Source organism: Notamacropus eugenii, chromosome 1, assembly GCF_028372415.1.
Source record: "Notamacropus eugenii isolate mMacEug1 chromosome 1, mMacEug1.pri_v2, whole genome shotgun sequence".
Classification (NCBI taxonomy): Eukaryota; Metazoa; Chordata; class Mammalia; order Diprotodontia; family Macropodidae; genus Notamacropus; species Notamacropus eugenii.
In genome coordinates, this window is record NC_092872.1 from 610,901,113 (window position 1) to 611,021,450 (window position 120,338).

Genomic DNA, 120,338 nt, shown 5'->3' on the forward strand with positions numbered 1-120,338 from the left:
AAAGAGAAAAGTAGGGCTCCGCTTCTTTTCTTTCCTCTCTCCCCTCCCCCTCTCTCCCCGCTTGTACTTCTACTTCCAATCCCTTAAGCTTAGCCTCCTTAGGAAATCTCCCCCTCTTCCTCCTAAGGAAGACCCCCCCTGCACTTGTAACCGAAACCCTGTAATAAAGCTCAACCCCTGTTTGACTCTGGAACGTCCTTTCTCTCATACGTGCATCCGGCGTGGCCAGCCGAAGACCTCGGGAGGTGAGATATTGCATTTTTTACAAATTGAAGATGTGTGTCAACCCTCAGTTGAACAAGTCTATCAGCATCATTTTTTCCAACAGCAGGTGCTCACATGGTGTCTCTGTGTCACATTTTGGCATTTTCCCAGACAGTGACTTGACTTCTGAGTGTCCTCTCCACACCCACCTGGCCTCCAGATCCACCCAGCTAGTGCTTGGGGTCTGAGATTCAAATGGTGCTTCCCAGCCTCAGGGCTTTGGGTGGGGGCAGGGCTGCTATTCAGTGTGGGATGAAGTTCAGCTGTTCAGATGGGGGCAGGGCTGCCACCCAGGCTCAGTTCCCTCAGTGGGTTTATGCGGAGAACTTCAACAATGGATCCGAGCTCCTGCCTGCTTTGGGAGCCCTTGTCTGCTGCTGCCTCTGCTGCTGCCTCCCAAAGGGGCCTGAGTTATGGGGACACACCACTCCCCTCTTGGTGAGCCAAAAAGACTCTCTCACTGACCTTTAGTGCCTGTGGGTGGAGGGACCTGCGTGGCTCCTGGAGATTCTGTCCCTGAAGCCTGCTCGGATCTGCTCCTCTTGATGCCACGCAGCCAAGGCAGGGCTATGCTCTGCTCTGGGTCCCGTGTGCGATGGACCTTTGGTGTCAGTTTTTCAGGTCTCTCTGGAACAGAAATCTCCTCCACTCTGTTGTTCTGTGGCTTCTGCTGCTCCAGAATTTGTTGGGAGTTCTTCTTTACAGGTATTTTATGGGCTGTGGGTTTGGAGCTAGCATATGTGTATCTTTCTACTCTGCCATCTTGGCTTCTCTCTGGCAATATTTCAAACATTTTCATTATTATCATATCTATTACAGTGATCTGTGATCTTTAATATTATTATTATATGTTATTATTATAATTGTTTTGTGATGCCATGGATTGTGTGCACATAAGATTGAGAATTTGTAAAGGCAACCACCCTGGCCAAGGCATGGAACCCCTCAGTGCTCTAGTTAATTCTCCAAGACTATAAGTTGCAGAGAAGGTGTTAACCTGCATTGGTAGAGGGAATTTTCTCATCCTGGAGTTCCCTCTGAGATCCCAATGAAATCCCATTGATATACCCAGGATGGCTGCTAGCACAGGTTCTTAAAACTGCTTCTCTAGGAAAGAAAGCTGTTTAAGAGATCAACAATCTTTTTAAAACACATTTACTAGTTCAGGGGAAAAGCCAGAACTTCAGAGAAAATACAAACAGAGAAATGTGTGTGTTCATCCTTCATTGCTGAAGAAGACCATGTCATTGGAGAAATAATGGCATGACTTTCACTTGACTTTGTTTCTGAGTGAGGGAGGGCTGTGCAGATCACCAGCCTCACTCTTGCTCCAGAGCCATCTGAATCCAGTGACCAGATATTCATCAGGATGACTGGAGATGACCCAGGATGAGGCAATTGGGTTAAGTGACTTGCCCAAGGTCACACAGCTAGTGAGTGTCAAGTGTCTGAGGTGAGATTTGAACTCAAGTTCTCCTGACTACTACACTGGTGCTCTATCCACTGTATCACCTAGCTGCCCCCTAAGCACAGAAAGAAAGATCAACAGGCAGGGCTCTACTGCCAGAATGAAAGCAATATTGCTATACACTTTACACTTTACATACATCCCTGGATCAAGAGAGTCTTTACATCTGAGCAATAGGGGAGCTCTGAACATATGGCCACTCAGAATCTCAACCAGGGAATCACAAGATTCTTCTCATAAGTGAGCCCCCAAAGCAAAATACCAACTCAGACTATGTATACACTTTTAAGAGCCAGAAGGCATCACAACCCCTAATTAGAAATTAGCAAAAGATGTGAAAGCCTTCCTATAAGCAAGCCTCCCCTAAGCAAGTTTCCCTTAATGGACTCCACATGAAGCCTTTTAATGGGTGGGGAAGATCTTAAATCCCATTAACATTACAGAATTTAATCGAAAAAAAAAAAAAAGTTTGTTATTGTTGCTAGACACTGAAAATCAAGGCCACAACCCACAGATATGATGCAACAGTAACAATGGCTAACATAGATAGATAGATAGATAGATAGATAGATAGATAGATAGATAGATAGATAGATAGACAGATAGATAGATATCCCTCTAAAGTTTTCAAAATGACTTACAAATATTACCTCATTTTACCTTTGAAACATCAACCCTGAGTTAGGTAGGTGCTATTATTTTATTCCCATTTTCCAGATGAAGAAACTGAGGCAGACAGAGGGAAAGTGACTTACTCAGCATTTATAGTTAGTAAACATCTGAGGCTGAATTTGAATGCAGATCCTCCTCACTGTAGGTCTAGCACTATATCCACTGCACCAACTAGCTGCCCAATAAAAGCAAAAAACTAAGGAGTTTACCAGTCTCAGAGATGGTAATTCAATGTATGGAACTGGTATTTCCCTCCATGTTAGCTTGATTTTGAAAAGCAGAGTTTTGTCTTGAAGTGAATATTGTGAAAGGAAGAAGGATCCACTGGAATCAGTTTTGAAACCATAATTTTTTCTGACAGATGTTTATTGAATTGAATTGAACTGAACTGAATATTCCTAGTGCTCAGGTGAACATGAGCAAACACATTTCCAAACCCAGAAGTCAGTTTTTGAACCATATTTGGCCCTTTCAGATTTTCCAGACTGCCCATCAAGGGGCACACACTAGCTCCAAACTGGGAAATCAACTGTCCAACTTTTATGGAATTACCAAATATTCTTTTTTTACAGTCTAGTGACAGTAGGCATTATCCCTGGCTAAAAAGAAGCCATTAGAATGCTTCATATTTGCCATTTCAGTCTTTTGCTATTGCATGTTAGAACGTAATCAATAACTTTGAGACTATGTTTTTTAAAAAAAATACAACCAATAAGGTTGCATTTTAAAGATAATACAACCAATAAAACTTTACAGTATTGAAGAAAACTTATTTAATGGTTTTATTCCTCTTTCCTTGGGATTTTAAATCTCCGGAAATCAACCAAGAAAATTTTGTCCAAAATAGGGACAAATGTGGAGGGGGAGACATTGTTTTCTACTTGGAAGGGTCTTAAAAATTAAGACCCCTCCCCATTAGAGGATTTTAGTTTCAAGAAGTTTTTTGGTTTGGAGAAATTTCTAAGAGGTGGGGGCTGAAATGGAATCTTGGCATCTTCATGGTCAAAGCATATGATTATACTCTCAATTCCCCTTCCCCAAAAGTACCACAGTCTCATACTATACAAAAAACATTTGCCAAACTGCTAAGGAGTACTTAGATTTGAATTAAGAAAAATTAGATTCAAATTGTAGTTTTACCACTGAAGGCAAAAATAAGAACCATAATCATTTCATGACATCTTGATAGACTAAAGAAATAGAAATCCCCCAACCACCTGATGGCCTAGTATTAGAAAGAGATCTATGCAAGGACACAGTAAAATGAATGGTTATGAATAAGAAACCCTGTGTTTTTTTTTCTTGAAAGGACTTCTTCCACAATTGTAGAAGTATTTGGTCATTTCCCCTTGAATAGAGAATGTTTTCTTATTCTGATAATAAATCCTGCCAACTGCATTCCAAATACTCCCCTCTTCTCCTTTGAATGATCTCTGCTTCTTCTTGTACTATAAAATGCTATACTTAGCTATCCTAGGTTGCTACAGAATGCTGCTTATTTGGTGGGTACTCTCAAGAAATCTGAAAAGTTATAAATCTGTATCCTATTGTATCTAATCTGTATCCTAAAAAATTAAAGCTGCTTTCTGCAAGATATGTCTTCTTTAGCATGTTAATAAGCCTCTTGGCTTTATTTTTGGTCTCCTACTGCAGATCCACAGTCACTGGACCCTTGCTGATGGATATGCCACCTCCAACAGGGTTCATTCCTTTTGGTTAAGAGAATTCCTAGACATCACTTAATCCTCATGTGACCTTCCAGTGATCATTTCATCTTTGTGGGCCTCAGTTTCTACATTTATAAAATGAATAGGTTAGACCAGATAACCTCTAACAACCCTTCCAATTCTAAAGCAATGACCCTATGATCCTTTCCTTATCTCAGACAAGTTCTTTCAGATACCCTGTTCTTTTCCATAGCCCCTTTGTAGAACATCTCACTTTGAAGAGGTCAGATTTTTTTACAGGCATGAATTTATGTATTCTCACACACCCCCTACACATCCCCATCCTACTCTAAATTTATGGTCCTCCCTTTTACATAAAAGAGAGAATGAATTCCCAATAAGCAAGTGACTCAGTCTAGAACTATTTCTATCCATAGGTCTTAGCACATTGTAGTCACTTGTTGTGATGAATGCTTTTTCATTCATTCATTCAAACTTATAGCGAGATGTTTGTATTAGTATTGGAATGCAGGAGTATCGATTTTCTAGCCAATGAGCTATGAATGGTATTATATGTTGGACATGTGGTTGACAAGTCAAAATCCCCAAAATAATTTCTAACATGTCCATTTTCTTTCTATAGAACCTGAAAGGAAGTAGCATGGTATGATGCTTCATTCTTACTTAGCTTTAATCACAATGGGTGTTGCCTCAGATAAACTGAGACCTGGGAAAGACCTTAGCTTAAAAAGCCAAGGACTATCACTACATCCAAGGACATCTCCAGCCATCCTAGTCTATATCTTCCCACTGGACCCAGATGGCTCCAGAAGAGAGGGTAAGGCTGGTGCCTTTGTACAGCCCTCCTTCACTTAAATCCAGTTCATTTGCAAGTCATAACATCTTCCTGATGTCATGGTCTTCTCTGAGAACAAAGTTCAAACAACAACCCTGTGAGTAGTTGTAGCTGCCCTCCCCCCTGGGGACCCACCTGACCAGTTCCAGTTAGGCAACACAGCTCCTTCCTTCTCTCCTTCCTTCATTCCTTCCTTTGTTTCTTCCTTTCCTTCTCCCTCCCTCCTTTCCTTTCTTCCTTCCTTCTCTCCTCTACCTCCTCTCTCTGTCCACATAAAGAATCATAACCTTATGGGTAAGTGCTTTGCCCAAAGGAGTATAATTTTGATCACTGAAACCTCACAACATATCTTGAGAGTTTACAGGCTAGATTTATTTTTTATGGACCATGCCTTAAAACCAGATCACTCTGGCTCTTATCGACTGGCCAACAGTAGTGCCAGGACAAGCTCTACTTGGTCATTGTTGGGGTCCTGATGGCTCAAAGTGAGCATAAACAACAGTTGTTTCTGTTTTGGCCAGAAACCCTGCTGATCTCTCCCTCCCAGATTGATTATTTTTTACTAGGCAAAAGAGGTCATTATTTGCCTCATTTTCACATAGCCTTAATCACTGAGTGATCATTGCCTCAGTCAAACTGAGACCTAGGAAAGACCTTAGTTTAAAAAAGTCAAGGCCTCCCACTGTATCCAGGATCATTTCCAGTCATCCTGATCTATATCTGGCCACTGAAGCCAGATGGCTCCAGAGGAGAGAGTGATGCTGGTGACTTTGCATAGTCCTCAAACCCAACAACCCTTAAATCCAATTCACTTGCAAGTCATGGCACTTCCTTCTTGATGCCATGGTCTTCTTCAAGAAGGAAGGACAGACAACAATAACAATGGACTACGTGACCCTAAGCAAACTATTTCACCTTTTGGGATGCAATGCCTTGTACTTTAAAATTATTTTAAGGTGCTGTTTGATTTGAGAACTCTGTGGTTCAGCTCAGTCAAAAGAAACTGACAGATGGTGCCCTGAATGGGAAACAGGCTGCCTAACTCCCACATACCTACTCTAGCAAAAACCTAAAATTCACACCAGACTGAAGAATGATGAAGAAATCCAATGAGAAACTACATTAAGTGATTTCTTCCATCCCAGAACTGCACCAAAAAGTCATCTAGAATCCCACAGGCAACAGGAAAGGGGGACCTCTCCAGTAAAGTGACCACTGGACCACCAGAGATGATGTAAAGCACCTGTATCCTGCATGGTTATGCAGAGGGTTCCCTTGAGAAAGCCTCAGCAAATCAGAAAGGTCCAGGGTGGGAACCTTGGAAGTACCAGGAAGTTAGAAGAAGCTATCAGTGACCAAGTGCAAGCTTACAGTGCTCAAACTGGGACAGTCTAGGGACCCTGAAGTCTCTAACACTGTCTTAAGATGCCAAAGAAGTCTCTTAAGATGCAAAACTATGAACGTCAAAGATTCAGAGGCACCTAATCAGAAAGGTGAAAGTCAACCAGGTGACCCTGATTAAGATCAAGCAGGGCCTAACACCCTAACCAAAAGTGTAGCAGGTAGCAGAGCTCATTATCTTTCTCAAATCCTCCCCCTTCTTAATTTCCCTATTATTGTTGAATCATCCTCCTAGGCCCCTAGGCTTATAACCTAGGTATCATCCTCAACTCCTCACTCTCACTCCCCATATCTAATCTGTTGCCAAGGTTTATCAATCTTACCTTCATAACATCTACTGCATATGCCCTCTCCATACCTCTGCCATCATCACCAACATGGTTCAGGCCTTCATTACTCCTGCACTATTGCAATAACCTGCTGGTTGGTTTACCTGCTTCAGATATCTCCCCACTCCAGTCTATCCTCCACTCAAATGTCAAAGTCATCTTCTTAAAGCCCAGATCTGATCATATCATTTCCCCCTACTCAATAAACTCCAGTGCATCCTTATCGCTTCCAGGGTCAAGTATAAAATTCCTTATTTGGTATGAACTTCACTCATCTGTTAATTAACTTAGTGGGTGCTACAGGAGTCTACCAGGGAGGGCAGAAAAACAAACAAACACCAAGTCCAGCATTCTTTGGTTGTTTACCATCCTATAGTAGTAGAATTGATATAATAATAAGACCAAAGGTAAACTGAACCCCATATTCAGCAACTAGATATAGAAGCCTTAAGAGAGAGCTTTTCATGAGTCTTTTGGAAATGTTTTAGGTCCTTGCATTGCTGTGAAGGACTAAGTCTATCAAAAACAGCCCTCATTTACTATGATATAAAATGCCATTCACATCCAGAGAAAGAACTATAGAGTCAGAATGCAGAACAAAGCAGACTATTTTCTCTTTTGTTGTATTTGACTTTGTTTAGTTTTTCTCATGATTTCTCCCATTTGTTTTAATTCTTCTATGCAACATGATTAATGTGAAAATGTGTTTAATAAGAATGTATGGGTAGAGCCTATATAAGACTGCATGCTGTCTTGGGGAGGAAATGGGGAAGGAAGGGGAGAAAATTTAAAACTTATGGCAGTGATTGTTGAAAATTGAAAACAAACAAATAAATTTGGAGGGCAAAAAAAATCTTTTCAGCACGATTCAGTGAAGGAAGCTAATGGAGCTGATCACAGTTCAAAGGAAGGGAGTTGTTTTGACAGGAGTAGGGTTCACCAGGCCACAGAAAGGAGCCCACAAGGTTTCCAAGATATTTCACTGCATCCCACTGAAATCAGAACCATAAGAGAGAAGAATGAGAGCACAAGACTTGAGAACTCTCACAAGTAGTTAAAACAATAGCCTCAGACTTGTCTTTTTACTGCTCCTTGGAGGAGGGTGGTTTCTTTCACTGAGGGAGCAGGGAGTGGGCAGGATTTCACCACCAAAGACCTGACTGGGCCACCAAAGAATTGATAAAGTTGAGAGAGAAATTCAAACGGTGACTTGACAATTTCTGAATCAATGACTCCTGAAGGTGTGGTCTAACAAAGCCAATGCTGAGACTCTCTCTAAAGAATCCCATAGGCTTGAAGAGCTCTATGAGTACTTATTGTTACAAAGGTAGCTAGATCAGTTAGAGGTTTTAGGCAGGGACTCCTCTTTGTCCCTTTTCAGGTGAATGAAAAGGGGAGTTATTCACATCTGGCTCCATAAAGATATTCCTACACAGGAAAGAGTGAGTTTCTAAAGGAAATATGTTTAATAGATTGGATTTATGCAAGTTCCCCACAGCCTGCAACACCCTATAAGGAAAAAAAACCAATTTAGAGCCAGCGTGTGAGGGTGCTAGTAAAAAGAAATGTACAGGGAAATTGAGCACCAGATTTTTCATCCCCAACTAAGCCTAAGGCATCCTCTAAAGACTTTGCCCCATTTAGACCATTCAAGGGAAGGTGCAGAGAGCAGACCATAAAGGGAGAATGTATCATGGGTTCTTGGATTCCAAGATCTGTTCAAGTGACTTCTATGTAGTCGTTATAGTTGATATGGTCTTCACTTATTTTTTATTTTTTAAAATTACTTCCATGTTTTGACTCACTGATTTTTTTTCTTTATGTTCACTTCTGACTAGAAATCTATCTAATGGCACTTGTTTTTAACATTTTTAAATTAATTTATTTGTTTTCAGTTTTCAACAATCACTTCCATAAGTTTTAAATTTTCTTTCCCTTCCTCCTTCCTCCCTCCCTGAGACAGCATGCAATCCTATATGGATTTAAAAAAAAACAAAACATTGCCCTAGTTGAGTGTCATTCCTTCACAAATCATTTAAGTACAAACATGATGTTCATACTGCAAATTTTTGTTCATCCTACAAGAGAAATTTTGCAAAAAATTTTTCCTCATCCAAGGAAGCATACATAAACCAGGTTACTCTTAAATCAAGGTTCTACTGTACTTTCACTGTCCTTTCCCAGAGTTACCTAACCTCAGCCAATCAATCAATAAACATTTATAGAACACCTGCTATGTGCCAGGTATTGTGCTAAGCCCTAACTCTCCCTCGTATGGTCACATAATGGTGGACAGAGATCTGAGAGACCATCCTTCCTAAGATCATTGGAATAATCACTATGCCAATTATATATTGTCATCCAGGTCATATGAGACCATGGTGACACTGACCCTAGATCAAAGGGTAAGAAATCAACTATCATGATAGCCAGAGTCCAGCCAATTCAGTAAAGTTTTGGAGAATATAAATGGGGAAAAACCCAGAGGATTCTGGACTCAGTCAGGAATAAGGTACTGATATTCTCTTCCACAAGATTTAGGAAGGAAGCCCAAAGATTTTTGGACTCTTTAAGTTTTGGAGAACTCATGTTCCCTTTCTGAGGATCCTGATGGTCCCCATTTATTGAAGTACCTGAAGTACCCATCTATTTCAAGTGGGGCTAGACTAGGCGACAGCTCTGGAAAGTCTTAAAATAGGCTATCTAGCAATCCCTTCCTTTGGGCTCTTATGACCTAAAGGGTCCATGTTTCTGAAGATCTTTGTCCATAAAGACCAGGCTGAGTAGAGCCTTTGGCAGGCACCAAGAAATGGTCAGAATAAGCAGCTGTTAGGCTTCTAGAACTGCAATTTCTCCAATGCAACCATGCACCATACTGCTTTTGAAAAGCAGCTGCTCAGCTATTATTGGTCCCAAGTTGCTACTGAACAGATGACACAGGCTCATACAAATCACCAAATATAAAGTTGCCCATTATAGGTTGAATGATGAATGATGATCCCTCTGAAGAGATGGGTAGGTCACAGTAGGTCTCTATTCTTAAATGAAAATTGTACATTCAAAACCATTCTTGCCTGAGCCCTCCTATGTTAGTGCTCTTTATAGACAGGTGGCAAATATGCCAGAGACAGAGGCCCTCAGTTCAGGCCCTAAATTCTTGCCTCCCATACTAGCCCAATAGGTTTTCACCTATAAAGAGCTGGCTCCTGAGAGTACCATTTTGCCTGGTTTACCCATAGCTTCATCCACTAAAAGAGTGACATGTATAACTGGATTTCAACAACTACTAATTCAGTAACAAAGGATACTCTAGGGAATGGATATTGTCCCAGTGGGCTGAGCTCCAGGCAACATGTCTGAAATATGAGAAAACTTTGAGAGACTGAGCAGAGAAGATCTTCATCTTCTCTTATTCCTGCATAGTGGCCATGAAGCTAGCCAAGTGGTCTGTGTTCTTGAAAAAAATAGGACAAAACAATAAAAGGTTCTCCCCATTTGGATCAGAATTAATAGGGGAATTTTGCAGAAGCCTCTTGTAGTGTACAGTAGCTTGTAAAGCATGTCAGCACACATGAGAGATATCATATGCTAAACAACCAGGTTGGTGCAATTATAATAACAGAAGAGCATGTAGAATGGGTCCAATGCCAACATGAATATTAGCGATGCCATATTGTGATGGGTGTGGGCTCATGTGACTCCATGGACAATATTGCTCTTCCTGCCCCAACTGGACTCCTTGTGCCAGTTGGAGCATTCACCCAACCCAGTGACCCTCAACGTGTCTCCACATAGCAAATGGCACTCCCTCTTCTCAGGGCAAAAGGTCTGCCCTTGCTAATCAACTGCTACATCATCATGTACTCGACTGCCCAAATCAATTGTCCACTTATGGAAGTGATTGTTGAAAACTGAAAACAAATAAATTAATTCAAAAAAAATGTCAAAAACAGAAGCCATGTCTGTGATGGATCAGTGCCATCCTAGGAAGGATAAGGCCTCTCTGGTCCAATGGTTTCACAGTTATAATGTAGAATTTAATGGAGCTAGATAGAACCCCTCAATTTTCCTCATATCTTTTTTTAAGACTCAGTCAATTGCTCCCAGAGTGGAAGTGCAAGAGACTATTCAGAGGCCTAATTTCACTTTTGATTGGCACAAAAGCTTTGTTTGACCTGTTCTGTTTCTGTCTTGGGCTGGTTTGCCCCTTCATAGAAAACCTGGTAGCCCCCTACTCCCAGGGTTTCATCAAATCAATGCTGAACTATGTACAGATACCCATTCAGCTTAGCCTACAGTAGCTCAGAAGTCCTAAGCTCATGAAATCCTCCAACCTCAGCCTCCCCTCCACTCCTGGTAGTTGAGATTATAGGCATGTGGCACCATACCAACCTCAATTTTCTGCAGTATCTGACCTTCACCATCAGTATCTAAGTTGTTATTGTTATCTTCAAGATGAAGAAGCTGGGACCCAATGATATAAAGACTTATTTACTAAGGAATACCTAATCAGTGGCAGAAATAGGAATTAATAGCCTTTTGATTTCCATGCTGAGTTGTTCACTGTTCCCTATCTTTGAACAAACTTTTAGTGAAAATGTTTGTGTCTCCTTCCCTCTCTGTCCCTGCCCCACTCACTCGGCCACAGCAACTCAACCCAGTGTACATTGACATTTTGATCTTCTCTCCACTTACGTCAGCATGCCTGAGATGAAAGCAGGCACTCACTGTCACCTCAGTTTATAGATTCCAGGCTTTGCTGCATGACTGGGAAACAGAATGTCTGGGATTTGACCAACGGATAGCTGACTGTGCCTGAACCAGGAAGCATTGCTAGAACATTACTTTATAGAATTCTGAGAGAAGCTGACTGTCCTAGAACATCCTGTACTGCCTGACGCACATGAACGTCTGTTCACGCCTATCTCCCACCAGTGCCGCTAAGGAAAGAAGCCAGCCTTCATTGCCTCTCATGATCTTTTCATGATTATTTGATGCTTACCCAGTTGCTAAATAGAGCAGAGAGATATAGATATAGATTAGATATAAATGTAGCTATAGGTAGATCTAAATATATTACTCTCTAACAAATAATGTTCTCAAATGACCTGTGTATACGTCTGACATAACTGCACCATATGGATGTATTTGCACATACGTAAAGCTTTTTTTAAAACTTTTATTTTCTAAGCAGATCTCTCATTTCCTTGGTATAGGGAATTCCTGGTAAAGAAATTCTCTCTACTAGTACGCCTGTACTAGTAATTATACTTGTTCTGTATATAATATATAGTTGTAGAAAAGCTGCATGATGGTACAGACAGGTTCCATGAGTTACCCCAGGGTCACACACCAGGCTTTCCTGACTTGTTGCCCCTCCCTCTTGCCTTAAATACTATTTTTTCTAACTCTTCCTTCTTGAGATGGCTAGGTGGTGGCCCAGTGGACAGCACACCAGATTCACAGTCAGGAAGACCTGAGTTCCAATCTGGTCTCAGACACTTACTAGTTGAGTGACAACGGGCAAGTTACTTAATCTGTGTTTGCTCAGTTTCCCCACTGCAAAACGGAGGTAATAAAAATATCTACCTCCCAGCGTTGTTATTAGGATCAAATGAGATAATATTTGTAAAAAAATTGCTTAGCACAGTGCCTGGCGTGTAGTTTGCATTATATAAAAGTTTTCCCCCTTTCTTCTGTTAAATTAGTGTACTTGAGGGCAAAATGGTTTTTTAATAGAAGAAATATTTCTCAACTAACTTATCTCCAAAACTTTGACCTTAATTCATTATCTACTTCCTTTAAGATGTGGATTTCAGGGAAGATTTACAGTGCAGAAGATCATAGATTTCAAACTGGAAGGGACTTCTGAGATTATCTAATCCAATCCTTTATTTTACAGATGAGAAAAATGAGGTCCATAGATGTTAAAATTTGTCCAAGATCATCCAGATGGTAAAAGACAAAGTCAAGACCCAATCCTATGCCTTCTTACTCTGAAAGCAGTGCTTTTCATGCTACCCTACAGAGTTTCTTTACACTGGAGGGGGTCTCAGAAGTAATTCCATGTTCCCTCAGCAATTACATTACATTTTTAGAGAATCTTACTATTACAAGGAGTATATATATACATATATATATGTATGTATGTATGTATGTATGTATGTATGTATGTATGTATGTATACATAAATAATTTCTTCAGTTAAGCCTCACAGAAACCCTGTGAAACGGGCAGAGAAGATATTATTATCCCCATTTTACAAATGAGTAAATCAAGATTCAGAGAACTGACTTGTCCAGGTTCCCATTGGTGATTAGTAGCAGAGTCAGGATAAAATCTCAGCCTGCATGACCTATTGTAATTTGGGGTTTATCAAAGTAGCACCTCTCAGTCTTGGATTTCTAAATAATAGAAACTCTCTTAAGTGGTCAGACAACAGCTGAGAATACACTGAACAATGGATATTATTAAATGGGTAGAAAATATGCATTGAGGTGTGCTAGGTGAGCATTACATATACAAAGAAATGTTCAACAGTAAACACTGTGTGACTAACATTTCAATCCCGTTCACTCCCTCAACAAACCTGATTATATCTTGATGTAAATACTGCCTGGGGACTTTTTTATCTCCCATATTGCCTAAGCCTCTGATAGAGCTGATCGTTGTGTCTCTTCTCTCCAGATACATTGAGTTTCCAGTTGAGCTTCATCAATGAGGGTCCTTCACTTTTTCTTCATAGTCTGGCTCTTGGCAGCTGCAGGTATGATGAAAATATGAACAAAGATGAAAATGATGTACATATTGGGAGGCCAGGGGACAGAATATAGCAGATAAACTTTAGAAAGATATACCAAATATATTGAATTTGCCTCCACAGGTAAGAGGAGTTAAAGAGTCTGGGTATTGAGTCAGAGAGTTAAAGTGCTAACTAGAGTATCTACCAATGTAACCCCACTTCTAAAAACTGGAATTTAGAACTATAGATGAAACCCCACTATGGTAAATCTGAAGGGACTGTCCAAGTTATTTTGCTATATCAAATATGTGAAATAAAGAATCCACTGCTAAAAAATGTTTTTATAGAGATATCTGTGTTACAATGGAATTAGTATAAAGGATTTGTATTAAGAATATTTAAATGAAGAACATTCTCTTTTCAGAAATCATAGTGTTCAGTTCATTGAAGACCTTTTTACATGGATTAGAATAGAAATATGTTTATCTTTTGCTCAAGATTTCCCTCCTACTGGCAAATCACTTTTCTTTAAAATAAATTTTTATTGATTTTTTTTGTTACTCAACATCTCCAAAAGTATTCTCTCTCCTTCCCTTCTCAAAGTGCCATTCCCTCCCCAATTAAAAAAAAGTCAGTTTGGCAAAACTAGCCAACATGCTGAAAAAGTCTAATGTTCTACACTCATGATTCCCCACCTCTGCAAAGAAGAAAATAGGAGGGGGCTGGCAAACTTTCCACTTTTAGATACTATCTAAATATTTATGTAAAAGTCCCATGGAAGAGAACTTCCAAAAGAAAAAGTTCTTATGGGATAATCTTTTTCTGCCATAGTAGACTCTTGTTTTTCTTTTCTGATGGTCTATATGTCTATATACTAAGGAAATGTCTATTTTTTCTTGTTTGTGCCTTCTTAATGGTTAGATGAAATTGTCATAAGGATTCCATAGTCATTTTAGAGCAATACATGAGTCAGTCATTATTACAATATTTTTTGAACTCCCTGTATTTTCTCAGTTTTGTGCCAGAATTGAGACCCCCACCTTACGTGTGTGATATTACTAGGGCAAAGGGGAGACTACCTTTTGCCTTGTCATTGATAGGGCAACTTTGTGCACTCATCCTTTTCTGATTTTTATAGTTTGACCTTAACAGGTTTATTTCACTTTTAAGTTGGGTAATAAAACTTCAAGAATTGAGATGACTGGGCTTTCCCCTTGGGATGGAGAATGAAGGTGCTGATTATCCTTTACAATTGGAAAGAGATTAAGTGATTTCTTCAAGGAATTATTAGGTTGAAAATCTACTAGGAAAGAGAACTTGAGATGTGTGGTAAAAGTCTAATTCCACTGAATTTTTTAAGGGAACAGGATTTTATCCTTACACCCCTGTACAAACCCTCACTGGCACTCAAAAACTGGATGCCAAGGTTTACCAGAGATGATAGGAAAGGAGATGAGAAGGGGCTAGTTTAGCACTTTCTGAGAAGAGAGAATATCCAGCAGTTACAGAAACTATCCCAAGCAGCTACAAGGACAATGTGTCCAGATTTGAGGTTTCTCTTTTATGTGAGGTAAATTTTGAACTGTCCAATTTTGTGGGTGGCTCAGATGTTAGAGCACTCAACTGGGAGATTCTTACATAACCCCAAGGATAGTAAGAGACATCTTTTAAGAATTTTTTTCCAGGAGACTTTCAGGGTGATGGAGACAATCAAGAAGGGGTAGCTCTGGTGCCCAGGAGGAGGTCCTGCTTTATTTGAGAGTTCCCTAGCCTAGGTTTTTACACATAACAATAAGAGTTAGAATCCTTTTTTTTTTCTTGGTATCTATATATTTTTATAAGGTCAGGAATGATGTATGTCAGAAATAAAGGCAACAGTGAGGGGAAGGAGGAAGTCCTGGGGTGAAAGAGTAAGGAACTGGGAGTTTGGCCTTTTTTCTAATAAAAAAAATGGAAAAGAAAAAAATTAATGGTAACATAAAATAAAAAATGCCCACAATTAAAGCACAAAAAAAGTGAATAGATTTTTATGAGGAAGTAGTGAGTTTACCTTTACTAGAAGTTCTCAGGTAGAGGCCATTTTTCAAGGATTATGCAGAAGAGGTGCCTTTTCAAATACAGTTTAGACTAGTACACCTCAGGCAACTCACTATCATCATTATAATAATAATTTGATCATTAATAATAAGAGTAGAAAAGAAGTTATATTTTCAGATATTTTAATTTATTTTAAAATAAATTAAAATATTGAATAAAATTGAATACAATTTTAACAAAGAGGCTATAGTAAATATTAAAAAGAGTATATACTAAAACCAGGTTGGATTTATACCAGGGATGCAGGTTTGAATTAGTAGTAGTAGTAGAAATGATAATAATAATAATTCCAATAAAAATAAATCCTGAAATACTTGAAGAAGCTGCTGTTTTCTTAAAACCTTTCTCATTTCTCTTCATCAGTACTCATATGGCAAGCTCTTCAGCATTCTGGTTGCCTTCCTTCTTGAAATGTGGCAACCAGAATTGAACACAATACTCCACATCATGACAGAGCACACTGCAACTATCTCTTCCTTCATTTTAGACCTTGTACCTATTTTATTGCATGCTAAGACTGTATTAGTTCCTTTGGCTGCAGAATAACATTAATTTTAAATAATAATGATGATGTATTATTTAATTACTTTTAACATTAAAAAAATTTTCTATTCCAAATCTCTCCTTCCCTCCTGTCCCTCCTCCACTGATTGAGAAGGTAGGCGATATGATATCGATTATACATGTGAAATCATGCAAAACATATTTCCATATTAGTCATGTTGAAAGAAAGGCAAGGAAAAAAGCCAAAGTGAAAAAATTATGCTTCAAAGTGAATTCAAAGTTTTCCATCAGTTCTGTCTCTGGAATTAGACAGCAGTTTTCATCATGAGTCCTTTGGGATTGTCTTGGATCAATGTATTGATCAGAGTAGCTAAATCATTTACTGTCGATCATTGCACAGTATTGCTGTTACTGTATACACTGATCTCTAGGTTCTGCTCACTTCACTCTACACCAATTCATATAGGTCTTCCTAGGTTTTTCTGAAACTATTCTGCTTGTCTTCTTTTTTTACACAATAGTGTTCCATCACAATTACATGCCACAACTTATTCAACGATTCCCCTCAATTTCCAATTTTTTTGCTATCACAAAAAGAGCTACTATAATTACTTTGTACATATGTGTCCTTTTCCTTTTTCTTTGATCTCCTTGGCATATAGATCTAGGACCCACTCTTAATTCATATTAAGCATGTAGTCCACTAAGCCCCCAAGATCTTTTTCAGTCAAATCTATCTAACCATATGTCTTCTCTATCTTGTCCTTGTGAAGTTGACTTTTAATCAAGAATAAGATTTTACATTTATAATAAATTTTATCTCAATAGACAACCCAATGTACTAGCAAGTCAAGATCTTTTTTGGATTCTGACTCTATCATCCAAAATGCCAACTATCTCTCCTAACTTTGAATAATCTATAAATTTGAGAAGTGTGACATTTATAGTGAGAACCAAATCATTGATACAAATATTAAACAATAAAGGGCCAAGTACATCAAAACATTAATGACTACACAAGCTCTATATCCATATAATGACTCTTTCTTTGAGCCCTGATCTCTCCGTCCTCTCCACATGGATACTATGAGACTGTCAAATGCTTTACTAAAATCTAGATAAATTACACTTTCCCTCTCAGTCTATCAGTTTCAGTAGTATTATAAAAAAAAAAAAAAGGTGAAAGAATCCTGGTATGAACTGTTCTTGATGAGACCATGATGGCTCTTTTGATCATTACTTCCTTTTCTAGAAGTTTATGAAGCATTCCATTAATAATACATTATAGTATTTTCCTAGGAATTGAAGTAGACCTCACTTACATATAATTTAGAAGCTACTTTCTTCCTTTTTGGGGAAAAAAATGGAACAACATTTGCTCTTCTCCAATCCTGGGACATGATCTTTCAAAGATCTTTGATAGTGGTGCCTTTATTATATATACCAATTCTTTCAGTACCTGGGATGTAGTTCCTCTGGGCCTGGTGATATGAATGATCAAGGGCAGTGGGTGTATTTTAAATGTTTCCCTTCTTATCTTTGTTTTCAACTACCTTCATACTTTTTTTAAAAAAAATAGGATTTTTATTGATAGTGTTTGCTTTTACATTGTCTAGATTTTTCCCTGAACTCATTTGAGAACACTGACTGTCTTTTGCTTTGACTAGCTTTTAACAGTGTCAGGTACGTAGGAGGGACTTAATAAGTGCTTCCTAACTAACTGGCTATCTCTCCTTCTTCTCTGTCCCAGACAGCCATCCCTTATAACAAAGAATTTAAAAAGAAAAAGAAGATAAAATGAAAAATTCAGCAAAGCCAATAAATACATAGAAAACTATGGCATTATATGCGATGTTTCATACCCAGAGATTCCCCATCTTTCCAAAGTAGTAGAAGGAGGTTTCTTCTCATATCTCTGTTTTGATACCAAACTTATTCTCTGCAATTTTGCAACATTCATTTTCCTTTTTCCAAAATATTTTTGATTTTAAATTTAAATACTAAAACTTAAATACACAATAAGAAAAGAAAAAGAAACATAAACTTAAATATTAAAACAAATACAAAATAAGAAAAGAAAAAAGCATTGTCTTTGTGTATAGCAGAACATGAGAGGATTCAAAATATGTAACAATAAATTTCCATTTTAAGAAAGTCTATATAATAAACACTGTGCATTGTGTTTGAGGTCATCCATCTTTTTTTTTCTTCCTTGTAATTTTTCTTTTGTTTTCTGCTGTGCACTTCTTATTTTGTTCTTTTTTTCCCCCTTCTTCCCCCTCTGCCCCCAAGAAGGCTACAATTAAGTGTGGACACACACATGCGCAGACACACACACATATCCACACATACATATACAAACATACATACATACACTTAAACAGACACGTATACTTAGATATCCATAATCATACTCATGTATAGACATATACATTCCTAAGCATCTATGTAAGACCATACTATACCTATTTGTCCTCTGTATCTCTGAGGGTGGATAACCTCTTCATCCCTAAGTCCAAGTCTTTCCGTATTTTTCTAAGTCCGCCAACTCATCATTTCCTATATCCCAGCAATATTCCAACCCTATATGATCCAGTTATTTTAAATAGTCTAAAACAATATTGATTAACATGACTGACATATAGTAGAGTTTTCCTACTTTTCTCTTTTGATTAAATCTATTTCAGCTTTAATTTTTGTCTGAAATCATGATTACTACTCCTACTATTTTATCCCTAATAAATTCTATTCCTTATCTTTATTTTATGTTTCTGTGTATCTCTTATTTCCTATCCTTTCTGACTCCTCTACTTTACTTCTACCTTGTTCTCCTATTACTTAACCTACCCCCTTCCAAGGATCCCTCCCTTATCCTCCCATTCCCATTTTTTTAAATGCCCTTCTATACCCCACCCTTATCTTTTTCCCTCATCCTCCCCTCTAACAATTCCTCCCTTGTCCTCTGCTTCCTGCCAATTCCCTTAGCCTTTTATTTCCTTCTGAATTTAGAAGACTTTTATACCCTTCCAAATATACATCTACGATTACCTCTTAAACCCATTCTCAATGAAAGTGGGGTTCCAGAATTAGCAGCCCTCCTCTCCCATCTAGTTCTTATGTCAGTTCTTCCTCTACCACTTCATTTGCATAATTAGTCTTTTTACCTCTTCCTAAACAGTTTTACTTTTTAGAATCCAATCATATTCAGGTCTACCCCAGTCTTTCTTTTGAACTGCCCAATTATTAATAAGTCTTAGACATAAGTTTTACATTTCCTCATCAAAACAGTAAATAGTCTGTTCTTATTGAGGCATTTTTTATTAGTCTTTGATATATACCTTATATTTCTCTTGGCTCTGGTATATCAAATTTTCTGTTAAGTTCAGGATTTTTTTTAGCAAAATCCTGAAAGTCTGGCCCATTGATTAACTTTATACTTTACTTTGCTGGGTATGATATTTTTTGGCCATAGCCACAGTTCTTTTCCTCTTCGATATATATAGTGTTCCAAGACCTGTGGTCTTTTAATGTTGCCATGCTAGGTCTTGTGTGATTCTAACTGTGGTAGTGCCATATTTAAATTGACTTTTTTCTTGCTGCTTGTAATATTTTCTCTTTGAGCTATGGGTTTTGAAATTTGCCTATAATATTCCCATAGATTTTCCTTGTAAGATCTCTTTCAGGTAGTGATCAGTGGATTTTTTCTATTTCTACTTTCCTCTTTTGTTCTAAAACTTCAGGACATTTTTCTTCAATTATTTCTTGTATTATTGTATCAAGATTCTTTTTTTGGTTGTAGCTTTCAGGTAGTCTGATTATTCTTATGTTTTCTCTTCTTGATCTGTTCTCCAGATCAGTTGTTTTTCTTATAAGATAGTTCACATTCTCTTCTATTTTTTCATTCTTTATACTTTTTAAAAAATTTCTTGGTCTCTTATAACTTCATTGAATTCCCCTTGACCAATTCTAATTTTCAAGAAGTCATTTTCTTCCTTAAGATTCTAAATCTCCTTTTCTAATTAGTTGACTTTCTTTTCATAATCTAATTTTTCTTGGATTGTTTTTATTTTTTTCTTTAACTTTTCCTTAACATCTCTCATCTGATTTTAAAAGTCTTTTTAAAGTTCTCCTATGAATTTTTTTTTTGAGCAGGTAACCATTTAACACTACTCTTTAGGGCAGGAGCTTTTTTTTTCCTCTGAGGATGAACCCCAGTCTTCTCTATTCCCATAGTAACTTTCTATGGTTGTATTCTTTCTCCTTTGCCTGCTCATTTTTTTTTTTATTTGTAGCAGCTTATTTTTTGTAATCGCCTCTAGCCCTGAGATATGGGGAGAGGTACCTCTGGCCTCAGATTCTCCTTCTGTTCTTTCCTCTGGCCTGGAACTGAAACCAAGAACTCCACTCTCCTGTAAGTCACCACAGTCAGTGGCATCTCCACCCCACTGCTTCTACACTCATGGGGCATGTGTTGATTCCTTCTCACCCAGGGCCATGTCTTGGTAGCACATTTGGGTCTGGTATCCCTTATCAGCAGAAGTTCCCTTAATCTTCCCAGGCCCAGACACAGACTCCTGACACTGTTCAGGAAGTGATAGTTCCTGTGACTGAGGCCCACATCAAAGAAGGTACTATGCTCTATGAGCAAAGAAGAATTGTAATAGCTCAAAAGAAATATGAGATGTACAAATTTAGAGACATCTCCACTCTCTGAATATTTATCTACATGGACTATTTATGCCTGACCTGTAGTAGAGTCTTCTAAGACTCTTCCAAGCTTGTACTGGTCTGATCAGCCACAGTCAGACACACTGTACCTTGATCTTAACATAGTGAAGCCATTTCAGTCCTCCTCAAGAAAGAAGGACAATAACCATATGTTGTTTTCTGGACTGTTTTCTTTACATTGCATCAATTGATTTAAGTCTTTCTGTGTTTCTCTGAATTAACCATATATGTTATTCCTTACAGGTTTTGCTTCCCACATCAAATTTAAAGGGAAGGAAACAACCACAAAGCAGCAAGAAACCAGAGCAACACTGTCTAAAATGCAGGAATCCATGTGTCAGTTTTTTCACTTTTACTTTCCCTTTTCCACTTTCACTTTTTAAAGTTTTGGGTTTTTTTGGTGGTGTGGTGGAGGAGCACTAAGGGACAAGAATGGGAGAGAGATCACATATATATATTATATATATATGTATGTGTATATATCTATATCTATATCTATATATATATGTATGGGGTCAGCAGGTATTTGCTTACATTACAGTTTCAGCCCTAGTAGGTCTTGGAACATATTCCCTATGAGTACAGGGCCCTACTGTAGTTTGTTTGTTTCTAGGACCCCCACAAAAAAAGTTCTTTTCTAAATATTTTGGTGCATATAGAATTCTTCATCTTTTTTGTATTATGGACCCCTTTTGCAATCTTGTGAAGATTACTGATACCTTCTTAGAATATTTTTTAATACATTAAAAATATATAAAATTACTAAAAAATTATATCAAAATTCAGTTATCAAATATACTTAAAAAACAAGGTCAAAGACTCTAGTTTCAGAATCCATGGTATATATGGAGCATTATTCTTTGTCAGTAACCTCTAGGGGTATAGTTCCTCAGAGTAGAATCTCTGGGTCAAGGGTTATGGATATTTTAGTAATTTTATTTGTATAATACTGAATTGTTTTCCAGAATGATTGTACTAATTCACAACTCCAGCAGTCATTAGAGTGCCTATTTTTCTGCAACCCATCCAATACTGGTTATGACCATGTCATCTCTGCCAATTTTCTGTGTGTGAGGTGAAACCAAGGTTGCTTCGGTCTTCATTTTCCTTATAATCAGTGATGTGAAACATTCTTTCATATCATTGTTTATACTCTGCAATTCTTCTTTTGAGAATTGTTCATAGTCTTTGACCACTTGTCTCTTGGGGAAAGGTTTTTGAGCTTATATATTTTTATTAGTTGCCTATATAGTTTAGATAGCAAAAACTTATCTGAGACATCTAATACAAAGACTTTTTTCCCAGTTCACTATTTCCCTTGTTATTTTCAATGAATTAATTTTGTGAAGTTTTCCATTTCATGTACTCAAAATCATCTATTTATCTTTTGTAATTGCCTCTATCTCTTGTTCAAATTGCCTTCATTCTTTTTTATTTTCAATCCTGAACTTGAACAAAAAAATGTTTCCTATACATACAGCAGTATACCAAAACAGGACTTTAAATACAACTGAATTTACTTTCTTCCAATCACTTGCTTTAATATATATATATATATATATATATATATATATATATATATATATATATATATATATATATATATATATATATATATATATATATATATGTATATGTATATTTAATGAATTCTACATGTAACTTTCAAAACTGTTCTGCCTGTCTGCTCTTCCTTCTGAGCTACCTTTTGTTCTTTGCATTTTTAGAAAGTGTTACAATGATACTCTTTAAATCATTATTGCTCATAACCCCCTGTCCCCAGTAACCTCTCTCTTTCAATTAATGAAGGGAAGGAAAATGGGGGAAGATCATATCAAATAAGCATAGTCAAGCAAAATAAATGTGCACAGTGATAATATCTAAAAATATATGGCTCTGTACTTTGTGGTGCATCACCTCTCTGTCAAAAGATGCCGGGTAACATTCTTCTGGAGACATAGTTGGTCGTTCTTTGATGAGTATTCTTGGGCCTTTAGAAACTGGTTTTCTTTACAATATTGCTAACCCTGTATAAATCATTCTCCTGACTCTGCTTATTTCATTCTGCATTATTTCAGGATTATTTCAAATGGTCTCTGATCATTTTGTACAATATAATCATATTCCCTTACATTTACATGTCACAATTTGTTCCTCCATTGTCTAAGAGGCAATCTAATATACCCCATTAGATTCTAGTTCTTTACTTTTTTTCCTCTGCTCTTCAATTTATCCTTCAGAATCAGGAAGTTTGCTTTGCTTGTGACTGTTCTCTTCCTTGTATAATCCTCCTGCTTAACCGCCTCCTCCCTACTGGTGTCTCTGCCTTTAAAAAAAAAAATGACTATATTTCAATATAATTAGTTTCTTTTATAACCCTATGTATTTTATTTTATGCATTTATGTTAATGTTTGACAACTGAATTGCTTTCTTATGGGAAGAATTTGGACTATGGCTACATTAAAGATACAAATGATTTAACATCTCCCCACTATTAGTAATATTATTTTAAGAAGGAAGCCATAGACTTCACCAGATTCTTAAAAGGGTCCATGATGTAAAGAAGATTAAGAATCCTTGCTCTAGGTATTCATGGTGTCCTTATGGAAAATATATTTTCTTCCTTTTTGAATCTATGCTTAAAGTTGTTATGGAGTTCAATTTGCAATCATTTTTGATTCAGGATGGTGTTTGATTGTTTATTTTTAAAATTGGCTCATTTCTCCAGCTTGAATTCATGAGTTAGGGCTTTGCGCCAGGACCAGGCTCTGGTTCTCTGCGGCACTTTTTGGGCGGGTAGTCAGTTCTTACCCTGGGTCTCCCGGGTTCTTGCACTGATCTTCACTTCTCTGATGTTTGCCCTCCCATGAATCTTTGAGGTTCAGAGCATCAGATCTTTATGGACCTCTCTGGTGTCTCAGGACAGTTAGGGATCTCAGAGTCCCTAAACTGTTAGGACTGGAAGACTGCATCACCTCACTGATCAGCACCTCACACATGATAATGCTCCTGCTCCTCCTGTTCCTGGGTTTTTCCAGCATGACCATCCTAGGGCTTTCTGACCACCCTGGGGCTTCATCAGCAGAGCCTTCTGCTCTTGCTGTCTCCAGACAAAAGTTTGTAGGTTATACCTGTCCATTGCCACCTCTGATATCAGCACTCTGGGCTGGCTGACTTTACCACAGATGGCAGACATTTTGTGTAATTATGGAATGATAGATATCACTGAAGTTTTTCACTGGATTTTTAAAAATCAATATTCAATATGATGGAAACTTTGAGATTTTACTGGGATAGGTGAGAAGGAGTGAAACAGTCTTCCTTTGATTCAGATGGTCATCTTGGCAGGAAGTGACTGAATACCCTTTGTTTTTAACAACTGAGCTAACTAGCTTATGGGAAGAATGTGAACTATTGACACAGTACGATTATAGGTATAATCCATCCAGTGCCAGTATTTCTTTACCAGTACTAATTGCTATGCTTTGCAGTCAGATATAAGGGAATGGCATCTAATAAGGAAAGATCTAGGATCCCAACTCCCACATGGTCTACTATTTTTGCACTAGAGAAAATAACTTCTAGCTCTTTCCCTGCTCCAGGGCAAATATGGGGGAATGACACTATGATGTGTTTTGAGGAAGGAGGCAACTGTTTTGATATTTGTCCACCCTGGGAAAAGGAGGTTGCATCCTGCGCAGAGAACGTATTAAAGTGTTGCCAGCCAAAAGAAAAGAAGAAAAAGTCAAATAAGAAGGTGAAAGAATGAAGATCAGAGCTGTTTTTGTTGGTTAATTTGTTGTTTTAAAAAATGCTGTTTTTTTATAAAAAATAAAAATTAAGACCATCTGCCATTTGCCTTTTGTCTTTTTCTCCCCACTTTTATTCTAATAGAGAAAATAGTGAACGGATCCTTAGAGAAGGCTAGAGAAGACTTATCAGAGACAGGTTTACAGTCTTCAAATATTTTAAAAACTATACAGAAGTGTGTAATCCCTCTGCTGTGAGATTTGAGAAGGCAAAACTAGGACCAGAGTTGGGGAGTTAGAGGAAGCTCCCCAAAATATGGATGAAAAAATTGCTAATAATAACAGTCATCCAGAAATGGAATGGTTCAGTAGATAGATAGTTTCCAGTCAATAGTGATAATCAAATAAAGACTCTTGGAAATATGATGGAGTTCTCAAAAAGCAAACAAAAAAAGTACACGATACACTTTTTTTTTTAATTTTTTTAATTTTTTTAATGTTTAACAATCACTGCCATACAATTGCGATTTTATCCCTCCCCACCCACCCCCCACTACCTCCCTCCCTCCCCACGACTGCATACAATTCTGTATAGATTCTACATATACTTTCCTATTGAGTATATTTTCACTATAGTCATGCTATGTAGTCAGACTAAGATAAATGAAAGAATCCGTATAACAAATCAGAACATGATACACAAACAGATACACATACACAAACATGATCTGCTACATTATGTGAGTGACTTCCATATTTCTCTCTCTGAGTGTGGAAGGCATTTTGCCTTGAGGTCCACCATTGGGATTTTTTTTTTTTTCAGAAGTTCTTGTGTTATTACAAAAATCTAAGTCTACCAGAAAAAACTCTCACACACTGTGGTTGTTGCTGTGCATAAAGTTCTCCTGGTTCTGCTCCTTTCACTCAGCATCAGGTCATATAGGTCCTTCCAGGCCTCTCTGAAGTCTTCTTGTTCATCATTTCTTGTGGCACAATAGTACTCCATTACATTCATATACCATAATTTATTCAGCCATTCCCCAATTGATGACTTCCAGTTTTTGGCAACTACATAGAGTGCTGCTATAAATATTTTTGTACATGTGGGACCCTTTCCCATTTTTACGATCTCTTGGGGATATAGTCCTAGTAGCGATATTGCTGGGTCAAAGGGTATGCACATTTTTGTAGCCCTTTGGGCATAGTTCCAAATTGCTCTCCAGAATGGTTGGATGCGCTCACAGCTCCACCAACAATGAATTAGTGTTCCAACTCTCCCACATCCTCTCCAGCATTTATCATTTTCTTGTTCTGTCATGTTTGCCAATCTTATAGGTGTGATGTGGTACCTCAGAGTTGTTTTGATTTGCATCTCTCTAACCAATAGTGATTTAGAGCATTTTTTCATATGATTATAGATAGCTTTAATTTCTTCCTCTGAAAATTGCCTGTTCATATCCTTTGACCATTTATCAATTGGGGAATGACTTGTATGATTATACATTTGGGTCAGTTCTCTATATATTCTAGAAATGAGGCCTTTATCCCCGAGCTTAGCTGTAAAATTTTTTTCCCAATTTACTACATCCCTCCGGATTTTGGTTGCATTGGGTTTGGTTGTGCAAAAACTTCTCAGTTTAATGTAATCAAAGTTATCCATTTTGCATTTCATAATGCATTCTATCTCTCCTTTAGTAAAGAATTCTTCCCTTCTCCATAGATCTGATAAATACACTATTCCTTGCTTCTCCAGTTTATTCATGGTATCAATCTTTATACCTAAATCATGTACCCATTTGGACTTTATTCTTGTGTACGGTGTCAGGTATGGGTCTATGCCTAATTTCCGCCACACTGTTATCCAGTTTTCCCAGCAATTTTTATCAAACAATGAGTTCTTATCCCAGAAGCTGGGGTCCTTGGGTTTATCAAACAGAAGGTTGCTATATTCCTTGCCTACTGCATCTTGAGTGCCAAGTCTATTCCACTTGTCTACCTCTCTGTTTCTTAGCCAATACCAAGTGGTTTTGATAATTGCTGCTTTATAGTACAGTTTAAGGTCTGGTAGCGCTAGGCCACCTTCCCAGGCATTTCTTTTCATTAGTCCCTTTGATATTCTGGACCTTTTGTTTTTCCAAATGAATTTTGATATTATTTTATCCAGCTCTAGAAAGTAATTGTCTGATAGTTTAATTGGTATGGCACTAAATAAGTATATTAATTTGGGTAGAATTGTCATTTTTATTATATTAGCACAGCCTACCCATGAGCAACTAATGTTTTTCCACTTACTTAAATCTGACTTTATTTGTGCAAAAAGTGTCTTGTAATTGTGTTCATATAGTCCCTGGGTTTGTTTTGGCAGGTAGACTCCTAAGTATTTTATACTGTCTACCCTAACTTTAAATGGGATTTCTCTTTCTATCTCTTGCTGTTGAACTTTGTTGCTAATATATAGGAATGCAGAAGATTTGTGTGGGTTTATTTTGTACCCTGCAACTTTGCCAAAGTTGTTTATTAATTCAAGTAATTTTTTACTTGAATCTCTGGGATTCTCTAGGTAAATCATCATATCATCTGCAAAGAGTGATAACTTAGTTTCTTCTTTGGCTATTCTAATTCCTTGAATATCTTTATCTTGTCTAATTGCTACAGCTAACATTTCTAGTACCATATTGAATAATAGTGGTGATAATGGACAACCTTGTTTCACCCCTGATCTTATTGGGAATGCATCTAGCTTATCCCCATTGCATATAATGCTTGCTGAAGGTTTTAGATAGATACTGCTTATTATTTTATGGAAAGTTCCCTTTATTCCTACGTTCTCCAATGTTTTTAGTAGGAATGGATGTTGTATTTTGTCAAAAGCTTTTTCTGCATCTATTGAGATAATCATGTGGTTTTTGTTAGCTTTGTTGTTGATGTGATCGATAATGCTAATAGTTTTCCTAATATTGAACCAGCCCTGTAGTCCTGGTATGAATCCTACCTGATCATAATGTATTAATCTCGTGATAAGATGCTGTATTCGTTTTGCTAAAATCTTATTTAAAATTTTTGCATCTATATTCATTAGGGAAATTGGTCTATAATTTTCTTTCTCTGTTTTGTCTCTTCCTGGTTTGGGTATCAAAACCATATTTGTATCATAGAAAGAATTTGGGAGGACTCCTTCTTCCCCAATTTTCAAGAATAGTGTATGTAGTATTGGAATTAACTGTTCTTTAAATGTTTGATAGAATTCACTTGTGAATCCATCTGGCCCTGGAGATTTTTTCCTAGGGAGTTCATTGATGGCTTGTTCAATTTCTTTTTCTGAGATGGGGTTGTTTAAGTATTCAACTTCCTCTTCTGTTAATCTGGGCAATTTGTATTTTTTAAAATATTCATCCATCTCATTTAGATTGTCGAATTTGTGGGCATAAAGTTGGGCAAAGTAGTTTCTAATTATTGTTTTAATTTCCTCCTCATTGGAGGTGAGTTCACCCCTTTCATTTTTAATGTTAGTAATTTGGTTTTCTTCTTTCTTTTTTTTGATCAGATTAACCAAAGGTTTATCAATTTTATTAGTTTTTTCATAAAACCAACTATTGGTTTTATTTATTAATTCAATAGTTTTCTTAATTTCAATTTTATTAATCTCTCCTTTGGTTTTCAGTATTTCTAATTTGGTATTTACTTGGGGATTTTCAATTTGTTCTTTTTCTAGCTTTTTCAACTGCAAGCCTAAGTCATTGATCTCCTCTTTCTCTATTTTATTTATGTAAGCATTCAGAGATATAAAACTTCCCCTAATAACTGCTTTTGCAGTGTCCCATAAGTTTTGGTATGTTGTCTCACTATTGTCATTCTCTTGAATGAAGTTGTTGATTGTTTCTATGATTTCTTCTTTAACCCAATCCTTCTTTAGAATTAGATTATTTAGTTTCCAATTGATTTTTGGTTTCTCTTTCCATGGCCTTTTATTACATGTAATTTTTAATGCATTATGATCTGAAAAGGATGCATTGATTATCTCTACCTTTCTGCACTGGATTGTGAGATTTTTATGTCCTAGTACATGGTCAATTTTTGTAAATGTTCCATGTACCGCTGAGAAAAAGGTATATTCCTTTCTATTCCCATTTAATTTTCTCCAAAGATCTATCATATCTACCTTATCCAGAGTTTTATTTACCTCCTTAACCTCTTTCTTGTTTATTTTGAGGTTGGATTTATCTAGTTCAGAGAGGGGGAGGTTGAGGTCCCCCACTAGTATAGTTTTGCTATCAATTTCTTCCTTCAACTCCCCCAACCTCTCCTCTAAGAATCTGGATGCTATACCACTTGGAGCATACATGTTTAGTAATGATATTGCTTCATTGTCTATGGTGCCTTTTAGTAGGATATAGTTTCCATCCTTATCCCTTTTGATTAGATCTATTTCTGCTTTTGCTTTGTCTGAGATTAGGATTGCTACTCCTGCCTTTCTTACATGAGCTGAGGCACAATATATTCTGCTCCATCCTTTGACCTTTATCCTATGTGTATCCCCCCGTTTCAAATGTGTTTCTTGTAAGCAGCATATTGTTGGATTATGGCTTTTAATCCATTCTGCTATCCGTCTCCGTTTTATGGGAGAGTTCATCCCATTCACATTCACAGTTATGATTACAATCTGTGTATTTCCCTCCACCCTCTTTCCCACCATTTGTGCTTTTAACTCTCCCGTCTCCCTTCCCCTCCTCAATAGTATTCACTTTACTCCCCCTCCTCCTGCAGCCTCCCCCTCCTTCTTTTAGCCCCCCTCCCTTTTAGTCCCCTTTACTCTTATTGCTTCTTTCCTCCCTTTTAGCCACCCTCCCCTTTCTTCCCCCTTCCCCTCCTACTACTTATAGAGCTAGTTAGGATTATCTACTTAAGATTATTGTTCCCTCCTTTGAACAAATCAGATGAGAGTACCTCTCAAACAATGCTCATCTCCCTCCCCTCCTTCCCTCTACTATAGTTTTGTACTTCTTCCTGTGATATAATTTGCCATTTTCTGCTTCCCCCTTTCCACACCTCCTATTACATTCCCTTCTCATACTTAAATCATATTTTTGACATGACATCATTTACTTTATGCCCGTTCCCTCTACATATATCCCTTTTATCATAATAGCTGCACAGTTCTCAAGATTAACAGGTATCATCTTCCCTTATAGGGAGGTAAACAGATTGCCCTAATTGAGTTGCAAGTTTTTGTTTTTGTTTTTTCCCCTCTGTTTACCTTTTTATGATTCTCTGGAGACCTGCATTTGAAGATCAAATTGTCTATTGAGTTCTGGTGTTTTGGCCAGGAAGCTCTGGAAATCCCTTATTTCGTTGAATGACTTTCTCCTTGCCTGAAATGTTATGCTGAACTTTGCTGGGTAGTTGATCCTTGGTTGGAGTCCCAACTCCTTTGCCTTACGGAATATTGGGTTCCAATTCTTTCGATCTTTTAATGTAGAAGCTGCAAGGTCCTGTGTGATCCTGACTGTGTGACCTTGATATTTAAATTGTTTCTTTCTGGCTGCTTGTAGTATTTTCTCCTTCACTTGATAGCTCTGGAATTTGGCAACTATATTTCTTGGGGTTTTGAGTTTGGGATCCCTTTCCGGTGGGGAACGGTGGATTCTTTCGATGACTATTTTGCCCTCTGAGTCTAGTACTTCTGGGCAGTTTTCCTTGATGATTTCCTGGAAGATATTGTCCAGACTCTTTTCTTCATCATGGGTTTCTGGCAGGCCAATAATTCTTAGATTTTCTCTCCTGGATCTATTTTCCAGGTCAGTTGTTTTTCCAATTAAATATTTTAGATTTTCTTCTATCTTTTCATTCTTTAGATTTTGTTTGACTGATTCTTGTTGCCTCATTGAGTCATTAGTTTCTACTTGCCCAATTCTAATCTTGATCGTATTGTTTTCTTCAGTTAGCTTTCGCATCTCCTTTTCCATCTGGCCAATTTTTCCCTTTAAGGAGCTATTTTCTCCATTTAATTTTTGTACTTCTTTTTCCATTCGACCAATTTTCCCAGTTAGGTTTTGGGTTTCCTTTTCCATCTGATCAATTTTCCCTATTAGGTTTTGAGTTTCCTTTTCCGTTTGATTAACTCTTCCTTTTAGGGAATTATTCTCTCCAGTTAATTTTTGAACTTCCTTTTCCATTTCTTCAATTTTCTTTTTCAGGGTGATGTTCTCATCAGTGAATTCTTTTTTTATAGTTTTAAAATCATTGGCCAGTTTTTCTTTTATATCCTTCTTCAGACGTTCCAGGTAATCTAGTTGTGCTTGCGAGAAATTCATAGTCCCATCTGAGGTTTCAGATGGAAGTACAGTCTCAGCTCTGACCTCTTTGGTGTTTGTGTTTTGGTCCTTATCCCCATAGAAAGATTCTATGGTTTTTTCACTTTTCGTCTGCTTTTTCTGATTCATGATGTTGGCTGAGTGTTGTAGCTTTTGGTTCTTTCAGTTAGAAGATACAGATCTTTTAAGTTGAGTTGATGTTTGTCTAGGCTAAAAGCAGGCTTTTTTGTTGTTGTTGTTGTTGTTGTTGTTGTTGTTTCCCAGATCAACCCTGGGGTTAGCTTGATAGGTGTGTGGGAGGTGTGGTCTGGTCTCAGGATATCTCCTCAGCTAGCCTGAGGCAAAGGCAAGGTCCCGGGATGGTGATCCCAGCTTCCCTATTGTCTTCCCTTTCCCCTGGAGGGCTGGGGCACGCCTAGAGGCTAATGCGTGTTCCCGCCCCTCCTGGGGCTCGTCTCCCGGGCTGAGGCTTGCTTGGGTCTCAGTGCGAATTTTCTCTGCCCTGGGTCGTCTGTCCCTCCAGATAGCCTCCACCACGGTGGGAAGAATCCCCCTTTGCCACTTTTCCAGCCTGTGGTGTTATGAGACCACCCGCCCCCTTCTGCTGTTCCCACTGATCCAGGATTAATCTGGGGAAGAATTTTATGGTTCCCTCACGGTCATCGGGGGGGAGGGGAGAGCACTTACTGATCACTCCAGCATCCCAGCTCCTGGATGTTCAAGTAGTGACTCACTGAAGTCCCATCTTTAGGCTGAAGATTTCAAAGGCTATTGCGCTGATATGGTTGGCTCGGCCTGGCTTATCTCCTGCTCCGCTGGTCTCGCCCGCCACTCTCGGGCCCCTCGGGTCGCCTCCGCCCTGCCGCGCCGACCGCGCTGCGCTGTGCGCCGGGGTCTTACCCCCGCGGAACAGATCCCTCCCGTGGACCTTCCAGTCCAGCCTGGGCTCTGAATCTGTCAAAGTCCGTCTCCCACTGGATTCTACACCTCCAAAGTCTGGTCAGACTCTCCCCCCAGAGATATCCAAAGGAGTTTTTCCAGGAGCTTAGGTGAGTCGTTGCTTTCACTCCGCCATCTTGGCTCCGCCTCCACGATACACTTTTAAGTTTATTATGCATTACTAACATTTTCTCCATCACTGAAAAAAATCTAGACAACCAATAAAATAAATCAAACCTTGATATGCAGAGTTTCTTGGTTTCCAAAATGTCAGTGCTGGGACAATCAAGACTACATCCCTTCCCTTTCCTGTATCTGAGTTTCCCCATCTCTCACATGATATCACATTAAATGTAGGGTGTAAAGGATATTCAGGAGGACTAGCACCTCTGGTGTGAGGGTTTGCCAAGCCCTTTTTCAGGTCTGCTCTTCCAACTTTGGTTTCCACCTGGTTCACCCAATTTTCACCTGTAACTCCAAGAAGCTGTAGCATGTGCAGCGGTCACACTCTGGTAAACCATCTCAGCAAAAGAGTTTAAATCAGGTTGAGGGTAACTAGCAAGCCTCAAGTCCGTCAGTGAGTCAGGAGGATTTATACTCCAAGTATGTGAACACTTCCCCCAGCAGAATAGACAAACAAGAATAATTTGTTCCAGTGGCCATGAGGGTGACTGAAGCAGGTTCTGCCAAGGTCATCCGCTGCATATTAGGCCATTGCCAGTCATCCTGATTTTTGTCTTACCATTGGACTTTGATGAATTAGGAAGAGAGAATGAGGCTGATGACTTTGTGCAACTCTGCTTCACTTAAATCCAATTCATAGACAAGTCAAGACATCATCTCGTGATGTCACTGGTCCTCTTTGAAAATGAAGGAGCAAGGGGGCAACTAGATGGTGCAGTGGATAGAGCAGCGGCTTTGGAATCACGAGGACTTGGGTTCAAATTCATCCTCAGACATTTGACACATTAGCTACATGACCCTGGGCAAGTCACTTAACCCTGATTGCCTTGCAAAAAAAAAACAGCAACAAAAAAGAAAATGAAAGACAAATAATAACAACAATCCTAGATATATTGAAAATACTTTATTTAGTACATAGTTTCATTATTTCTGAGAAGAAAGCAGGAAATGAAAAGCCTAAAACAATCTCTCAAAAGGACTGGCAGTTCTCTCAGGTCAAGGAAACAAGGACTGCCAGGTCCATGCATAAAGGAATTAATGTCAATCTTAAACCAAATATTATTAATGCTAGTAGGCTCATTGAATTTAGGACTTAAAGGTGCTTAGAAGTTTTCATAGTCTAATCCCCTCAATTTAAAAATTGGGAAACTGAGACCCCAGAAGTTGAAATGACTTGCTCAAGGTCACAAAACTAAGAAAACTCAGATCCTCTAACTCAGCATGGCATAGATGAAAGCTCACTGGCTTTGGTGTCTGAAGACCTAGGTTCAGTCTTGTCTCTGATCATCAATTTCTTTACCTGGACTAGAGGGTCTTTCAGGTCCAATTTTGCCCCAGATGTGTGCTTCTATGAACTCCAAATCAGGTGCTCTTTCTATCTCAGTCAACTTTAAAATTCTCTAATTGTTCTATGTTATCTAATTCCCCCAACAAGACTAAAGTAGAAGCTACTTTTTTGTATCCTCTCATAAGGCCTGGCATAATTCTGGGCATATAGGAGATGCTAAATAAATATTTGCTGATTGCTCTTCAGTGCTCTAGATTCTAATATCTGTAGGTTGTTTATTCCTGTACAAGTTCTTCAGAGTAACTGCTTGTGACTTATTAGTTATAGTTAGCTAAGCCACATAGACCTAGGGTAAAAATGTACAATGAGGCTAAACCTTTCTTTCTTTTTAATTTTTGAAAACTTTTATTGAAGCTTCATTTGCATGTCAGCCACTGCTTACCATTTCCCTTACCCCCAGGAAAAGCCTTCCCTTATAATAAATATATATAATCAAGCAAAACATGTCAAGAGACTGGCCTTAGATGAGATTGCTCGTCTGATCCTACAGCTCCAGCCCATCACCTGTTTTCTGAGAAGCATGAGGTAGGCTTCATCATCTGTCATTTGAATTCATGTTTAGTGGTTGCTTTCATCAAAGTTTGCAGCTTTGCAGAGTTGTTTCCCCTCGCATTATTGTGGTCATTGTGTAAATTGTCTCCTGTCATTTTTATTAATCACATGTCCATCCCTTAGCACAGTGACTGGCACATAGTAGGCACTCTATCTAACAAATGTTTATTGGATTGGATTGGAGATAGATGGATAGATAGATAGATGGATGGACAGATAGATAATAAATGTTATGTTTATAAATTTTATGTTATAGACACTAATAGTGTCTATAACAAAATTTACAAAACATTTATATATACATATACATACATATATATACATACATATATATATATATATATATATATATATATATAGAGAGAGAGAGAGAGAGAGAGAGAGAGAGAGAGAGAGAGAGAGAGAGAGAGAGAGAGAAGCATTAGGCAACTGTATAGTGTATACAAAGATACATAGAACATGGTTCTCCTTCCCTTCTCTCCCTTCCTTATAATGTAGTAGGAGAGATAACATACATCACACATAAATTTACTTCATATACTTCTTTTCTCTTTACTATCTTAGTTACCTTCCTCCAGCTCTTCCTCTGTCCTTTGAGTTTTTTCTCTTATTTTTGGCAGTCTCCACTTAACAATGTGTATTAATAATGATGGAAACATAAACACAAAAAATGTCAGAAAGGAAGCAATTTTTTAACCTTTTAAATCTGACTAGAGATCAAATTGTATATATCTTTATTGGTTAAGTTTGTCGCAGGTTATTTTTCTTCAGTTCCTCCACTGTCCAAATCAACATTAAATATAGACTATCTGGATTTCAATTAAGTCATTTGGCTAAAATCTCTCCTTAATCTTTGTGGAAAAGATGGAGAGATCCTGGCTGGATGATAGTACAGATTAATGGTGTCATAGCTAGTTGAACAACTAACTGATCAATGTCAGCCTAGAAGATCTTTAATGGCATTAGGCAATGATTTGTCCTTGGTCCCTTTTGGTTTAATGTTTCTATGTGTGATTTAAATGATGTCATAGATGGCATGTTTATCAAATATGGAGCCACATCTGTAACCTAAATCTTGAAGGAATGGCTAACACAAAGTTAGGAGGGATAACTTCCCCTGTAATACCAGGTCAGAGTTCAAAAAGATCTTAACAGGCTAGACTGATAAGTCAAATTATACAAGAATAAATTATGTTAAACATAAATGTAAAGTTCAACATCTGTATTCAAAATATTAGCTAAAGTAATAGTCAAGGGAAGACTAAACAACAGTTCAAGTGAAAAAGACCCGAAGGCTCCATTAAGCTTCAAATTCAATGAGTAAACTTGATAAGCCAAAAATCCTAATCAGATACTAAGTAACATTAATAGAAGCAGATTAGTGTAGTGGATAAAGAACCAACCTTGGAGTCAGGATGACCTAGGTTCATGCTGTAGGTCTGGCACATAAAGGATAAGTCACTTAATGTCCCAAGACCCCAAGCATTAATATTATAAGTTACAGAACAACTGTGAATCAATCAGAAAGCATTTATGAAGCACCTACAAGACACTAGGGATACAAACACAAAGGATAAAACACTGCTTCTTTGAAAGGATTTATATTCCAAAAGGGGAGAATATAAGAAACTACATACATATATATACACAGTAAATATAAAGAAAATAAATACCAAGTAGTTGGAGGGGTATTAGCAGTTGGGTGGGGGTTGGGGGAGGAACCCAGAAAAGGTTTTGTATAGAAGGTGGTATTTTAGCTGCATCATTAATAAAGACAGGGAGGCTTTGAAACTTGGATTAGGAGGGAGTGCATTTGATACATAGGGAGGGACAAGTACAAAGCATGGAGACTGGAGATGGAATGTCCAATATGACGAAGAGAGAAAAAGCCAATTTGGCAGGATCACAGAGTGTGGAAGGGAAAGTAATGTTCAATGAATTTGGAAAGAAGGGTTAGAGCCAAGTGGTGAAGGGTTTTAAAAGCTAAACAAAGAGTTTACAATTCATCCTACTGGATAGAGGGAGCCACTAGAGTTGACTGAATAGGAGTGACATGGCATGATCATGATCTAAGAAAAATGATTTTCATAGCATTGCAGGAGATGGACCTTGAGAAAGCTGTAGTAATAATGTAAGCAAGATGAAATCCTGAATTACGGTGGTAGGTAGCTAGGTGAGAAGAGAGACAGGGTTCAGACACAAGAGATATTGTGAAGGTCAAAATGGTAAGTGTTGATAACTGATTGAACATGTGGGATGAGGAAGAGTAAGACATTAAAGAGAATGTTGAGATTTTGAACCTGGGACAATGAAAGAATGTTTATGAGGAGGAAAAGGTGGTCAACTTTGTTAAATGCAACAGATAAGGTAAAAAGGAAAAGGATGGAGCAAAGAGCAATCTCTGGAGAAAGGAGCTATCCCACCCAGGAGCACCTTAAATCAATGAAGCTGCAAGTCTGAATAACAACATTAAACGTCCAATGTGGACATTTCAAGAAGATAAATGGTGCAGTGAATGGAACTAGAATCTAGAGTCAGAAAGACTTGAGTTCAAATCTTGCCTCTAATACTTATTAGCTGTGTGATGCTGCACAAGTCACTTAGCCTCTGTCTTAGTTTCTTCATGATAGTGCCTACCTACCAAAGTTGTTATGTGGATTAAATGAGATAATATTATATAACACTTTGTAAATCTTAAAGAGCTATGTAAATACTAGCTATCATTATCATAATGAGGGAGGTCAGAGTCCTTCTGTATTGGTCAGAATATATCTGGAATATTGTGTTCACTTGTGGGTGCCACATTTTAGACAAAGAAAAAAGCTAGAAAATATTCCTAGTGACTTAAACAGGATAGTGAAAGGAATAAGACTACAGGATACAAGGATCAACTCAGTTTAATTCAATAAAAATAAATAAATAAATGCGAGACATATTGTGCTAAATTAGGAGTACAATGAATAGTTTACCTGTCAGATCTATGGAGAAGGGAAGAATTTATGGCCAAACAGGACATAGAGAACATTATGAAATGCAATATGGACAATTTTTATTACATTAAATTCAAAAGTTTTTGCACAAACAAAGCTAATGCAACCAAAATTAGAAGAAAAGCAAAAAGCTGGGAAACAATCTTTATAGCAAGTGTCTCTGATAAAGGCCTCATTTCTAAAATATATAGAGAACTGAATCAACTTTATAAGAACATAGGTCATTCCCCAGTTGACAAATGGTCAAAGGATATGAAAAGGAAGTTTTCAGTTGAAGAAATTAAACTATCTATAGTCATATGAAAAAATGCTTTAAATCACTATTGATTTGAGAAACGCAAATTAAAACAACTTTAAGGCACCACCTCACACTTATCAGACTGGCTGATCTGACAAAAAAAATTATAAACATTGGAGATGTGGGAAAACTGAAACAATAATGTATTGCTGGTGGAGTTGTGAACTGATCCAACCATTCTGGAGAGCAATTTGGAACTATGCCCAAAGGGTGATAAAGATGTGCAGACTCTTTGATCCAGCAATACCTGTATCCCAAAGAAATCATAAAAAAGGGGTAAGAACCCACCTGTAAATATTTATAGAAGTTCTTTTGGTGGTGGCAAAGAATTGGAAATTGAAGGGATACCCATCATACCCATCATGGGTATGGCTGAACAAGTTGTGGTACATGAATGCAATGGAATACTATTGTGCTATAAGAAATGATGAGCAGGGAAATTGCAGAAAAACCTGGAAAGACTTACATGAACTGATGCTGAGTAAAGTGAACTGAACCAGGAGAACATTGTACACAGCAACAGCAAGCCTGTGTGATAACTAACTCTGACAGACTTAACTCTCCTCAGCAATACAGTGATCTGACAGTTCTAAAAGACTCAAGATACATGCTATCCACATCCAAAGAAAGAACTATGGAGTCTGAATGCAGACTGAAACATACTATTTTTTCTCTTTTGTTTTCCTTTCCAGTGGCTTTTCCCTTTTCTTCTGATTTTTCTTTCATAACATGAAATATGTCTAATATGATTGTACATAGCCTAGCCTATAGCAGATTGCATGTCATTTTTTGGGAAGTGGAAGGAGAGGGAGCGAGAAGAAAATTTGGAACTCAAAATCTTACAAAAGTGAATGTTGAAAAATATCTTTACATGTAATTGGAAAAAATACAAATACTATTAAGGAAAAAAAAAGACATACTGTGCTAGATCCTGTGGATACAAAGACAATAATGGAGCTGTTCTTGCCCTCATAGATCTTATATTCTACTTAGTGGATATACCCATAAATTATATGAGATAATTTTATCAGTTTGACTAACAACTAAAGGAACCACGCTGGGCCATTGCCAGTTATCTTGACTTTTGTCTTGCTGCTGGACTTTGCTGATCTGGAGAAGACAGTAAAGCTGAACACTTTTTACAACCCTGCCTCATTTAAATCCAATTCACAGACAAGTTAAGACATCAGACTCGTGGTATCATTGGTACTCTTCAAAAATGAAGAATCACAAACAATAAAGGAGGGACCAAGGAAATTTTCACAGAAGAGAAGAAACTTCAGCAAAGGGTAGAAGCAACCTAAGGATCTTGAGAGACAAGGAGGGAGAGGGAGAGTGTTCAAGGAAGTGGAGGGGAAGGGAAAGTAGCTTGCACAAATGTAGAGAAGCAGCAGATGGAATGTCAGGTTAGGAGAAAGGTTAATCAATTTTGGCTGGAACACAGAATAAGCCAATGGAGAGGCTAGAAAGGAGCATAATTGTAGATGCCTTCAATGCCAGGTAGAAGATACGTGATAGGGCTTTTAACCAGGTAAGTAACAATCAGACATTTGTGCCTCGAGAAGATTATTGGAGAGGACAGACTGGAAGCAGAGAAAGCAATTAGAAGACAATTACAATAGTATAAGCAAAAGATGAGGATGGAGTGGGCGTGGACAGAAGGGGACAGATTTAGGACATGGTTTCTGGGGATGAAGAAAAGGGAAGAGTCAAAGATGACTCTGAGGTCATAAACCTGGGTAACTGAGAAGATGATAGTTTCCTCAAAAGAAATATGGAAGTTAAAGGGAATGCTAGAAACACGCTTGACACACAAAAAGGTATCAAGGAAAATTTATTACAGCAGAGTTCAGAGGGACTGAACGCTTTGGTCAAAACTGACTCCACTCCTCTTCAGGAGGAGGGAATGCCTTCTACATTTATTCCCCCTGAATGAATGGGTAGCTCCCAAGTAAGGCTACAAGAAGACTACAATTTGTTCAGACCAATGCAAGTCCTTTATACTGTTCCGAATTCTGGACTTCTCAGCACACCATCCATTGGCCATGTGACTTCATGTTCTCCTTTCTGATAGGCTTCCCCCAAAACAGTTCGTCAAGCCAGTGCACAAGTTCCTGACCTTTAATTTGACCATGCTAGGTCACAACTCTGATTCACTATCACCACTCAAAGCTGTAAGTTTTTACCCTGTAGAAACAGACCTCTTTCCTTGTTTACCACAGGGAAGAACAGGTTAAATAAAGAAAATGAGCTGTTGTGTTTCCATAAGTTTGAGGTGCATATAGCTGCATATAGCACCCAGCACACAGTTGCAGATACCAGATTAGAATTCAGGAGAAAGATTAGACCTGGTTGTATACTTGTAAATCAGGGGCATAGAGATGATAACTAAGTACTTGGGATCATTTAAATAACTAAGGGAGAGGATACAGAAAGAGAACAGAGCCCAGGTGAGGGTGAGAGAGAGAGAAAGAGAGAGAAAGAGAGAGAGAGAGAGAGAGAGAGAGAGAGAGAGAGAGAGAGAGAGAGAGAGAGAGAGAGAGAGAGATGGAAAGAGAGAGCGAGTATCTAGATCCTAAAGGGATTTGTTCTGTGAAGTTTGGACTCAGTCAAAGGGCTGCACTTGAGGACCTAGAGGGCCACCTGTGGCCTTGAGACTGCAGGCTCCCCATACCTGACAGGAAGTCAAAATGGTGAATAATCACAAAAGCTATAGAAAAATCTAGAAAGATAAGGACTTCTGATTTGACGTATAAAAGATCATTTGTAAACCTGGACACATCAGTTTCAATCAAGTTGGGGATAGGGGGAGAGGTCAGAAGCTCAAGAAAGGAACTGAGAAGTGAGTGGGTGCTGAGAAAGTGGAGAGAGGGGGTACAGATGACTATTTCTTGGAGCTTGGCAGTGAAAGTAAGGAAAGAATCAGATTATTTTTGGTCTAATAGGTGAACAAGGAACTGGGATGTTTAGCTTGGAGAAGAGAAGACTTTAGGAGACAAGATAATTGTTTAAATATTTCACAAGCTTTCAGGTGGAAGAAGGAATAGACTTGGTTTGCTTAGCCACAAAGGGCAGAACTTAAAGAGATAAGTGAAGGTTGCAGAGATTTTGACTCTGTACAGAATGAAAAAGTTTGCAACAACTGGAAAAATATGAAAGTAAAGTGGGCTGCCTTTAGATGTTTGGTAGTTCTTATCCTTAGAGGATTTCCAGAAAAGGTTAAATGACAACATGTGAGCAATTTTGAGGAGATCCTTAGTCATTTGTGGATTGAACTATATTAACCTCTGAGATCTTTTTTTATTGAGAATTTATGGTATTGTGATATGGTAGTTCTGGCCTTGGCTACACAACCAACAATGTTATCTTGACAAGCCCTTTCCTTTACTCTCTGAGTTTCAGTTTTCTCATATGTAAAATAAAGAGTATTGGATTCAACAATCTCCAAGATCCCTTCTACTACTAAATTTCTATGAGAATAAAACAGAGTAAGAGAAACAACTGGAGCAAAAAGAGATCTATGGAGCCAAGTTATTCCTATATTCAACTACAGTCAAGCCAGGGACCTTCTCATACCCTTGCAATAGTATGTTTGCCCAGACCTTTAAAGATGAGATAGTAGGAACAAAGAGACAGAGGAGAAGAGAAAGATAAAGAGAATAACTCAGGTGAAAGTGAGAGTGAAAGATAGAAAAGAGAGATAATGGAAACAAAAGAAAATAGGGCTGTCAGAAAGAGAAGGTAGGAACAGAAAGTCAACCCCTGGAGATACTACCTAAAGGGAGAATATGTGGTAAGAAAAGATAGATATAAATGGCATTGATTCTATTAGTTAAATTTATAAAATATAGAAAACCAGGGATTCAGAAGACCATATAATTGTAGATCTAGATGGAACCTTAAGGAGAATTTGGTTCAAATCCCTGTTTTACAAATAAGAAACTTGAAGTTGATAAGTTTTGATCATGTGTCCAAGGATATATGGCAAGTTAGTGGCAAACATGAAAATTGTGTCTGTGTATATGTGTATGTATAAAAGAAAGACAGATAGAGAGTGAAATATATACTATTGTATATGACAGAGAGAGTAAAATGCATACACTCCATATAAAGTACAGATATTTGTGTGTGTAGACATAAACACACATATATACACACACGCACATAGACATTACATCATGGTTCTGATATATCTTGGGTTGGTGTAAAAAATGAAAATGGAAATTTTGAGGGAGTTTTACAGAAGCTGCAGATGACATGCATTTGCATTTGCCAGCAGATGACACAGAAAAAGTTTAGAAACTCCTGCCATGCCCATGGGATTCTTTGATAATTCCTATATATATTCACTGTGGTACTTGTATTTGGCAGGAAGGGAGTCAAGACTTGGATATAAAGCTTGGAATCCTCCTTCCCCCAATAATGAAACCATGATCAGAAGTTAGTTCAAACCTGTAAACCTCATCCCTTAAACTAACAATATTTAAGGGAAGAGACAGAAATAATTCTAGCCAAGAATCCTCATTCTTTGAGCACAGTGTGGCCTCCAGACTCAAGCTTCTACTTCCAGTAGAAATCAAAGTCTTGCTTAGAGAAGGGTAGGAAGAGACAAGACTAGAAATATCTATTCTGCCTCCCTTTAAGGACACAACAGGCAGGAGACAGCCCCTCACAATACATGAATCTGTCACAACATGCATTATCACTCTTCCAGACCCTGTGAATTCCATGAGGACAGAGGTCACACTTTAGCATCTCAGCAAAGACATAATACATTTGTTGACTGAAAGAGAAAAAATTGGTTTATTCATGCTATATGTTCTTATTTGTCTCAAAAGACTAATATAAGGATTACGTTATAATATTGAAAATATTTTCACATATGTGAAGAGAATGTGACAAATAAATATAAAGTATGATTATTCACCGAAGTTCTCTGTTGTTGTTTGTCCTTCATTTTCAAAGAGGACCAATGACATCACAGGGTGATGTGTCAACTTGTATGTGAATTGGATTGAAGTGAGGCAGAGTTCTCCTCAGTCTCATTCTCTCTTTCTGAGTCATCAAAGTCCAGTGGCAGGACAAAAGTCAAGATGACTGGGGATGACCTGAGATGCAGTGGATGACTATGGCATTGTCAAATTCTGACTCTAAGTGCTCCAAAGCATGCTGCCCTCATGACCACTGGAACAAATTGTTCTCATCTGCCTATTCCATTGGGGGAAGTCTTCACATGCTTGGTGTAGACACCTCCCTAACTCACCAATGGGTTCGAGGCCTGTAAGCTACCCTCTGTCCATATGCCAAACCAATTTTACCAGGTATGGCTGGCTTGGCAAGCCTTTATAGCAGAGATGCTAGTCTTTCCTGAACACACTTGAAATAATATTTGTAAAGTGTTTAATATAATATTGGCACATAGTAGGTGCTTAATAAACACCTGGACTCTTGTTTCCCACTATCCTATGTTATATCTAGCTACCCTGATTACTTTTGCAATTATCTTTCAGGCACTGAATCAAGCAAGGCATCTGTCATGTCGAATTTGGACCTTAATTATGTATTTGGTACTGTCTTATGCTGTGTACTGATTCATGTTAGTGATAGTGGGCACTTAAAAATATCATTGTAAACACTTAAAAATGTAGTCCTAGTAGGCACTTAAAAATGTTTGTTAACCAACTGACATGATCGGCAGCTAGAAGGGAAGAGAATACTGAAAGATGAGGTCATTAATTTTCAAATATCCACCTAGCTAACAACTCTTCCTGACCATATCCAGACTATGCTGGGCTATGAGTCTCAACTATCTCTCACTGGAACCACCTAGACCTTGGGTCCCTGGAATCTCGAAGGTAAGCTTTCACCTTATACGGCCAAAATTCCATATCACTTCCTGGCTATTTCCAAACCATGCTCCCTAGGAGCACCTCTTTCTTTCTCCTTCAAAGCCATGTGTAGTCTTTCCCATTAGATTTCAAGGTTTTTGGTGGCAGGGGGCTTTCTTTTTCTGATTCGTGTCCCCAGTGCTTAGCCATAGTGTCTGGCATTGGATAGGTATTTAATCAACATTTATTGTATTGTATCTCTGGCACTACAACTCCCCCATTCCCTCATGTGGGCTGATCTTCCATTGTATAGACCTTGGACTAGATTTCTCTTCATCATAGCCCTCTGAATCACTTTACCTTGTGCAGTTTGCCAAGCTGTGCCTGTCGTTTCAGGGCAAGGATAGTCAACAGAAAAGGGCTGACTGCCCGGCCAGCCATGGGCTGAGCTGCCACCTACTGTCCATAGAGTATATGAATGTAAATTGTTATTAATACTCCCCGTAGACCTGGACCCCAAGTGTTCATTTGCTTGGCCTCAGTCTATAGTAGATATAATTCTCTTGAATTAAGTACAGCAACATCTTGGCAAGCTGGATGGAAAGCATAATGTTGTTAATTCTAGCCTAACAAAGACCAGATTGTAAGCTCCATGACAACAGAACAGAATAGTACTCACATTTGTTGCTTAATAAATGTTTGTCGACTTGAATTCAATTCTCCTTTGTATGCTATTGTCATCATCATAATCATCATCCCTCACTTTGGACAAGCTTTCAGTTTAAAAAAAATCACAAAATTAAAAAGCACTACAGAAAGTTTCTCTGATCTGAATATTATAATGATGATGCTAGCCTATTACATTTGTGTGACATTTTATTGTTACAAAGCACATTGCAGATGTCATCTGATTTAATCCTCAATACCATTAGGTAAGTAAGATATATTGTGACTCCTTTATAGATGAGGCAACTGGAGCTCAGAGAGAGATCAAGTGATTTGCCAAATGTCATATTGCTAAGGCAGGTTTTCTTACTCCTTTCAAGTTGAATGTTCTTTCTATGATGCTTCCTTCTCACAATAGAGCATCTATCTACCTATTGTACTTACTCCTCTATTTTCCCTTCTTAGAGTCTCTTCTCCCAAACACTCCTTGTTTTGAAAACAACTAAAAAAAAAATCTGTTGTTCCATCCCTCCCATTGTTTTCTTCTTCTCTGAAACAGCAAGCTAGGGTACTGATTATTTGAGGCCTCTAAGAATCAATTTCATAGCTAGAGATAAAATGCTCTATAGAAACAAAACCTAAAAGGTAATTTTAAAATTAATTATTTAACCTACCTGTTTATTTTTACAGAATGAATGTGCCTTGTCCTAGATAAAGCACTAGCTTGGGTTAGAGAACAGGAGAACAAGCAAGAGTTTAGCATTGTTTGGCATGCAGCAAACTATGGCAATTATACCTATGTAGCCAGTAGGAGGTCCTTTGGGCACATTTTACAGTCCTTCAGGGAAATCCTGGAGCAGTACTCTGGGGCTACCTGGAACACAAAATTTTAAGTCAACAATAAACCAAGTATTTATTAAGAACTTTCCATGAGTCAGCCACTGTAATAAATGATGACACGAAAATAGTTCCTCCCCTGGAGACGTTTACATTCCAAAGGAGGAGACATTATATAAACAACTATGTACATTCAGGATATGTATATAAGGTAAATTGGAGGTGAAGACGCTAGCAGTGAGGGAGAACAGCACAGAAAAAGTGTCTTGTACAAGGTCAGAGATGAGCTGAGATTTGAGGGAAGCCATGGGAGGCAAAAGGAAGAGATAGGAAGGGAGAGCCTTAATTCCAAACAAAACAAAGCAAAGCACTTTGTTCTTTGGGTTCAGGTACTTAAGAGTACACATATATGTATAAAACCCATAATTATAGAATATACGATTTCTTCTGATAAGTAACACAGGCAGACCTTAACACAGGGTACAATGTTTAATAAGCAATGATGCCCTATAACCTATAATCACTGGTTCAGCTATTCAACAAAATGATAAAATCCATTAGCCAACCTCAGTCTTGCTGAGTCTCTCCCTGACACCTCTGAGAGTAATGCAATCACTCTGAAGTTTGAATCCTTTGAAGATCGGATATCTTGCCTCTCCAGGTAACAGGCTCCTGAAAGTATCCTTAGAAAAGAGCTTTTCCAACCCCCTTCAACTTTACCATTGAGGAAAATGAAACTCAGAGAGATTAACTAATTCACCCAAGGTCCCCCAGAATCAGAGCTAGAACTCCATCCTAGCTCTCCAGATTCTAAGTTCAAAATGCTCCCATGAATCATGATAACAAAGTCACTTCCACATGAGGCCCATTTTAGGTGAGACCAAACAGATATGTTCTTCTCCAGAGAGAAACCAGCAAAAATGTTTCTACTTGTTTAAATTTGGCCAGAAGGGAAAAAGCAGTAAAAAGGCAAAAAAATGTATATGTGTTTGTGATAGGGATTATCAACCAGATTTGAGGCTGCCAGGAACTAGCAGATGGCTGCCTGAACTGAGGAAGACTGCCTAGCTCCCATATATCTTTTCTAGCAAAAACCTGAAATTTGCACCAAACTGAAAAAATGATTATAAAATCTAATGAGAAACTACAATAAGTGACTTATTCTCTCAAAACTATACAAATAGCCATCCAGAAACTCATAGGTAATAGGAAAGGGGAACATTAGCAAAACCAGTACCAGCAGAGGCAAACAAGCCGGTGGCCTTCCAGTGTTGCCAGTGAAAGTACTGTGTGCAAAGCCAGCAAAAAAAGAGGAAACCCTCCCAAGAAAGCTTTGAGTTGTCAGAAAGCCCATGGAGGGTCAGAAAAGAGCAGGAACCTTGAAAGTCATCAGGCGTGGCAGTGATGGGTATGATACTGATACTCAGACCTCCATGGACCCCTAGCATTGTATTCTGCTTTTCCAAATTGGGTCCAAAAGATCCAGAATCCAAAAGATCTCTGAAATCTAAAGATGGGGGGGGGGGGGGGGGAGGAGGCTCTAAGCCCAGGTGGTAGAGGACAGCACAGGATCCAGGGAACATAAGGGAACAACAAACAGAGCCTACAACCTCACCCAAAAGCAGAAGGGAAGAGAGGATGACTCTTGCACAAAGCTCTAATTCAAGTACAGAAGTTGGACAGATGAATGAACCAAAAAGGACACAGATCAAAGAAGAGAGAGATAGAATATAAAAAATTACTATAGATCCAGAGATGCTCTCCTATCAAACTTGTAAAGAGAAAGTCACAACACAAAGTATGCAAATAAAGACTCAAAGAGAAAAATGAATTTTCCAAAATGATAATGCAAATATCTAAAAGAAAGAAAGACATACAAGTAAAATAAAAAGGTCTGAAGGAAAGAATTGAAAAGAAAATAAATAACTTAAAAAAGAAAATGGTAAACCTTCTCCAAAAAATGGACTCCCTGAAAACTAGGATTGACCAATGGACCAAACAGAAATCAATGACTCCACAAAACAGCAAAAAATATTAGAACAAAATCAAAAAGTTGGGGGGAAAAAGAAGAAAATGTAAAGTATCTGATATTTTTCAAGTGATTTGAAAAACAACCGACTTGGGAAATAGGTCAAGAAAAAGAATTTAAGAATTATTTGACTCTTTGAAAATCATTTCTTTTTAAAAGCTAGATCCTGTATTTAAAGAAATGAAAACCACTCAGAGCTCTTGGAAGCAGGGGGCAAAATAAAGTTAGAAAGAATCCTTAAAGTTATCCTAAAAAAAAAAAAGTTCCAGAACTTTGGCAATGTTGTTGCCAAAAAAAATAGTTGCAAGCATCCAGAAAGAAATACTTGTACCAAGGAAAGGTAAGCAGAATTGTACAAGACCTGGCAACAAGAAGGAATAGTGGGATACAGCATTCTAAAAGACAAAAGAGATGGGGTCACAACAGAGAATAATTTACCCAGCAAAGCTGAACATACTCCTGGAGGAGAGTGGGGAGGGATGGGGCTTCATTGGACTCGATTTTCAACCATTTTTGATGAAAAAACCAGAAGTAGAAATTGTGAAATACAAACAAAAGAATCCAGAGTAACCTAGAAAGGCAATTTAATTTGAGCAACTGGAAGAGGACGTGCGGAATTCATGACACTTTTTCAAATCAAGAATAAAAAAAAAGCACGCGAATGACATTGACAAGGCTCACGTGCAACCTCTTTAATACGAAGGGCAGGGGTGGGGGAGGGGTGGGAAGAAGCATGTATTAAACGCCTACTGTTTTCATTTTTTTTTTTTTTTTATCCAACCCTGCGGGGTGGTTACTCTTAGGATTCTCATTTTACGGTTGGGAAAATGAGAGTGAAGCTCTTTGCCCAGGGTCTCCCTGCTAGCTTTGGAACTCAGGTCTCGCCGAACCCAGGTCCGGCGCACTTAATGCCAGCTCCTGATGCCCCCTACAGGAAGTTATTCTCTTTTTCACTGTACCGCATCAGTCCTCTCTGGGCTTCAGTTTCTAGGGTTGGAGCAGACGACATTTAAGCCCTCCAATCCGCAGGCGCATGTTTCAATCACGCGCGATACGACCGTTGGCGTCACCGCCCGAGCTTCGCACCGTGGGCGGCCTCAAGTGGGCGGCCCCGTTATTCCGGGGCTGCTGAGGCTCAGGGGAGTCAGGGTGGCAGGGACAAGACTTCCCACTTACTTCCTCCCATCGGGCATGAGATGGGTAGGAATTTAACTCTGAGGGCACCGTTTCCGGTCACGAGACTCACAAACCTGGTTTCACAACTTCCGCCCGGAGTCGACGGAGGGCTCTGAGCGTCAACTACTTCCTCCCGGAGTCGACCGAGGGTGCTGGGCGTCAGCTACTTCCGCCCGGAGTGGACAGCGGCCAGGAGATGTGCGGGCCTTGAGATCCCGGCTCCTTCCCAGCCCCCCGGAAGAGGACCCTCCCCTCCCCCGGGTCCCCTCAGACGGGGTTGCCGGGGGAAGCAAGCTGGTGGCCGCTTGAGACCCCGGCTTGAGCTTGGTGCGGGAGGTGGGACCCTCCGGACCAGGCCCGCGGGGCCGGCCGCCGGGGGCTTGAGAAAGCAGGGGAGAGAGGACGGAGCAGGCCCCGCCGCGCCTGCCCCGGGCCCCGGGCCGAGATGGAGTTCGCGGAGCTGATCAAGACTCCGCGGGTGGACAACGTGGTGCTGCACCGGCCCTTCTACCCGGCCGTGGAAGGCACGCTGTGCCTGACGGGCCATCACCTGATCCTGTCCTCCCGGCAGGATAACACCGAGGAGCTGTGGCTGCTCCACTCCAACATCGACTCCATCGAGAAGCGGTGAGCCCAGCTCGGAACGACGGCCCCTGCGGGCCTCGCTTGCCTCGTCCGTTACCAGGGTCAGGGGCGGGGCAGGCTGGTCCGGGCGGCCCTTTGTGAGCCCCCCACACTCCTGCCCGGGTCTATTGTCCCTCTCTTTGTATTCCCTGGTTTAACCCGGGGCTGAGCCCTGAGTCGGCGTTTAGTAAGAGTTCCTTAATGTGTTTTAATCTCCAGCCTGGAACAGACGGAGAATGCTTAAGAAACGAGGGAGTAGTTTTCCCCCTGTCTCCAAAGCAGCTTCTGCCTTCCTGAAGACCCTCCTGAGGATCTGGATTGTAGGAAAGGGGGGAAGCAGGAGTAGTGGCCCAAGAGGGGAGCCTCGTCCTAGGCCACCTGCTGTCCCAGCCATCCGTTACTCCGAGGCATAGCTTCAAGTGGTTCTTTGTTAACTTGAATCGTTTGGGATCATACACCAGGTGTCTTTACCTGTTGTAAAATTGAGATAATAATGCTTCCTCGCATACATGTCTACGGTAAGGTAGGATCTGTACACTGCTTTTGACAGCTGAGTGAGACTGGAGCTTTGGCTCTTTCGGTTCTAAGACCTGTCTGAGCCATCCTCTGTCTCTTGTGTTGGGTTATCTTGCTCATCCTACCACTTGACTAGCCTTTTATGCCCCCAAGGCGTAATGTTTATATTTTTAGTTTTATAGCTTTAAATTTCCACCTGGATAGCTAGTTGATATTAACTATGCCTACCACTTCCCTTTTTTGTCCTGGATCCTCTTTTCTTTTATCTTGGTCAGCTTATCAACTCCAGGAGGTTCAATTATCCTTTCTAGCTTGACCAGTCTCCAGTATACAACTAGCTCTAACTCCTTCATTGGACTTCAGTCTCACATCAGCAACTCCCTACTGGACATTTGGGACTGGATAATCCATAGACATCTCAAACTCAGCCAAAACATTATCATTATTTTTCCTCCTTCCCATCCTCCAGTCTTTAATGAACTTTCTCATTTCTCTCAATGACACCACCACTCTTCCGGTCATCCCAGTTTAAAATCTGAGACATCCTTGACCCCTCACTGTGCCTTCCTCCATTTATCCAGTTAGGTGCCAATTCTTATTTCCATCTCCACAACCTTTCACATCTGTTCCCTTCTCTCTGTTACTAGTTCAGGCCCTATATCTTCTGGATTCTTGGTAGCCTCCTGATCAGTTTCTCCTTTCTTCAGTCTTTCCCCTCTTCAAACTCAATAGAAATTGATTGATCTAGAAAACCATAAGTGAACATTGTTTATGTTGTATTTTTATTTCCCAATTTTTCCAATTCCCAATCCCAACATTTCCCAATTACATTTTAATCTGGTTCACTCATTTGATACCTCTGCTCTACACAGCCACTGAAATACTATTCCTAAAGCACTTTGTCACTTCCCTTTCCTAAACTCCAGAGGCTCTTTTTTCTCTGTAGGATCAGTAAAGTCCTTTGGCTTTTAACTTTGTATCCTGGCTGCCTTTTCTAGACCTGTGGTATCTAACTACTCTGCACATACCATCTACAGTTATTCCGAATTGCTTTCTTGTTCTTTACACAGGGCAATCCATTTCCCATCTTCTAGCCTTTGCTCACTTTGTTTGTCACTCTATCATTAGGTGAGATAATATGGTCTTTATAGTCAACTACTTCAGCTTTCACTGAAAGAAATAGGTCTTCCCTAATAGGTTCTGCCCTGGGCAGAATTGTGAAATAGAGACAATTTAGGTCCAAGTCACCTCTCACTTTTGCAGTCTTCAGCCTAGCTGTCTTTAAAATTGTCCCCTCTTGGACTCAGAAATTAGACTTGTAGAATGTTGGAGGTGAGAAGGACCCCAACTCCTTCATTTTGCAGATGAGGAAACTGAAGCTCAGAGAAAGGAAGCAGTGTGCACAACTAATACTGACTAGCTGTCTGGGAGGAAATTTAAATGTTTGACAGCAGCCTGATGTGTCCCACATACAGGGAACACTTAGGTTTTAAACCAGGATTCTTAGAAAGGCGGTGCCTTAGACAAATATCTAATGGGGAAATTTCTGGTGGGAGAACTTAGGAAGGCCTCTTTTCCTTCAGATTAGTAAAGTGGTTACTCAGTAGACCTTGTTTCCCAATATAAATGGTTGTAACTTTTGTCCCTGGCCTTTTTGGTTCTTCACCTCAAATATTTATCACTTGCCCCAAAATTGAGTGCCTGTGTGTCTGTGTGTTAGGGCTAGGCACTGTGGTGTTTGCAAAGAAGAGATATAAAGACTTTCTACTTTTTCTGCACCCACACAAGCTCTTCAGCTTATATTTCAGTAGAGGAGACAATGTACACAACTCACACAGCCTTATTTCAATCCTCCCTTTCTCTTTACTGTCATGGCTATTCTTATTACTTTGCCTCTCTGAATGCCTTTAGTTTTTCTTCGACCAGCCTTCCATTCAGAAAGAAATAAAAAAGAATCATAAGCCCCAAACCATCACAATGGAAACATTTTCCCCCATGTCCCTTGTTATTTTTTACATTTGATAAGAGGTCTAACTTTATGTCTGTCAGATTCTTTTATCATGGTTGTATTTGAATTCCATTAATTTGCCTAAGTGACATTGTCGTTTCCCTTTTTTTGTTTTGCTCTAGATCTGTGATTTCATCTGTGTGGAAACACCTTCCACTGATGAAGATCTTCCAAAAGTAGACTTTGAACTCCATTCAAAGCTCTAGAGAAGAGTATTGAGATCCTAATATGGAAGGTTCTAAAAAATAGTCAAGAATCTGCATCTCTTTAAAACCATTTTTTCTGCACTTACTTGATGGCAGTACCTGAAAGGTTTCTTAGTTGTTAATAGTCAGAAGGGACTGATAATAATAGCTAACGCTGACATAGTACTTACTATGTGCTAGACACTGTGCTAAGATCTTTACAAATATTCATTTGAGAATCACAACAATTCTGGGGAGTAGATGCTGTTATTATCCCTACTTTACAGTTGAGGAGATTGAGGCAGATGACAGTTAAGTGACTTGACAGGGTCACACAGCTAGTAAATGTGAGGACAAATTTGAACTCAAGTCTTTCTGATTACAGGCCCAGCACTTTTGTGTACTATAATAGCACCAACTGCCTAACTGATGGTAATGTATTTGCAGTGGGAATTTTGTAGGGGTAAAGCCTGGTCTTTATAGTGGTGTACATAAAAACATTTTACCTAGAAGCCTCATGCTTTCTCTTCTGGAGACCTCCGTACTGATGGAAACTGAATAATGGGTGTAGAATAATAGGATAATAGGTATAGAGTAGAATAATAGGGTGTCAGGAGCTTGATGGCCTGGGGAATGGGAACTCTGTCCTATTCCTTGAGAGCAGTGTAATGAAAATTGTACAATAATAGTTTCAGGTTAACAAACATCCTTATTATGTAACTTTTTTTTTTTTTAAACTATTAGATGTTTGGAGCTTTCACAGTCTCTTCTTCAACTTTGTATGCCTCTGTAGAAATTGATTGGCTAACCTGCAAAAGTATTATGTTTTGATTTGACTTAATATTATACAATACCAGCAGTGGAATTTTTTAAAATCAGGCTATTATTTGTAGACTGAGGCACTTTAGACTTCAGGAAGGCTGATCAGTTTTGAATTTACTTTTTGTGTAAGAGAATAAGCCTAGTAGCTGGGAGGATATAGGGCTTACCAGGAGTGCATAAAGATTAAGGAAGCTGTTTAATTGCTAGAGGGAAGGGAAGACACAGGGAGTAAGCTTTTATATGGCATCTACTCTGTGCTGGTTCTGTGCTAAGCACTCTTTAAAAAAATTAATGTTATCTCATTTGATACTCACTTAAGATAGGAAGCTTTTTTATCTTTACAAATTATACTTTGTAAGGAAAATGAGAGGATTACTGAAGTAATCAAAGATAAGAATAAAATAATTTTTGAATTTCATATCCTTTGAGTTTTCCTGGTCATAAAAGAACATTAAATACCTAACACTGAGCTGTGACAACTGCAAATGCTAGTTTCCTATCTACTAACAGTTTATATTATCTCTCTCTATTAGATTTTTAAGCCCCTTAGGAGGAGGAATCTTATTTATCCTTGAATCTCTCCCAGTACTTATTAGACCTTTAATAAATGCAAGAAGAAATGCATGAAAATATCCAAGTGATTTTATGTCCAAAGCCTCTGTATAATTAACGTTAATTCTCTTCCTTGGTGGGCAGCCCACAAAAGTGGTACATTATGTATCTAAGTAAAGCATATTATTTATATAAAGTAAGCCAACAACTTTTTCCTGGGCCCTGTCTATATAGTCAGTTTAATACTAAAACTACCTCATTAATCACTGAGGTTCTCTCTTCTTTATCCCTTGTATTCAGTGTTACTAAATACTGTTAATTATTGCTTTGAAATGTCTTGTATCTGCCCGTTTTCTATCCTTACTGCTATCACCCTAGTTCATGACCTGATAATTTTGGAGTAACTGTTTCTCTTTGGAACAGCAACCCTGAGGGTCTTCCCCTTCCAGCTTGATTGTTTTTTCTTCTAATTAAGGGGGCTAGACTCCCTTTTAAAAAAATTATTTTATTTGTTTTCAGTGTCCTACAATCACTTCCATATATCTTAGATTTTTTCCCCTCTCTCCCCCTCCTTTCCCTTTCCCTCCTTACTCCTTCCCAAAGATGGTATGCAGTCTTATATAGGTTCTACACATACATTCCTATTAAATACATTTTCACCTTAGTCATGTTGCATAGAAGAATTAAAATGAATGGGAGAACTCATAAAACAAACCTAAACATAGTACAAAAGAAAATGATCTGCTACATTCTGTGATCGAATTCCATAATTCTTTCTCTGGATGTGGAAGGCATTTTGCCTTAGGAGACCATTGGGAATTTTTGAAGTCCTTGCATTGCAATGAAGTATTAAGTCTACCAGAAAAAATCCTCACACACTGTGGTTGTTGCTGTGTACAACGTTCGCCTGGTTCTGCTCCTTTCACTCAGCATCAGTTCATATAAGCCTTTCCAGGCCTCTGTGAAGTCTTCCTGTTCATCCTTTCTCATAGCATGATAGTATTCCATTACATTCATGTACCGCAACTTGTTCAGTCATTCCCCAATTGATGGGCATCCCCTTAATTTCCAGTTTTGGGCCACCACAAAGAGAACTGCTATAAATATTTTTGTACATGTGGGACCCTTTCCCATTTTTATGGTCTCTGTGGGATACAGTCCTAGAAGGGATATTGCTGGGTCAAAGGGTATGCACATTTTTGTAGCCCTTTGAGCATAGTCCTAGACACACTTCTTAAAGAGGCCTATTCACTGAATGGGCATTACCTCACTCTGAGTACCTGAAAAAGCCTTAGCCTAAAAGGGCCAGGGTCTCCCACTGCATCCTGAGCCATCTCCATCTCCTGATGAATATTTGGTCACTGGATCTAGATGGCTCTGGAGGAGAAAGTGATGCTGGTGACCTTGCACAGTTTTTTCTCACTCAAATCAAAGTCAACTGCAAGTCATGTCATCATTTCCATGATGTCATGGTCCTCTTTGAAAATGAAGGACAAATGCAACAACAATTCTAATAGCTCCTTAAATGATCTCTTTTCCTACAGTGTCTTCTACCTTCAGTCTGATGTAGATTAGTATTCAATTAATTTTGCTACTAACTACTGATCCCAAGTATCTATGTTTTTCATGAATTTTCTATTCTATTCCCCTCTATCATTACCATACCCATTTCTAATTCTAATCCTTTGCTTATATTAATTAGTGCCCTAGATTAAAATATTCTCTTCTTCCCAGTCATAGACATCCTTCAGGTCTTAGCTCAAATTCTGTCACTTTCTTTTTTTTATTATTTATTTTCAGGTTTCAACATTTACTTCCACAGAATTTGAGCACCAGATTTTCTCCCCCATCTTTCTCCCCCCATCCCAGGACAGCATGTATTCTGATTACCTTTTCCTCCAACCTGCCTTCTCTTCTATTCTCTCCTGCCCCATCTCCTTGCTTCTGTTTTCCCATAGGGTGACAGATTTCTATACCCCATTGCTATACATCTTATTTCCTAGTTGCATGAAAAACATTTTTTAACATTCATTTTTGGACACGGGGCTAGATCGCTCAGGCCGAGCCGGGCAGGGTGCAAGGCTGGGGGATGGGGGTGTATGCATGTATGTCATGGTGGAGTTGCAGCAGCTGTGGGTGCAGGAGGCGATGAACACCATGGTGAAAGGGCTGGGGTGGGAGAATATCTGCAAGATGCAGGTTGCGGTGCAGTGCCAGCCGCTGTGAAGATACGCAAGCCTCCATGCAGCAGGTTCTTAAGTGCATTGAACAGTGCCATGCTCCCTTGGCCCAGGCACAGGCTTTTGTGACCAGAAACTGGAAAAATTCTCGGACCACCTGGCACGATGTACCATGTACTGCAGTGACAAAGCCAAACACCTGATGGATGCTGGGAGCAAGGAGCAGCAGGTGAAGAAGAGGCAGCTAGAGTCCTGTGTGAACAAATGTGTTGATGACCACATGCATCTCATCCCCACCATTACCAAGAAGATGAAGGATTCTCTGGCATCTGTTGCAAAATAGAGTCATTGTCAGTAGTCATCTGGGGTGGGAGAATAGATCTGCTTGTAAAAATGTATGGAAATTTTTACCTTTCAGTGAAAATTTAAGAATGAAGAAATTGAGGCTGGTAGCAAGTTTAAGAATACCTTTATGGGGATTTCCTATCTGCCTCTGGACTCTGCTGGTTCCATTCTATGTTTTAGCTTATAGGTGAAGAACTGGAAGAAGTTGGTGCTCAGATCTGGATTGAAGGTAGCATGGAGAGTTAATAGTACCCAGGCCCATCCCTTTAGTGAAGATGACCCTTGACAGCTTTCAGCTGGTTCAGAGGTATTCCATTCCTAGAAGTTGGAATAAACACTTGGGTTTATAGGTATTAGCAGTTCTCCTCCTCAAGCTACCTCCCATCTGGTAGGAATCCCCGAGGTAGCTGCCCACTTGTGTTTGGTGCCAACTTCACATCCACCTGATTGAACCATTTCCCATAGACCAGAAAGCAGCAGTCATGAATTCACTACTGACTGGAAAAGAGAAACACAGTTGTGCTTTTCTCCCTAGTATAAGAACGGGCATTCAGAGGGGAGTCTGGGAAAGAGGCTTACTTGCATTACAGCACTGAGCAGGTCCCAGAAGGTCTTTCCTTTGATGAAGAGAGTGCTTGCGCCAGCTTTCCCTGGGACACCAAGCAAGATATAAATGGGAAATGTCCCCCCCAGGCATGTGAAGCTCAGGTTCTTTCACAGTGACTTTGCTCGCACTGCTGCTCAGGTTACTTTTTCTTGCCCTTCTGAAAGGTAGTACAGGAGCAACACTTCAGTTAGTGTTTTTTGAGACTAACATGAAACAGTTTTGAGTTAAGGTTGAAGAAAGCCTCTCTTTGCCTACAGAACAATCTTAAGCCTCTTGCTTAATGGAATGGTAGATGACTGGTTTGGGTCAGTTAGTTTTCCCCAAAGCAGAAAAAGATGTGATACCTGACCCTGGCCCTGCTAATTTGCCCTCTTCCACAGAAACAACTTGTTGAGAGGAACCTCTTAGGACAGGAGAGGGTAGGAAAACAACTTAAACTTCCAAGCAGTTTGCAAGGGAGAGTTTTTTTTCTATGCCAGAATACAGGAAACAGCTAGCACCAATTATCCAGTTATCACTTGGTTAAAAGTTTGAGAACATTCTAGTCCCAGGCATTGGAAAAGATCTTGTTTTCTTTATACCATCTTCTTACTGAGTGCATTTGACATAGCCTTCCTATTTAGTGGTTCAAGGCCATGTCATATATTCCTAGTGGTTTGATGAAAAAATAAATAGCTTGATTTTTTTTTTAACAAAAAAACCACACATTTTTAAAGCTTTGAGTTCCATATTCTCTCCCTTCCCCCTCCCCATCTGTCCTTATTGAGAAAAGAAACAACTCGATTAAAGGGTATACATGTGTAGTCTTGCAAAACATTTCCATTACAGTCATGTTGTGAATGACTTAACATTTCCCTCTATCTTGTCCCCCCCTCCATTTATTCCATTCTCTCTTTTCATCTGTCCCTCTGCCAAAATGTTTCCTTCTGATTGCCCCTTCCCCCAGTCTGCCATCCCTTTTTTATCCCCCCTCTCTTATTTTTTATTATTATTTTATTTGTTTTCAGTGTTCTACAATCACTTCCATGTAACTTAGATTTTTTTCCCCTCCCTCCCCCTCCTTCTCCTCCCTGCCCCTGCCTCCCAGAGATGACATGCAATTTTATTTGGGTTCTACACATAAATTCCTATTGAATACATTTTCACCTGAGTCATGTTGCACAGAAGAATTAAAATGAGTGGGAGAGCTCATAAAAGAAACCAAAACATAATACAAAGATTTCTATACTCCACTGCCTATAAATCTAATTTTCTAGTTGCATGAGAAACATTTTTTAACATTCATTGTTAAAGCTTTGAGTTCCACATTCTCTGCCTTCCCTCCTCCCCATCTGCCCTTATCCAGAAGGCAAACAACTCTATAAAAGGGTATACATGTGTAGTCTTGCAAAATGTTGCCATTACAGTCATGTTGTGAATGACTGCACTATGTTTCCCTCTATCTTGTCCCACCCTCCATTGATTCTGTTCTCTCCTTTGACCTGTTCCTTCTGAAAATGTTTGCTTCTGATTGCCCCTTCCCCCAGTCTGCCATCCCTTGTCCCCCCTCTCTTATCCTCTTCTGCTCTGTTTTCCTGTAGGGTAAAATAAACTTCCATAGCAAATTGGGTGTACATGGTATTCCCTCCTGATGCCAAATCTGATGAAAGTAAGGCTCACTGATTCCCTCTCATCTTCCCCTTCCCCTCCATTGTAAAATCTTTCTTGCCTTGTTTATATGAGATGATTCGTTACATTCTACCTCTCCATTTTTCTTTCTCCTAGTACATTCCTCTCAATGCTCAGTTTTTTATTTAGATATCATCTGTTCATATTCAACTAACCCTGTGCCCTCTGTCTCTCTTTCTCTCCATAAATATACATACACATATACGTACACACACACACTCCTTCCAACTATCCTAATACTGAGAAAAGTCTCATGAGTTGCAAATATCATCATTCCTTGTAGGAATGTAAACAGTTCAACTTTTATAGGTCCCTTGTGGTTTCTATTTCCTGTTTATGTTTTCATGCCCCTCTTGATTCTTGTATTTGAAAGTCATTTTTTCTATTCATTTCTGGTCTTTTCAGCAAGAATGCTTAGAAGTCCTCTATTTCATTGAAGTTCCATTTTTTTCCCTTGAAATATTGTACTCATTTTTGCTGGGTAGGTGATTCTTGGTTTTAATCCTATCTCCTTTGACCTCTAGACTATCATATTCCAAAATCTCCAGTTCCTTAGTGTAGAAGCTGCTAAATCTATGTTATCCTAATTGTGTTTCCCCAATACTTGAATTGTTTCTTTCTGGATGCTTGTAACATTTTCTCCTTGACCTAGGAACTCTGGAATTTGGCTACAATGTTCCTAGGAGTTTTCCTTTGGGGATCTCTTTAAGGAGGTGATCAGTGGATTCTTTCCATTTCTATTTTACCCTTTGGTTCTAGAAAATCAGGGCAGTTTTTCTTGATAATTTCTTGAAAGATGATGTCTGGGCTCTTTTTTTTGATCTTGGCTTTTAGGTAGTCCTACAATTTTTAAATGATCTCTCCTGGATCCATTTTCCAGGTTGCTTGTTTTTCCAATGAGATACTTCACGTTGTCTTCTATTTTTTCAGTCTTTACTACTAGGTTAGTTAGCCTAATTTGAATTACTATGTGTATATATTTAAAGTAACATCACATTTGTTTGAAAATTCTTTTAGTTCACACTTTTATTTTTATATCTTTTTACTTTATATCTTCCCCCAATTAATCTGAGTTTAGATTTTATTGTATGGAACATCTTTTTAGATAGAAGACTATATAATTATTAATAGTGTTGAATAGTTGGATGAGTATTTTTTCACACACTGAAAGTTTCTACTTAAAACGATATTTCTTTTTGTCCCTGAGCATGGCATACTATATTTCAGGTTCGTGGGATCATTGGGTACCATAATCATAAAATGCAAAGATCTGCGGATTATTCAGTTGGACATTCCTGGAATGGAAGAATGTTTGAATATTGCAAGTTCCATTGAGGTAAGAGCTCTGCCAAAGAAGCTTTGGTTAAAGAAATAAGAGAAAAGAATCTTACTTAAATCTAGGACAGTTGCAAATAATTGGGGTCCTACTCTCTGACTCAGATAGCTAAAGCATCTCTTAGTGTTATGTGTCATTCTGCCTAAGAAATTATTGGTTTCTAGGAGGTTTTTAATTGTATTCATCTCAAATGAAAATTCCCCATAAATAAATTGGAGTCTCAGCTCTGTTGTCACTGAGTTTGATTTTTGGGAAGTTGCTTACCCTTTTTGAGTCTCATCTCTTTAAAATGGACCAGTTAGCTTCATGTTGACCAAAAAAAAAAAAAAATGAAAAGCAAGAAAATGAAGTGCTGATAGGGTTGTGAAATAAGCAAGTGCCCTCCTTTCTGGTTAGTAGAATGGTGAACTTTTAGAACCTTTTTGGAGAACAATCTGGCAGTACATAGAAAAAGTTATAAAAATAATCATTCTGACTTAGTAATTCTACTGATGAGACTATATCCTGAAAATATTATCAAAAACAAATCAAAACAAAATATCTGTTCAGAGATTTTCATGGCACTATTATATAGAATGGGAAAAAAAGGCAACAATCTAAATTTATGACATGGAAATACTTAAATAATAAGCTCAAAACATATGTCTGACCTAAATGTTTAAGGTCAGACCATTAAAAAAATCAGAAGACAGATCAAGTACCTTTCATAGTTATAATTAGGGGGAAAATTCTTAATCAAACAAAGGAAAAAACTGGATTGCAAAAGTAAAATCAGTAATTTCATTAACATGAAATTGAAAAGCTTTTGCATGAACAAAACAATGTAATTTGTGTAAAAAATGGATTTTGTTGATTTGGGAGATTCTCAAGGAGTTTAGCCACAAAAGGGACGAGAGTTATGGGAAGATAAGTAGTGGGAACAGATGAATCAAGAGAGATTTTTTTTGAGAATCGGGAAATATGGGCATGTTTGTAGGCAATGGAGAAGCAGCCAGTAGATGAGAGATTGAAGATAAGTGAGAGAATGGGAATGTTAAAGGGACCAATCTGCTAGAGAAAATGGGATGGAATAGTAATACTTTTACATGTAGAGGAGTTTGCAAACCACCTCATTGTGTAAAACAAGAATGAAAGAGGGGAAATAGTGGCATAACGTATATGTGTGATACAAGATGAGGAGGAGAAAAAAGGGAGCTCTTGATAAATAGCTTTTTTTTTTTTCCAGTTAAATCTGAGACATGGTTCTCAGCTGAGAGGATAGAGGTAGGGAAGTTGGGAGGGGTGAAAAGATTTGGAGGATCCTCTGTGGTGAGATTGTGAATTAATAATCCAAATTCTATAGGAAATTAACATAAATAATAAGATATTTGATGAGACAGGGCTCATTCCCCAGTGGTTTATGCCAAGGATATGAACACATAATTCTCAAAAAAAACTGCAAACTATTAGTTACAATAGGAAAGATTTCTCCAAGTCACTGGTAATAGGAGAAATGTAAATCAAAATAATTCTGAGGTTTTACCTCACAACCAAGAAATTAAAGTTGACAAAAGATAAAAATAGTCATATTGATAGGCTTGTAGGAGGACATGCACACTGATAATTTGGTGGAATTTTGGATTGTTTGAACCATTCTAGAAATCAATTCCAGATTGTGCAAAGAAAATTACTAAAATACCCATATTCAGTGAGCGATTCCATGGCTAGCCATATACTACAAGGAGTTCAGAGATAGAAAGAAAGGTCCCATTTACACTAAAATATTTATAGCAGCTTTTTGTGGTAACAAAATAGATGTCCATCGCTTGGGGAATGACTAAACAAATTATGGTAAACGAGTGTTATACAGTATTACTTCACCAAAAGAAACAGTGACTATAAAGAATTAAAAAACAATAGTCAGTTAAATGATGATGCAGATTGAAGTAAGGGAAACCAGTAAAGCATACACAATGATTATAATCTAAATTTTTTTAAAAAGTGGAAACTAAGTGCAATATAATTATAATGAATAAGGCTGAATCGGAAGAAAAGAGGAGAAAATGCACTTGTGTCTCTTCTTTGAAGAGGTAGGCAGCTTGATGTAGCACATTGCCTGTAATTTGAGACTTGGTTTATGCATTGATTTGTTTTTTTATAATTGCTTTTTTTTCCTCTCTTTGAGATGGCTCTCTGGGTAGAGAAGGGGAGGAACAAATTTGGAAATGGAGGTGACTTAAATATGAGATAGTAAAATTTTTGAAAGTTGCCCATTAATATAATGGAATACTATGTGATGTCATTAAGACCAAGTATCAGGTATATCAAGAAATCTGGAGAAACTTTTATGAAATAATGCAAAGTGGAAAAACAAAACTGGAGGAAACAATCATGACCACTTAAGGAAGAGTGAATGAGAATGAATGGACCAAAAATTTTGATGGGGTTTTAGAAGTTACTAAAATACTATTGTGATGCTTCTTATGTTCAAATTAATTTAAATGCAAATAATTATTAAACAAGTTGAGTTGTATTGCTGCTCACAGCTAAATTTTTAATAGAACGTTAAAAAAAGTAGAGGTGTTGGAACTTATATAATCATTGAAGTCTTTAATGTTCTGTAACATAACAGCTGCTGAGTTCCATTTGTTTTTCTTTTTAGTATGCCATAAGAAACACAAATCAAAATAATTCTCAGATTTGAAGTAGTCTTCCACATGATTGTTCATAGTTTACAATTCTTTTAAGAACTGCTCGTTTACTTTAACTTATTTTTTGGGGAAAGATTTTGACCTCTTAAATTTAATTAATTTCCTACGTATATCTTGTACCTTTATCAGAGATAGATGGTATATAGATTTTTTTCCCCAGTTAATTGCCCTCTAACCCTAGCTATGTTTTATTTTTGCAAAAACTGTTCAAATTTGTGTAATTAGTACCTTTTATTTTACTCTTGGATCTCCTTCCTCCCTTTTTTAGTTAAGGATTCTTTCCCAGCCATATTGTGAATGGTGTGTCCATCCATTTTCTTCCTTTCTTTTTTAAAAGAAAAGATGTAATTGTTTATATTTAGGGACCTTTCACTATAAAGGTCCCGCTGTGAGTCATATACCCCAAGACAATTAGTGATAAAAAATAAAAAGGTCCTATATACACCAAAATATTTATAGCAACGTGTTTTGTATTGGTATCTGGAAACAAAGTAGATACCCATCAATTGAGGAATAACTAAAGATGTGGAATTTGAATGTAATAAGTTATTTCAATACTGAGATGATAAACACCTAGAAACATAGAAAGATTTGAATGAACCAATAAAAAATGAGGTAAGCAGAACCAAGAAAACAATTTATACTTTAACTAGTTTTATATATATACACACACACACACACACACACATATATATATAACTGTACAACTACTGAACAACAAAAAACTTTTTGCTATGAATTTGTAATGAGCAAACATGGCCTCACCAGAAGAGTTAAGACAATTCAGCTTCCCTCCCTTCTTTACAGAGGTGAGGGACACTCTAAGTTTGGAACATTTCATAAAATATATATTTGGTTGATACGTTGGTTAGTTTTGACCTATTTTTGCCCTCTGTTTTCTTTGTTATGAGGGATGATTCTCTGAGGGGGAGGAGCAATAGTTAAGAAATACAGATTATGTAAAACTTTTTTTTAATCAATAAAGACGTTTAAAAGTGCTGATGTGCCTGGCTTTATACAAGCGGATGTACCTAGAAGTTTAAGTGTACATCAAATTGAGGTATCTCATAAATGCATTAGGGGAGTTTGTTTGATGTTTAAAGGTAATTCACACTGAATTCTTTAATAATGCAAAATCTTTTTTTGTAAAGTGAATAATCCACCCTTATTCTTATCTTGTCTCTTTTTGTGAACCATGAGAATGAGTAATTTAAAATTTGTTCTGAGTTATCACGTACAATATGTCTGATTTAAACCAATGCTTGTGGTCTATTTCTGATTTTTAAGTTGCCTTATTTAAAACATTGCAGCCAAATTAAAGCATTTAACATAACGTGCGCTGTATTTTTTTGAATAATTTTAGAAATACACTGATTATTATCTCTGCTCTTCCATTATTTGTCTAAGCACGAATTTTGTATCAAAAATGTTCTTGCTCCTTATATTAAAAAGAGACAGGAAGAGCAAACTTCTATTCAAGATGTTTATGCCTTAAAAAAAAAAGGAATTTCCATAACACAATGAATAGAGGAACTATGATCATGTTGAATGGATTGGGATATTACTTCTTTGTTTACCTGGACAGCTCAGTAAAAAAAAGGAAATAAGAATTAAAAGGTAAACTAGTGTGTCTTCATTTAGATCCACACTGTGTGGTTATTTAGTGAATTTATAGGATCTTAGATCAAGGACTGGAAAGTATTTCAGGATCCATATAATCCAACCCTTTCATTTTATAGACGAAGAAACTGCTCCCTAAGAGATTAAATGACTTGCCCAAGATCCTATAGGTGGTATTAAAGGCAGGATTTGAATCTTTCCCTTCTACCATAAGTTGGAATAGTTGGTACAACTTCTACAGTGGGTCCACTTAATAAAAAAGTAAATGTCAAAGTACCAAATTCAGCCAATACACTTATCATTATAGAGAAATGTACTGCTATCTTGCTTTAATAAGATGTATTTTGTTACAGTATTGGGATAGCATTTGTATTTATCTATCTCTACTATTACCTGGTCTCCCTTATGCATGCATTTGTGAGAGATGTTTTTCCGGATGTGAAGATGTTGCCTGTGACTTAGCTTGTTGTAACACTTCCATATAAAGATTCCATGACTTTGACTGCCTTAAGCTCCATATGCTAACCAGTTTGTCAGCCATAGACATTGAATTAAGCCAGTTGGTTATTTTGACTACATAAATTACCATGGGAAGGAGCTCTGGGATCATCAGATCCAGCACTTTATTTTCAAATAACTATACCTAAATCACTTAAGACATAATGAAAATTATGAGCTGATCTTGAAGCCTTTTCCCATTTAGAGTGGTTCACCATAGGTATATTTCAAATTTGTTTTTTAAAAAGTTGTAGACATTATAGTCTAGTAAGTGAAGGAGCCCTTGGGGTAGCTAAATGGCACAGTGGATGGAGCACTGACCTGGAGTTGGGAAAAATCTGAATTCAGATGTGGCCTCAGACCCTGTTAAGTGACCATGTTAAATGACCATGTCACTTAATACTTTTTGCCTCAGTTCCTCATCTACAAAATGAGCTGGAGAAGGAAATGGCAAACACCCGAAAAGGAGTCATGAAGAATCAGACAGGGCTGAACAACAATAAAAAGTTAAGGAACACACAAGTTTTGGATAGTTTCTGAAATCTTTAAGTGCACTTGTTCTGTCTGTTGATAGTTTTCTGGACTATTGAATATTAAATATCACCCTTTGGGGGTACAGAATGGTTTTAGTTCTTCGAATATCATATTATGGTAAAAAAAAACAAACATCTTCTACAATGCTAGGATAGAAACATAATCATAACAAGTAGAAGTGTTGGTGCTTTTTGCCTGCCAGGCATTGACTGATCGCAATCTCAAACTAAAAAAAGATAATAAGCATTTTTGGCACAGCTGCTATACCTCTAGTCAGTTCTTTCCCTGATTCTACTGGTTCCATCTTTTTCATCATTGGTAGGAAAGTCTTCCTGCTAGTGCCTTTACTTCCAAACAATCTTGTATTGAACTACTTTGTACTTATTGTCTATACACTTACGTATGTCTTTGTTTCCCTGATTAGCATGTCAGATCTTTGCTTGTAGGAGTTGTTTAGGTTTTTTTGTACTTGTATCCCCAGTCCCTACAGTACTTGGCACATAGCAAGCACTACATAAAAGCTTGTTGATTAATTAACTGAAGTAATACATCGTTTTTCTCCTCGTCTTACTTCTACTATATCCTCCTTCACTCGTATCTCACACAATAAAGTAGCCCTTATTCTTGCCAAGTCATGCCATGCCTACATATACAAATGATCCCATTCCATCCCACTTCTCTAGCAAATTGCCCCTTCTAGCATTCCCATTCTTTCACTTATCTTCAGTCTTCTCCCTGTCTATTGGCTGCTTCTCTATTGCCTACAAATATGCCCATGTCTCCCCTAGTCTTAAAAAAACCTCACTTGATCCATCTATCCCTGCTACTTATCTTCCCATTACTCTCCTCCCTTTTGTGACTAAACTCCTTGAGAGGGCTATCTAAAATAGGTTCCTCCATTTCATTCCTTCTCACTCTCTTTCTAACCTTTGACAATCTGTCTTCTGACCCCATCAGTCAACCAAAACTGCTCTCTCGAAAGTTACTAAGAATTCCTTAATTGCTCAATCTAGTAGTCCTTTCTCAGTTCTCATCCTTCTTGACTTCTCTGCAGCCTCTGACACTGTCAGTTATCATGTTCTTTTCCTTGGCCCTATTTTCTCTCTAAATGTTCATGATACTGATCTCTCCTAGATTTCCTCCAACCTATCTGAGTGCTCCTTCTTCATCTCCTTTGCTGTTTCTTCATCCAGGGCACACCTACTCACTGTGATTGTCCAGTCCTGGGTCCTCTTCTCTTCTCCTATGTTGTTTCACTAGTTGATCTCAGCAGCTGCCATGGATTCAGTTATCGTCTCTGTGCTAATGATTTTCAGATGACTTATGCAGACTTAAATTCTCTGGTCCCCTTGTCCCAAATCTCCCAACAGCCTATTGCACATCACAAACGATGCCCATAGATATCTTAAATTCAGCCTTTTCAAAACTGAACTCTTTTTCCCCAACCCCCCCCAAGAATACCCCTGCCAAAACTCTTCCTAACTTCCATAATATTGTTGAGGGTGCCACCATCCTTCTTATCACCCAGGCTTACTTTGTAGTAGGTGTCGTCCTTGATGCCTCGCCTCTCCTTTCCCATCATACCCACTCTGTTGCCAAGGCCTGTCAGTTTTAGTTTTAGTAACATCTCTTGCAGGTTCCACTTTCTCTTCTCTGACACTGATCCCACCCTAATGCAAACTCTTATCCCCTCACACCTGGATTACTGAAAAAACTTGCAGGTTGGTCTGCCTACCTCAAGTCTTTCCCCATTTCAGTCCATCCTCCACTCAAACTTTCAGAGTGAATCTTCCTAAAGCACAGGCCTGACCAAGTCTCTACTATTCATTAAACTCCTGTGGCTCTCTATTACTTCCAGAATCAAAAATAAAATTCTCTGTTTGGCATTCAAAGCCCTTCATAATCTGGCCACCCCTGCCTTTTCAGTCTTCTTACACCTTATACCTCCTCCACCTTCTGTTACTTGCTCTTTGACCCAAGGACACTGATCTCCTTGCTGTTCCTGGAACAAGACACTCCATCTAATAATGACTGGGCATTTTCACTGTCTTTTCCACATGCCTGTAATGCTCTCTCTTGTCTCTGCCCCTGGGCTTCCCAGTTTCCTTCACATCCCAACTAAAAAAAGCAATTTCTACAGGAAACTTTTCCCTATTCTCTGTAATGTTAGTGCCCTTTTCCTGTTGTTTTATCTCCATTTTATCCTGTATATAGCTTATTTGTATGTAATTGCTTATCACCTCCCCCATTAGACTGAGCAAGTTGAGCAGGGACTGTCTTTAGCTTTTCTTTGTATCCCCAGTGCTTAGCACAGACTCAACGTATCCAAAACAGAACTCATTATCTTTTCCCCTAAACTGACCCCTCTTCCAAATTTCCCTCATTCCTCTTGAAGGCACTGTTTTTTTTTCAGTCTCTTATATTCTTAACTTAGGCAACATCCTGGACTCCCTAATCACTCTTGCCATTTAATCTTCCATGGCATCTATCAAATCTGACCCCTTGTTTTGACTCATATGTTATCATGTTAGGTCAAACCTTCTTTACCTCTTTCCTTGCTTATTGTAGTGACTTTCTAATTGTTCTGCTTGCCACAGATCTCCATTCCAATCTGTCTTACACGCTGCTGCCCGAGGGATTGTGTGTTACTGTTACTTCCAGAACCAAAAATAAAATTCTCTATTTGGCATTCAAAGCCCTTCATAATCTGGCCACCCCTGCCTTTTCAATCTTCTTATACTTGCTCGAGTAAAGACTTCAGTGTCTAGTACCTTATCCTGCCAGGTGATCCTCAGAATCTTCCTAAGTCAGTTCAAATGGAAGCTTTTCAGTTTCCTGGCATGACACTGGTAGAGTGTCCATGTTTCACAGCATATAGCAATGAGGTCAGCACAATGGCTCTGTAGACCTTCAGTTTGGTAGTCAGTCTAATACCTTTTATCTCCCACACTTTTCTTTGGAGCCTCCCAAACACTGAACTACCTCTTGCAATGTGTGCATCCACTTCATTGTTAATGTGTACATCCCTTTAAAGTACACTACCAAGGTAAGTGAACTTATCCACAGCATTCAAAACCTCCATTTATTGTAACTGATAGTTCCACGTATGGATGGTGTGGTGATGGCTGATGGAGCACTTGTGTTTTCTTGGTGTTAATTATTAGGCCAAAATTAGCACAGGCAGCAGAAAATTGATCCATGCTTTATTGCATCTCAGCTTCAGAGGCTGCATTGAGTGCACAATCATCTGCAAATAGAAAATCATGCACCAACACTCCCTCCACTTTGGTCTTGGCTTGTAACCTTTCAAATTGAAGAACTTGCCATTAGTACGGTAGTTGACCTTGATGCCTTGTTCATCCTCATTGAAAACATTTGTCAACATGGCTGAAAATATCATGCTAAAAAGCATGGGAGCAAACACACAGCCCTGTTTCACTCCATTGGTGACTGGGAGGGCACAAGAGCATTGTCCATTATCCAGAACCTGGGCAAACATGCCATCATGAAATTGACATACGATATTGATGAACTTCTCCAGGCAACCAAATTTTGACATAAATTTCCATAAGGCCTCACGACTAACAGTGTCAAAGGCCTTGGTCAGATCCACAAATGTTGTGTACAGATCTCTGTTCTGCTCCTGGCATTTCTCCTGGAGTTGTTGGGCAGCAAACACCATATCAACTGTTCCTCAGCCCTTTCTGAAGCCACAGTGGATCTCAGGTGAAGGATCAGCCTATTAAGGAGGACTCTAGCAAGAACTTTGCCAGAAGTAACTAAGAGAGAAATCCCCCTGTGATTGTCGCAGGACAGTCTATTCCCTTTACCCTTATAGAGATGGACAGTGGAGGCATCCTTTGAACTCTTGGGAGATAACCTCCTCTTGCCCATATAACCTAGAACATTTCGGTCAGCTTTTGTATGAGCAGTGGTCCTTGTAAATCTCCACTTTCTTCTACATGAAGCCTTTTGTGATTCTCAACTACTAGTGCCTTTCCTCCTTTGTATTTATTTGCGTTTATCCTCTGCTTTGTATTTATTTGTAATTATTTTCTGTATATTTCATCTATTCTTATTAGTCCACAGTGGAATATAAACTGCTTGCAAATGAAGATTGTGTCTTTCTTTGTATTTGTATGCACCTTGTATGGCTTGTTGTAGGCACTTAATAAGTATTTGTTGGCAAATTTATATGCAGTACAAACATTTGTTGTTTCTTTTTTAATTCTATGTAAATTTTATTTGTGCAAGAGCTTTTAAATTTTATGTAATCAAAAATGCCTGTTTTGTTTTTATGATTTCCTTCTTCCTCTATGCAGTTAGGAATTTTCCTATCCATGGTCACTAGAAGTAACAGATCTCTTGTTCTTTTTTTTTTATTATTATTATTATTTTTTTATTAATTTTTAACATTTATTTTCACACAATTTTGGGTTACAAATTTTCTCCCCTTTTATCCCCTCCCCCCCCCAAACCCGAGCTTTCTAATTGCCCCTGTGACCTATCTGTTCTCTCCTCTATCCTCCCTCCCTGCCCTTGTCTCCATCTTCTCTTTTGTCCTGTAGGACCAGATAGCTTTCTTGACCCCTTAACCTGTATTTCTTGTTACCCAGTGGTTAGAACATTACATTTGGTCCTAACACTTTGAGTTCCAACCTCCTTAGCTCCCTCCCTCTCCACCCCTTCCCCTTGAAAGACAGGCAATTCAATATAGAGATCTCTTGTTCTTAAAACTTTTTATGTAGTATGACCTTTTTAATTTAGTCTTATATCTGTTTTAGATTTATATAGTATATGGCTATAGTTTTCCCATATGAAAAATGCAGGATAGGACTACATGACCTCTAAAGTTTCTTTCAGTTCTTGATCTATGACAATAAGGTACAACATGTTTGTCTATTCTGTCAAATTTACTTTAATGTTTTCTCAACAGTTCCTGTCAAAAAGAGGCCTTCCCCTAGGAGCGAATGTTGTTAAAGTTTATCAAATGCTAGGCTTCTGTTTTTGATTGCTGTTTGCTGCTGCTTCTTGCTTGCTTAATTTGTTCCACTGTTCTCCTTTGTTTCTTAATCAATATCAGGTAGTTTTGATGACTCTAGCTTTATAATACAGTTTAAGATCTGGTAATAATAAGCCCCCTTCATTCCTAATTTTTTTCATTTATCTCTATTAAGAAAATAAATTAAGCCTTTTGTTTTTCCAAATGAATTTTGTTGTATTTTTGTCTAATTTTTTTCAAAATATCTCCTTTGTAATATGGCATTTACAGTAAATCTGTAAATTGTATAGTATTGTCATTTTTAGTATATTGGCATGATATACCTGTGACAATGACTATCCAGTCAATTTTCTCCCTTTATTTTTGTATTTATGTGCTTTGGTAAATGGAATTATCAGTCAGTAAGCACCTACTATATGCCAGTCACTGTTAAGCACAGAGAATACCAAGAAAGATAAAAAACAAGAGATGATCTGCTCTGAAGAAGCTCAATTTAATTAGAGAGACAATATGCAAACGATTATGTGCAAATAAGCTATAGAAAGGAAAATTAGAAATAATCAGCAAGGTAGGGTACTAGAATTAAGGGAGATTGGAGAGGCATTTTGTAGTTATTTTGAATGAAAGTACTGGACTTAGAGTTAGGAAGATCTGGCAAACAAGACATATGCCAGATAAATTAGAGGTAATTTCAGAGGGAAGGCACTAAGGTTAAGGAGGACTGAGAAAGTCTTCTTGTAGAATGTACAACTTTAGATGAGACTTGAAGAAAGCCAGGAGTCCAACATGAAGAAAAATAGAGTTCTGCATATGATAGATAGCCAGCCAATATGCTCTGAGTTAGGAGATGGTGTGTTATGTGGGAGAAACAAGGTGTTTACAGGATGTCTCTCTTGTTGGAGTGTGAGCTCCTTTAGGGGAGGGACCATTTTGCCTTTACTTGTATCCACAGTGCCTGGCACATAGTGGGCACTTAATAAATAATTTACCTGACTTGTGATGACCAAATGAGACAATGTATAAAAATAGCTTTTCAAACCTTCCATTATTGTTGTTAGTTTGGTTTTTCAAATCCATTGTTGAATCAGGCCAAGTATAAGCCATGATGTCTTCTTCATGAACAGTAAAACTGACTTCTTCAGTTTCTCAGATGTTGCTTTGTTTTCATCTAGGCTTTGTCAACATTGGACTCCATCACTCTGATGTATCCTTTCTTTTACCGACCCATGTTTGAAGTGGTAGAAGATGGCTGGCATACGTTCCTTCCTGAGAGAGAATTTGAGCTCTTCTCCTCAGTAGTAAGTCACTTTTCAAGAATCATGCCTAATTGAGGCTCAGAGTGCTGCCCTTTGAAATGTACCCTTATCCATCTAAAAATACTAGGGTAAACTGATTTACTTCAACCCTCAAATAGACTTTTGTGATAAAAGTATAAATTAACCCTTTGTTATTTAGAAATAAATCTGTTCGTTCTAAATAGAGAAGTTTAACTTATTTTCTTCCAATGAGAGTTAACTTTGCCCTGAATATCTTATGTGCCATTTTATATAATTTTTCAGAGTACCAATGGAAAATGTGGCTGTCCAGTAGTTAAAACTGTTGCTCTTACCCACAGATTTTCTTCCTAGTCATCCTTTTCTTTGATGATGATACCCACCAATCTTTAGTGATATTTCCTATAGCTAAGAGCTCTTACTTTCCGTAGAGAGTTTTAGTACTACAATGTTTAACTTATAGTGACTCTCTTTGCAGTACAGGATATTTTGCAAGAAGTAAGTTCTTGATGTAGGTTTTTTTTTTTTTTAAGAGTACCTGTAGTATGTTTTATTGTTATGAATGTATTATTGTTATGAATGAGGAAAATATATGAGGCAGCTGGGTGGTGCAGTGAATAGAGCACTAGACCTAGAGTCAGGAAGACCTCTAAGTTCAAATGTAGCCTGAGATACTTACAGGCTGCGTGATCTTGCCTCAATTTCCTTTATTGTAAAGTGGAGATGATAATAATAGCACCTACCTCACAGAGTTGTGAGGATCAAATGAGATAATATTTATAAAGCATGTAGCACAGGCATTTAGCCTAGAACATAGTAGGTGCGCTATAAAATGCTTGTTCTCCTTTCTTTCCTTGATAAAGCCATGTCCATGCTTAGTTATTGATCTAAATCTAAAAGACTGGTGGAGTTTTGTTTTTGTTTTTAAACTGTTAAGTCCTTTTGAGGCATTTCATCATTAGAAAATGTTAATTTTTGATGCAGGTAAAGCAGTCTAAAATTTGATTTTGAGGTTTTGTAATTCTAATTTCTTGATCATATTAAAAAAACACTTCATATTGATTTGTATGAGCAGATCACAGCAAAACTATTTAATGTTTTCTTGCTACTAGATGACTTATAGTAGAAGAGTAGACTTTAATTCTAGTAAATCATGATGGTCAATATTATTTGAAAATCCTTTAGTATTAGAACAAAAGGAAAACCTTGGTAATTATACAATAACCCTAAACCTCTCAGAAGTATACTTCATTTTAGCTTAATCTGAAATTTGGGAGAATAACTTAATCAGCACTAAGATACCTATTTGATATAATTTTAACAAGTCAGTCCCTGACCTGCTACAAATACTATTAAATTGTCTTTGTAGCTAATTTTACAATAAAAGATAAGAAAAAAAGGACAAAGTGAAGAATACATTAGATAAAAATGAAAGTTTAAGAGTTTCTACAGTAGAAAAAGTAGAAATGAAATGATATATAGTTCCTTAGTGATGATAAAAGGAAAATATGAAGAGTTAAATAGGAAAATATGAAGATTTAAATGAGTTTTTTTTCCCACAATTTTATATTACTTAATGCCTCCCAGACTTCTCATAATCATCTTGGTCTAATGAAGTCACTCATGACCTAAGTGTTGTGAATCGAAGGTTAATATTTTTTATGATAAAGAAAAATTTGGGCGCGGAGGGGTGCTTTTTAAAATCTCTTGCCAATTTATTCTTTGATTACACTCACCTCCAAGTTATATTTCTCATAGTGTAGACATTTTTCTTACCCAGTGGGTAACCTATAGACCAGAACTGTCTGATTTGTAAGCCTCTATCATAATCCTTTATGAGCCTGTACCTACAAAATGAAATACATTTTTAACTCACATAATTCATTGGTATTCTTTCCTTCAAATATAAATTGAGTCTATGAAATTTTAATTTTATGAAGCCTAATGGAATAAGATAGTTGAAGATAAATCATGTTGAAGGGGAAGCAGATTTCTTTGGTATTTGTATAGAAAGCTCGCTCAGAAAAAGGAAGTTGGAGTGACCAGGACAGATTTTGGCTCACCATTCAAGTCAGTAGAGAGAGCTAGCTGGAGAATAGATTTTGAGAGGGAGGAGAGAGCTTCCCCCCCTCCCTAGGGTGTATTGAGGCAGAGATGGGAGAGCATAGAAAGGAGTCCTCCCAAATGGAGTTTTGGATTGGAAATCTGTCCTGTCACTTCTAGTTCTTATGATACTTTTATTCTGTGACATTTAGATTTTGGCTCAGGCATGAAAGGTTCTCATTTATATTTTACAGACCAATGAATGGAGGCTGAGCTATGTTAATAAGGATTTTGCTGTCTGCCCCTCTTACCCTCCAATTGTTACCGTGCCTAACTGCATTGATGATGAGGCTCTGAGGAAAGTGGCTACATTTCGTCATGGTGGGCGCTTCCCAGTACTTAGTTATTACCATAAGAAAAATGGAATGGTAAGTACAGTTTGGCTTTTTTGTTCCCTGAAGAGCCTCATACTTTTTGTTACAATTGGTATTTTCCCCTCCTAACCCTTTCAGATGATTATGTAAGTCAGGGGTGAGCAAACCAGCCTAAGGGTCACATCTTCCATAAGTGGAGACTAATTTTTGGTTTTTTTGATGTTTTATTATATTTAAGAAGGTTAAAAAAAAAAACCAAGATTCTTACCTCATGAGCAAATTTGGCCGTCTGGCCATAGTTTTCTCACTCTTGGCCCAGATCATTCCTACTCTGAGCTTCCAAATTTGGACTTTAGGGACCCAATTGCAGACTGCTTTCTGTGGTCCAGGATATCCTTCTCAATCCATTCTCCACTTCTCAAGTTCAGAAAACCCAGATTTTGTTCACTTCAGAGCACAGCACAAAGAACTATCCTTTAAGAAAGGCCTGGCCAAATGAGTAAACTGCAGTCTGTTATTACTTTTAAGAAACTGATATAATGATTTAATGCTATTTCAAGTATTTTAGTTATTAGAATTATGTAGTGCTCTTGGAAACAGTTGTCTTAAATACAACCAATGGAAAATTTTCCTTTTCCTAAAGTAGACATTATCCCATGGATACAAATCCGTGTCAAATGAGTATTTGTGATGGTTGATGTTATCTCTTATTACTTCATGATCTTCATTGAAGACAGTGGACTGGTAACAAATGTTTATGTGTATGTGTATTTGTTTTCTAGTCTAGTATAAAGGATGTTTTCTAATTGAATAGTGTTCACCTGCAAGGAGTGCAAAGATAATGCTCTTTCTATTATCTCACAGATGGCTACATGGTAAAGATATAAACTGGGCATATATATATACATATATGTGTATATATATATAAATATATATTTTTTTTCAGTTTTAAGCCCATTTGTAGTAAAAAATAAGTCACTGTCAAAATCAGAACCAGAACATGTGTCTTTTGACTTCTTTTCCAAAGCTGGAGAAGCAGCATGGGCATAATGGGTAGAGAGCTGGCTTTGAAGCCAGGAGGACCTGGGTTTGATTTCCTCCTCTGATATGTGGGGGCTGTGGTGGTTGTATGACCCTGGACAAGTCACTTAATATCACATTACTCTAGGCAAGTCTCTAAGACTCTAAATTTCAGAGAAGGTGCCAATCTGTATTGGTAGAAAGAGTTTCCTCTCCTGAGAGTTCCCTGCACCAAGGAAGTTACAGGTCCAATCCCTTTCCCTATCCAAAGCTTGATAAATAGTTAGATATAATGCTTTCTCAACTTTTTCTAAACCATACTGTATATGTACTATGGCTCTCCTTTCATAAGAACTCAGATTCCTTTGGACATGTCATTATTTTTCATTTCAGCTAACTCAACTCTTCTTTTTTTTGTCAGTTCTGTGGGTTCTTCTTGAATTTTAAACTCTACTGTCCTTTCTAGGTAATGATCCGGAGTAGCCAGCCACTCACAGGCACCAATGGGAGACGGTGCAAAGAAGATGAAAAACTTATAAATGCTACCCTTCGTGCAGGAAAACGAGGTTACATTATTGACACCCGATCGCTAAATGTGGCTCAACAAGCTAGAGCTAAAGGGGGTGGTTTTGAGCAGGAGGCTCATTATCCTCAGTGGAGACGCATTCACAAGTCCATTGAGAGGTAAAACCTACTAGAGAAGGTAATATAGCCTTTTAAAATAAAAGGTAGTCATGACAGGTGGGTTCTTACCTGGTTAGAAACCGCTTGTTCAAGCAAACCCATATGTGCTTGTTTCAAAGACTCAAAGTGATATTGGTGACTCTCTTAGCATTCGATGACATGGGAGGTGATAAGAGCGCATCGCAGGCACTAAAGGCACCAAGAGTTATTTTTATCCTTCTTTTCCTGATACAGCCTTTATAAGGTCATTACCATAAAGTCTGCCTCTTAGACAGTAATGTTGTGGTCAGTCTTGTTGATCTTCAGACATGACAGGTAATAAATTCCATGACTGTAAGACATAGATTTTACATATATGTGTTATTGTTGTGTTCCACACACCTTCTTTTGTAATTAACTAGCTTCTTGCCCCTTATCTGTCTTTGTTAAAACTTCTGAATAAACTGTGGTGAAAGCCACTGGCCCAGACATCTGGTATTGATAGGCGTCGCAGCCAAGAGAACATCAGGGAAGTCTGAAATACCTGTGGTTGCCTAATGGTTGGGCTGATGGTCCCAAGCTTCTAAGGGAGCAGTGGACCTTTGCTTTAATCTCAGGTTCAGAAAATTCTTCACAGATGATTCAGAATAGCAGATTTTATCTAATGCATTTGAGTACTTGTACAGATTTATTTTGGTATTGATACTTGGATGCTTATTCTTAGTGATGGTGATTTATGACAGAACTGATTAAAAACTAGTATTTTAGCCTCCTTTCAGGAATTAATAGATTGTGTGACTATGAGCAGTTGACTAAATCTCTCTGAGCCCCAGTTTCCTTATCTATAATAAATGAATAATTATAGCCCTCCAGGGTGGTGGTGGGGGGGGGGGGGGGAAGAGAAGTAGGAAACAAGCAGGCATTTACTAAGTACCTATTACGTTCCAGGCATTGTACTAAACCAGGCCCTCTAGGTCCTCAAATGCAGCGCTTTGACTGAATCCAAACTTCATAGAACAAATCCCCTTAAGAAGAGAATCTGTTCTGTAAAACTTGGACTCTGTCAAAAGGCTCCACCAAGAACCTAGAAGGCCACAGGTGGCCTCAAGGCTGCAGGTTTCCCACCCCTGTGCTAAACTCTTTAGAAATATTATCTTATTTGATCCTTCAAACAACCCTGGGAGGTAGATGCTGTTATCATCCCCCATTTTATAGATGAAGAAACTCAGGCAGGTTAACTATTCACACAGCTAGTATATGAGGCTGGGTTTGAAGTTGGGGCTTTTTAGCTCCAGACCTAGTGCTCTATCTGCTGTGTCACCTCACTGCCTGAAGGGTAATTGGGATTATTGTCAAAGAAAAATATTCATATTATAATGTGCATTTTAGGCACAATTTTACCAGAGGCAATTTTATTAACTTAACATTCTAAATCCAAGCACTTCTAGCTCAGAGCAAGAAATATCCAAACTGGCATAGTCCCCCCATGCCCTCAGACATCTCTGTACTACAAGATAATCCGAGGGAATATTTATAGGAATATTGAATAAGGAAAAGGTCACATTCTGTTAAAATAGCATTTGGGGTTAACATTCTGCTTTGTCTAATAGAGTAACAGTCACTTAACATTCTCCTAGAATTATTCATTTCTTTCCTTGCCCACTGCAGCTAGTGTTCTCCTGGATTAATCAAAGGAACTTCCCCGAGTTGAGTACCTTAATCTCTTCAGGGGAATAAATCAGGGGCTGCCTTCAGTGGGTCATAACTCTCATCTCTTTGAGGAATAAAGAAGGCAGTGATTTTAATTAAAGAAGGTGTATTTTTTGTTGTAAGTTGGATTGCCTTTTTTCCAGAGCATTAGCTTTTTGATGACTTACACATTTTCCTAAAGGGAAAAGAGCACTTTATACTAGAGTGAGTAGTCTTAATATTTTTGGTGTCATGGAGCCCTTTCCTAGCCTATGCACCCCTTCTCAAGATGTTTTTAAATTCATAAAGCAAAATATATAGGGTTGCAGAGGATACCATATCTATTAAAATATAGTCATCAAAATGTTTTTTTAAAAAACTTATAGACCCCAAGTTAAGAACCCCTATTCCTAGAGAAATGTTCATTTCTTAATATTTTCAGCTGAACTAAAAAGTTTTTAATGCACTTCTACATTATCAAATGAGATAAATGTATGTAAAATACATTGTAAACTTTAAAGCACTTTGTAAAGGTCAACTATTTCTTAATAACAGTCTGAGTTGTTTATTTTTGTTTTCCCTAAAAGGTATCATATTCTTCAGGAGAGCTTGATAAAACTTGTAGAAGCCTGTAATGACCAATCACATAACATGGACCGGTGGCTTAGCAAATTAGAGGCTTCTAATTGGTTGACTCACATCAAAGAGATTCTAACCACTGCTTGCCTGGCTGCTCAGTGTATTGACAGGTAAAGTGCATCTCTGGAATCTTTCATCTGTTTCTTCTTGCTGACTTAGACAAGTGCTTCTTAAACTGTGGGTTGTGACCCCATATGGGGTCATGAAAAATCTGTCAGCATTAAAAAGTTTCTGAAAGCATAAGGACCCAAAATGAATTAAAAGTCAAATGCGTAATGAATCTGGCAGCACTTACCCGTGTTGCATTGAATAACTTTGCTGCAGCCTTGGTTCTGAGCACACAGCATGCACAGTTTACATTGTACATGCCTTCAGGCCACACAATACCAAGGAATGCTGCAGAAACCGGCAAAGGGGTTGTGAGTGGGAAAAATTTAAGAAGTCCTGGAGTAGACCTTGACTTATATAAGAATGTAGGCAAATAACATGTTTCTGTTTACTTTCAGTTCTATGTCTTTGGTTCAAATCATAGTTTCCCTCTTCACATCATGTTCTACACAAGGCAACAATAACACTTTTAAGAATTGTAAAGCACTTTACAAATAGTATCTCACTTTATCTTCTAACAGCCTTTTGAGGTAGGTGATATGAGGAAACTGAGGAAGACTGAAATTAAGTGAATTGCGGGTCACAGAGCTAATAAGTTTTTGCTCCATCCATAGCACCACCTAGCTACAGGTAGTTTGTTTCCTTTGGAAACAGATGCAATATTTGTGTATGAAGACTTGCATATACAGGGTGTTCCAGAAAGTCTTAATGCTGTTTTAAGCTTAAATAAGTCATTATTTAATAATTTATTGAAACTTAAAACAGCATTAAGACTATTTAGAACACCCTGTATACACTTAATACTTGCAGTTCTTAAGTTTCTTAAGTGAGGGAAGAAAAGAGAAGGAATAGTCATCTATACAGTGCCTTTATGTGCCAGACACTGTGCTAAACCCTTTTTCAAATATTATCTCATGTGATCCTCATAACAACCTTGTGAGATAGGTGTTGTTATAATACCCAGTTTACAGATGAGAAGACTGAGCCAGACAGAGATTAAGTACCTTAAGAACCTATTAATGTGCCAGACACTGTGCTAGGCATCAGGCATATAAGTACAAAAATGAAACAAGGAAGACCAGCAAAGATGATGGAGTAGGAAGAATCTGAAGTAGTTCAAATCCAGCCTCAGAGACTTAATGAACTGTGTGATCCTGGGCAAGTCACTTAACCACTATCTGCCTAAATTTCCTCATCTGTAAAATGGGCCTAATGATAGCTCTTCTCTCACATGGTCATTGTGAGTTTCACATGAGATAATATTTGTAAAGCGTTTAGTACAGTGCCTGCAACGTAGTAGGTACTTAATAAGTGTTTGTTCCCTTCTTTCTTCCCTTCCCAGTTCTCCCTACCTACTCCAATAAAAATCTAGATTGAATACCCAACTGAGTCGGGATTGGAAAATATAAGAAAAAGAAAACACTGTCATTTTTTCAGCCCAGGTCAGGATAGGGGAATAGTGCCCTGGGGGCGCTAGCAAAAGGGCTCCATTCAGGTAGATCCTACATAAAGCCTTGTAGCACAGCAACTGCATTGGGGCCTGCAGCTGTGTACTACAGCAAGAAGTGGTTGTGGATACCTCAGACTGGGCCTGATTTTACAAGGAGAGTGCACAGGAGTCAGCTAACAGCTAGCTGTGAGGCTCTAACACTGGAGTTGAATCTCAGATTCAGCCCCAAGCCCAATTTGAGTTGCAACTGAATAACCACAGCAGGGACCTAAGACCAAAGGGCAACCTGCAGCTCTGTTCCACTGAAACACAGAGCTTTCCAGCTAGCTAACAAGGGCTGGAACAGTCAGCATTCCACAGTAGTTCCAACCAGGTCAAGTCTGCAGTTGTGTCTCCCAGACCCAATCTGCAGTCAGGAATTTGAAAGTTCAGACCACAAGGACAGTAATCAGACTTTACCACAAATTAGAACGCTTTGAGTCCCCTGAAAGTTTGCAGGTCTCTGGCTTGAGCCATACCTGAGATACTTAAAGAACTGCTCTCTTACTGGATGACTTTAACATACATACTTGATACTCCCCAAAATACTAACCTTCCAAGTCCTCAACTCATTTCACAAGACCTATGTACCCTCCCCTACTCAGCTACACGCAGAGATGGATATACATACTCTTGATCTTGCATAATGAATGTACCACTTCGGTGTTTATTAACTCTGAAATTCCCTCTTTTATCACTTTTTTGTCATTCCACCTTTACCTCTGCTGTGTAACCCGGACCTTGCTCTTCATCCAAAGCAAGACCTCCAATTGCTCTGCTCCATGTTCTTTTTCCATCACCCCGGCACTAACTGTATTTTCTTCCCTTTCTTAATCTTGACCCCTTGGTAAATCAGTTCAGCTTTATACTGACCTTTTCTCTCAGTCCCTTTTCCCTTCATCCTGTTGTTGATTTTGCCCTATTAAGCCTCAGTCTTTGATTTCACCCACCATCCACTGCCTTAGCTCCAATCCAGTACTAATGAATAAAATTGGAGAAAAGTAAGACCCAAGCTGAATGGGGCTGCTACAATTTATTACATAATCTCAACTGGGCCCTTGCTTCAGTACGATAGTCCTTTCATACCTCTCTGATTAAATCATTGTCACACTCACCGAAGTGTTCTTCCAAATCTTTTCATCCTTCCTCAGACCTCCTATGGATCCCCTCCCCCATTCTCTCAGCTAAGAACGTTGGCTTATATTTTGCTGAAAAAAATTGAGGCCATTTTCTAAGAGCTCTCTTTTCTCCACTCACGTTGCTCAGATGCCTTCTGTTATTCCTTTCCTCTTTTACAAAGCCTGTCTCACATGAAGAGATGGCCCTTTATCTTTCCTAAGGCAAATCCCTCTACCTGTGCAGGTGATCTCATTCCACCCATCTTCTCTAAAAGATTATCCCCATTTATAATCCTGACTCTTATACTTATCTTCATCCTCATCTGTGTACTATCTGATTTTCTACATGTCTTTCCTAATCTCAAAAACCTCAAAAAAACCTTCATTTGGTCCATCTATCTCAATTAGCTGTCCTCCCATATCTTTCTTCCTTTTTCTGGCTACACTCCTTGAGAAAGCCATTGATACATCTATTTAAGTTCCTCTTACTCTTCCTAATGCTCTGTAGTCTAGTTTTTTATGTCATTGTTCAAGTGAAACTACTTTCTCCAAAATTAGTAATGATTTTGTAATTGACAAATCTAATAGCCTTTTCTCAGTTTTTATCCTTTTTAATTTTTGCAGCTATTGTCACTGTCAGTCATCTCCTCTTCTTGATAAACTTCTTTCTCTAGGTTTTCATTACAACACTCTTTTCTGGTTCTCCTCCTATTTATCTAACTGGTCTTTCTTATTCTCCTTTGCTAGATCTTTGTCTAGGTCACACCCGCTAGCTTTGAGTGTCTCCCTGGACTGTTCTGGACCTTCTTCTTTTCTTTCTCTCTACTATTTCACTTAGTGATCTCATCAGATTTATTTCCATGAATTTAATTATTTCTATACTGATTATCTTTAGATCTGTTTGTCCATTCCTAATCTCTTAATGCTGAGTTTCCCATCTTCTACTGCCTGTTGGACATCTCTTACTGGAATCCCATGGACATCTTTAACTTAACATATCCAGAACTGAATTCATCTTTTCCCAAAATGTCCCCCTCTTCTGAACTTCTCTATTAATATTGAAGGTGCCATTATTCTTCTAGCCTCTCAAGCTCACTAGCTTGACATCATACTCAACTCCTCACTCTCACTCTCCCCCCCCCACCAAATATCCAATCACTTGCCAAGTCCTCCTATTTTTACCTTAATAAATAACATCTCTCACATAAACTCAACTAATGCCCTGTCACCTCCAGGATCAAATATAAAATACTCTGGCATTCAAAAACCCTTCATAACTGCCCTCCTTCAGTCTTTCCTATATTCTTATATACTTTACTCTCTCCCTTTGTGATCCATAGCATTGACCTCCTTGCTTTTTTTCACAGAAGATACTCCAACTTCTAACTCCAGGCATTTTCACTGACTCTTCCATACCTAGAATTCTCTCACTCCTCATTTCCACCTCCTGGCTTCCGTAGATTCCAGCTAAAATCACACCTTCTGAAAGATGCCTGTCCTGATTCTCTTTAATGCTAATGCCTTCTGAGATTATTTCCAATTTATTCTGTATTCAGTTTGTTAGTGTTAGTTGTTTGCATGCCATCTTCCACCTTAGGTTGTAAGCTTCTTGAAAACAGAGGCTATTTTTTTGCCTTTACTCTTACCTCTTTTTAGTCCTGTCCCTACCACTTATACAGTACCTGGCATATAGTAAATACTTAACCAGTGCTTGTTGACTGACTGACTGACCGACTGACTGACTGCACTTAATATCCAGAAAAAGTAGCAGCAGGATCCCAGAAAATCTAAATCAGGACCAAATGAGGCACCAGCATTCCCTCCAGGATCACACAAAGTTCCAATTCAGAAAGACTGGAAGAATGAGTTAAAAAAAAAATAATAAAGCTATTATGGTACCAAGAATGCCCAAGACACGAATCTAGAATAAAATAACTCCAAAATAATTTGCAAGCAAAGCCTCAAAAAAAACTCATCTTGACAGCAAGAATTTCCTGAAGAATTGAATTATAAGAATTAAAAAAAAAAACCAAAAAACTTTTAATGATATTATAAACAAAATAAGCACCAGAGAAAAGAAATGAGAGCCATGGAGGAAAGACTTAGATGGAGAATTAACAGCTTAATACAAGGGTATTAGGTATTATTATTGTCTTACCTAAGTATCCATTTTCTAGAAAATTAGAATGAGCCAAAAATAGGTTAATAACTTCGTGAGACAAAAAATATTATAGTCAAAAGACTTTTTTTTAAGAAAGAAGGAAATATAAAATATTTCCTATAAAAACAGTTGACGTGAGAACTAGATCAAGAATCGTTAGACTATCTGGAATTTGTAATAATGTAAAAAGGAGCCTAGGTATTATATTTCAAGAAATCATGAAAGAAAACTTTTGAGATCTGTTAGAACCTAGTAAAAATAGAAACACCCATATTAAAATTTCCAGGAACATCATAGCCACATGCCAGAACTTCCAGGTCATGGAACAAATACTACAAGTATTTGCCAGAACAAAATTCAATAAACATTTTTTAAGTGCCTACTATGTACCAGGCAATGTACTAAGTTCTGAGGATACAATTAATAAAGACAATTACTGCCCTCAAAGAGCTTGCAATCTAATGGGGGGAGACAACACACAAAAGGAGGCAGGAGAACAGGGTGAGGGGGTGGATACCAGGTGCAGGGCCATCATGTTTAGTGGATGCAGAGCAGCAGATGCAAAGTAGAGTAAGAAGAGTCCACATACCATAGAGCCACAGCCAGGACCACGCAAGATTTAGCAGCCCCATTGTAAAGAATGGAGAGTTTGAAATACATTATTCCAAAAGGCAAAACAGGCTTACAACCAATAGCATTTTGCCCTCAAAAACCAAGTATCCTATGGGGAAAATGGGCCTTTAGTTAGAGAGGATTCCCTAGCTTTCCTGATGCAAGGACCAGAGAAAACTGAGGAGAAACTTTGAAATGCAAATAAAGATTCAAGAGAAGCAATAAAAGTGGTTTCTCTGCTAATCTTTGGAATCTTGGCTTTCTACTCTTATAGACTAGGCTGAGCAGTGTGGCATATATGAATAGTAAGTGCTATTCCACCAAGAATAGCCATCCTGAGAATACTTTGTAATTTATAGGATATCCTCTGAGGAGCCTAGAGTAGTTTAGAGATAAAGTTTGTATTGATGATGTAAGACAAGAGGAAGACAATTGTTATATTCTTTACTTCTATCGTTGCCCTTATTTTGATGTGACCTTGAGAAAATTTTGTTGTTATTCAGAAAACAGGAGTTGCTCCATTTCCCCACACAGAGTTCCTTGCAGTGGAAAAAAACCCAGCCTTATCTTGACCTTATACTTGCCAGACTGTGTGATCATTTTCTGTTTCTGGCTCTGCAATTAAGGACTGAAGTTAATATAATTAACACCTTTTGCATAGAGACATCAGAGCATTTAAAACAGCTGCTTACTTACTGCATGTGTATATAAGACATCTTTCCTAACTATGAAAGGAAATACAGCAAAGAATTAAAGTTACAGAATATTCTAGTGGAGAATTATTTGTATCCATATAAAAGCCTTATTGAGAAAAGAAGTTAAGTTGGAGCAACTAAAATTATTTATTGAACTTAAGAAGCCAGTAGCTATCAAATGTCTGGTAACACTTACAAGAAAAAGGGAAAGTATGTGTTGTTCATGGAAAGACAGATGTCTGGTATAGCATATGGTTTGTATCTTTCCTTCATCCAGATATAGCCAACTGACTTAAAATATTGATAGGATTTTGCTATGCAAATTAAAACTACTCACAGATAAAAATTTTATTTAGAATTTATATGTCACCTGCATTGTGTGAGTAATGGCAGTGAGGAAGCATCAGATCTTCAACACTAGCATCAAAAAGCACAAAACTAAATGATAAAATGGATATAAGATCAGTGAAAATGATCAGGAATATTGGTGAACTGTGCTAAAAATATTGTCTTTAAAATGAGCAAGTGAAATAAACCCTAAACTTTTTAGCAACAACAAAAGAAAAAAAAACAGGTCCTCCTCTCAAGGAACTTATAGTCTTATTAGGAAGAAAAGTACTTCTAAAAGAACATACAAAATAAAAATAAAGAGAGCAAATTAGAAGGTAGGTTGGGATGGAGGGCACTAGCAGTAGGGGGAAAGGGAGCTATCAAGAAAGGCCAGGAGGTGGTACTTGAATTGAATCTGGAAGTAAAAAAGAAGTTCCGGAGGCAAAGGTAAGGATGTTGTAGATTTCAGGTGTGGGGGATGGCCAGTACAAAGGCAAGGAGAGGGGAGGTTCAGTGTCAGGTTTGAGAAACAGACTGACTAGTCTGTTTCTCAACAGAATTACTGAAGGAAGAAGTCAGTCATGTCTCATGAAGCTGAAAAGATAAGTTAGGGCCAATTTGTGAAAGATCCTGGGTCATCTCCAGTCATCCTGATGAATATCTGGCCACTGGATTCAGATGTCTCTGGAGGAGAAGTGAGGCTGGTGATCTGCTGGTGCCCTCCCTCACTTAAAACAAAATCAAATGCAAATCATGTCATTATTTCTCCAATGGCATGGTCTTCGGCAGTGAAGGGCGAACACACACGCAAAAGCTAAACAGAGTAGTTTAGATTTTACTCTAGAGACAATAGAAACCACTGGAATTGACTGAGTTAAGGGAGCAGTTTAGTCAGATCTTAATTTAAAGAAAGTTAATTTGGTGGCAATATATGGGATGGACTAAAGGGGTGAGAGACTTGAAGCAGGGGGGCCAAAGAGAAAGCTATTACAGTAATTTAGATGAGCAGAGATAGGACTTAAACTAAGGTTGTAATTGTGTAAGGAAAGATAAGGGATCAGATACAAGAATGTTGTAAGGTAGAAAATGCAAGATTTAGCAGCTGATTGGATGTGTGTGTTAAGAGTAAATGGTCAGATGATACTACATGGTTACAAACCTGGAAGACTGGAAATATTGTGGTTCCTTTGACAGAAATAGGAATTTGAAGAGGAAAATGGTTTGGTGGGGAGACAGTCAGTTCCATTTTAGATGTTTTGAATTTAAGATGGCTCCAGGATATACAGTTTGAAATATCCAGTATGCAGTTGGTGATGTGAAACTGAAGCTTAGGAAGAGACTTAAACTAGGTATATTGATCTGGGAGTTATTTGCCTAAAAAAAATTAATTGAACCCTTGGCAGCTTCTGAAGTCACTGAGAGAGATCATAGAGAGAGAAGAGGGTCCAAGATAAAACCTTGGGGAATACAGTTAGAGGAATGATATGAATGATGAACCAGTAAAGGAGACTAGGAAGAAGTAGTCCAGTAAGTAGGAAGAAAACCAGAAGAGAGTACTGTCATAAGAATCTAGAGAGGAGAGAGAATACAAGAGGAGAGGGTCACCAGCAGATAAATGGAGAATGATTAGGGCTGAGAAGAGACCATAAGGTTTGGCAGTGAAGAGAACACTGGTAACTTTAAAGAGAGCCATTTCAATTGAGTAGGGAGGTCAGAAGACAGATTACAAAAAGTTGGGTAATGGGAGAAGTAGAGAGCAACTGTTAACACGAAGTGAAATCACATTTTCTAATTCATGTGTGTTCATCCTTCATTGCTGTAGAAGACCATGCCATCAGAGAAATAATGACAGGACTTGCACTTGACTTTGTTTTGATTGAGGGAGGGCTGTGCAGGTCACCAGCCTCACTTCTCCTCCAGAGCCATCTGAATCCAGTGACCAGATATTCATCAGGATGACTGGAGATGACCCATGATGAGGCAATTGGGGTTAAGTGACTTGCCTGATGAGGTCATACAGCTGGTGAGTGTCAAGTGTCTGAGATGAGATTTGAACTCAGGTCCTCCAGACTCCTGCACTGGTGCTCTATCCACTGCACCACCTAGCTGCCCTTGTAATTCATGACATAGCTGCTGAAAACTGAAATAAGAGATTTAGTGACTGATTTGTAGAAACCATTGTGAAAGTCTGTAATACTCAAAATGGAAGCATCTTTTCAAATAAAAGTAATCATTACCACGATGATACTGTAGTGACTCCTTTCTCGATGTTTCTTTGAAAATAAGATAGTAATGCTTTTGAAATCACAAAGTGATACTGTCAGGTTAGTCAATATTATTAATTCATATTTTAGAGGGAAAGAAATTTTTATACAAATAGTTTCCTTTTTAGGGAAAATTGTATTTAGGAAAATATGAAAATAAATCTAAGCACTAGAATTCAGTATTAATGAAGTTGAAACAAAATGATCAGATTGTGTGCCTTATATGTAGTTAAGAATTTTTGAGTACTTAAAGGCTCCATATACATATTTGATAAATAGATATAAATGCATTTTAAGGTAGCCATTTATTCCTGCTTTTAAATTGTAGGTATGGAATTATTTAATTTGTTGATGGTAGTAATTAGATGGAATTGAATGTCGGCAGTGGAAAATGTGACAATAAATATGTAAATGAGATGACTGCTTGAAATTAATAGAGATAATATGAAGCAAATTTGTTTTTTATTAAATAGTATATTCTTTTTAAAAAATACTTTACTCATCTGCAAGTCATGTCATCATCTTGATGTCATGGTCCTCTTTGAGAACGAAGGACAAACACAACTCATGAGTTTGCAAATTCAGAAATGAGTAAAATCGTATTACCTTTTGTGTTTCATCTTAAGATAGTTATTTCATACTAAAAATCTGGATTGAAAAGGAATTCATCAATGCCATATTTTGGCTCCCTTGGTGAATTTCATCCGTTTATAATATATAACAATTTCATTACTAAGGTATAAATACACACTTGAGTATAATTGAATTAAATTAAAAATGGCATATTGGCATTAAGACCTGTGTTCATGGAACGTCTTATTTTGATGCATATACACCTACCTAGGTGTATGTTTATTTATAAATGTGCCTCTTAGTTAATGAAATATTTGACATTTTTATTATCATTTCCTTTCTCCCCACTAGATTTACAGCAAAACCTTTTCCTCCAAACAGCAAAAGGGGTTAAGAACTAAGGGCACTAGATTTGATCCTAGAAGAATTGAGTTCAGATCCTAGTTTTGCCACTCATGAGTTTTGTAGCCTTGGGCTCTGGAGTGTAGTTTCCTTACCTGTATAATGGGGATCATAATGCTTACAACTTCCTCATAAGCATTATGTGAGGAAGTCACTTTGAAAACCTTAAAAAGCTATACAAATGTGAGTTATAAAATATTTCCCAAAGTAAATTTTGGAAACATCTTAAAGATACATCATAGTAAATATAGCAGGTATGGAGTTAGAAGGCTCCTAGATTTTGAACTAGAAGGGACCTTAGAGATCAACTAACCCAACTCCTTCACATTTGGAAGATGAGGAAACTATGACCCAGAGAGCAGATATTATATGCCCAAAGTCTAGGATCATGGGACCATAGTTTCTCTGGCTCCAAATCCATTATCTTATCTGCTATGTCAAAAAGGGAACTCAGGGTCAAGAACAAAAGGAAAGTACAGAAAATAGAATTTGAGGGTATATTTCAAAGGAAGAAAACCATGTCCTAGTGATGTCCTTTTAAAGAAGGGAAAGGAATAAGAGGACCTACTATAAAAATCAGATACTACTAAGTTTAGCAACAAAGAAAAAGTCAGGTATGAAAGTTGAAAAGGGGTCTGTGAAATTTAACCACCAAAGAGGCGATGATTGGTGAATTTTTGGAAACTTGTTCTGTTTTGTTCCCCCCATTTCCTTCCTTCCTTTCCCTGCTCCATCTAGAGAGAAATCTTGGATATATTTTATCAATTTTTATTAATCTTTTTAAGACTGAGAACCTTCTGAGCTGTGGAGAATTATACATTGTCTTACAAGTTATTTGTACTCAATAAATGTTTATTGTTAACAGAGTTCATTGAACATGTCGGGAGTATCCCATTTGTGCTCTGGATTTTCCTATCAGGGAAGGAGCATCGGTATTGATTCACGGAACAGAAGGAACTGATTCTACGCTTCAGGTTACCTCCCTGGCCCAGATCATCTTAGAACCAAGATGTAGGACCATCCGTGGTTTTGAGGCTCTTGTAGAGAGAGAGTGGCTACAGGTAAAAAACATTATTTGATTCTAATAGAAATTGCCGGAAGTATCTGTATCATCATCTATTCAAAAGCAATTGCCCTTATGTATTGATTTCTTCTTTTTGTAGTAGCTGTCACAATATCTATTGCTGCAACATTTTGAATGATAAACAACTTTTCTGTTTTATTCCTTGACAGATGACTCCTTCATCTTAATGCCTGTTGAATGAATTAAATTCAAACTAACAAATAGTAGAATATTTATATAGAAGGCACCATGTGGGACAAAAAATACATGACTGTCCCAGTTTGACTGCAGTTTGCTGTCTAATAAGATGACATATAAATGAATGTCACAGAGAGCTACAGAAATTAAGCAGAAAGAATTTACTCACTTTGGACTAGGGTAGAGATGGGAGGAAGGCTATTGCTTGGGCTGAACCTCTTAAGATAGGTAGGATTCTCCCTGTCTGACTGCTCTTTCTCAGCTTCCTTTGGAATTCTTTATTGTATCTATACAGATGATACCCTGATCTGTGTATGTTGCCCTAATCTCTCCTGCACTCTCATCTCTGTATTTCTAAGTGCCTGCTAAATATCCCTACCTATGTGGCAACATGTCCAAACTTATCCCTCTAAATTTCCCTATTTTATTTGAACAAGACCCTCTGCATGAATCTGCTTTTGGGTCATAAACCCTAGCTATTAATGCCTATAAACCTTTGTGTATTTTACAGCTTTTATTACTTTAATCATAAGTTGAATATTCTATTCTGAAAAGAAGTTCCAAAAAAGAGTGCTATTTCAATTTTTTATTAGACCAAAAAAATAAGATCTCATATAACATGACAATAATGACCTAACTTTTAGAGTCAGTGCTATGAAAAAAATCATGAAAAAGTGCTATAAAACTAGAATTTCTTTGGAGCAAAATTAATCATTTATAATTTTAATTCAATCTTATTATAATGTTCATAATATTGTTATGAACGCCATTCATGTTCTTGACACTGACCTTTGTTATGTTACCATCATATTATAGTATATTATTGTCCCTTTTCCCTTCTCTTCCAAGTCCTTTCTCTCTCTTTTGCAATAACTCCAGAAGCATTGTGTAGTCATCTGTTTACTCTGTGATTCAAGTATGATCTCAATAGTTATGGAAATCCCAAGAATTAATAGAAGTTATTTCAGTTTGCTTCATGTCAACTAATATGATCTAAAACTCCAAACTTTAGTACTTTGTGATATGTGTTGCTTTGAAGTGTAAGAGTCTGATTAGTTAAGAGACCAGTCTGTTTAGTTTCTGATCATGAGGATAAAAAGCAGAACTTGGGCATTATTGATTCTTTGCAATGACTATCACTAGAACATATCATTTCAGTTACTCACTTTGGACAGAAGGTGGCAGATTCTTCTGATTATTTCTGCAGACCACTGTTTTATAAATAGGCCATACAGTAATTGAGTTTGGAATGGGCTCTTTTGAGTGCTTCTAGTCTTGAGAGTATAGGATACCCTCCAGATAAAGAGGGTTTAGAAAATTGTTGGACCTAGACAGAATAAAGTAATCCTGCTTTCATGTTTTAAAAAGTGCAGCACTTGGCAATGTTGCATGCATCATTTCAAATTTAGTATTTGGGAGGGGGAATGTTATTTTTTTCACGGATTCCTGGTTCACATTAGTATCCAGAACATCATGGTTCCTTGGAAGCAGACATGCTGCTTTGGATGAATAGGAAACAACTCCAACAATTTGCTGTTTGATATATGGTCCAACTCTGAAACCAAACTAAAATAATCTGGCCACATCTCTTCATGGACTTGGGTTTATTCCTTAGCCATAGTAACAAATTTGATTATCAGAAATGACTTAAAACTTTGAGTGTCTAAGGAAAAGCAGAGCTTATAACTGGCCTTCCATGGAAGAAAATAGAAAAGGAAGATGGCAGTCATTTTTTCTTTTACCTATAAGGATAATAGTCTTTTTTTCCTCTTATCTCTTGAGTTTTACAATTCTGGGAATTTGAGGCATAATGGTAGACTATGAACAAGACCTTCTGCATTCACTTGTCTTTGGGCAATAACCCACTAGCTAGTGTTTTCAACATGCTCCCATAAAAAGTACATTAAACCTACTTGTGGCAGCTTATTGTAATGGAATGTGCTCCTTTTCCATTGAATTTATTGTGGATGACAGCATCTTTCAACAGCACTTCCTTGATTTTGAATGGGCAGGAGGAAACATCAGTTTTAAACCAAGAAATTGACTAAATCTGATGCCCCCAAACTTCTTTCAAGAAGAGTTGTGTTTTACCTGTACAGCAGACAGTTGGGGGCTTTTTATCAGCATTGAAGTCTCTGCTAAGGAGTTATGCTTTCTCATTTAAAGAGTCTTTCTGGAAAGGTTTTCCCTCTGAGGATGCCTTCTGTGTTATTACCAGGCATCTGTCACACCTGGGACAGATATGATAGTAATGACTGTACTCTCATGTTCTCACTGTAAGGCTTTGCATTATTCTTTACCTCTAGGCAGGCCACCCTTTCCAGCAGCGCTGTGCCCAGTCAGCCTACTCCAACAGTAAGCAGAAGTGGGAAGCACCCGTGTTTTTTCTTTTCTTAGACTGCGTGTGGCAAATCCTGCGCCAGTTCCCTTGCTCCTTTGAATTTAACGAACAATTCCTCATCTTGCTCTTTGAGCACTCTTATGCCTCACAGTTTGGGACGTTCTTGGGCAACAATGAAAGTGAAAGGTAAGCACGCATCTCTGTTGTTCCTGGCAGCAGCCCACCTTACATGCTTTGTAGTCCCTGAGTTAGAAAAACTAAGCTTTGTCTCCTTGTATATAATCATTCACATTACAAAACATACTACAACTCAAAACACAAAAATTACGTGTTCTGTGGGAATGTACATTCTCAAGACCTTTGCCTTAAATTGCAGGCACACTTGAGTGAGATCCCATGAGTGAACTGGAATTCTGGAGTTCTCCAGCACTGCCATTTTTCAAAATTGGTCTCACATAGTCACATACTCAGAACTGGAAGGGACCTCATACCCAGCGAGCCTTCCCACTATTAGATAGCTCTGATCATTAAGAAATTTGTTAGATAGCTCTGATCATTAAGAAATTTCTCTTTACATCAAGGCAAAATCTACCTCACAACTTCAAACCAGCGCTCCTTTTCTCTGGCCTCTGGGGCCAAGCGTAGCAAGTCTGTGAAGATATTGGGCACTACTATAGCTGTCCCATTTCACAAGCCCAACAAACACTACGTCCTTAGGTTTATGTAGAAGATGCACCGTGGAATGGTCTCCACAACTATTACATGGAGAAATGTCTCATACTTATACTAGCATTTATGCAGCATTTTCTAGTTTACAAAGTCCTTTTCTGATGTAGCACTGTGATACAGATAGTGCAAGGAGTGGTATTCCCATTTTGTGGACGAGGAAACTGAAGCCAGGAGAGTTTAACACACTTATCCAAGGCCATACAACTAGTAACTGCCCAGGCGAGGCCTTAAACTCTGGTCTTCTGACTCAAAGTCTCAGTTGTTTCTACTTTTCCAAATTAACCTCCTTAGGAAATTGTGATCTTCAAGAAGCCTGAGTTTGTCTAAAGGCAAAATGTGATATGTTTTTGATAGCCATTTCCATTTAATTGAACCAATACAAAACAGTTTTGTCTTTTAAAAAAACCTTTTTAACAGGTTTATCTTTAGCTACAAACATAGATGATAATGCATAATTTTCCAGAACTGTATTGACAAATTTTTCAGTTATGATTTTCCTTTTGTAGATTTAGTTCTTTTAATCCAGTTTTAGTGCAAACCTTAGAATGATTTGATGAGTTCTGCAGAAAGGTCTTATGGTCTCCAAAGATAAAATTGCTACTGAATCTACAAGTTCTTTACATGTTTGCTTTAACAAGAATAGACCCTTAGTATTTGAACATGTTCACATTCCATGTAAGTGGCTGCTCCAGGTGTTTTATTCCCAGGTTTCTCTTAATGGTATTGTGGAAGTAGGACAAGATTAGTTTGTTTTTAGGCCTGTTGAAGAACTAGTTCAAACTTTGACTCAAAACTAATATTTTGTAAAACTTTCCTCAGATCATAGAGGTGAGGGAAGGGAAAAGCATTTATTATGTGCCTACTATGTGCCAGATGCTGCACTAAGCACAATTTTTTAAGTTAATGAAATAGGACTAGTTAGCCATTTTCCATTTTAAGTTGATTTTATAGGAGTAGTGGCCTTCATTCACAGTAGCATGGGATTGCTGTCAGAACTGTTAGTATTGCCAAAGTCATATCTTAATGAATGTTATTATAACACCGAATTCTATATAATAATACTGTTTACATGTCCTACCAGCAGCTTATATTAGAAATATAGAGTTTTAGTGACAGATGCAAGCTTAGAAATCTTTAATCCAGTGCACTTATTTTACCAAGGACACTGAGGACTGGGAAGGTAAAATTATTTGCTTAGGATCTCTCATCTAGGAAATGACAAAGATTCTTAGTTATTCTAGTGCTAACTCCACTGCACAGCGGGGCAAGCCCCTGGTTCTTCCTGGGCCCATTTTCCACTCTGAGATGAAGGATTATCTCTCCAGTCCCTTCCATCTCTGACATTCCACGTTTTTGTGAGAGAGCCCAGCACATGGGATGCTCTTATTTCAGCTTCTCATCTTTCACTCCTCGTGGGTCTCAGTTTCTTCCTTTAAAGTGAACAGGATAATAAATGTCAGCCTGTGAAGAGCAGAGACTTGTGTTTTTGCCTTTACATTGCTTGTGCTTAGCACAGTTCCTTAATAAATGGTTGTTTACTAAATGATATCATTAAGTTAACATGGCTTTGCTGATATGAATGCAACAAAGTCTACTAATCAGAAAATCTGATGTAATGTCTACATTCACAAGAAGCCTCTGTAAAGTCCATGTTTGATGAAAAATATTTTCCTTATGTTTTATCATTTATACACAATAAATGTTGGAGGGCAGGGAGGAAGAGTCTTTTCCTTCAGCTGTGGAGTTTTTTTTCCCAGAAGTACGGATGGATGACTGGGAGGGAGTTACTATCCTTAGACTCATGATTTTTAGAGCAAACACCTTTTGCCAGAGGACAGTAAATATAAAATATACGGGCAGGGAGTAGAAGTAGTTAGTGATACAGGAGCAGGGTAAAGGATGGCAAAAATGTACACCCCAACAGACTGAGAAACCTCTATGGACAAAGAGAAATGAAGGTTGAAGAGCAAAAATCCCAAGACCTACAAGGAAGCCAAATTTTTTAAATTAGGCCTTTCCTTAACAAGGAGACAAGGCAGCTAAGTGGCACAGTGGACAGAGCAGTACCTGAAGTCAGGAAACCTCAGCTGAGTCAAATCTGGCCTTAGATTTTTACTAGCTGTGTAACCCTGGGCAAGTCACTTAACTCTGCCTCAGTTTCCTTGTCTGTGAAATGAACTGGAGAAGGAAATGGCAAACCACTCGGGTAGCTTTGCCAAGAAAACTATTACTGAACAACAGTGAAAGAACAAGGGGCCTCCTCCCAGTGAGTGGAGAGACTGGAGAGAGAAAAATTGTGAAGTGAGAAAATCCTGTCAGCCAGTAATCCTCCATCCTGGACTTCCATTACAACTGAACACCCTTCTATTTTCCATTGTTCTTATTATTATTTGAAGTAGAATACTTTAAAAAAAAAATTTTTAATACCATTAAGTAATACGATGTCTTGAAAACCATGTCAGTTTAATAAGCCTTGTTGCTAACTCCAGGAGGGGAAGGGGATAAATTGTTGACAGCAGTGTATTGTCGTTCATGCTTCATTCCAATTAGACCTTAGGGGCTACTTCATTTTGCCCTTAGTGACCTTGGCTCCTCAGTATTTCTGTTAGACTCCAGTTTCCTGTTCCTAATGATATTATATATGAAGCTGAAAGCTTACAAGAATGGCCACATTTACTCTCCCCAGTATTACTGCTTTCACATGTTTATTTTTCTCATAATTTGGAAGCTGCCTTCCATATCCAAGGAACCAAAATCAGATTTTTGCGTGTGTGTAAGTGTAGCATCAGTGCCTACTGCGGCCATGAATATCCTGGCACAGTTCTAAATTGCAAAATATCACAGACTCTCCACATGGAAGGCAGAGCCAAAACATTTATTCAGACACCAGAAAGCCAAATCCATTATGGTAACAAAGAAATCTATATACAATAACAATGCAGAGAACAGCACCATCCCCAAGCCTTCCCCTTCCTAGGCTTCCCACAAACCAGCTCCATGAAACAAATCACAAACAAGCTCTCACTCACACTAACCTGCTGCCTGCTTGCCTACATCCTTTCTAGCTCTGACTGCTTTCATGACTAGCTTTCTCTCAGCTCTGCTCTAGCTCAGCCTCTTCTTACTCCTCCCATTCAGCAAACTCCTCCCACCACAGGCTCCTTGGGACTTAATGGGCCTATTAATGAATAGGAAAGATTTTCCATTTAAATGACCATTACAGTAAGCCAAATTTTGGGAGAAAGACCCATATAAAATAATACTGGTCCACTCCATTAGGAGTAGGAGATTGCTTTTCATCTGTTGGAATTTCCATTACTCTGAGTCGCAGAGAATTGAGCCTGGGACTTTGCACATATTCTTTAAAAAAAATAAAGTACAGTCTGAGCCCCTTTGGAGATACAGCTCATTGACTGCCTTGCCATTGCCCTTAGGGGTATGTGGGATGGCAAGACCCTTACTCAAATTGACTACTCAGAGGCATCCCAAAGTATAAACAGAAAGTCCTTTATTCAGTTCTTGCAAGGACCAGACTTCACCCTCCTCCAAGCAGATTGGAGGAGGGGAAGCATTTTACAAAAGTAGATACAAGGTTATATAGCAGAAAACCACAAACCCTCCCCTTACCCTTTTGGCCAGTAGTCTGAGTTTGCAGTCTTTATTTTCAGAAATAAGGAAATGGGACTCAGCAGCCTGAGCTAGTAGTCTCTATTTCAGAAGTAGGGAAATGGGAGTCAGCAACACTGGGGAGAGGGGTGACAGTTTCACAGCTTCAACTTTCCCCATATCATATGATTTTGATAAATTAAAACTCAGGCCTTATGTGTGCTTTACTTTAGACTTAGGTCCCTGAGAAGTCTTCACTGACTTATCACATTCAATCTCTCTTTATTTTTTATTCCTTTGAAGACTTCTCACGCCATTCCTGGTACATTTACTCAACCAGGGAATTATCTTTGTCCACTAGCTCATCTCCTTCCTCCACACTCACAGGGATCCACCCTTGTTCATGCAGAATCATCATGTTAGTCTTGCTAGTAATCATTTTTGATATGATATCCTGCACACTTCTAGTAATTAATTACATCATGCAAGGCAGGCAGACAGGTAAAAGAGTAATGCCACTTAATGCAATGAGCACAAACCACAATATTTGTTTCCGCCAGGTACCCCCAAACTACGACCACCAGGATGTATTAAAAGGAGAAGACCAAGTTTGGAGGGGAACATGGGCAATCTTTAAAATTTCTATTTCCACACCGAAATCCAATCAGTAAATACCTCCTCACATTCTTTCCTCTATGAATTCTTTCCTTCATCTATCCCCCTTTGTGTGAATATAGGGAGAGAGCAAAGTTGATCGATGCATTGACAAATTACAAGGGGGCAGTCTCCTTGTTATAAGTACAGATACAGAGATTCAAAATACAAAGGCAGATCAATGAATTATCCATTCAGGGGTTCCATCTCATACAGCAGTCTGGGGAGGAACATCATCTGATGCAGTTTTCTGGTCTGGATGCTCCTTCAGGCCATCTTCAGCACAGCATCTCTGCATCTTCTTTCCTTTATGTTCTTGTAGAAATCCAGATGTCCACTCTCCTACAAAACTGACCTTAATACCATTTTAGATGACCATTCCTAAGCTTTATACACTTATCACTCTTACAAAATCAAAATTGAAACTTTGGCCAATTGTCATGTTTAAGAAGTTCACATTAAAACGCAGCTTTTACATTTTACATTAATTCACTATTCATTTCCCCCATCAGGAAGATGAGATTTCACTAAGGAGTCAATAACAGCCTCCAGTACTTACATAAATACAATAAATAATTATTTTTAACACAGTACATATCACATCATAAAACAATTCCAACTTCTGGTCATGTGATGCTTCTTTTAAAGCATTTACAATATAGTCCACAAACCATTTTTCATTTAACATTAACCAACTGAGAATAAACAGCAACTATGCATGCTAGTCTCACAAGCCCTTGACCTGATTGTCTTCACACTGTTACTAAAAATTAAAGGACCCTAAGTTATTGTTGTGGGTCTAAAGTCCTAAGCCTAATAGCTTAATTTTAGACTGAACCTCAGATGTTCCCCTACCAACAATCATTCAATAGATCTGGTATTATGCTACAAAACTTTTGATTTTAGGAATTTGCCATTAAAAGTAGGGACATTGCCAGGAAACAACATCTCCCTAACCTCATGTCAATTCCAGGCAGGAGTAGATTGTCAGCTGGCATTCAGCCAGGCTTAAAGTCTGCCAGGTATTAATGGGGAAACTGAGTCAGGAGAATCCTACCTCAGCCCAGGCTGAAGAGCTGCTCTCCCAACCTTCCCATGAGATCACCTTTTTGCAGTCCATACCAGCATCTCACAGGCTTACTGGCATCATGGATCAGTGGCTCAGACCACCTCTCTTGCTATCCACACCTGGAGTCAGACTCAGAAGAACAGTCAATTAATAGTCCCATGAAATCTTAAAATACAAGCTCCAGTAATCAGTTTCATATATGGCTATAATTTCACACTGGCTAAGGAATATCTTTTGAAGCAAGTCTTAAGTGACTTACTTTCTATACATGCTCTAGTTCCTGATTCAATAACAATCGTAAGTTAATGCTCCAATAGATTTACATCTGTTTCCCAAACTACTCTGTCCCTTCCTAACCCTGCTCATTCTAAAAGAATGAACTACACATATGATAAGTTCAAACACTAACTTCAACTTATTTTTGTAAAATGAATTCACATCAAACAGAAACATTTAACTTTTCCATCAATGCCAAATTTTACCAGAGGTTACCTGCCTCTAAAAGACTTAGATTGGAATTCTTTTCCCCAACCTAAAGATGTCTCTGATTTAGTCTCAGTCTCAGTAATTAATTCAATCAATAGTATTTACCCAATTGGTCTTTGTATCAGATGAAGACTTTATTCCCAAGTTGGGACCTTTGTCCATTATTCCCAAAGAGTTTTAGTCCCATTTGTCTAAAAAGGTCCTTGAAAACCTCACCTTGAAAACTCCTTGATTTTCCCCACGTTAATTGGCTGTCCTGAGGCCCACTGTATTACTGCGCTCAAATTCCTGTTCTATTTCCCACTCAATTCTATCAATCCAAATTTCTAGGTTACTGGTCACTTCCATCAAGACCATGCTGGGAATCCCTAGATCCCCTGGGCCACCCTGGGCTCCTTCCTCAGTCCCTCTGTAAATAAGATACAATTCAGCTATAAACAATATCACATTTGTATTGTGGTTTCATCTCCACCTTATAGCCAGACTCAGAAATAGCCAAATGGGAAATTTTAAAAGGAGTGTTCCTTTTCAAAGGAAAACAATGGGGAAACCGAGCCAGAAGGATTCCATCCCTGAGGACACAACTGTCCCCTGAGGTTTGTACCTTAGATAATAAGTTTCACGAATCAAAAATTTTACCAGGACTCACATCTTAAATTTTAAATTTGTCCTAAAAGCCAATCACTAGAGATTATCACCTAAATGAATTCCTGGTTTAGGAGCTCCATGTACAGCTTACATTTTATGTAGAGATGACAACTTTAACAAAGTGAAGAGCCACACCACTTGGGTGATCATTTTAGACACTCCTAAATCTTAGCTGCCCCTGGGTGAGGATGGGGCCAACTCCTCTCCATTTATGATAGAAAGTTAACATCTCTTCTCTGACCATCTCCAGTTCAGATTAGATTTTAAGAAGTCCTTCTGTAATGACTGGATTTCAGAAGGAAAGAGTGGGGTGGGGCCAGGAGGCTTTTTGTCTTAAAGTTCCTGGTGTCCATTATCTTGTCCCTTATCTTCCAAACCCCCAATAAAACCTGAAGTTATTATAACAGATTAGCTTACAAATATAAATTTGATAAGTACGCCTTTCAAAAAAAATCATACAAAAGATTCATACAACAAATATTTTCTTCTTTTAAGAACAATTTGCAATTTGTCACCAAACCCTCATGAACCTAATTGGCAACAACTACAGGACCTAAAACCAAGGCCTTTTCATATTTGATCATGAGCTTCCTTTTCACATATTTTTGTAAATGTGCTTGATTCATAGCAAAAACCAATTTTAATTAACAGTGCAATTTCTAATGTAACATTTAGATTTACTTAAAAATTTGAACTATTTAAGTTTACTTAAAACTTTAAATGAACCATTTCCCATTCAGCTGAATGCATCTCCACATCACTTTGCACAATAACTTTACCATGTGGGTATGCTCTTATCAACCTGATCAGAAAAAGTCATATTAAATTTGATTGAGTTACTTATTATATTAAATCAAGTTAAGTGATTTTCTTCTCTTCTCAAATCTCTCAATCCCATTACTCAGATTGTCTAGTTCCTTCACATCTTTATAACTTTCTGCACTAGAATCCCCCTTCTAGCTTAAAGCAAAGAAGTTAACACTGCCATTATGTTTTGAACATCAGTATTTTCATCAAATCTCTATCATGTTTAAAACCCCAGTTCATATAGCAATTGCATTCAATTAATATTACACCTAACTAATACTCTACAATCATAAATGCCAGATAACAATATCATTTTCTCCCTAATCCTGACAGGAAGAGCATTTTCAGATGCTGCTTATTATTCCTTCAGGACAAATTTTAACTTGAAATCATATCAAACCTGAATTTTGTAATCACTAATGATAAACATCTTTTATAATCAAACACTTTTGCTATTTGCAAGAAAATTTCTGACTTTTTTTTTTTGAGTCAGGCCTAGTCTGCATTCATAAATGAATGGAAAGGCTTTACAGTTCATGTCTCATTGTGGGTAAGACAGGAAATGAATTAGATGCTGGTTAGCCTGCCTTTCTTTTAGTCTGAGAGGGGGAGATAAGCTCCCTCAGCCTTCCTGCTCTTACTGGCCAGCTGCCTCACAAAGTGTCAGAGAAGACAGACACAAACCACGGACACAGACTTTCATTCACCCACAACACATACAGACAAAACATTTAACAAATCATTTTCACCCAATTTTGAATTTTGTTTTCCTTATCTTCTCAGGTGCTGAGCTAAAGAGTCTAGGCGGGCTTGTAGGGGTCCCCCACAAGACTTCTGTTCTGCTTTATCAACTCAAAAGATTCCTACCTAGGTGACTTCCTTCAGGCTACTGAATTCTTGGAGGATCCGTGCTTTGGCCAAATTGTGCCTCCTCAGATATCTTTTTCACCCCATACAAAACAACAATACTTAATCATTTTCTTTTTCTTTTCCTTTGCATTTTGGTACCTCATTTCACTTTTATAATCTATGTCCCAAGGGACTATTTACCGGTATTCTCTGACTCTGTTCTGAAACACGGGGTTTGGTCTGTTCCTTCCCCATTTTGCACGACGGCTGGCATGCAGACACCTCCGAGTCCAGACACCTCATATGTAAGACTCACTGGATCATTCCTTGAACTAGTCCACAGTGGGGGTCACCCATGCCCACCCACCAACAATCACCAATGATATTCTCAGAGGGTCCTTTCCCCTGGGATCTGCAGTTCACTAATTTGGTCGGAAGGCGTCTCCAGTCTTCCCAAGTCTAAGACTCTCTAAACTGACCCCCATACCCATGAGTGCTTACCTGCAGGTTATGCGCGCATAAGATACCTGACTGACAACCACAAACGACAACCACAAATACTGACAGGTCGGCATTTCAATTCCTTCAGAGTTTTAGAGTCCCTATACTTTCTGTTTCTACTGAGTTCCTCTGCTTCAGGTTGTTACTTCACAGAGAGGGAGGTCCTGTGCTCAGTTTCAAGGACCATTGGATAAAATCTCTCAATGGGCTCCTGCCCTTGAAACAAAGCACATACCGTCTCTCTGGGAAGTCACAGGATCCAGGACAAGCCCCCAAGAACTGTGTAGGATGGCGAGACCCCTCAAATTGACTACTCAGAGGCATCTCAAAGTATAAACAGAAAGTCCTTTATTCGGTTCTTGCAAGGACCAGACTTCACCCTCCTCCAAGCAGATTGGAGGAGGGGAAGCATTTTACAAAAGTAGATGCAAGGTTATATAGCAGAAAACCACAAACCCTCCCCTTACCCTTTTGGCCAGTAGTCTGAGTTTGCAGTCTTTATTTTCAGAAATAAGGAAATGGGACTCAGCAGCCTGAGCTAGTAGTCTCTATTTCAGAAATAGGGAAATGGGAGTCAGCAACACTGGGGAGAGGGGTGACAGACAGTTTCACAGCTTCAACTTTCCCCATATCATATGATTTTGATAAATTAAAACTCAGGCCTTATATCTGCTTTACTTTAGACTTAGGTCCCTGAGAAGTCTTTACTGACTTATCACATTCAGGGGCAAGGATCTTTCTTGTCTGGTATTTGACCTACTCTTACTAATTTCTTTTGCCCCTTCTCAGTTCTTCCTCCCTGCTGCCACTTGTCACACCTTAATTAGAAACCATAGAATATTAGATCTGGAACACCTTAGAGATCATCTAGTCAGACTCATTAATTTTACAGAGAAAGAAACTGATGCCCAGAGAGATTATATAATTTACTAGTTAGTGGCAAAGCTAAGACTAAACTACCGGCTGCTTAGCTCTCTGTTCCTATTTTCTACTACTCAAACAGACGTCTACTGCATTCTTATGGAAGGCATCACAAACGGTATCAGTGGTTATAATCTTTGTCCTACTGACTGTAAAAATATAAGGTTGCAGACATACTCCTCATAGGTCAAGGGGTCAGTACGCAAGTTAATGTGGCAAATACTTAAAACCATCAGTTAAAGATCTGAGAATGGGAAGGCTTTTCTCTGTATTTCTTAATCGTGTTTAAGGTCTTGGACTCTTGTCTAATTTGTTTTGGTCTTTACTATTATGTAGGCTACCTTTGTCATACCACTCAGATACAGAATGGAGAGAACTAATTATGTAAGAATTTTAATGGTTAGTGTCACATAGCATTCTTATAACTCAAAACTGTATAATTTCCTGCCTGTTTAGCTCTAGTACAGTGTTTAGTTATTACCCACAGTGTTTAAAAACTAGCTATACAAGGACTTTAAGGAGTAAAGGCCCACTTTACAGTAAAATCTCCGGCTAACCAGAATTAGGGAATAAAAGAGTGTTATGGCAGCTTGTTTTTATGGGTTATTTTTAGAATTAACCAAGGGCCTTTCATGTTTTTAAAACCTTCCCAAAATAATAGTAAACCTTCTTCATAAATAGGGAATGGCGAACGTAATTGAACTTTTCTTGGTTAATTAAGAATCTTGTAGTATTACAATTACAAAAGTGATAGGGTATTTTTACATAATATGTACTACTTTGTCCTTAAGTTTCAAGATACTTAGCACAGAAATATTGGGAGATTTTTGTTTCTCAACAATTTAAAATTTTTATACTAACTTAAACATAGTGAAGAGAAAAAGAGAGCAAAGTTCTTTGAATGGGTTGAAGTGGAATCCTCAACATGCCCTACCTTGCATGTGCTTTTAGTCTGCCTTCCAAAAGAGATTGCCTATAAACCAGTATCTCTGTGTTAATTCAAACTGAATTAGTTTAATTTACTAGGTAGTAATATTCTACAGGAATTTCTTTGAAAATTTAGTGCTTAGTTTATATGTCTTAGCTTGCACAGAGAGGATGTTGTCACAACATTACATGAAAGGCTCTTTAAATAAGATTATTTAATAGTGGCTAGTTACACACTTTCACTTAGGCAGTAATGATTTTCTTTCTTTATCAGGTGTAAATTGAAACTACAGCAGAAAACCATGTCTCTGTGGTCCTGGGTCAACAGACCCAGTGAACTGAGCAAGTTCATTAATCCTCTTTTTGAAGCCAATAGCCTTGTCATCTGGCCTTCAGTTGCTCCACAGAGTCTTCAGTTATGGGAAGGTAAATTGTTCTTATTTTTCCAAATCTATTTTAGTCCTAGTCATATATGCTATCTCTCTTTTTTTTATAATGTACCATCTTTTGATTTGAGAATTGTGAAGCCTCCAACTGGGCCTATGGTTCTAGTCGGTTCTCTACTTATGTGTATGCCTTACCTAACTGTACCTGTAATACCCAGGCTTCTTATGGCTAGTAGCAGAGTTTAGTTAGACAAATACTTCTTATGGCTATGTAGCAGCTCAAAACAAGTTGGACCATGTGGAGTTTGAGCCTGTAGTAATTTCATTGATGAGAATGTCCATTTGACTTGGATATTCTCCACAGCTGAAAAGACAGAGTGGAGAACTTACGGGAGGAGGAGGCAGATGACATTGGTTTCTAGTTCTATCACTAGCCATGTGAGCAAGTCATTCAATTTCTCTAACTTAAGTTTATTTACATAATGGAGCTAATAATGCCTATTTATTAGAGTTATTGTGGAGCTCAAATGAAATATATGCAGAGTACTTTATAACCTGGAAAATGCCATGCAAATGTGAAATGTTATTGTTTTAGCTAATATCAAAAGTGAAATATTACTTGTACTTTAAATTTTTTTAATGCAGTTTCATGCAATGTGCATGTTCCAAAGCCATTTAACACTAGGCATTTATAGAAGAATCCTTTAGACCAATGTTATCTGAGTGTTTTCATGAATCATAATGAATCCTTGTCAGTCACTGATATATAATATGGGAAATTATAATGTCACTTTATCTGTACCTCTTTAATGAACATTTAGATAATCCTCCCTTTGGGATTATAGATATATGAACCTATGTAGAGAAAGAAGATTGGGTACTTGTCATTCCTGTTATTCCATAAATGTAATGTTAATTCATTGTTTCTTTCCCCCTTCTGGTTTCAATAGGTGTATTCCTACGATGGAACAGATCCTCTAAATATCTGGATGAAGCCTACGAAGAAATGATTAATATCATTGAATATAACAAGGAATTACAAGCAAAAGTAAATACACTTAGAAGGCAGTTGGCAGAGCTAGAAACAGAAGATGGGATGCAAGAAAGCCCTTAAGATATCCCCTTATGGCCCTACAGTTGGAGCCTTTTCCATCACTTTCCTTCCCTTTAGTCTTTTTCTCCTGTTTTCCTCTGGTTCATCTTTACACTGAAGCTTGGAATATGCTTAAATGATGGAACTGATCTGATGCAATAGATTTCTCAACACTTCACGGATGAAATCTACAACCATTATTTACGTTAAATAAGGCCTCTTAGGCTACTTCACTTTGGGGAAAAGAAGAGAGTGATAGTCATTTTAGTTGGCATTCAAGTGATGGCATGTTTGGTGCCATTCATATTACAGACAACTTACATTTAAGTGTAAGCTTAAGCTTATCCTTTTTAATTTAAATCTTATGTGAATGGTCAGCTGTGGACAAAGACGAAAGTCCATCTAATTAAAAGATTATATGGCTTTCATTTTTTTGTCTCGGGTTTTTGCTGTTGGTATCAGACTTCTGTATGCTTCAGGTGCAAAAATATGGGTTTTCAAACCAGAAGTGTCAAATTAAGGCATTTTTTGTTTAATGCATCTTTTCAAACAATAGCCTTTGTTTAGTAAAATGGGTTTGCACCTTTTTTGGCATAATTCAGATTGACAAAGCTATATTTATTTTGCATTCAGTTTATCAAAAAAGAAATAAGATAAATGCAGTAATATCATCATTTCATTGTTATGGGACAGTTTCCCTTGAAAGAGAAACCAGATAGTCTGATGGATTTCTCTTAAGAATTAAATGTGTTGAAAAGTGAACACTAAATCAGAGTTGGAAGAATGTGCAATATTGACATTGAGGTCTGTTTGTTTTAAGTTTCTTGGCCATACTTTCTAGAAGTGAACATAACATTGAAGGCCAGAAGGGAAAAATGTCATTTAGAAGAGGTCATAATTTACATTGTAAAAAGTGGTTACCTTAAACCAGAGACGCACTGCCCTTGTCTGATGTTCTCATTGCACTGGTTTTTGCCTTTTTTTTTTTTTTAAAGAGTAAGACTTGACAAATAGGTTACAACTTTTATGTGATTTTTTTTTATCACAGTGCATTTTTGTCTTGACTATGCTAACTTGTCCATGTTCTACGTTAGACAAATGTGATTTAAGAGAGAGAACAAACTATGTTATTGTGATGTAGTACCACATTTTAAATTTCAGAAACTTAGTTGATTAAAAGATTTTCAAATGTTATACAAAAGCATGACTTACTTGTTCTGGTTTCAGTTTTTTTCTCCTGGTCAGCTCTAGAAAATTTGTTGCCAAGTTTTTTCAATGTTAATTTTGTTTAGCAAAATTATTGGTACTTATTACTTTTTAAGAGGACAGTGCGAAAGATTAGGTTTTAATACCAATTCATTATAACACCTATACATATAATCATTTTAGTGTAGAATGTTGAAACATAACCCAGATTTAGTGCTACTGTATGTTGAGGAAAAGGACAAACTTTTTGCTCTCTGTTCTTGAATGTAAATCTGTGACCGCAGTAGCCCTAGAAACTGGCGAATACATGCCGCTTTTCTCCATCCAATCCAAAAATGTGATCCTACCACTTTAAAAGTTTCTACTCTTCTCATTCCTTCCCCTGGCTGGTTAGAGGTAATTTGAAAACCTGTCTTTAGAGAGAAGTTCCCTTGTAGGTATTTTAGAATGGCTGGCTTCTCTGGCTATCACTGTGGACCTTGGGGAATAATAGGCTTCCTTAAAAGACTAAGGCAAGGAAGGGAATTGAGATCTATGCATAAATAGACTAGAGCTAGTCACACACACACACACACACACACACACGCACACACACACACACACACACACACACACACACACACACACACACACATAAAATGTAGAAGGCAGAGACAGGAGGAAAACTTTGTGAGTCCTGAGAATGAGCTGCTACTCTCCAAATACATCTAAACCTACCTTTCTCTTTCTTTCAAAGTGGAACTTTTTTCACCTCCAATTCACTTAGGATGTATAAGGGAGAGCATCAGATTTCTTAGTAACTCCTTAAGAATGGTTAACACAACGTGTGGTCCACAGGAACTACTTGGCAGGTATAAGGGGCTGTTTATTACTAGGTCCTGATGATAGGGGCATAGTCCCTGGTGAGCGAGTGTAAGGAATGTCTGAGCCAGAGTTCTATAACAGTGAGGGACATAAAAATCTGCTCCCTCTTTCTCTTCCTGAAAACAGGTGCTAGCATATGAGGGTTGTTAAGTTATTATATGATTTGTGCATTGAAATACACATTTGCAGATAGAAATCTCAGAATCTGAGAGCCATTTAGGGCAAGTTAGAACCAACTGATGTGTCTCCAGCTATGAGAAAAAATACTATAAAATAATTACCTCTGACTTGATTAAAAAGAACAAGCAAAGGGTTGAACCTGTTAGAATGTGCTTGTGAGATATTAGTGTTTTTTAAGACTCTTTAGATAAAAGCCTTAGACTTAGGGGATTGTACTGAACAAAGTCCCCATTTCTCATCTCAACTGATAATGAGATGACACCTTCATTAGTCATCTAAATTGAAGATGTTGGTTTATATTTTTAGTTGTATTCAAAAGCATATGAAAGGGAAGTAAAAAGCAAATGTGTAATCATTATCTTCCAGTAATATTCACAAAGAATCCTTTAACCTAAGTTTAGGGTAGTTACTTATCCCTGTTCTTGACCTGAGTAATTTCTACTTATAATCACTACTCCTTGGTTGGTCAGCTCTCCAAATCCTGATTTTTTTTTTTTGTCAACTTGTCCCTGTGATTTTCCAAAAGAGAGAACTTCTCCATGACATTACCGAGTCCATTACTGTCATTTGTAATTAGCAGATAATTATATAGATTTGGAACACATAGAATTGACTAAACTAGAACTAAATTTCTTTTCATGGCAAAAGCCATCACATATATATTTTTTGCATGTCAAAATGAGCTTTTTGCCTTTGCAGAATACATACATTCGAGGCAGTCATGCAGAAATGGTAAGCTTTGTGGCTAAATTAAAAATTAGCAATATCAAGTAACTTCTAAATTCAGTTCATTCTTAATTTTTAAAAGTAATTTCATGAACAGTGTTAGATGATCTTTATATTTGTTCATAAACTCACATTGGGGAGGTTTCTTTTATAATAAATCTTTGGATTCTGACTTTCAGATTAATGAGTCTAAAGTGACTTCAGTTTAGGTGGTGAAATGTGGTGGAATTTGGAAGTCTATTGACCTCTTTTGTTTAAGTAAAGAGTAAATGTGTCTATTTTGTCACATAAATGCCCAGGAAACCATTTAAGGAAGAGTTCAATAGTCCTTTTATTCACTTGAAATGAATTCAGTTTTACTGAATGGATGCTACAAGAAAGCAAAATGCTTATTCCTTATCTAGCAGACTGGATTCATTCTCACTCTCTTTTCTGGACCAAGTGAACTAGTTATTAAAACAGCTTGTTCCCTGCTCTGGCAACATGAGGCCTGTGACAAGTAATAGAAGGCCACTCAGCACATCTGCAATTCTCCATCTTATCAAATAGTGGGAAGACAGGTTTTGCCCTCAATGTAACTGAACTAATAAAAAACTGGTATTCATAGTCTATAATTTTTTTCTTCCTTCATAAAAAAGTCTTTTCACCTCAGTTCTTATCAGTAAGGCCTTGCCATCTTCATAAAATATATGCCATCCCACTTTAAATAGGTAACCCAAAAGTAGTCTTTGGAAACGTTTCAGGTTCTTGAGCTCCATACTCATTACTGTATGTTCCTATTTAGGAAACAGAACTCCCCCTCCCTCACAACTAAACAGTTATAAAATCTTTGGTTTCTTTTTCTCTGTGTGAAGGAAAATGGTATTCACTACAAATTCTTTACTATCCTAAGAAGTGATTTCTGATGGACTTTTAGAGTGAACAAAAATCTTTTATGTTGACTCTTTGCAAATCCAAAGAATGGTGTATGGAGATTTGAAACAACCCAATTCCTCGGCGTGGTAGGGTCTGTTTTTGTTTGGCCATAGCAGCACTTGCTTCTGGTTCAAGCTGTATGTATCCTGGGAGAGTTATCACTCAACATCAGTACATGCTAGATCTCATTACTTAGAATCCTTGTACATCTAATACCATTTGTAATAAAAATGTTGTACTTGCACAATTTAGTTTAAATGTATTTCCTCATTAGCCAGGTATTTGGATTGTACTCGATATATTTGAATGTGACTCTTGGGTTCAAATGCACTATTACTATTCATGTCCCATAAAATAAAGTCACACCATATAACATATCGGTGTCTGTAATGTATCTTTTGCTAATCCTTAGAGTGCCGTTAATGCACAGGTTCCTCTACAGAGCATCTGTCTTTTACTATTGGGGAAAGATACTCTACCCTTTTGTAAATCTGTGTTAACATTTTAATATTCTTTGTAATGTTCAAGTCATAGCCATTAAATAATGCAAACTAGATGGTAGAGGTATTTCCATTCTAAATCATCATGAGTCAACTGTTTTGTCAAGTGTGGTTTTATTGCATTGAAAGAAATTGTGTTGTCTTCAAGTGTTTGTGTTATTGTTGGTGCCTTGTTTTGTGTGTGGTGTTTTTCTTCCACTACAAAGGAGAGCTACACCAAGCCTAGTGTTAAGTTTCTCTAGATAACTATTAATAAAATTCAGATCTGATCAGATGCTGAAAAATTAAGCTGCCACCTGACTTGAGTTTTTTTTCAAAAATCTATAAAGAAGCTGGTAGAAAATATTTTAATTAAAAACTGCCCATGTTTAAATATATGTATTGTTTTAATTCCTGCAGTTGAGTTTTCCTTTTCATCTATTTTCAACCTGTTCCATTCTTGTTCCTTAAGTTTTGAGATTAAAATTAAACATCTAGGGTCAGGTAGGTGGTGCAGTGAATAAAACACTGGCCCTGGAGTCAGGAGGGCCTGAGTTCAAATCCAGCCTTACCAGCTTACTAGTCGTGTGATTCTGGGCAAGTCACTTAACCCTGATTGCCTCCCCATCCAAAAAAGAAAAATTAAATGTCTTCAGAAAGCTTACTGCAGCAAGTCTTCAAATAGGGCAGAAGAGCTACCTATGTTTCAGAAGTTCCCATGGGAGGATTGCATTAAAAGTTGGAGGCCGTGTGACCCAGCCCCACTCACGAATTTGAACACTGAACGAGATGTGGGGCTACCTACAATTAAAGAAAAGGTCAGTAGTTAGGACATGTGAAGGCAGTGTATCTCACCATATATAGCCATCAGATTTGTCCAGGAGTACCCTACCTTTGGTAAGGCCGTGATGCCAAATCATTGAATAACAATATAGATTGTTATTCACAGGGATTCACACTTCCAGAGGTACTACACCCCAATCAGCAACCCATGAATTGCTACATTTTTTAGAGAAGTTTACATACCTGCACCTTCCACTTTCCTTTCTTCTTCCTAATAATAAAATCTACAGGACTATTTAAAATTCTTAAGAAACAATTGAATGTCAGAAGGAAGGGCCCGGCCAATGAAAATAATGAAAGGAGGGATTTCAGTAGGACAATAAAAGGTGTGAATCAGCTTAGACAAAAGTAAGAGGAGAGCATGGAGTCCTTTGAGGGCAAGAAATGATTCTTGAATAGAATAAAAAAGTTTAGAACTGGAATGGGACCTTTAAATGTCATCTAATTTCAGAACCTGGGGCGGGGGGCGGGGGGGGGGGGGGGCGGGGAAAGGGTACTTCAGAGACCATCTGTTCTAAGCCAAACCTGAAAGACCTTTTACAAAATATCCAACAGGTAGTCAACCAGCCTTGGAACTGGATGGAAGTATTGGATGATGAAGACTTCCAGTGAAAAAGAAGCAACTACCTCCTGAATTAGCTTAAATTTACTCTCTAGTCTAACTTCATAATATTCTATATCCCCTTCTCTGCAACACTTGCCACCACCCTGGCACAGGCTTCTCCTACTTGGACTACTGCAATAGTCTTCTGGTTAGTCTCCTTGACTCCATACCTTTCCATGTTTCAGTTCATCCTTAGCTGTAAAATTGATCTTCCTAAAGCATAGGTGTGACTGACATCTTCCTACATCTTATTCCCTTCCCAAGTATACTGCAATGCTGGCCTCCTTGCAGTTCCCTTGAACAAGGCACTTTATCTCTGGACTCTAGGCATTTTCTCTGGCTTTCCCCTCGTGTCTGGAATTCCCTCAACTCCCATCTCCTGTTCTCCCTGGCTTCCTTTCAAATCCCAACTAAAATGCTATTTTCTACAAGTTTTCCTGATAACCCTTAATGCTAGTGTCATCTCTCTGTTGATTATCTCCATTTTATCCTATCTGTATCATGTTCATATATCATGTTGCATGTAGTCTCTGCTGTTGGACTGAGTTTCTTGATGGCAGGGACTATTTTTTTGCCATTCTTCGTATCCCCAGAGCTTAGCCCAGCATTTAGTACATAGTAGGTGCCAAGAAGGTGACGAAGGATCAGACATGAGTGAAACACCTAAATAACAAGAATGATGCTTAACTCACTACAGTTGAGGTCAGGGAACCACATGTTGAGGTTTGGCGCGCTTGGGACCCCAAAATACTGACACCTCAGGGCCTGCCCGAATGAACTCGACTCAAGCCTTCTTTTAGGCAAAGAAAAACAAAGTTTATAAAGATTTGCTATACTGCATAGACTCTTAATGAGCCTAAGCATTTGTGATGCTTGTATTAACACAAGTGGGCCAGACTGAATCTCAGCTAGACAAGACCAGGGCTACATTGAATCTAAGCACCTTCATAGAGACAAGAAGGATCTTACATACAGAAAGGCTGTGGGAAGGATTTGGGGGTGGCCTAATATGGGGTAGTGGGGTAGTGACAAGAGGGGTTTAAGGAGGGTCTTGAAGAGGAGTCTTGAGGATCTTGATGGGACTGGGGTGATTACAGGTCAGAGTCTAGACAGTAGGATTTTGATATGATCAAGGGTGGGAGACAGCTGGAGACAACTGGGGAGGTAACAGACAATGGAGGGCCAGGGTGCGATGTAGGCTGGGGGCAATCCAGAGGTGAAGGATAGGAAACAGCCAGCGACAATTGAAAGAAGTGATAATGAAAGCCTTATGGCCTCATTTGGATGCCAGATGAAGTGCGGAAGATTCAGTTCCAGGGGGTTCCCAGAGCGTACCCCATAACTAACTATAGTCTAGGTAACTATCTAAGGTCAGTTTTCAGCCTTACAGATCCATAAACTCACAGACAGGGTAACTAAACTCCTTGAGAGTGCTTTGTAAGAAGAGAATACTAATTGGTTAATTTAGAATGGGAGGTGCAATTGCTTGGAGAATCAAGTCACCCTGACAGATAATGAAAATTAGTCACTTAAGGCAGCCCCTTCCTGTCACTGATGTGTTCCTGTGTCTTGGGAATCTTATTAATGTTGTTTCACTGAGCGAAGAATGAAACAGAAGGGGAAACTGGCTGCTTTACAAGACGATGTTGGTGTCTCAAAGCATCAACCTTTTATAAACTAAAGGCAATATAATTTTAACAATCTGTTGTCTTATTGTTTAGTCATCTGCAGTCACTTCTGATTCTTCATGACCTCTTTGGGAGTTTTCTTAGCAAAGATCCTGGAGTGGTTTGCCATTTCCTTCTCTAGCCCATTTTATGGATGAGGAAACAGGCTTGCCTAGGGTCACACAGTGATTGTCTGAGACCACATTTGAATTCAGATCTTCAACTCCAGCTCTGGCTTTCTATACACTGAGCTACACGCTGACCCAATATTAATGGAACAGGGAAAAGCAGTTTGATAGAGAAGTTATCTCTTAACCTACATAGGTGTCTGTTTGCTATATCTAAGGCATATTAAGCAAACTTTTATGCAAATCTTAGATAATACAAACAACTCAGGGCTGAGCACAAATTTCTGGGATACTTCACTAAGATATCTCCTACCATATCACAATGAACTTTTAGCAACTATTCTGAAAGTCTTCTGAGAGAAATTACTATTACACTGTTATATTAATAACATTATTAATTTGTGATCCATCCTTTTCCTCCTATGTCTGTTAAGACCCAGCTCCTGAAAAGGCCAGGCAATTCCTGGAAGGGTGTAACCAGAAGGTGATCTCCCAGCCCCAAGGCATCTATCTACCTGAGCAGGGTCCTTTCCACTAGGTTGGTTGGTTGTCCTTCATTCTTGAAGGCGACCAAAATGACCTAACTATGCTAGAGTCAGGTTTCAGTGTGTCAGATTGTGGCTGATCTGACCAATATGAACTTGGAATGTTTAACCACAGATTGGTCACAAATAGTCCATATGAACACTTGGGGTGCATTCCCTACGTTTGCACATCCTTTGAGCTGTTTCAATTCTGATTTGCTCATAAAGCACAGCATCTCCTCTGATGTGGGCACACCATGCTGAGTGATCCTGTGCTAGTGTCTCCCATGGCACACAATCAATTTCCAAAGTTCTTAAGAGAGACCTTGAGAGTATCCTTATATCTTCTTCTGACCACCACGTGAACACTTGCCCTGTGTGAAATGGTCTTTTTGGCAAGTGTAAGTTTTGCATTTGAACTACGGGACCAGTTTACTCTGTAAACTGGAGCCAGCCTCAGCTAGATCTTTTCCCCAGGCCATGTCTCCTATTCCTGGATCCCCTCCATTAGAGTTTAGGACAGTCCAGTTTATGAAGGAGAAAACTAGTCAGAAGAGGTCTGAATGGAAATGGCTTCCCCTGCCCAGATGCCTGGAGTCTGCTGAGCCTCATGACTAAGCCACTTTTTAAATAATAGGAGCTGAAGACTTTTAGCCCACCTCCTCATGAAATGCTCATCAATCAGGGTTGAGTTTCACTTGTCAGGGGAGCTCACTTTCAGAAGGTATACATCTGATTTAAGGTGTTTTTGAGTCTCCCTTGGCATCTTTGGTTACTGAGAGAAACCAATAACCATTAACCTAATAAACAGATTACTAATTACCTGGAAACTCTGTCTCTCTGAAACTTTATTTGTCATATTTCCAACCAGGTCTAAATTCCTCTAATTGAGTTACAGTTTAGTTTGTGTCTTGCCATCTCCTCCAAAGGAATAATATGAAATAACGGATGAAAAGATGTGCTAAAATCAGATAAATTTTGTCTGTTAGTATTCAGTCTAGCATGAGCTATTTTCTCAGAAAATCATGCTGGCTCCGTTTAATCACTATTTCTCATTCTAGAATTTTACCAACAATCTCTCTAATGATCTTTTCTGGAATTTTTTCAGGAATTAAAGGCAAGCTCACTGGTCTTTAGTTTTGAGGAGTTAAGTGACTTGCCCAGAGTCACATAAGTCAGGAATTATGTGCCTCAGGGTTTGAACTCCCAGTCTTCCTGACTCTTAAGTCTAGTATTTTATATCCATAGTGCCACCAGGCTACTTATGAAGGACCTACTATGCTAGTCACCAAGGATGAACACTGGCCCAGATGAAATGTCTTGTCACTTACTGGAAGAACTGACAAATGTTACTACTTAGCCATTGTTAGTAATGTTCCAATGATGGCAGAAAGCAGGAGAGAGCAAATGTCCTGATTTTCAAGAGAGAAGGAAATAGAGTCTGAAAATTAAAGGCTAGTGAGCTGAATTTCTCTTCACTTTCTGCCATCAGAAAGGAACCCAGGGCAAGTTGCTTAACCTGTTTGCTTCAGTTTCTTCATGTCAACAGGTCAGAACCAGCTTCTAAGCTGTGTATGGCCAGAGTTGAATGAAGAGTCAGGAATCAAGCAAAAGTTCCATTTCAACGGGAAGGAAATGGTTTGCAAGCAAGGAGGCAGATAAGAGACGTGTACCAGGGCCCCACCCCTAGTGGGGCAGCCACTTTAGTGTGGGGAGATCTCAAAGCTTACACTGATGACTATACATGGTGGGCTGTACAATGAGGGGCAACAGCAACAATGAGACAAGTTTGATTCATAGCCTGGAGACATGAGCTTGTCTGGTGCTTGTTTGGTGCTAGTCAAAGCAATGCAAATGATCTATAAGGTGAGATCATCCAGAGCGTGAGTGTTTGTGATTGTTGTTACATCAAGCTTCAGGGCACAGCTTGCTTTCTGGGCCTTAGCTCTGGAAAACAGGGTGTCTCCTAATAGCTTGATGCTCATCTGTAAAATAAGCTGGAGAAGGAAATGGCCAACCACACCATTACCTTTACCAAGAAAGCCTCAAATGGGGTCATGAAGAGTGGGGCAGGACTGAAAAGGACTGAATAACAGCAGCAAACATTCCAGACACTGTGCTAAGTACTGAGGACACACACACACACACACACACACACACACACACACACACACACACACACACACACACACACACACACACACACATAGTCCCTGACCTCAAGGAGCTTACAATCAAATGAGAGAAGAAAAAACACAAAACGAATCTGAAAGGAAGGCTTGGGGAGGGAGGAAGAAGAGAAGAAGATGATGCCCTGCTGGGGAATGGTCGAGAAGTCAATCAGAGAAGTCTCAAAGTAGTGTAGCCAGGGAAGCAAAAAGATGTCCTGAAATCGAGGGTTAGAATTCATGGCCCTATCCTCCATTCAGAGAAGTCCCAAGAGAGCAGTGATGAGATAGAGCACCAAGCACATGACCTCTTCCAGGATGATGAGCTTCCTGGATAGAGAAGTCAGAGAAATCCCAGAGCAGAGTATCCTGGTGAGAAACACTAGAGAAGAAAATGGGGGCCGTAACAGCAACCACTTATACCAGCAAGACCCCTGGCATACACAGGAGGACCTGCTGCACAGGTTCTTATGTCTGCTTTTCTAAAAAGAAAGCACCTTTTGAGGGGTCAACAATCTACTTTAATTACATTCACCAACACAGAAGATACAAGCTGAAATTGCAAACAGAAAGACCAGCAGACAGGGCTTCCAACCGTCTGACCAAAGACAATACATACATTGTTACCAGAGGGAGAAACACCAACATGTGGGTTTTCAAAGTGGGGGAGGTGGGTGTGCTCCTTAATGGCTACCCAGAATCCCACACAAACACTCTTCCAATGATTTGAGCCCCAAAACAAAACCTCACCTAAGAGTAGACATACACTTTTCAGAGCCAGAAGACAAGACCCTTGTGACCCAGTGCCTTATTGGCAATTAACAAAAGGTATGGGGTCTTCATATAAAACAAGCCTCCCCTAATCCAGCTTCCCTTCATAGCCCCACCTGAGGCCTATTAATGGGCAGGGAAGATTTTTAATTCCCATCATACCACTTCCTACAGTTATTGTGAAAATCAAATGAGATCATATTTGTAAAGCACCTTGCAAATTTTCAAGTGCTACATAAATGCTGGCTGTTATTAATAATAAAAATTGGATTGGATTAGAATCCCTGAACCCTTAGAAGGAGATGTCTACTTTCACGAGGAAGGTCTCTGGATCATAGAAAGTATCTTGTCTTTCTCATTTATGAAGGATAACCTTCTGGGAAAAACACTACTAGTCTTATACCTATAAGGATCCCAGGGTATAAATTTATTTATAATAACTAACAGTAGTTAATAACTAGCAATTAAAGAAGAACTGTAACTAGGACTCAGAAATTTTGAAACTTGGCAGTGATAGTACTTAGTGTGAGAAATGTACAGGTAGATCAGCTTAAAGTAAAGTTATCAGGAATAATGGTTAAAATAGATAATCATCAAAATTGGCTGCTGCTTTTTGCAGTTATCACACCACAGGTCAGTTCTCCCCATTTCATTGTCTTCCAGCTCTATACCTGCTTCATCAGCCTTAGCTGTCTCCCTGTCCAGGGGTCCCAGCCCTCTTCTCCTCCATTACCATCCGCCCCAATGAACTTGTCATAAAAGGTAAATTTGAAGGAACTTTTTGACTGTTTATCCAACACGCCCATGTGCATGCACACACACACAAGGTTTCCATAGAGTTTTATTTATATTACCAGATTTGAACCTCATAACAACCCTGAAAAATGAGCAGTGTAAACATTAACCTCCTTATTCAGAAGGGCTGCACTGCTGAGTGGTGAAGCTGGGATTCTAACTCTAAGTGCAGTATTCTTTCTATTCTGCCATCTTGACTCATGGTTGTCAGGCTAAAGGGTGATTCCATCATGAAAGTTTTTGCCATGTTCTCTTCTCAGCTAGGTGGTACAGTGGATAGAATGCTAGGTCTGGAGTGAGGAAGACTTATCTTCCTGAGTTCAAATCTGGCCTCAGACACTTAGTGACTGTATGACCCTGGGCAAGTCACTGAACTTTATTTGCCTCAGTTTCTTCATCTGTAAAGTGTGCTGGAGAAGGAAATGACAGATCACTTCAGTATCTCTGCAAGAAAACCTTAAATGGGATCATGAATGACTGAACAACTTCTCTGGCTATAACTGAACATGGGTGCCAAGACTAGGTTCATTTTGTGGTGGCAGTCAACAACACATCTAGAGATCTCATTATGCGCAAATCACTTTATAGTGCCAGGAGCTCCTAAGGAAATGGAGGCATCATTCACACCCCCATAGTGCAGAGGCTTCTCTGCTCTGTTACTTGTGCAAACTCAGGTAAATCACTTCACTTTGAGTCTCAATTTACTCAACTCTATAAAATGAGGATGGTTGGACTAGGTAACCTCTGAGAGCCCTTCTATCTCTTGTCAATTGGACTGAACCAGCCTCTAACCTGAGGATGGCCAGAGTGGAACAGAGCAGTCTAGAGACAGGAGAGTCAGGAATCAAACAAAAGTTTAATTTTTAAAGTGAGGGAAAAGGCTCAAGGAGGGAACAAGACATGTGATGGGGCCCTGCCCTAATGGGCAGGACTGGAGGCAGTGCCAGGAGATCTCAATACCAACACCAATTAATAACTAACCAGTGGCTACGCGGTGAGCTGTAGCCCAGACAATGAGTGGTAACAGCAACAAAGAGACAAGTTCGATTCAGAGGAAGGCTTCAAGTCCAGAGCATGAGGATTTGTCTGTGCTTTATCTGAGCTCAGAGAACAGCTGGTGCTGGTCAAAGAAACACAATAATTACATGAAACAATTCTGGGATTTTGCTGTGGCTGAGATCATCCAGAGGGCAAAGGATTGTTGTTATGCCAAGTTTAGGGCACAGTCTGCTTGCTAGGCTTTACCTCTGGAAAACAGGGTGTCTCCTAATATCTTGACATTTCCCTCTTTTGGCCAAAAGGAAGAGGTCTCAAAGTACCTTTACCCTTCTGGCCAATAAAGGAGAGGCAGATATAAGCTAAGATGCCACAAGAGGACAGTAGGGTCAGGATGAGATGCTGCACCAGGAGGTCAGTTCCTTGAAGAGACCTATCAGGAAAGTGTGTCCTCCGTATCATTGCTAGCCATTGTTTGCTTGCAAGCAGAAAAGAGAAGGGGCCAAGAATGTAGAGGGTGAAAACGTCAACACATGTTTGAATCAAGGCCTTGGTGGTTGGACACATCAACAAAAGGGAAGAGAAAAAACTAGGGCAGTACCCTTAGCCTTTGCCCAGAATCTTGGGACAGCTGTCTCATCTGGATGTCAGTTGCTTCTGAGTCCACACTAGATGAACCTTGAGGTCCATGGTGGATTCTTCTGTTCACTTAGGAGCAGGGGCTTTCTTCAGATAATCCAGGACTCCACACCCACAAGTTTGGCAGCTGTGGGAGTAGTCAGAAGGACCTGAAAAGGTCCCTTAGAAGACAGAGTTGACAATTGTGAGAAAATTCCTTGTATCAATCTTTGGATCTGAGTTTCTGGTCAGTATACCACAGGTCCTTGGTTAAGGATCTCCAAACAGCACATTGAGATCTAGTTCCCCAGCCATGCATGGTTAGTTTCAAACAATGCAATAAGGTTTTTCATAGATTCATCATCATTGCATTAAGTACGTTAAATCAGGTACAGATGAGACTACTTAGACCATACAATGAGCTAGTTCTGAGAAGGCAGATTTACATGTCACCAAGGTAACCAAGAAAAGTTAAACACAAACATCTTGAAACAAAACACCAAAGCAATAACAATAGTTATCATCAATATTAAATGATGTCACATCTCCATGTATTCCAGTGACCCATTTTCAATATCTGTTTAATCAGCACATTTTGAGTTCCAGATGTTTCATGTAGTCATCTGGTCCCTAGGCATCTTTTCTGAAAAATAGGCTTTATTCTCAGGATAGCTCTAAAGGAGGGTCCATTTCTTGGTTCCAAATTTAGAGGTCCCTAGATAATTCTGCTAGTAATATCATTTAAATTTGGTTCTCCAATGTTGAAACTTCAGAGAATTTCAGTTCATATACTATTTGTTGTTTCTATCCTTACCCAAATCCTGTACCTGATATAAGAATCTTTTAAAAATTTATAAGGGTCCAATTGTAAAATAAATTCTTCTATCTTTTAAAATTATCAGACAGATACTTTAATAATGGGAAAATAATTTCACTTTCTTTACCATTATCCAGACAATTTATATGCAAAATAAAATTTTGAGAATTTATTACCAAAACATGCTCAAAACCTAAATTTCCATGGTAGATAAATTTTGGAAGCCAATCACATACTTCTATATATAGTTCTGAGAGAAAACAGTGTAATTTTGTTGTTCTCAAAATTTGTTATTCTATTTAATTAAAAAACTTTCATATTACTTCTTTGTCTTATTACTTTGTTTAATCATTTCTCCCTTAACTGGAGATCACCCCTGTAATTGGACTACAAATACAAGTTAAAATTTAAGACATTCATACTTGCATCCCATTAGAGTAACTCAGTTCCAGTATCTAGTACTTAGTAGATTTAGTATTGTACTTACAAAACTTCTTGATTATAGAAATTTGCTATAAAAGGAAAAAGAGGGACATATTTATAACAATGTTATGTATCATAACAGAGAGAAATTCCTTTAGCTCTGTTTAATTCCTGGAATGAGTCATATCTGACAGCCATGTAGTCATAGGATGTTAAAAGCAAAGTTCAAGATTAACTGGGTGGGAATTATTCTTTTCAGAAAGGAAACAGAACAACGGGGAAACAGAGTCAAGAGGATTTTACCAAGCTCCACTTAATGGTTGTATTTTGGGTCCTCCTGGCTTTGAGTGAATTTAGAGTGAATGTCAATGATAACTGTTTCTCTTTGGAACAGCAGCCCTGAGTGTTTTCCCCTTCCAGCCTCAGATTTTTTTGTTCTGTTTTGTTTTGTTTTCTTTTTAGTTAAAGGGGTCAACTCTTAACTCACTTAAAGAGGTGAGGCCGAGGCCTGTTCTCTGAGTGGGTATTACCTCATTTTAAGTGAGTACCTGAAAAGGCCTTAGCCTAAAAGGGGGGTCTCCCATCAAATCCTGGGCCATCTCCAGTCATCCTGATGAATATCTGGTCACTGGATTCAGATGGCTCAGGAGGAGAAAATGAGGCTGGGGACCTTGCACAGTCCTCCTTCATGCAAATCAAAGTCAACTGCAAATCATGTCACCATTTCCCTGATGTCATAGTCCTCTTTGAAAACAAAGGATAAATACAATAACAACCTAGGCTGTGCCAAGGTCATCTCCAAAGCTTTTCTCAGACACAACACCCACTTTTAGCAGTTCTCAGTCTTCAGCACATGCTGTTTGGTACTCTTGGCTTCATAACAATTCAGACAACTATCCCTGTAATCAAAACTCAAAACAATAGTAAATTACAGTCCTAAGAATGTTTACCTTAAATTGCAAAATTTTCACTAACCACAACTTAGGACTTGAATATCTTTCCTGATGTTTTCCTTAACCATTTCATTTATCCTTTATTTATAAATTAATCTTACCCAGATTAACAATATTAATATGTTGAAGATACATCTTTAAACCACCCTACGTACTTTCATAATATCCAAGAATTTCAAATTGAAATTCACTATTATAGTAAACATTATTATTATCATCTGCTTTATACCAAAATATATCTCATTAAATATTTAACAGTTTTCAAATATCTGTCTTTTATCACATCCTTTTATAAGCCCAATCCAGATTAAAAAGTTGTTTTGTCTAACAGCATTTCTGTAACAATGGTCTCTCAAATTTCACAATATAAGAGAATTTAGAAATACAATAATAACACAAACAATAAACTTTAGATGACATCAATTGCATTTCCAAATTACTACATGTAGAAATTATTGATCTTATTACATTTTACATTTTAAAACCACTTTAGAGTTATCAAATATGCAACAATTGCATTCAACTAAAGAAATCATGTAGTACGTAGCATATGCCAGTCACTGTGTTAAACACTTTACAATCATTATATTATTTTGATCTCACAACAGCCCTGGAAGGTAGGTCCTATTATTATTTTTCTCTTTACAGATCAGGAAATGGGGGCAAACAGAGATAAGATAATTTGCCCAAGACCACACAGTTAATAAATTTCTGCATCTAGAATATCATTCAACTTCCTCACATTTTTCAGCATTTTTAAAAATATCTGCATTTGAGAATTTGATCTGAGATGAGAAGGATTAACAGAATTAGAGGGAGAGGTTCTCTGGCCTGGGAAAGTCAAGGAAGGGTTAACAAGAGGTTGCTATAAAGTACAAACTGTTTGCCTATTTTTTTCTTTCTTCACTCAGGAATCACTTCCAAACTAACTTCCTTCCTTCATTACTCTAGAACAATGAAGCTATTAATCTTGCCATTTACTTTTAAAACTTTTATAAAATATAATCCTTATTTTTCCTTAAAACAGATTCTACAGAGTGGTACCCCAAAATTTACTAAGTTATTTCAGAAGGGAGTGAGTTCCTGGAATTACCCCAAATCCCAGGAGTTCTCATCTATAATCTTAAAATGATTAATCTTCAAACCTTCAAAATATACTAAGATGTTTTTAGCAGTTCTATAAACTTTGATTATCTGACTTTTGGGGGGGGGGGGGTAATTCCAGCATAATCAAAGCTGAAAATGACAGAAACAAAAAAAATGTCTTGCAGGTTTTTTTCTTATAACTTAATCTCCCATGGAAAACCTAAAGTGGGAATTAGTCGTGTTTACTGGGACAATTGTTTCAAGTATAAAAGTTCATTAATCTTTCCTAGTGTTTTAAACTCTTTGGGTACAGCAACCGCATTTTAAATCTTTCAAGGCAACAGAATCTAGTTCACAAACAAACATGACAGAGACATTTTACATTTTACAAAGATGCAAACACAGAGAAAATGAGAAGATAGATATAGACACAGATAGTTTTAACAAAGCACACAGTTACAATCCATACAGAGGCACATGATTGCCAAGGCATGCAGTTTCAATTTTACAGAGGCGTGAAGTTAAAAAAACACAACAAAGGCATGAAGAGAGGTCAATTAAGAGTGGTGTGCAGTTTAAGAAAGGATATCCTTGCCAGAGTGATCCAAGATGAACTGGGTCATGGAAGGGAACTTAGAGTTTTCCTCACAAAAAATGCCAAACTCATCCAAGGAGGCAACTTGCAGGATTGGAGCAGGAACAAGGGCAGAGGACTCCTCAGAGAAGTGGGGTCAGACTCCAGAGAAATAAATCTCCACTAGTGCCTAGTCTATTCGCACTTGTACCAGAGAGTCCAATGACCCGGTTCTACGTCTAATCCCACTTTTTACACCAATTAATGCCAACAGGACAGAACTGGCCTCTAATCCATGGAGGACCAGAGCCCAACAGAGCAGGCTAGAGACAGGAGAGTCAGGAATCAAACAGAAGCTTAATTTCAAAGTGGGGGAAATGGCTTGCAAGCAATGTGCTGGGGCCCCTCCCTTAGTGGCAGGAGCTGAGGCAGGGTGGCTAAACTTCG

At 38.3% G+C, this 120,338-nt stretch overlaps 1 protein-coding gene, 1 long non-coding RNA gene and 1 pseudogene across 3 annotated transcripts; all 3 read left to right on the plus strand.

The window, feature by feature from the left end:
- Positions 1-13,287: 13,287 nt before the first annotated feature.
- On the plus strand, positions 13,288-24,581 carry LOC140520709 (uncharacterized). Its single transcript, XR_011972619.1, has 3 exons — positions 13,288-13,423; positions 20,972-21,064; positions 24,332-24,581. It is a non-coding gene; the product is annotated as an uncharacterized lncRNA (long non-coding RNA).
- A 23,354-nt stretch (positions 24,582-47,935) lies between these two features.
- MTMR9 (myotubularin related protein 9) lies at positions 47,936-103,761 on the plus strand. Of its 2 annotated transcripts, none has more exons than XM_072634846.1 (10): positions 47,936-48,262; positions 58,370-58,478; positions 69,995-70,120; positions 72,394-72,567; positions 74,000-74,217; positions 76,473-76,634; positions 87,196-87,337; positions 89,844-90,064; positions 101,350-101,501; positions 102,412-103,761. In XM_072634846.1, exons 1-10 carry the CDS (start codon positions 48,081-48,083, stop codon positions 102,573-102,575), a joined length of 1,650 nt encoding a protein of 549 aa, XP_072490947.1. In that variant the 5' UTR covers positions 47,936-48,080; the 3' UTR covers positions 102,576-103,761. The 2 variants fall into 2 exon arrangements, with proteins under 2 accessions (XP_072490947.1, XP_072490948.1); XM_072634847.1 differs by lacking the exon at positions 47,936-48,262 and adding an exon at positions 48,414-48,777.
- Positions 54,326-54,969, plus strand: LOC140520711 (protein FAM136A pseudogene; annotated as a pseudogene).
- Positions 103,762-120,338: the final 16,577 nt, after the last annotated feature.

Excerpts from the sequence above, each read along its gene's own strand:
- MTMR9 (XM_072634846.1), top strand. The coding sequence starts at position 48,081 with ATGGAGTTCGCGGAGCTGATCAAGACTCCGCGGGTGGACAACGTGGTG. Across the intron at positions 72,568-73,999 it reads ACCATAAGAAAAATGGAATG|GTAATGATCCGGAGTAGCCA; the intron begins GTAAGTACAGTT and ends TGTCCTTTCTAG. Across the intron at positions 76,635-87,195 it reads GCTGCTCAGTGTATTGACAG|GGAAGGAGCATCGGTATTGA; the intron begins GTAAAGTGCATC and ends TTTTCCTATCAG.